At 29.1% G+C, this 144,179-nt stretch overlaps 1 protein-coding gene across 1 annotated transcript; it reads left to right on the top strand.

Moving 5' to 3' along the window:
- Positions 1-13,831: 13,831 nt before the first annotated feature.
- LOC107440975 (orexin receptor type 2-like) lies at positions 13,832-117,766 on the top strand. Its single transcript, XM_016054083.4, has 6 exons — positions 13,832-14,171; positions 76,166-78,246; positions 104,480-104,876; positions 110,243-110,420; positions 114,000-114,112; positions 115,329-117,766. The coding sequence occupies exons 2-6, from the start codon at positions 77,818-77,820 to the stop codon at positions 115,430-115,432; spliced, it is 1,221 nt and encodes a 406-aa protein (XP_015909569.3). The 5' UTR covers positions 13,832-14,171; positions 76,166-77,817; the 3' UTR covers positions 115,433-117,766.
- The last annotated feature ends 26,413 nt before the right edge of the window (positions 117,767-144,179 follow it).

Below are 144,179 nucleotides of genomic sequence, written 5' to 3' on the forward strand. Positions count from 1 at the left end.
TTTTCTAGGATCCACCCTAGAAATATATCTCCGGTAAATGAAAAAAAAAGAGTCAAAAGAAACCAAATCAAGATTGCCAAAAAAGCGAGTTCTTCCTAAATATAACAACCATGTCACCTTTTTCAACAATAAATATAAATTACTAAAACAGATTTCACTGAAAACTTACCAGCATTACTTATTATCGTTAATAGCTAATGAAATAAAGCAGATTTGAGTTCAGAAATTATGCTATTTATTTCTTCAAGTGAAAACAAAAATATATGTTTGATAATATCGCCTCGCACAATAAGCCGTAACAAGCAACTGTAAATTATCTAACCGGAAATCGCGAATGCAAGGAGCTGGAGATTTGTTTTTGCTTACATTACGCCATCCATACTAATGAAAAAGCAATATTTTCTAAGAAATCTCAAAACAAAAGAGAACAAAATAGTTACAACAAAAATAGTTTCGTTTTATAAATAACTCAAAGATTTGCTGCAAAAGTACCTAATGTTCTTTACGTCCCTGAATACTCCAAATTCTAAAAGCCTAATTACTAATCCTGTACAATGAACGGTTCCAAAATTTATGGAAGAGATTTTCTGTCTATATAATGGAATACTTATCCCGCATACAACGAGTCGAGAAGTTCGGAAAAGTAATAAAGACAACGAGCTAATCAGCAGCGTATTTGCGTCAAACAAATACGCGTACTAATCCGCGAACATAAAATAAAGTAGGCAAAGACGTACAAAACGGTGGAAAAAGATAACAAATTTATTGATTTTCAGAGAAAATTAGAAAAATGTTTGTATCTTTTAGAATAAAATCTCTAAAGTAAGACAGTGTATAAGATAAATGAGATTTACTTAACGAAACTTAATACAAAATTTATTTTAAAAGAATATTGCTTAGCTATGTTCATTGATGTATGACGGTGTGTATTTTATTTATTACCATGAGTTTTGAGGTTTCCTTAATTTAATTTCATTTCTTCCAGACTTCACTCTAAATAAATTAGGATTTGTAGTTTTCATCGGATAGATGTAATAAAGGATTTCTATGCCATAAGAAAAGATTAACATTTTAAATACCTGTGAAGACCAAATTTTGAAATATTTAGTTCAGATTTTTTTTTTAAATTTTGATTTATGAATGTATTATGTCCGAAAACAAGAAATTATTACATTAGAATTTTAAATAACTATCTTTAGTTATTGGGGAAGCGGAGAGTCAAATTTGTTAAACAAATGACCTTAAAAACACTTAAAATCGTAACATATCTCTATATGACATATGAAATTTTACAGCGCCCTAGGCCTATAGGCCCATTCGCCGAATACAGTGAAACAACAATTTTTAATTTGACAGCAATTATATAGAAATAAAATGTTAAAAATTTTACAGTAGCAGCGATGGCAACAAGCCTCGAAAACATTGAAACACATCAGAAGGAAGGTCAACGGACCCTTATAATTTAACATATCGTTCAACAATTTAAAATAAAAATAAATTAAAACAATATTGATCGTGCTTGGTGTTGTACCGTTCAGGCCAACAGACTCTTATACTAACGAAATGTTTGTAACATCTCGAACTCATTTTTACTTACTAGATACTACAGTTGAATAAAGGTATCAATAGGATCGAATTGAGAGCTAGAGCTAGTTGCTGGGTAAAAGGAAATAGTTAAGAATTACTCACAAGATAAAAGTACACATTAGTACTAGCCTGTCCTAAAGGACATAAAATTTGTAAAAATCAGTAAAATGAAAATTGTAAAAACGTTACAATTTTGAAACATTATGTTTAAAAATAAAAAATCGACTGTACAAAGCCGTTTACATGCATAAAATTTCAAGGTATAAAATTATTTGTGAATAAAAGATAGGATAAAGATGTAAAAAGACAAAATTTATAAAATAACAAGTATAGATAAAATATACCCTAAGATTAAAATCATTAATATATATTCGTCCAAAAGGGACGTAAATGTTATAAAATTCATTTAAAATTTAAAAATGTTTGCAAATCAAAATTTAAAAGCGTGTTTTGACAAATACTAAAAAAAAGTGGTATGCAAATTCAAGGATAAAAGCTAATTGTGTATAAAAATTAAAAAGAAAATCATTTAAAAGTTGAATAATTAACAGTTAAAATCAATAACAGACCAGTGTAAAACAACCGGCCGAGCAACAATTAAAAAGTATTGAGTAAAATGTAAAGCGATGTCTAAAACACAAAAAATGTAAATACAAGGTCTAAAATTTAAAATATTATATACTAAAAGTTTGAAATTTAAAATACTACGAGTAAAATTATTAAATGAAGTGGTCCAAGGAGTATTTAACTATATTTATTAGGGAGAGCAAATTAGTTGTTAAATTGGGCCAGCATCTCCTCGAGAGTAATTTTAATGATCTCTTGAATAATGGATTTGCAAGTATTACTCGCGAAAATTTGTTGTTCATTCCTCCCGAGGAAGTGGTTTTGTCTGAGTGTCCGGAATCTGTCGCAGTGAAAGAGTAGGTGCTCAATTGTTTGAATATCTTCACAGTTATTACAGGTATCACTTTTATTAAAATACTTTTTTTGGTAGACCCCGAATACTCCGTGCCCCGTCAAATATTGGTTCAGATAAAAATTTGTTTGTAATCTTTTAACTGACGGGGTCTTAATAAATTTAAATGTCTGACGGCCCTTATTACTGCTCTCCCATTGATTCTTCCATATTGAAGTTAAGATATTTCTAATGTTTGTTTTAACCTGTTTGCTTATATATGACATATTGTTTATTAATACCTCGACCCGCCCTATTCAGGGCAAACGAGAGTAGAACAACATTCTACAGACAAAACATACATAAAACATACATAAAACACATAAAATTACAACAAGAATAAATGACTTATACAGAGAACAGAAAATGAATCTGAAAACAACGTCTGTATTTTTATTATATACAACTGTATTTTTATTATATATATGACATATAATAAAAATACAGCTGTCTCATACTGTAGTCAGACAATATTATCAATATTATCAAGTGATCAATAAATTTAATTAAATAGACGACGTAATTTTTTTATTTTTGTTATATATATTTATATATATTTATATATATATATATATACTATTTGTATATATTTGTATATATATATCCATTTGTAGTTTTATATATATATATATATATATATATATATATATATATTATATATATTTTTAAGAAACCCGAATAAATTCATTCATATTATTATGATGACATAGGAAAAGACCTAAAGCCATTTGCAAAGATAGCTTTAAGGAGCCATTTAAATTAGTCGCCAAAGGACCAAACTGGCACTCACTGTTCATAAAACTTGTTTCCAATTTCAAGAATTTAATTTCTGAAAGAAACTGATCCTAAAGGAGAAAGAATCTATCTATCTATCTATCTATCTATCTATCTATCTATCTATCTATCTATCTATATATATATATATATATATATATATATATATATATATATATATATATATATATATATATATAGATAGATAGATAGATAGATAGATTCTTTCTCCTTTATATATATATATATATAGTAAAATATTTCGTAACCAGGTAATTAACGTTGTGACTCAACGGTTTACCACTTTTTCCCAAAACAGATTTGGATCGAAAATGTTTTATAGAACATTGCGATAAAGAGTTAAGATCCTCAAAATAAGCTGGATTAACTCAATTCTGGATTAATTAAAGTTCAATTACAATACAAATAAAAAAAAAACTTTAAAAAAATGAATTACATAAATAATTACTTTCTATTAGATGCATTATTTTGATGTTCTTAGTTTTCATGCGAGGAAACTTTTTTTATTCCTTAAACGGTGTTGAACAGTCAACTCCGCAGCTTTATAATTTTGAGCCCAATCCACAATACACTGAAACTCCAAGATCAAGCATTGAGATCAACCTGTCTTTGCGGAGGACTTTTTGATAGAACTGATCCCTATTCAAGTCACATGAAGAGAAAAACCACGAAAAACTACCATGGTTAACCTGACAGTTAGGATATTCAGAACAATAATCTGTTTACCACTTAGGATACTTTACGTTGGTACAAGCCAGGGGCAGAGTTCGTATCAACTTGCCACCGCTGGGATTCAAACCTCATTTTGAGGAGCACGCTCTATTCTTTGAGCCTAATGTGAGGAAATAAGCTACTCTTCCTGATTAATTCCAATGAAGTCTCTGAAATACACGACACAGTTGTATAGATGGATGGCATTAGTAAGAAAATATGGCCATTCAATTAATTTCTTACATGCACCCTAGATATGGTCAGAGACCACACATGCCTTAGAGGATGCACATTCAGCAGCGAATATAGGTCCCATATAGAGCTTGTTTTCAAACGAAACCAGCTTAACTTTAAGACAAGATTCTTAAGAGAAATTTTAAAATCGAACGTTAAGAATGCTTAAAGTGTTACCAGAAGAATTTAGAAATATCTTAAACGAAACGAAATGGCAACCCTAAATATCAGAACATCGTGCATTTCAGCTACGTAAACCAAGTGTTATAAGCATTCCTCGCATTTCCTTTTTGATAAACCATTGATCATAAAGCCACGGCAGCTCATTGGATAGAGCATTTGCTTCCAAATGATATGACCCAAGTTTGAATACCAACGGTGGCTGTATGATACGAATCTGCTCCCTGCTCACACCGACCACAGTACTGATCTAAAATATCCTCAGTGGTACGAATCATGGGTTAAAATTTCTTTCCACTGGACAAATCGTTGTAGATTTTCTTAGTTTCCCTCTTCATGTAAAGTAAGTGGTGGATAGTTCCATCAAAAAATCTTCCACGAAGGCTAGTTTGTGCTAATTCTTGATCCGGGAATTCCCTTGTTTTCTAGGTCGGGTCCACAATTTCAAGGCTACGGATTAGACATTGATATTCGTAAACTCAAAATTTGGTTGGCTGTTCAACATTGGTTTTAAAACCTTTGAGCTTTAAAATCAGCGATCGAGTTGAATTTACGTTTCACGAGTTGGAATGCGAGTTGGTTTTATGAGGAATTAAGAAGCGATTCCCGAAAAAGTCGCGACTTTTGGGGTAGGCAATCATAAACTAGCAATGGCGGAAAATTCTAGTGCAATAAAATATATGAATCTCATCACAAATATTAGGCATTAGACAATTATAAATTCAAGGAAATGTATTTATGCAATTTATGTCTATGTACCAGATTTTAATATACAGGCTAGTTTAATATTCAATAAAACATTAAAACCAATTAATTCAATAAAACACTCAACATTTAAAATTAGGTATTTCTGCATGTCACACATAGGATACCCTTTTACTTTATAATTACTTATAAACTATTTATACTTACGCGTTTTGAAACTATTAATAAGTTTCTAACATTCAATAGAGTTTGGACAGCTTCCAAATAGATATTTCCGAATTCTGTTTATAAAAATTTGAATAAATATGTTTTTTTTTATAAATAGCAGAAATAGTTTAAGGTTGAAAAAAAAACTTTTCCAAAAACATTATAATTCCATTCTACCAATGCTATTTGAATGCTGAATATTACATTCGGTTTACGATATACTTTTATGCGAAAATCTGAAAGAATCTGAAGAATGTGGGGTAAAAAAAAGAAAGAAAACTTGGGAGAAAACTTTCAGAGCAAACAGTTTTCGCTTTTTCTTTCACACAACGCTTCAGCCAATAAAAATTGCTTTTTTTTTTAGATGAAACTGACTCTCTGGCACAGCTGTAGAAGTAGTACTTTTGTTTGGTTTCATCAGGATTGAAGTTTTTCGCATAATTATGTTGCGATTAGTCTGATTTCTCAGCTATTTTGCTAAATATTATTTAATTTATTGATAGATTTTCTCGAATTACTTTCTTTATATATAAAATATAAAAACTTACAGCATAAAATGCCGGTGACTTTTTCTGCGCTAAGGGTACAATCTTCCTATGTTTAATATAAAGTTATGTTTAGAAGGGTAAATCTTCTAAATATAGCTCACTTCCAAACGATAATTTATCAAACTGCACTTATTTCATCATTGAAGTTTCTTTAATTTCTTTAATTTTCAGTTCTTAATAAATTTTTGAACATGAATTAAAAAAAAATAATTCAAACTGTGTTTACTTTGATTTTATATTTTAGTACAAATATTCTATCCGATACTCCATCAGAATTTTTTAATAAATATTAGACAATTTTTTATAATTAAAAAATCCCACAATCTATTTTTGTTCTTAATTAGAGCATCAGAAAGAGATATATAGGGACCCGGGTGTCCCATCTGCGTTAGAGGGCTAAACTTTCATCTTATATTAATCAGTTTTTTCAGTTTATATCAATCAGCCATCCTCTCTTTTTTTTTCAATTCAGCTGACAATTTTGTTGAATTTTTTTTTATTATTTGTTTGTGCCAAACTACGAATTTTGATCATTTTTCGCATTTTATTTTTGAAATTTATGAAAATAGGGCACAATTCAATAGAGTTTATTTTTTATACCATTTATTTCTTCATATTTACTTAAAACTTACTAAAGCTATATAGTTTATTACATTAATAGTATGCTAGTAATTGATTCTTCTCACCTTTCTCTCATCCTTATTACCGATCTCAACAAAATATATAAGAGTAAGTTTAAATAAATAATAGTTAAATTTTCTCTTTTAGTTTTCAAACAATAAAATGTTTCATCTAAGTATTAGAGATGGGATTAATTGAATTATTGATATGGCTCAATGGAGCAATAACATTCTTGTTTTCACACAGATACCAATTTCTCGGCAAAAATGATTAAATAACAATTAATTTAATTTTTTTTACTATACTCAAACAAGAAATTCAAATAACTATAAATAAGTTGGTAATCAAACTGTTAACTGTGAGAAATCATGTTTATTAACTGTTTTCACCTTATACGGTTAAGCAACCAGAATTTTATCGCACCAACTAAGCCCATCTCATTTAGCCGCTTAGTTCCTTGCAACTGCGTAAGTATTATAGCCGAGAGGGCTAATCTGTCAGTCATGATTTACAGAAAGTTCCAGGATTCACACCACTATACTTGCCAATACCCTTTACCTAATGAAAGTCTATAGTGCGACTTTCAGGAGAACTCCTCCAGACACCCGTCTCGCACCGTGGCGGGTACTATGGTTACGAGGAAAAGACACTTCGAATAGGGATGTGGGGTGAATAGTTTTGTCTTAATCTTGGAATAGGTCGTAGTGAGTAAACCAATCGACACTTCTTTCCTCCACTTCATCCCCATTAGAAATGTGCTCTAGCTTGTTACCATAGTAGCAGACAGCCACAGACTTTTATTCTGGAGGAGTTCTCCTCAAAGCCGCACTATAGCTTCTATGTTAAATGTCTTTTTTAGCTTACTGTAAAATGATATGTTTTGAAACCGTGCTAGCTCTAAATGGTTGAAAAACGGTATAGTTTTGTATTCATGGTTCGTAAAGGTAAAATTTTTCTTTACAGTAAGCTTTATGGTTAATTGGATGGACAGACTACTCCCGGCTACTTTGCCATAATTTTAGAATGAAAATTCTAAGAGGGCATCTGGAAAAATACAAGAAACATTTGTATGCATAATTAGTTCCGAAAAATACTTTATACTATTTGCTGAACGCATTAATTATAGCTATAAAACAATTTGTAATTCAAAAATATCTAGTGTACCTTATTTGTGGAGAAAAAAAGTTAGAAAAAGAACAAATTTTTTAAATGATTATAAAATTGCAAGGCTTTGAATACTTTTAACAATTTTTAATTTTTAGTATTTGCTGTTCCAAATAAGGCATATTCGGGCATATTTCTGTTAACAAATAATAACTTACGAATAGTGCTAAGATAAAAAAATTGCTGAAATAATTTCTTAAGGCAAATTTTTTCAACAAAAAGTTAGTTTTCTTAAAGTTATTGAGGATAAAGTTAGTTAAAGAAGGTTCAGTTTGAACGTCAAATTAAAATTATAGGTCAAGAATTTTTTTTTATTAAAATAAACAAATCAAAACTATTGTAGTTGCTTACATTACATTGATGGGTATTTACTTTTTATAACATAAACAAAAAAAATCAATAAAAAAACAATCTTTATAATAATAATAAAATAATATCGTTATATTGATTAAACTCTCGATGTGTGCCGTTGTTTTTTAAAATGGATTAAGTCCATTTTTTATTTTGTCCATTAACGAGGTTTTAAAGCGTTAATGTTAGAATAAATATAAATGAAATATTAGTAAAGATTAATAAATCTGGGTGATATTTTTAACACATCAATTTGATGGAATATCAAAAAGAACCAATGACTGAAAAATTCGTTAAACAAAATAAATAATTTAATTAACGACTTTTTTGCTCCAAATGCACTAATTCAACTTTCAAATATTAGGGCTCATATACTTGTTTATTTTATCCTAATTTTATATATAAAAAATAATTTAACGACATTTTAGCACCAAATGAATATCTCCGACTTTGAAAAATTATGTTTCATAAAGTTGTTTTTTTCATAAATAAAAAATAAATAAATAAACGACTTTTTAGTTCCAAATGGACTTTTTCAACTAGGTTCATAAAGTTATTTATTTAATTCTCATTTTATAAATAAAAACCTAACGATTCGTTTAGCTCCAAATGGACTTATTCCACTATCAAATATTGCCGTTCATATAATGTTTATTTAATTCTCATTTCAAAAATTAGCTGAAGAGCTCCATCCCCATTTCGTAAAACTGGCACACGCCAATAAAATTTCACTTATTTTTAATTGGGTGCTCAAAAATATATCTATTTATTTGTTTTCTTTCATATATCCGATATCCTCATTTATGCCATGTTTGTAAGCAAGAAATATCTGCTTGAAATAAATTTAACTATTGTTTATCTCGTTATCTTTTATCTTCAGTTTCCTTATTATCTTTATTTTATGAAAGCATCATTTTCCTTTCATGTCTGCAGAAGGGTTTGATATTAATTAAGTTTACTTCGTATTCCGTAATTTAACGAGATATTGAAATACTTATAGTTATAATGACATTCAAATAAGGATTCAAATTAAGGAGATAAGAAAGTAATGAACTGAGAAAGATTATCATCTATACTTGCTATTCAAATAATTGTTAGGATTTATATTTATAGCTTCTTGATTGCATTGTTAAAAAATTAAGCAAATATCGTTGAACTATTTGTTAATATGAATTATGGAAACAGCTATTTTATCACCAGCAAGCAGTTAATCATTATTTGGAATGCTCTTTGGAAATCGATTTACTTGAAAATGGAATACAATTTAATTAGAGAAAAAATGACTTGATGGAAAATGAGTTATTTCATTCCTATTTTGATAATATTAATTATAAAAGGAATTAGTAAGTGCGTAAAATAACAAAGGAAACTCTTTGAATAACTTTTGATCTTATGATCAGATCTTCACATCCTGGGACTCAATCTTACAGGTTCGAGAACGTGAGCTCAAATATGCTAATTAACTAGTGAAGATCATATTTTAAGTTACGAAATTAGACACACGAATATACTTTCTCTGAATGATCCCAATACTTTGGTCACTAGAGTGGTCCACAGTTTGAACCCCTTAGTTGGATTTGATATTAAGCTTACTCCATATTTTGTTACTTAACGAGCTATTGGAATATTTATAGTTATAATAACATTAAAAGTTGATTAAAGTTAATGAAATAAGAAAGTAATGAATTGTGAAAGATTTGTATTTTGATTATCATCTCTACTTGTCTTCTAATATTTGTTCAGATTTATGCTTACTCTTGCATAAATTATTTATTGACATAAATTATAGAATTAGCCATTTCATCACCAGCGTAAAATGAAGTTTTTGAAATTGTTTTACACAAGAAATATGAAATAGTATTTAATTAGAGAAAGGACTTATTTTATTTAGGATTTGGTGACATTTATTGTAAGGGAATTAGAAAGAGCGGAAAATAAAAAACGGACCACCTTTAATAACTTTTGATGTCATGATCGGATCTTCACATTCTCGGACTCAATCTTGACGGTGACCTCAAATATGATAATTAATTAGCGCAAAAGATTTTTTAAGTTACGAAATTAGTAATACAAACGTATTTTTTTTTCTGCGCGAAATATCGGGGAGTAGCCGCAATCTGGGAAATATGGTCTCAATAGTTTGGTCAGAGGAGCGTTCCAAAGTTTTGAACTCTTAATGTTAATTTTACTTTTTGCATATTTCACTATATCTGGCAAATTGCATATAATTATAAAATTCACATACAATTATAAAATTTATCTATTCAAAGATATAAATTCATACAAACTGAAGCTTTTAGTAAATATTTATTGTTTTTACTGGTTTATTTAATAATATTCGAATTTTTGTTTTTTGTTTTTTTGTATTGTAAGGTATAAAATTTTTTACATCATTTTCAAAGGCAAAATACAAAATTTGAGTGAAATCGGTCAAGTAGTTCATGAGAAATCATATTTTGAGTAAGTCACATTTTTAAAATTCTATTTCACTCTATATTAATCATTAAAGACCATAATATACATAATGGATTAATGAATAGGGGAAAATATTTAACGGATAATTAAACTGCCGATAGTCAGAAAAATTCTCAATATCCGACTACACTTATGGCACAATTAAACAAAAAAAAATACATAAAATAATGAAATGAATAAAATTTAGTTAAGGTACATAATTTAGAGAGCGACACTTTTTTGGGAAGTACAGATGTTCCACGCAACGGTTTTTTTTTCTTTGTAGCTGAAATTTAATCTGTGAAGAATTTTAGTTACTAACTTTTTTACTCACTTACCGTCTCTTAACACTTTGACGCAGATGAACACCGGTGTTCCTTTTATATATATTTTTTCTGACTCTCTAATTAAAAAGCAAAAATATATTTTGGTATTTTTTAATTATAATAAACTGTTCCATGGTTACTAGAAAAATCTGTTAGAATGAATTATAATTGCATTAAAAATATAAAAACCAAAAAAAAAAATTTTTAAATTCATATTCAGAAATTTATCAATAATTGATTTTATTAATTAAAAAAATTTAATTATGAATAGCCATTTCTCTTATGTCTAAATAATTGCAGAGAAGAGAAATTTGAAAAATTATTATTTAGAAGGGAGCAGTGTTTGGGAGATATGAATACAGGTTTAACGAAGAAAAAGACACCAGTATTTTATGCTATAGTTCATTACCATAAACTATTTGAAGTGCTAAATATATTATTTGTGACTTATTTTGACCTGAATTAAAACAGAATAATTAAAAAAAGCAAGAAAAATATGTTTAATAAAAATTCTACGTCTGAGGTTAATTTCTGTACTTTTGTTCTTTGATGGTTATTATATTTGTAACTGCTATGCAGCTAGGCCTAATGAAACATTATTAGCACGTGGACCGCAAAATGGTAAGAAAAAAATATTGCAATTTAATCTGCTGAAAAGCTGACATCGCGAATCTAAGCACTGAATTTGGGTATAAATAATAGCACAAATGCATGTTAGAAAATAATACTAATAAAATAATGAGTGCCAAGCAGTACTGATTAGCTAAAATAGCTCAAATGATAAAGCATGTTTCGCCCAGCTTCGAATCTTAGTGATTGCGAAGATGATTTCTTGTGGCTTTTCTAAAAATCAAAGCAGAGATAATTATAGTTTAAAATTAAGCTGAATCTAACATATATTTAGCACAATTTGCAAATATTAAATGAAATAAATTCTAAGCAAGAGCTTCATTTTCTTTTTAAATTTAATTTGAATTTTATAAATTATACTTTAAAGTTGCCCAAAAGAAAGAAAGAAACAGATGCTTTTACTAAGCCCAACAAAGATATCAAAACGGATGATTTAACTTTGAAATGATAATGCTAAAATAAAATCTTTTCATTTTAAAGGAAGAAATTGACCGAATTGTAATTTACAGTGTTCTGATTTGTGCCTCTTTAAAGTTCCTTTAAATTATTTAAGGCAATTTTTCGAAATCTCCATCGTAATATGAAATGATGCTTTTTCGTGAGTAATATGCCATTCTTATAACTGCTATGAGTTTGCAACTGTTACTTATGACTCGAGTTCAGCCTATATAAAGTTCAGCACTGTCTACGCTTATTTTGAAAATGGCGCAAAACGTCATTATGGAAAAAAGCCACAGTTTTGTGAAAAGGAAAAGCGTTTGTGTTCTAATTTCTTAATATTTAAAAGCTTACTCCAATGCTGCATTACTTGGGCTCATAAAAATTTGCTAACACTGAGAATAAGACAGTGATTTTGATAATTTTCCTCTAAGTTAAAAAATGCCGCCAAATTTTCAAAATGTCGCCAAATCAGCGATCTTTAAAAAAAAGTCTATTTATTTTAAATATTTAAGTTATTTGTCTGTTTTAAAGCCCAGAGAATTCTTCACGGCAAGATAATGTATATAGTTTAAAATCATCGCATTGTTTTAAGTGCAAGGCACTTAAACTATGTTATACTTTTCCTTGGTGAAAAAGCTTCGAAAAACAGCCTTAAATGAAATTCATGACCATACTATTGCAGGTACTTTGCAAACAAATGAAACAATAACCAGAGAAATAAACATTAAGGATCCTCTTTTGGTATAAATTTTTTTAAGAAAAAAGAAAGCTTATTAAATCTTATTTTTCATAAATGAAGATAGAAAAATATTTTCTACCTTATTTTATCTTTAATATTTACTTACTTATAGCAATATTTAATGTTTACTTACTGATAACAATTTTTTCTTCATTTGTTACTTATTTAAATAATAATCTTAAGTGATCTGCAGAAAATAATCTGCAAAATAATCTGCGAAAAATGATGTAATAAAAATAATCTGCAGATGCTGTAATGATCTGCAGTGCTTGCTGACGTGTTGAAGGGTTTCTACTTAACGGGTTTAACAGATATGTTTAAAAAAAATTTATACAATTCTTTTGGTTTATAATAATTTGTTCCAAACTTAAATTCGTTAGTTCATATTGTTAAAACTGTATAAATAAGTAGAGATAATTTTTGAAATTCTTAAAATTAACTGAATCAAATTTTTGAAATTCTTAAAATTAACTGAATCAAATTTTTGAAAATCTTAAAATTAACTGAATCAAATTTTTGAAATCCTTAAACTCATTTAATTCCACTTTAGAAATTCTTCATATTCCTTGAATTAAATTTTAGAATTTCCAAAAATTCTCTGAATCAAGTTTTAGAAATTCTTAAAATTCATAGAATCAAGTATTAGTTATTCTTAAAATTCGTAGAATCAAATTTTTGAAATTCTTAAAAATTATTCGAATTAAATGTTAAAAATTCCTAAATTTATTGAGTCAAACTTTAAAAATTCTTAAAATTTATCGAATCAAAGTTTTGAAATTCTTAAAATTCATTAAATCAAATTTTAAAAATTCTTAAAATTCATTGAATCAAATTTTTGAAATTCTTAAAATTCACTAAATCAAATTTTAGAAATTTTTGGAATATATTGAATTAAATTTCAGAAATTCTGAAAATTCAATAAATTGAATTTTAGAAATTTCCAAAATTCACAGAATGAAATTTTAGATTTTTTTAAAATTCATTGAATCAATTTTTTTTAAATTCTTAATGTTAATTTTCGATCTCCACACCAGTTTCATTCAGATTTTGAAAATATTCGAACTTCGTTAATCAAAGAAAAGAACAATTCTATTCGCGAAACCACGGATACCAAAAGCTGGCAAATATGACGTCACGAAGCCAGTAGGAGGAGTCAACAGAAGCTCAAGATCTACGAGTTAGAAGGAAAAAGCCCAGGGAATGCGTTGAAGATCCCCCAAACCAACTCCCTCATAACTGTCTCAGCCGTCGTAATAGTTGGCACGCTTTTAAAGAATCTTTAGTTTCACAAGAAAGTATTTCTTTTAGCTTGGCGCAAGAAACTTCGCCACAACAAGTGGTTCTTTTTTTTTCTTTTAGAGTTTTGAAGTAGAACTTTTTTTCCCTTTTTTTCTTTACTTACTAAGACTGTTTTAGCTATTTTTTTTCCCTACTTCAAGCTTAGCCGAAGATACCATTTTATTATAGTCTTTTGAGTGAATTTTTAGCAAAGGAAAGTGCTAAAAAGCAATCTTCGAAAGGTGAGTTAGTGCTCTTGTTTGATCTTTTATTTTTGCTTTTGATTAGCTACTTTTAAAAGAAGTTTTACATTTATAGTTCTCAGACTGCTTTTAATAGCGTTGCTTCATAAATTATTATAAAATACTGAATAAATTTGAGTATTCTTAAAATCTGTGAATGAAATAATTGTTATTTCTGATAGGTAAAATTAATTTCTATTTCTAAATCTAAAAATGAAAATTGCTAAATAAAATATAGTTTTTAGAAAAAAAATTATTGGATTATTTTATTCAATATTTCGAGATATTCTTTAGTTTTGGATATTACTTAAATTTTTTTATTAAATAAAAATACTTTTTTAAAAAAAGTTCTAAAAAGCTGAATGATAAGGGATAAATAGTGAATAATTTTTATATGATTGTTTTTTTATTTGCTTGTTAATAATATAAAAATGCTATGTGCATTTATTGTAAATTTTCTTAAAAATTCATAATAAAATAATAACTTTTTTGCTTCCAAATAAATTTTTCAAAAAAGAAAATTTCCATTTTATATTGCTTTATTTACTAATAATAACACTTTATTTTAGAAATTCCTAGCAGTTGTTATAAATTATTTTTGTAACTTTTAGGATTTTTCTAAAAATGATAATAATCATTAAGTTTGTTTAATGTTAAAATCAAATCACATATTTAATTTTTTTTTGAGAATTTTTTTTTAATGTAATGTGATAAAACTAAGATTTTATTTACGATTAAAAATTGAAATTTGAACAATTAAAACTCGATTGTTTTTTTTTTTTTTTTTTTTTTTTTTTTTTTCAAATTTTTTCTTTTTTAAAAATCGTAATATTTTAGTTTTGTTCCAAAGTTTGGCCATATTTTTTATTGTAATAAATCAAATATAACTCTTAAAATGCTTGTATTGGATAAGGTGCAGAATTTTTCGCTAACAAAATTTAAAGTGTTTTTTGAAAATTTGCTTAGAATAATTTTTATCATTTATTACTTTTATCATTTATAAATTATAAAAACAAAAAAATGAAGCTAAATAAAAAGATTTTTCGAAAGACTGAAGCATGTATTTGAAATTATTAAGAAAATATGCTCGAGAAAAATATATTAGAAGTATTCAAAATTTCTATAATTTCATTCAAATTTATGCCTTCCGTATTCTGCCATAAAATAAATTAATCAATAAAATAAATAAAAGAGTTTATCTTGTACAACTGAGCATAAAAAGTTTCGTTTTAAACAAATTACGTAATTAAATTTTCATAAAAAATATCATCTTAGGAATAAATTTATCAGAATATTAAGCTTAAGTGGTGAATAAAAAAACATAAGCATAGCAAAAAATAAATGTTAAGTGGTACTTTAAAAACACTTCTATCTTTATTTTTAAAACATATGAATATTTTTTTAAACTTATGTAAAGAAAAAAAATAATTAAGTTAGTGTTGCATAGTAATGAGTATCAAGTTGAATTTATTTTAAGTATCGTTTAATTTTCTTGCTAAGTTTCAGACTGCATATATGATATTTGTTGCAGAAATAAACTGAAATAATAATTCATCTTGACAAAAAAAATTTTAAAACGATATTTTCAGAACTTTTATTGATTTACTTTTTAATCGCACGAGTAATTTTTAAATCTTGATAAAAAAAATTATTTGTCAGTGGTGCACAGTAACGTGCATCAAGTTTATTTTCATCTATTTATTACTTCATTTATTTATTTTAATTGCGATTGAATTTCCATATTAAGTTTCAGACAACGCATGTGTTACCTGTAAAGTGTATAAATTAATCACTCTGTAGTCCATATTAGTCCATATTATAGGCTTAGGGGATAAGCACTCCCCTCCCAATGAGGTGACACAGGTTCGAATCCCAGCGATAGGTTCTCAATATGAATTCTGCACCCGGCTGGCACCATTCACAATGCTGGATGGATTACAGTCCACTTGCCATCAAGCTAACCGGGGAATGTTTTAGTTCTTTTCCTGTCCATTCAACGCAAATGCGGATTAGTTCCATCAAAAAGTCCTCCACGAAAGCAAATTTCTCCCAGTACTTGATACAGGATACTTGTCCCTTGGAATGGGTTCAAAATTACAAGGCCACCGAGTTGAACGTTTATAGTCATAAACTCGAAATTTGAAAAGCTGTTTATTGGCGGTTATAAAATAAAGTTAAATTATCCGCTAGAAACAAGTTAGGGTAAAAAAAAATTGTATTTATGCTGGAGCAACACTTTTATTAACTAAACATAATAATTTTTTTTATTATTATTACTTAAAAATATCGAGTTACTACAATTAAACTACGAAAACATTAAATAAATTAACCCAAGAAACTGATGTGGTATTAAACTACTTGACTTAAAACTTCATTCGCTTTAGAAATATCAATCGACATGTTTCAAGTTCTCAAAAACAGGCGTCCATTTTTAGGATTTTCTAGTCGTTCAATTTCAAATAATGGCAAAATTATTTCCACCCCAATAGCATCAACTCATCTTGATATCCTAGCATCTTGTTTTATTCATATGAAATCTGATTCCCTTTATAATGACATTACTTCCTCACCACATCTCCTTAGCTCGTGGAAATGCATTTTACCCTGATTTGCCCTTCAGGGACCACTGTAGTTTTTCTCGTTATGTTTTTAGTCTTTTTTTCTCTCTCGGCTGCAGTGGTTTTTCTAGTTTTGTTGCTCACCTTTATTTTTCCATTTTTCATTGGCAACTTTAGGTTTTATCTTTCAAACCATTTTTGTTTCGTCTCATTCACGTCTTTCAAGTCTCGAAAATTGGCGCCTGTTTATGAACATTTGCCAATTCGTATGCTTTTGAAGCAAGAGAAGATTGAAATCAAGTAATTGAAACATAATTTGTTAGAATTTATGATCAATCACTTTAAAAATCTTTAACATTTACGTTGTAAGGAACGCTTTAAGGAAATTAACATAATATCATAAATTTATTTTTTCAACGTAAAGAATCTGGTAAATAATTACAATTAATTAATCAACAAATGAATTGATTGAATAAGAGTAACAAACTTTTGAACTTTAGAATTTCGAAAGCGAGAATTTCCATCAACTTGTTACCATATGAACGAAATAATAACCAAATGAATAGTTTAAATTCCGCATATCTCAGATTTATTAACAAAATTATGTTGCCTTTTTTTTCTTTCCTTTTATTTCTTATTTGGGGGGGGAGGAGGATAAGTGACATTATCATACAAATACGGTAATTTTACCTGAATTTTCTTTCTCCGCGCAATTCAACTCGTAGTTAGTTTTCGAAATGTGAAGAAAAAAATGCTTTTACCTGCTCATCCATTTATTAATAATTTATTCTCAGTCGCACAGGAAAAAGTAATATTTCTTTTTCTTTAGTTGTTCTACTATCATAGAAATTATTTCTATATTGTACCAATAGGTTCAATTTGAGACATATAGTCTTGAAATTAGGTTCGTTATACTTATGTATGATTTTTGATTTTGAGTGTTACATATCGAGAAGCAGTTGGCTGTCGAATTTAAAAACAAATTTTATTTTTGAAAAATTACTAAACACGATACCTATGATGCAGCAATGACCAAACCAATAATGCATCAATGACCAAAACAAGTTTAAAAAAATTTAAAAGAATGTATTTTTTGCTCTAAAATTGCAGTTTTTCAGGCACATCTTGAACTTTTTAATCCAAATTAATTGTTAATTTTCAAAAAATTGTAAAAAAAAAATCACAAGTTGAGAGTACGATGAATTATTAGAATATCTAATTTCGAAACAAAATCTATTATTCTGAAGTCAATGCATTCTGTAAATGAACTAACATCTACTATAACGCAAAAAATGACTGAAAAAATGTGAAAGAAACAAACTATTATCTTTGTGCGCATAATTTCGTAATACAGAATACATACTTTACTTACCGTACCATAGAATATGTAATAATAATATTGTAATATAGAATACTTTATTTTGCCTAACGTTTTACTTACCGTACTTCTTAATATAGGACAAATTTTGAGCATTCTGAGGTTTTACATTTTATTTTCATATAAAATAGACTATTTTAGAATTATTTCTAAGAGGACGAACTTTTCCATTTGGCAATTTTCTACAGAAATCTTTCAATACATAACATTCTCTTAAATAATAAAGTTGAAAGTGGTTTTTTGTCTGGAACAATAACTGTTGAAAGATCATGTGTAGGCGTCGCAAATAACTCACTAACGTTGCAAACTTCACAGCGTGCATGGAAATAGAATGACATAAAATTATATTCTGACTAAAACTTTAGGAAATAAATTGAATAACAATTGAGAGTTTCATTAAATTAGGGATTTTAAGGTGGATTAACTGTAATTAAAAGAGGATTTGCTCACGAACTAAATGTCCAAATAATTTAGTTAGTTAGGATTTTACGTGTTGGAGTCTAGTCTTATCGAACTAGTCTAATCTGTTGCATTAATAATCGTATCGAAGAAATAGTACCAAATCTTACAGAGGACAGATAATACTAGATAATACAGCAAAATACTGGTATTATTTGTCGTTTCTGAGATGTCTCAGTAATTAATTTACTAAAATAATTTTTTGTTAAAGTTTTATGTTAAAATTTCATCGTTTAATATTAAATTAGATGTTAATATGATTTAAAGAAAATCAACGTAATGAATATTTTGCATAAACTATGGTCATTATTTTACTACCTCGAAAATATACCGTTAGAATCGTTGTTAGAATCTTTAAGATTAACCTTATATTCGTACAAATCTGCTACAAAATAAATATGGTGCTAAATAGAACCAAACAATCGGGCTATTAGAACTTGTATACATGATTATATGGTTACATTTGAACAAAAACATAAACAGGACTATATCTTTGTTATCTTATCTTATGATGGTGAAGCAAGTTTGCACCATATTATGGTTTATTGTATTGGTGTTACGATTACACGCTGAACTGATTTTTCTGATTGTAAACCACTTTCGTCCTGATATTAAACAAGACATTTAAATGTTCCACAGAAAGTTTGCATAATACTAAATTTATCTTGAAAAATGCAAATGTACACTTCATTATGATCTAAGGTACACACTGTAAAATTTGACATAGAATTGATATTTAGAACTGATATTTGAAAGTGACACCAATTTTTGTGCCTATGTTGATTAAACGTCGAACCACCAGAAAAATTAAGATTCAACGTCGAACTGATTTTTAACTGATCTGCGGAACATTTGAACGATTTGTTTAACATAAGCACACGCTTATGTTAAATGTTCCGCAGATCATTTGAATTTTACAGATTTTATGCAAACTTGTACTGCATTATGGTTCAACGTTAAACTGATTTTTCTTAGATGTTATGTTGTACAAATCACATCAATGCTCAGCCGATCATTTGTATAATACAGATTTTACCCTTCAATTTACAAATTTGCACCGTATTATGGTTTAAAGTCATATTATGCTTCAACTGATTTTTCGTCTTTATGTTGAGCAAAATGGTTATTTGTTTCGCAGCTAATTTGTATAATATAGGTTTTACATGCAATATGCAAATTTGTTCCATATTAGGGTTCACGGTACTGATATTATGCTTCAAAGTTGAACTGGTTTTACTGAGTTTAACTCAGTTTTCTTGCAAATGTTAAGCAAAGTGTTTAAATTATCTGCAGATAATTTGTACAATACATATTTTACTTTCAACAGGCAAATTTTTACGATATTATGATTTAACGATGGTCTGAATTTTCTTGGTTGCGTAACTGATTTTCGTGCTTCTGTTGAACATAATATTTAAATGCTCTGCAGTTTATTCGTACAATTCAGATTTTACTTTCAATAAGCAAATTTGAACCATATAATGTATCAAGATATTGCTATTATGGTTCAATGTTAAACTTATTTTTTTATGAGAATTTAAACTATTTCGTGTATATAACAATAAAAAAGTTTAAATGTCCTGCAGATTGCAATATTTGATTCCCCGTGTAGTATTACAAATAATACCTCTGGAGGTACTGAATAGGAGATTGATCGTTCTCTGATTCAGGACAAAATTACGGTCTGTTGATGAATGAATAGATGGATGAATGGGTCCGCCTTATGAACAGGCTGTGACGTATGTGTGTTGGAAAAAAATCGGACTTTTGGCCATAGATGGCGCCGCTGGAAAACAGGAAGAAACGCCTTAATGGCATGCGACAAAAACATCACAATGTTTGGGTCTAGAATGGATCTATTTTTATTTATTTACTTTTTTAAAAAAATCTTGTAAATCTTGTAAAAAAGATTGTCTGTTGAAAAAAATAATATTATATGTTAGTAAATTTTTTTAAAAACAAAATATATTTATAAACCCCATCAGGCCCTAGATAATTCTTTAATTTTATAAAATACATTGCTTATTTATTAAATTTGACAATATTTATTAACTGTTCATATGTTAGAGAAGAAGAGGATTCATTTTAACATCATACATCTAGATTACTTTTACATTGATTGCTAGATTGAGGGTACAAAGATTATAAAATAGTAGATTAAAAGTAGTATAATGATTTTTAAGTTTTTGAAAAGTTTTTTCTAATGTGTGCACTCTCATAAATTTTTCGGAAAAAATGGGTAAATAACAATTTATTTAATTACTATTTTACCATATTGAAACAAAACAGTCAAATAATCATAAATAAGATGGTAATCAAACTGTTAACTGTGAGAAAAACCTTTTATTCACTGCTTTCACCTAATAAGGTTCAACAACCAAAATGTTATCGCATCTATAAGCCCACCTAATGAAACCGCTAAGTTCCTTGCAACTGCGTGCATATTGTAACCAAGAGGGCTACTCTGTCAGTCACATGATCAACAGAACTGGAGCTCGAGACCCAGCGTTGATACCACAATACTTCCTCCATTCCCTTCAACACATGTACTGTTTGTCTAAGATAGGTACTCTGCCAGACATTCGTCTGGAGCTGTGGCGGTGACTATGGTAACGAGGTATGATTATTTCAAGTAGGGGTGTGGAGTCCCTCTTTAGGACTGGTTTCGGCGAGAGAAAAGGAGACCTCTTCATCGAAGCTACCCTCCCTAAAATGCCCTCTTCTTGTTTCCATAGCACCAGACTGCCGCAGACTTAGTAGCGGTCAGAGGACCTGTCTTAGACAAACAGTACAGTTTCCAGTATCCTGCACTTGCCAATGCCCATTACCAAACAAAAATCTTAGCTCCTATGTACAGTTAAATGTCTTTTTACGGCTTTGAAACCATGATAGCTCTAAATGGTTAAAATGTATATTTTTGAATTCATAGTTGTATAACTATACTAGCTGTAAACTGTTTCAAAACCGCAAAGGTGAAAACAATTTACTCTAAACTTTACGGTTAATTGGATGTATTGGCTGCTGTCGGTTATTTTACCATAATTTGTTAAGACAGAGGACGAACAGCCCCCATCAGCAAATCAAGAGCGAGTAGGTTTTAAAAGTGGATACAGACGTTTCGGAATATAGGAATAATTCCACTGTAGATAATTTAACGAACTTGAGCATTAGTATTTATTGAGAAAGAGATTAAAGTATTAAATATAAATTGAAGAATCACACCAAATTTTTAAACTCGGAAGTAAGTAATGCCCATATAATGGCATGACAGGAAGGGAAGTTTCAAAAGAGCAATTAATTATTGGAAAGTATTTAATTACGATATGCATTTAATGGGAATGTTAAATACTTAATAAATTGTTTTAGAATGAGCTGTACTCTTAACTTCATCAATAATTGTCATTAATTAAAATTAAACTCATAATTACTTATTTGGAAGTTTACTACAATGTATTAAGAATAATTTTTAATTGTGGCTTATTGCATCTCTGCTTTTGCTTGGACACTTTTAATAAGTTTACGAGTGAATATTGCAATTTAAGAAGGGATGACCATTTATATTTTAAATCTCTCAAAATGCACACAATAACATTTTCAAACTGTCAAAATACGAAATAAATTATTAAATGATAAACCTTTAATTGAATTCACTTTTAATCCTTATAAACCTCATCAAATGTGAATTCTATCTTATTTGGTGCACAAAGATTGCATAAACATTTTAATTTATTGCTAGAGAAGATATTCAAAAAGTTAATATCTGTATTTTTTTCTTAAGCACTTAATGCGCTACACAATTATAACTTATTTCTCAAATGAGTTCTTTAATCTTTTAGGCTACAAATTATTAGCTTGTACATTAAAGCAATTTTAATACCGTAATCAGAAGTATTTCCATAAATATGCCTTGCAGAACTTTCTTGACATACCACATAGAAACATGTTATATTAGAGAATGGGGCATTAAGGAATTTCTAATTAGTAAGAATGTCATTAATACTAATTTAATCTCGTCGGCAACTTGAATGCGAAGAATGTATTCTCTAATGGTCTTACTTTATTTATTTATCTATTTATTTTTGCTCTGATCTAACTTCGACGCCTGAAAATCTAGTTAACGTCTCAGCTTTCTAAAAATGGGTACAAAAAAAATCACTTAGAAGAAATGCTTTGGGGTACAGAATAAGTAAGGATCTGATATATTGTATCATCATTGCTTTGAATCATCAAGTCGTATGTATATTTTTTTATATCATTTCGAAAAAATAAATTTTTTGATATAAGAATTAAGATCTTGATGATTGTTACATTGCATTATTGTTGCACGGAGGAAAAAAAATTCCGGTAAAATTGCTGCAATGTAGAGTAATAACATTTCTTGTTTAAAAAAATAGTTCTGCTTAATAAAATATAAGGTACTCAGACAGCTCATTTCGTAATTTTTCCATTCATAAGGCAACCGTTTACTAGAAATTCTGGTATTCATAATTGTAGTTTTTATTACCACACATTTAGTAATAATACACATCTGAAAAATCACATATAGTATGTTTTATTGTTAAATTTACCAAAATCATTACCAGAGCACAGCGGTAAAAATTTCCGAACTTTTGATCGTACTTTTTTCCTCGTTGTAAAATTACATTAAGGGTTCCAAAGGTCCTAATCAAACTATTGACACTGTATTTCCGAGATTGAGGTTAACCCCTATATTTTATAGCCAGGAATTATAACCCCTTCTAAAAATATCTCTATTCGGAGAAAGATTCGATTTCGCGAATTAAAATATCATCAGCTCTAACTTATTTGGGGTAACCCCCTCGAATTATTAAAATTGTGACTCAGTGCTTAAAAATTTGTTGTTCGTGTGTTCCGTTTATTTCATTAACTTTTTTGAACAATGATTCTTTTTACTAGCAAACAAAACTTACTAACAAGGCTATATCTTATAGCATGAAAGTTCAACATTTGAGCATAAAACGAACTCTTTTGCGGAGGGAACCTTTGACCTTTTTCAAAGAAAACCGTATAGATTTAATTTTGGTAAATACCCACAAATAATAAATTTTAGTAGATACATCAATGGATATTGATACATGTCTTAAATAACGTTTAATTTCTAAAATCGATAACGTAAACTTACATTTCGTATGTAGAAAAGGTTTTGACTCTGTTCCCTTTGAAAATCTTTTGCCCAAAAACCAGGGATTGCAAAATTTTAAACATAAAAGGACTTTACAGAGTTTCTTAAATTGAAAATTATTGTCATAACAACATTTATGGCCCCCGTTACTTTGACTCTGAAACACTTGTGAAATCTCATAAAATCTCATTCTCTCAGTTTTTCTCAATTTTATTTATGGATTTTAAAATTTTCTGTAGAATTTACTTTAGCTTCAAATAGTGGTTTTCATAGTTTTGAAAGTTACAGACTATGATGATAGTCTTTGAAAGCTTTATCGTCTTTTGAAATAATGCCTTTCAACTAATAATTTGCTATTTTTATAAGAGGATATTTTCCTAACAGTTTTTAAGTATAAAAGTTTAGTTGTTTTTTTTAATGGTAGTTTACGAAATAAAAATAAATTTACTGACTAAAAGCCTATTGCTCTTTAAAGGCTCTTTCTTCTTACAAAATAACGCTTTTTAAACACTTTCAGAAATGTCCGTAAGAATTGGCAGTAAAGCAGCAACCCTTTTTTTTTTTTAAAAAAAAAGGAAGAAAAAAACAGTGAACAAGATTTGTATCCAGATTAAGGGTCTCAAAGGTTTTTTTTTATTTTCTTTAATTTTCAGAAAACGATTTAAAAAAATTATAAATCTCGTGCGAAGCAAATTCTAAATTCATTCAATAATTGTTCATAATAATTTATAACTAGTTTTTACTGTACACTAGCCGATGCCTGCGAAGAGCTTGTCCGCCTTTTTAAATTTAAATACTTTCAAAAATTTCGAGAATTAAAATCATACGTTCAAAAATCAAGAGAGTATGGAAATATAAATTCATATTGTATAAATAAGAATTCATATAATGTTTCACCTTAATATATTCGCTTCTTCAGATGTTGAGTATGATAGATAATTTTTCAGATTTGCAAAATGATTATCGTGTTAGTGAATTAAATTGTTCCATTCGACAAATTGATCTATTCTAAAAATTTAAACAAAAAGAAAATATATATATATATAAGCTAATTGGCTCATTAACGTTTTTGATATATAAGGAGATAAATTATAAACCTTATCAAAATCAAATTATGTGTCTACTTCCCTTAATTAATTTTTATTGTGTAAGCAATTAAAAACTTCTATTGCATGTCTATGGATTTCATTTGTATGATTTTTTTGTTCGTTAAAACAAAATAAAGTTATACTGTCATAAATTTCATTAAGTTGAGAGAAAATACGTATTTAAAACTCTTGAACAGTAAATTATGCATTTTAAAGTAAAAAATAAATTTAAAAAAAATTATTATGAAATTTATTGGCGCTGTTGAAGAACTGAAAGACATCATAACCAAATAATAAATTACTATTTGCGTAATCCTTATGACGTAGAGTTTTTATTAAGCATATTTTTCATACTTTTTGCATTGTTTTGTGTTAATAGATGTCAAAATAAAGGAAAAATATTATAGTTAATATTCTAATAATTTATAGTTATGAATATATCATAAAACACGGGGCTCTTTTATTGCTTTAAAGGTAAAATCTTCCAAAATATAATTTTTCAAATTTGCCCTAATTTGCATTTATTTAGACTTTAGAGAAATAGTTATTCATCATTGAACTTTCTTTTCTTTATAAAAATCAGTTATTGATAAATTTTTGAATACCAATGAAAAAAAATTTCAAACTACTTTTTTGGGTTTTATGCTTCAGTGCAAATATAGTTCTGATAATTTTACTTTATTTTCTCTAGTAACAATTGGACTAATTTTTATGATTAAAAAATGCTAAAATATATTTTTCCCGTAATCAGAGGGCCAGAAAAAAATACATAAAAGGGACACCCCATCTACGTGAAAGGGTTTAAAAATTAGTTTTTACATTTATTTGACGCGTCTAATCGGTAATTAAAATGGGTTTAAGCTTATCAACAAATTTCATTTCACCATTTTTAAGCTTAGAAGAAATATTTTTTTTTTTTGCAATTAAAAGCTTTTTTCTTAGTATTGTGACCCAGGAGTTGAGACTGAGTCTAAGTCTTAAATGTCTGTACTTAAATAAATATAATTTATTTACTTTTGAGTCATCTATCCACTGTTGGAGATCAACCTCTCCTAATCCGTTATAAGGACGGTTTTTGGTCTGCTTTTCCTTTTGGACTGCTTTTTCAAGACAGCAAAAACGTTTCCACTCATGACTAGCTGGTATAAATTTTAATATCGCGAAGCACTGACCAATAAACATCGCGATATTTTCCCCATAAAGCTAATTTATATTACTTTAACATTAATGTTATTATTTTTGTTACTCAAATAAAACTTAGCAATCTTTACAATATTATCGTACTCAATAAATATCGCTTTGCATAATATTCATGACATTGTCCTATCCCATACACCTATGCGTATTATCAGTAGATGGTGATCTGTGTTAAACCAAAACAAAATGTTGTTCGACTTGTTGAAGAATTTAGTTTAACGGTACTAATAACAGATAAGTACTATGGTCAGAATTGTTATTGGTCAGAATTGTTATTATTTTATTTACCGGAACGTTGCCAGAAGTAACGTTACTAATAATGGCCCACTCCTTGGCGATTTGTCGAAATCTCGCCAAACTAGGTTTCTGGAAGATATTTCGGGGATATATGTTCCAACCTTGCAGAGCGTCTATTTTTATTATTTTTTTATTCTATTTTATTAAAAGTATTTTAATAAATTTGTAATTATTTAAATTGTTTTTTTAATAATAAAAAACAACGTTGATCCAATTAATAATCGCCAACTTGGCGATATTTCTAAAAGTCGCCAAAGTGAGACCTGTTCTAGAATTTTGGCTTTTTTTTTTTTCTTTTTTATAAAGTTTATAATATTGTCCTTTGAAGGGTAATTATATAATGTTTTAGAATTTAAAATTCGTGATCAGAAAAAATAACTATTAAATATTATTATTATTATTTGGTTTTGAAATGTTTTTGTATATTAGAGTTTAATACATTTGAGGACGAATAAGAATCGGTGTATTTATGTTAAAAATTATCATTGATTATCAAATAAAATATGTCTTCAATTTTCGATAACTTATGCTAGCCTGCATATTTGTTTCTTGCATACTTTACCTCTACACTTAAATTATGAGTTCAGTATGGTTTAAGAATATTTAACTTTTTTTCTTGAGGTTTCATCTGCTTCTATTTTTTAATTTTTTTTTTCTTTTTTAAAAACGTAAATTTCTTGACAGCACACGTTTTTAAACTATAACAATGTTTTTCATCAATGCATTTTTAATACTGCCTCGAAGAATAAGACTCCGGAAAATGGTGATTGTTTACAAACCACCCCTTGAAAATTTGCCAACTGCTGAAAAATTGGCCAACAGCTGAAATTGCTGCTCCCGGTCAAGATTTATTAGCGAACATACACCCAGACAAACTTTCGCTTTTACATATAGAGAGGAGAAAAAAATATTAATGAGCAAAATTTAATCAACCTACTAGTTTCTTTATTTAAAAATAATTTTAAAGTAATAATAAAAATAATTTAAAAAAAACATTATTTAAAAAATTTTCTGCTCTCTGAATTGAGCGTTTATTAGTGAAGTTTTCCGAAATTATTTTAAATAAAAGACGTGAATAATTATTTTCCAATATTTCATAAAATAAAATTCAAATATGATATTTTGATAACATCTTTACTCGTCAGGGTAAGCATGTTTTAGAAGGCAAATATCGGAAAAAAAGCTTATTACTTTCCTCAAAGGTTACGAACAGACATCATTTCAGACAAGGTGATGTTAGAATTATTTGATAATAAAAACAATCTCAAGCGTCCTAATGCTGTAAACTAAAAGAATGGAAAAGTACGGAAATTTAATTACCTAACTAGAGGGTAATTTTTATGCTGCGAATGTTTCTCCCGGTATGTTAAAGAGAAAAAAAAGTTTTATGTTCTTTTAGGTTTAGCAAAATACTTAGAGGTATTTACCTTAAAGACGTTTCTGAAAGTAAACAAATGTTAGGATAACATCTCTGAAATCCTTATCGGAAATTTTAATGACGTTTAAAAAGTGAAGGTGATATTTTTTAATTAATAAGCCGTAAAATACCGCTGTTTGCTAAAAGTTTTTGAGTCATAAAAGTCGTTATGATAATTTATTATTTAATTTCGATAATGCCTTGATTAAATGTGAAGGCTAATGTAAAATTTAATGTGAAGGCAATAATAGCTAGAACACCTCTTTTTTATATAATTTAAAATTGAAAAGAAACTATAAAGATATAAAAAATATTAAAGAAATTAAAAAGAAAAAAATAATTAAGAAATAAGTAATTAAAAATTAAATAAAAAATTTATAATTAAAAGGAAAATAAAAATAACATTAATGAGCAAAATCACCGTAGAATCTATATAAAAATAACCTCGATATAAGAACATAGTTTTTGCTTACTTTTATTATAACTAAAAAGTAATAAAATGTTTAAAGAAAACTCTAAATAATGGGTATTCGAAAAAGACTGACGATTTAAAAGAAACTCAATTAAAGAAAACAGAAGGATAAAAAATTGCATTGTTTGCTGCTTTCTGTTTGGGAAGCGTTTTATTGTCGCAAAGTTTTTTTTATTACTATCAAAGTGTGTCAACAGAGGACACTTCTTACTGGAAAACTATAAAATATTATTTTGTTGATGGTGATAAAACTTATCCCCTCTAATCTGCATCAGATCAGATTCATGAGTTCGTTCGCTTTAAATATCTCCAAAACAAATATAGGTCTCTTCAGAATTTCCTCGCGTAACAAGTTAACGCAGTGGTTTCTTCTTTACTACAGTTCTGTTGCGCAGTAGCTGCTGTTTTACTACACTTCTGTTGCGTGGTGGCTTTTGCTTTGCTATACTTTGCCCAAACTTAAAATGCACCATGGGAAACATCTGAGGGATTTTAAATGTCTTGTAGACAGATTGAGGTAACTTGGTTTCTCCTTTAAAACTAACTGAAGCATCTGAGGCATTTTAAATGTCTTGTAGACAGATTAAGGTAGCTTGATTTCTCCTTTAAAACTAACTGAAACTTCTGAGGGATTTTAAATGTCTTGTAGACAGTCAGATTAAGGTAGCTTGATTTCTCCTTTAGAACTAATTGAAACCTCTGAGGGATTTTAAATGTCTTGTAGACAGTCAGATTAAGGTAGCTGGATTTCTCCTTTAAAACTAATTGAAATATCTGAGGGATTTTAAATGTCTTGTAGACAGATTAAGGTAGTTTGATTTCTCCTTAAAAACTAATTGAAACATCAGGACTTCCATTTTGATACTGTGAATATAGTAGAGGTTGCTTCTGAGAAGTGTTTAAAGAAGCCTTACTTCTCTTGTATGGCTCAAGATACATCAGAGGTTCTGCACCAACCTGATTCATTGAAGTACTTTCTTTCATTAGAGAATCATCAATATCGTTATACTTAAAATTCACATGGGACAGCATCCATTGCAGATGAAACACAGACAAGTTATTGAGCTTCTCTTTAGTTCCAATTCCCTTTAAATATTATTTAAAAAGTAACCTCTATTTGAAGAAACAACGTGTCGTCCTCTTAGTACAGCATTAACACATACTTGAACAACTATTTCAGTTTAAATGATCTGACCGGTAATTTAAAACTAATTTTTTATATATTTTACTCAGTCGGCGGTGCAGTCCGCTGATGAATTTAGTAACTTATTTAAAAATTTGGTAAGAATATCTAATTAGTTTCTTAAGAAGAATGTATTCAAACCGTGCATTTCTATCTTTTTTCTCGATTGATTTTTCAAATCATCAACAACACCCGATAATTTAAATAAAGCCGACACAGATAACGATAAAACACATAATTTGCAAAAAAATATGAAAATTATAGCGTTGAGTCAGAACAAAAAGAAGAAAAACGTGGAGTTAAAGATTTTTACGTACTTTTTGCAAAGTGTTAAAAATAAAGTTGATTCCGAAAACATAAAATTGTAAGAAAGTCTCTCGGAAAAGATTTCTGAAAAAGGCCAGGGCCCACCCAGGACTGTCATGACGAAGATCTTTATTGGAATCATTTGCTTAAGATCTGATATATTATCTTTCTATTTATCATATGGCATGGTTTACAACGAAGTCTAAACCAATAAATAAGATCTTAGTTTATAATCTATCTTAGTTATTATTAGTTCTATTATTTTAGTTAGTATTAGTATTAGATCTTGGTTAATATTTGTATGATGAAGCTAATGTTCATACTTTAGATAAGAAGAAAAAAAGACTGGCCATTTTTATTTATTTATTTTTTTAAAAATACGAAGTGTCTTCTTCCAGCTTCATAAGCTTTATTCTTCACAATTAAGTAAGATTGTAATAGATGCTTATTAAAATCTTATTCTATGTGATAAATCAGCAAATGTCGTATAATTGAATTAGTTTCATGACTGGGGGTCTTCCCTATCGGCTGAACAGATTTTCAGTCTCTTTCTGATCGTTTGTAGCCAGCATTCCAACCTTTGATCGCTCACGAAATATTAAAATAGAGTAGTCTGGTATTCTTGTTTTGCAATATGCTCGTACAACATAAAATAAAACTGTCTGGCATTTTGACATTTCTAGACCAGTAAACTTATACTTCCTAGGATATTGAAAGCAGAAATAGTTAAAATAAATATTTATATTTCTCTTATAGTATATAAAAATATACTGTGCAAACCAAATAAAAAAAACATTTTTCTATTTGTGTTCTTATAAAAAATTAATTTTCATGTTGATGTTTCGTAAATGGCGAAATGATCGTCTGTATGAGCATGATATCATTTGTAATTACAATCAGCTTTTATGATTTAAAATAAAAGTTCTTTTTTTTTCAAAAAAAAAATTCTAAATAAAATTATGCTGATTTTAATTTAATGGTTTTGTTAATGTAAATTTCATTTCTCTGTAAATTTTCATACTTATTTCAAAACTTATTCAAAACTTATTCATACTTATTTCAAAACTTATATTATTATAGTTTTCATACTTATTCAAAGTATTCATACTTATTTATTTATATTTATTGATTTCATTCGCATTGAAGAACGTCGTTACTAACGTTTGACTACTTTTTGTAGGTATTCTACTTGATTAAAAATTTCATTGGCTTCAAAAAATTAAGAAGATGGTAATAAAACTCAAAAGTAGGAGCCCATATATATATATATATATATATATATATATATATATATATATATATATATATATATATATATATATATATATATATATATATATATATATATATATATATATATATATATATATATATATATATATATATATATATATATATATATATATATATATATATATATATATATATATATATATATATATATATATATATATATATATATATATATATATATATATATATATATATATATATATATATATATATATATATATATATATATATATATATATATATATATATATATATATTAGATTTCAATTTTAATAATTCTTTTATTACGTTCATTTAACTATTATTATTAAGGCAAAATCGTAAGTTACTTTATAAAGAAATGTGAAATCTATTGTACCCAAATTCATGGAACTATGAAATAATTTTTTTTTAAATGTAATAAACCTTTTAAATGATATTTAGAAATTTCGTTTTACTTTTATCATTAGAAAACGAGGAGTATTTGAAAATAGAATTTTCGAGAAATTAATTTTTTTATCGTTCTGCAGGAAAATAATTTAAAATAAGAAAGAAAATAGTTCACTCATGAATTTTTAAAACAGAACAATACAATAGACAAGGCAAAATCTGAAGTTACCGCTTGAATCAGGTTATCACAGCAAGCAACCATTAAATAACACAATATTGTAAAACCATAAACCAAAAGTCATAAACGAGTATTTGATTTAGGGTTTGGCGACATTGGTTTGAATTTTGGATTATTCAGAAGCATCTACATTGAGAAAAAAAGTATAGTCAAACAGACCGGAGAATGGTAAAATTTACCGAGTTCCTGCTTTATGCAAATTTACCGTGCTTCATGCAAACACCAAAAACCTGGGTAATTTTTACCGAAGCGCTTTGATAATGATTTTAGTAAATTTGGCAATAAAATTTGGTTTTATAATATGTGATAAAATTTTGTAAATATGATAAAGTTAGGTATTTTTATGATGTTATTTAGAGCATGGCAAAAAAAAAAACATTTATTCGATTAAATTTACTTTACAGTTTTGCATTTTTCACGAATTGTGAATTTTGAAAGCCGGAATTTTCTGAAATCCGTTCCCGTATGAACGGAAAAATTACCACGTAAATGGTTTAATACCAAATATTTCGGTTTTATAAGCCAGAATTCCACTTTTATTTACCAGAAATGACCATATGACAGTGTACTGTACAATAACAACACAGAAAAATCGTCACACGATTTCAAAAATACTGCAGTTTTTTTTAATCATATTTCGTGGTGTACTGATTAAAAAGTATCGTCTAAACTACCTGAGTATGGTAAAGTTTACCGTGTTTCTAGCTTCATGGAAGCACCAAACACAAGCAAATTTTTTTTAGCTCTTGCGTGATAACTTTCCGTAAAATTTAAAAAATAAAATTATCACCCCTCTGTTTGGTAGTAAATGCTATAAAATTTGGTAATTTTATCATAATAGTTTAGAGTATTATGATAAAAACATATTCAGATTTGTATAGTTTACTAAATACGAACTATAATTTTGATAATTAGATTTTATGTAAACCGCCACCGTATAGACGAAAAAATTACTAAATAAATGATTTAAATTATTTTGGTTTTATTAGTCAGAATTGTTATTACTTTATTTATCAGAAATGTCATTACGAATCAGTACGGTGATTTTGCCAGAAATTTTTCTCTGTGTAGACAGTTCACAAGAATGTCATCATACTCAAAATATAAAACATTTGACCTTCAATAAGTGTTAAAAAAGGTACTATGAAGCAATGTAGTCTGGTAGTATATAGAATAAATATTAAACATGTAAGAAAATATCATAATGTGCCCATTTATAGTCTTCATAAACTCCAGAGAGCATTGTCTCCATTCCCCTATCAATCTCATAAATATTCATATAACCATCCATTCGACAAATAAATAAATAATAAACAAATAGTACAGCTCATTTTCAGTTCTTTGACTGCTTCATCTTTGAAATATTTTCAATATTAATAATATTTTTAAATATTTTAATGTTAGAGAGCTGAGCAGAAGACCTGAAAATAAAAATGAAAGAAAAAAATTAACTAAATAAAAGGTTAGTTCTCAAAACTGTTAAATCAACAATGTTTTCGTGTAAAATATATTTATACCCTTATGAACTCATAAATTAATTTTCTTTATGCAAATAAAATAAAATCATCTTACAAAAAAAAATAGTGATCTTTATGTTTTTTTGACAAACATAAATATTTTAAAACTACTACGAATAATCTATATACATAATAATAAAAGCGGCTGTGTGTGTGTGTGTGTGTGTGTCTGTAATCACAATATATCGCCCCAGAAGCCTCGCCCAGGCACGAAACTCGGCACATAATTGTGTTTTGACATAATGAAGAAGTATTTTTTTTCTTTTTCAAAAATTTGGATTAGTTATTTAGTTATCAGTCATTTTGTAAGTCTATGCTTTTCGTCTGCTTTTTCGTCTTCAAAGAGCCATATTCAAAAAACTATTAAAAAATGCATATACTTTTCCCCACTCTTATAAATGCATGCTAATGCGAACCTTACAATTGAAATATTAATTTTCGACAACTTAAACCAATAATATACGAAGGAATTAATAATTTAATTGTAAAGTTCGCATTAGTTTACATTTATTAAAGTGGAGAAAAGTTTAACTTTTGTATTAAAAATGTGGCAACATATTCGATACGTAAATAGAACGCTTCGCTTTGATATATTTGTCACTGTTCATAATTGTTATAATAAGTTTTTCTTCTTCTTTCCACGCTCTATTTTTTTTCTTAAGCGAAGACGATAATTTTTGTAGCGATATTGTAGTACTTTGTACAACTTAAAATTCTTTTCACAACACTTTAAAAATATTTACTTTATTTTCTTTATATATACAGAGAACAGTCGGCAAAGAATTCGATTAGGTTGAAAAACATTTTGCTAAAAAGGAACGAATTCCAAAAGAAAAAATAAACAACTTAAAGAATAAAAATGCTGATGCCAGCCAATTTTTTGAAAGTTAACTTAGAAATAACAAACCAAACGATGTTAACAAAATGACGTAGAAAGCGCAACTAGATCAAAATTATACAAGCACAACTAGATCAAATTATAATACCTGAGTGCTTGACGCAACAGATATAGAAATAGAATTTGATACCATAAAAAATTATATAGAAATAGAAATTGATACCATAAAAAATTTATTCGTTTTCGTGTTCTTTTCATGTATTTAGCATTTTAGTTTTTTTTTTCTTAAGCGTTGAAGCTATATAATTTCAAACATCCTCAAGAGCTATAACACATCTGCAGCAGAACTGGATATGAAGACAAAATTGCAGGACAGGAACACTTTAATTGTCCACTAATCTTCAGATTTCCTGCTATGTTTTAAAAAACTTTATTTGTGAAAACCTTCAGCGTGGCGGACAGCTGGCCGCCTTAGGCGGCTAGTATAATAATAATTTCAAAACTAATACGTATAATATATAATAATAAAATTTTCTCATGTCAATTTAATTTACATCTTTTTTATATAACTAGGAAAATTAAATCTCTTATTATAAAAGAGAATTCGATAATTATTTTAAAAAAACATTTTGTTATACACAATGTTTTTGTGCTAAAAAAACTTTTTAACACTTTATATATCTACTTTTTCACTGCTTAAATTACCTCAATTGCAGGTTATTCCATCTTTACTTAGCTAAAAAATAATTATAAATACATTATGGCAAACAAATTAAGATGAATGCAATTATGTAAGTCTTATGTATTAGTAGCATTTTGTTAAAAAAAATGGTAAATACTTTTAAAGATACATATATAAGTACTTCAATAGTACTTCATGCAATTATGTAAGTCTTATGTATTAGTAGCATTTTGTTAAAAAAAATGGTAAATACTTTTAAAGATACATATATAAGTACTTCATAATTTCGTATTTTCATTACTTATATTATGCAAATATTCCCCACCATATTGTTTTGTAGATAGAGCTCCTCGAATTATTTGTTCGAAGGCCATTTCAATTATTTTCTACAATATTCGTGCTATCCATACAGTAAAAATAAAAAATTTCACTTGTCATAATAAATTATCGAAAATAATATTTCATATTATTAGATTTATGCTTCTCTGCCTTACTCCCTTTCTGCCAAAACTTGGTGTGTGGTATCACATAACTAATTCATCACTTACTTAGCGGAGGGTACTTTTCAGTTTGTCACTGAATGGAATATTTTTTAATTTTATGTTATTTTACTTTCTTATGATTAGTTTAAAAAATTCAAGTACGAGATGATAAGATCAATTGAAATGAAGTTATGAGGATTTTCGTACAAGAAATATTGTATTTTACTTGTGACTCATTACACATTTGAAAATGGCTGTCAAGACAAGTTGAGTCTTGTTTCTTACTAAGTAATTTTTATGCTGAATCCAATGAGATTTCAATTATACGAATTAAATGCTTAAAATTATCAAGGGTATCCATGCATAAATAATATTAAGTTTAACTTGTACTTATGAATACTTTGTGAATACGCATGAATAACTGTTTGAGCCAACTACTGTTGCCAAGGCATGAAAGGACTTTTGTATTTGCAAAAATTAAAATATATATATAGAGAGAGATTCGTTGGCTTGTTCAGGGTTGGGTACGAGTTATACTCATCAAGTTGATCCCCTTTTTATATTTATTTAAATTTTTCGATCTTTATTTCTTAATTTTACGCGTGCTATTCACTGATACTCTCAAAAATATTGAAACTTTTTGTCTCAAATACTTATTTGGAAATTGTTATTGCATTTTTAATGTTGCTATCTAGATACTTGCAGATATTCGATACTTTTCATTAATTTTTTACTCATAAAACTTTAGAAACTAAGAGATCATTGCTTAAAAGTACGCCATCTCGTGGAAATTTTTTTTTTGAGTGACCGAGTTTTGACCATTTTTGATAAATCTTTACAGTACTATACTTGTATGCATTGACAAATGTTCCTTTCAAGCTAACAGATTTAGCCTGTCGAAACGCTTGCGGCAGAAGTTTAATTCAGTCTGGTTTTCCTCGACTTTTCTTTTTTTGGAGATTCTCTTCTGCCATACTAGATTTTCCGTATTTGATTTTTCGTAGATTCGCTTCTCTATTATATTCTCCATATATTCTCTTCTGCTCTATTGGATTCACCACATTAGATTTTTCGTTGATTCTCTTCTGTATTATATGCTCCATAGATTGTCTCCTATCCTATTAGATTCTCGTATTAGATTTTTTGGTAGATTCTCTTCTGCTCTATTAGCTTCTCCATATTAGATTTTTCAAAGTTTCTCTTCTGCTCTGTTTGATTCTCCTTATTATATATTTTGTAGATTCTTTTCTGCTCTATTAGATTCTCCGTATTAGATTTTTCGTGGATTCTCTTATGCTGAAATTGCAATAGACATTTCGGCTCAGAGTTGCTCACTTCGACATTTTCTTTCCTTGTTCTCAATTCGTTAATTTTAGCTTTGAAAAAGGTTTAATAGTACTTATTCCCATGTCTCTGAGTTTATTTGGTAGATTTAGTTCATAAATAAGTCACATATAAATAAGTAATACATTTTATATTTTAAAATTTTTATTTTATAACCGTCGCTTAACAACCGACCCAATTTTTGGGTTTACGACTACTAATGTTCAGCTATGTAGCCTTGTCATTTTGAACCCAATCCAGAAGACAAGGAAACTCCTGGACCAGGTATTGGGAGAAATTTGCCTATGTGGAGGACTTTTTGGTAGATCTAATCCGCATTTGCGTTGCAGGGAGAGGAAAAACCACGAAAACCTCCCACCGTTAGCCTGACGGTAAGGGGACTGTAACCCATGATTCGTCTACACACTGAGGATATTTCACTGTGGTCGGTGCAAGTCGGATGCGGAATTCGTATCGACCAGCCATCGCCGGGATCAAATCCCGGTTCACCTCATTGGAAGGCGAATGCTCTATCCCCTGAGCCATCGCGGCTCAAGTCACATATTTGCATAAACATTTGTTGTCAATTTTAAAAATGTTTAGGTGATCCGGACTATGTTTAAAGTTTAATTTTTTGGTCTATATATATATATATATATATACAGGGTGTCTCAGTTAAGCGTTTCAGAACTTCTAAGAGGGGTAGGGGGCATCCTGACGACTGGAAATTATATAGCAATGTGGGGTCGGAAATGCTTTCCTGAAGCGGTGACGTACACAGACGCACCATAAAGAAAAGAGACCGTAATTGAAAAATCGCTATAATAATATATTGAAAAAGTTATCTGGTACATGGGCCAAAGTAAGTGTTCGAAGTTTCTGCCACCGGCTACAATGTACACTTACATCTCCGGCGCATGGACATTCGAACATTCTGCAATACTCCAGGCATATTTCGCAGGCAGCTACTGCGATTCTTGCAACCAGCATTATCAGCAGGGGTGTCATAAACCGGTGTTTTCATATGACTCCAGAAATCAAGACATGATAGGTCGGGTGACCGAGGAGGTCATATAATTTTTTCAATGTATTGTTATAGCGATTTTTCACTTACGGTCTCTTTTCTTTATGGTGCTTCTGTGTACGTCACCGCTTCAGGAAAGCATTTCCGACCCCACATTGCTATATGATTTCGAGTCATCAGGATGCCCCCTACCCCTCTTAGAAGTTCTGAAACGCTTAACTGAGACACCCTGTATATATATATATATCTGTTTGCTATCGTTATACGCTCCGATGATTACTTGAAATCTGTTTCTTCACTGCAAGAAATTCAGGATAGAATTATCATAAAAAATACTGGAACCCTTAATGCAGCATCCGTAAAATCCATTTTACCATATAATCCAATGTTACCATATAATTTTATACCTTATATTTTACAGTAATATTTGTTTAATTATTGTGATTCAGTGATTTTACGGTAAATCTCGCTGTATAAATTATTATTTATTTGTCTATAATTTGTATAAATCATTATTTATTTGTCTATAATTTGTATAAATCATTATTTATTTGTCTATAATTTGTATAAATCATTATTTATTTGTCTATAATTTGTATAAATCATTATTTATTTGTCTATAATTTGTATAAATCATTATTTATTTGTCTATAATTTGTATAAATCATTATTTATTTGTCTATAATTTGTATAAATCATTATTTATTTGTCTACACCAAATAATACACGCTCGGAAAGAAACGAAGAAATTTCTCAAACTCTGAATACATCTGTAATTCAAAGCACTATTCTAAATAAATTAACATTTATTAAAAGCAACGTACTGTTTGTTTAGAATTAAATACACATTACCATATGACTCTTGCTAATAGCTTTAGCATAGTTACATTTCAAACAGAATTTAGTTCATCTCTCTAACAGCTATTAACAGTCAGCGTGGGGAAATTTCTCATTATTTCGATTTGGATAAGAGATTAAAAGGATATACTATGTTCAATGTAAAATTTTCTGTTCTGTTGGTGTATTAAATCGATTAAAAAAACAGTTTGTTTCATATATTTTATTAATTTATCTTTTTAAGTTACACACAATTTTATTAATTTTCCTCTTTTTAAGTTACACACATAAAGTCATTGGCTTATTTAAATTTTCTGTCTTTGAATTTTTTATTTACTTTTAAAGTTAACTTCTTCGCAAAGTATTTTAGATTTAAATTGTTATTAAAATAAGTGAAAATATCCAAATTAAAAAGGAATAAAAAAAACATGATATAGTTTTTTAAACAAAAATTAATTATTCCCACAACAATCAAAATAAATAAATAAAGTATCTGGGAACTTTATTTAGCAGATTTTCAGAAAAATGCTACAATATAAGACATTGGGAAACAACGTACAGTGTACAAAAAAGGGAACAACCCTGAATAACTCTTGATCTAATGATCGGATTTTCCCATTCTACGACTCAATTTTAATGTCTCGAAGGGGTGACCTCAAATATGCCAATTAAGAAGTGCAAACGTTACGAAAACATACACAAAACATACTTTCTCTGAATAAGCATACTTTTTTTGTGACAGATTTGGAATTTTGTCCCCTAAAATATACGGGAAATATAGTCAGGAGAGCGCTTCAAAGAATAGACCCCTTAATGCTAATTTAACTTTTTGATTATTTCGCTATGTCTCGAGAACTTTTTAAGTGAATTAAAAAAATTTTACACACAATAATAAAATTCGTTTGTCCAAAGATAATTCCATGCAAAAAATAATTTGTGGTAAATGTTTATTATTTTTTATTATTTAAGATTGTTTTAAAAAATTTTGAATTGTAAGATATACAATTCTTTGCATCATTTTAAAGAACATAACTTACAAACAAAACAAACTACATAATAGCAAACTACAGCAAATACAGAATTTGAGTAAAATCGGTCGAATAGTTCCTGAGAAACTAAATTTTAAGCATCTGATTTTTTTGACATAAATGTTTTCCTATTATAGTTTCATAATATATACATTATCGTTCATTTTGTAAAAAATTGATTAAGAAATTCCTTTTATTTTATAATTTATTCTGTGATAAAAATGTAAGTTTATTAAGTGTAAGTTTATTATATGTTATACAAGTGTTAATATGCTATATAAGTGCTAACATGTAAGTTAAGTGCTAACATGTAAGTTAAGTGTTAATATGTAAGTTAAGTGTTAATATGTTATATAAGTGTTAATATGTTATATAAGTGTTAATATGTAAGTTAAGTGTTAATATGTTATATAAGTGTTAATGTGTAAGTTAAGTGTTAATATGTAAGTTAAGTGTTAATATGTTATATAAGTGTTAATATGTAAGTTAAGTGTTAATATGTTATATAAGTGTTAATGTGTAAGTTAAGTGTTAATATGTAAGTTAAGTGTTAATATGTTATATAAGTGTTAAGATGTAAGTTAAGTGTTAAGATGTAAGTTAAGTGTTAAGATGTAAGTTAAGTGTTAATATGTAAGTGTTGATATTTTTATGTCTTTTAATATAATAATTAAATTAATTCACATTGTAATAATCTGCTTTTTAATTCATTTATTTTTGAGTTCTCAATTCAATAATGCCAGCAAACTACATTTAAAAACATATATCGTTCTTGAATAAAACTAAACTTCGTAATAGAATCACAAAAAATTCCCCTTAAACAAACAAGAAGAAAGGCTTAATCTTTGTGTTATGAAAAACAAGACAACTTTAAAAAAGCTCCAACAATACCATAGAAATAATACCACATAGAATAACACAATATAATGTCGCTTTATATCGCAATATTTCTTCGTTTTTGGTGTTTTACTTTATCATACATATCACTAATTTAATTTAATCTTCACTTCTATATCAATTTTATCAATAAATAGCTTTTCATTTGAAAGTGGAAAAAGAAACTGGCGACCTTTTTACGCTGTTTCTCGTAGCTGTCTCCAAGGAAAATACAAAAGTCATAGTTTAAGAGTCTTACACTTGAAGTAATGCGTTTTTAAACTTTATATATAATCTCGCCGTGAAGAATTATCTCGACTTTAGAACAGAAAAATAACAATATTTTAAATATATTAAACTTTTTTTAAAAAATCACCAATTTGGTGACATTTTCCCCTGGAGGAAAATTATCAAAATCACTGCCGTATTCTTAGTTCACGCTAATTTTTATGGGCCCAAGGAAAGCAGCGTTGGAGTAAGCTTTGAAATATTAAAAATTTAGACCATAAACTCTTTTCATTTTCAAAAAAATGTGGCTTTTCACCCTATTGGCGTTTTGCGCCAATTTCAAACTAAGTATAGACTGCGCTGGCTTTTGAGAGGCTAAACTTGACCTAACAATCATGAGTAACAGTTGCAAACTTACAGCAGTTATAAAAATAGCATATTATTCGCAAAAAAACATCATTTCATATTACGACGGAGCCTTCTAGAAACAGTCTTGAAGGTTTTTGTTCAATACTTACGCTTTCATTTATTTCCACACTCATAGTTTACAGATATTCCCCAATCGATATTGTAGACAAAGGTAAATTAATCTATGGAAGCAGCGGCATTTTTAGAACTGTCTCATCAAAACAATAGTTACCTAAATTATCCAAAGTCACTTTTTTACCATGTTCTTGCAAGTGTTCTAGTTCCATTTGACGCATTCAACTTTTCGTTAAATCGAATCTTTTGATGCAGAAGATTAACTGTTCGAAATTGTGCCATTTAAACAGCTGATATTTCTTATACACCACTAATGGTTTCGTTTTTGCGAATTGCGGTTTCAGCTCTAGATTTCCATCGTCTGTAATTTCTGAAGATGTACTCTGGCCGTTGTTTCTTTCTTCAGAAATACATTTGGCACATCTAAATCGTTAGTAGTTGTTTTATACCATTGCACCATTAGGAAAATACCATTTGGAAAACACCATTGGGGGAAAATATCATTGTACTCTTTTCTGGTTCTATTTTGGTCATAGCCTTGCATATATTCTTTAGGGATAGAAAATGTTCTATTTCCGTTTCTTTGACAGCATTTTTTTTTCAAGATACTCAACTCCAGAAAAGTATGTTATCTGTTTTCTTGCTTCTTCAGTTTGGAACCATGGGTCCTAAATAAGTGGTTCATCGAATACTATTTCTCCCCCTCCTCTCCCTTTTTTTCTCCTTTTACTCTCGCATGTTTGATTGATAGATTTTGTTGATATAGCTCTATATACTTAATAGTCTCGTCTGACTTCCAGGATCACTTTATTTTTTCCTTCGCCATTTAAATATTTTTTCAGAAATTTGATTCTCGATTTCCATTCTTCAGCAGATTTGGCAACTTTGCTTTGCTTAAACTTAGATGGAAACATTTTTTCAACATCAAATGCTTTGATGGAACCACTATTTGGAGTTTCAGCAGACCATTTTTGGTGTCTCATCCTTTGTGATACTGACTCGACTTCATATTTTTCAACAAGCTTGGAATTTTCAGTATCATAAACAGGGTCTCCAAAAGCACTTTCTTCTTATTCAACCTTATCATTAGACTGTGTTTTTGGATACCCCCATAGAGCCAGAACTGTGTTTCTTGGGTATTCCTATAGGGCTAAAAACACGGTAAATTTTACCATATTCGATAATTTTGACCATGCTTTTTTCCTCAGTGTAACAGTGTCACTTTTAACAAAAAAACTGTGATTTAAAAAAAAAATTAAATGACATAGCTTAGTTAAATTCTAATATTGAAATAATAAAAAGTAAAAAAAAAAGAATATTCAAGAATCAAAAAATTCAAACTTCGATTTTACAAAATTCAAAAATAATTGATCAACAACGTCTAAACATAAAGAATTGTATGCAAAATTTACCATATTTAAAATGTAAAGAATTGATCATCTAGTTACTAATTAACCTTTTTATTATTAAATATCAAACACCATGGTTTGATACTCAATAAGTAAAATTTTTAGCTTCATTTAGATATAAGATAATTAAAATAATGGGTAAATAGATAATTATAATTTTGATAGTTAAAACATAAATTTAAAAACTCAGTCCTTCCAGAAAACAGGAAATATTAAAAAGAATTAAAAAAATTTCTAATAAAATTAAGGATATATTTTACGATATTTTAATGCAAACACATTTAAAAAAAAACATGTCTATATTAAATAAATAGTAAATGTGCACATTTTTATATATTTTCAACTTCCTTAATTTTTAAAGTCACTGTTCCATTCTTCCCTCAGCGAAATCTAGTAGGTGATTAAACGTACTAAAGGATCTCTTTTTAATCGATTCGTTACTGACTTCCCTTACTTTTCATTTTGTTTTTAAACTAATATTTTTTTGGAAATAAAAATTATACTTTTGTATTTAAAAAAAATAGCACTGGAGGTTGAAAGTTTATATATTATATGTACTAGTTTGGGGCCATGATAGCCTGGTTAGTTGGAGTTTGACTGGTGTTCGTGAGAGCGTGAGTTCAAATCTCGCTGGCCGAAGAATCCTAAATGGTGAATAGGGCACATTAAATCGGGGTCACAATATGTTTGGGTCCTCCCTGTAAAACGGGCAGTGACGTGTGTGTGGCTGAACTCTTACTCTTCGCCACAGAAGGCACCACTGAAAAAACAAAAAGCACATCCTCTGCCTTAAAAATTCGCTTAATTTTAATCAGGCTTACCGTCATTGGCAAGTAGCATAAGTAACAACAACAATATATGTACTAGTTAGATTTTTAAATGAACTTTTTTTTTAATTTCCAATGAACTGCACAATCAGTCTTCCCGATGAGCAGACCTAGTGCGTTCTCCATAAGTGGCATCGTCTTTTTCAGGACCACTACAATGGGTGAGATACCGTTGGCCATGTAAATTTGGACGTCTAGTTTCTGCCACAGTAGATGGCAGCACCGAGACTCCATTTGTATGCTAAAGTGCACTAGGAATTTAATTTTGCCGGAAATGCCAAGAGCCAATAAGACGCTCCAGGGACATTTTACATGCCGCATAATCATACGACATGGCAGCTGAGGATTTTCTGCATTACGAAAATCCGGTGTCTGGGCCGGGGATCGAACCCCCAGACTTGGGCTCAGAAGGCCAACGACAAACCAACTGCGCCATCCAGCCTTTTTTAAATGAACTAGAGAAATTAATCTCTTCTGCTCAAACCCAGTGATTGTTTCTTATTCATTATTTCCGTTATCTTAAAAGGCAATATTTTCACCAAAAACAATAGTAAAACCTTAATCGTAGCAAAATTAACTATTATTGGGCTTAAAAATAGTACTGAAATTTCTGTTTCAGAAAACAAGAATTATATTTAAAATTACAAATTGTATTACCTCATAAAAAAATTTATGAAAAGAAATTTTACCAACTGACGAGATTTATATCGTTATAACGGTTCATATAGGAAACAATTTTTATCTCCCTTGAAATAAGATTTTTTTGTATTTTTATGTTTTTTATAAGATAAAGAAAATTGTTGTTTACATTGAAAATTCACTGTTTTCTTAATAAGATAAATTAATGAAACGAAATTTTACCTGTTGACGAGAATTACATCATTATAGCAGTTCATATAAGAAATAATTTTTATCTCCCTTGAAATATGATTTTTTTTTATAGTTTGACGTTTTTAAAAATTCCAGTATAAAAGCTAAGATTTGTATCTGGCAACTCAGTCGTCTCTTTTTTTCTCCTCATTTTTATTTTGTTGCATCGATTTACGAATAAACTTATGAAATAAAGATCTTGACAGAGCTAAATAAATTTTACTACAATATTGGAAATTTACTCATTTCGTAACTGCGAAAAATGATTGCAGTTGCAATAAAAGTGTTATAAGAATTATTCAGAACATTTTTATGGAAATCGAATGAAAAGTAGGCTGTTTTCAGTACAATATCAACATGAAATGAACTACCGAACTTCCATTTGCTTTGTTGAAAGAGTTTCTAAGAAATTGTCGTAAAGCATTTTAAGATAAGCTTGGTATAAAATGAACATATATCTGGAAAACTAACTGAGGCTATATTAACTCGACTAGAAGACTTATAAAAATAACAATATTATAAATAATAATAAGAAATATAAAAATAAGTTTTAAGACTGTTTGCAAAGTTTTTAATTTCATTTTCAATGAGCTGCACAATCGGTCTTGCCGATGAGCAGACCTAGTGCGTTTTCCAGAGGTGGTATCTACTCTTTCAGGGCCACCACAATGGGTGAGATACCGTTGGTCACGTTAATTTGGACGTCTAGTTTCTGCCACACTAGATGGCAGCACGGAGAATCTACTTGAATGCTAAAGGACACTAGGAATTTAATTTTTGCCGGAAATGCCAAGAAGGCACTCCAGGGATCTTTTACATGCCGCATAATCATACGACATGGCCGCTGAGGATTTTCTGCATCCCGAAAATCCGGTGTCTGGGCCGGGGATTGAACCCGCAGACTTGGGCTCGGAGGGCCAACGACAAACCAACTGTGCCACCCAGCCACGCCTATTTCTAAAGTAAAATAATACAATTTATACTCCTACACAGTGTTCACATAAATTTACTGTTAAAGTTTAGTCCTTAATAAAAGTTTGATTTTATGGATTAACACGTTCACGCCGGGTGTTGCGCCCGAAAACGGGACAGAAAAGAGACGGATTGCATCCGTTAAAAACAATTGGTAGTTATGGATTTTTATTATTCCCGGAAAAAACTAAAAAATGAAATTTATTTGTTACCAGTTTTTACTCCTGTGCGCCACCCGATGAGACAATCTAGCGTGACCCACCGGTGGGTCACCCTGGCGTGAACGCGTTAAAGAACTCAAATATTCTCTCAACTATTATACTGTCAAAAAATGATATTTGAACTAAGAAAAAAAAATAATGGCAAACTAAAAATGCTTTATATTAATAATTTGTTATTTTACTGTTTCCAAAGTAAAATAACAAATTATTAATATAAAGCATTTTTAGTTTGCCATTATTTTTTTTTCTTAGTTCAAATATCATTTTTTGACAGTATAATAGTTGAGAGAATATTTGAGTACTTTAATCCACAAAATCAAACTTTTATTAAGGACTAAACTTTAACAGTAAATTTAGGTGAACACTGTGTAGGAGTATAAATTGTCACGGCAAGTTATATTTTTCACACTAGGAAAAAACTGTCTTCATTTCAGTTCAGGTTGTATAGTTATATTTATTACTATAACTTGTATTCTATTTGAAGTATAAAATTTGCATCAACTATCTCCATAATCTTTTGGTTCAAATTTCCACAATAAGATTCGAAACATATCGTTATAAATTGTAATTTTAAAATACATTTTTCTCAAAGCGTACCTGTATTCAAACGATTGATAGGAAAGCAGAGACTCAGGTGGGCAGTAAGAGATGGAAGTACAAATACTGCATTCGGGGAATGGAGCAGTTTTCAATTTCCACGACGGAAACTATGCTGAAACAATAAGAATTCAATTTTCGAAGGATTCACGCAGCAATGAACCACGCCAATCCGTTTTTCTTTACCTTTGAATGAAAATAAAAATAAAATGTTTGGAGTGTTTCAAAATAAATTGCATCTTTTCATATAGAATTTAAATAAAAGTTTTGTTTCTGTTCTTAAGAAACCCTAACCATTGTTCGATAGGCATAAGCAGACCAAAAAAATTAAAATCGAACATCGTTCCGAGAAGAAAAAGAACAACATTCAGTTTCGTAAGGAGCAGATACTTCGAGAAATTTATTTTAAAATCGTCCTGTAAAAATCGTTTTTGCTCTTTTTTATGAGAAAATACTATTATATTATATCCTTTTTGGACAATTTAAAGAAAATTTAATTGAAAGTTCATTACTTTGAATGTATTAAAAATCGAATGGAAAAGTAAATTAAATTAAAATGTAGTTTTTGCTTAGTATACAGAAATAAACATTTTATACACTGTTAAAATTTTCATTCTAAAATTACGGTAAAATAACTGGCAGCTGTCTGTCCATCCGATTAATCGTAAAGTATACGGTAAAGAACATTTTTTTCCCTTATGGTTTCGGAACCATTTACAAAAAGTATGATTATAAAACCATGAATTCAAAATTGTACTGTTTTTTAAATATTTACTACTAACATTATTCAAAAACTGAATGAAAAAAAAAATATTTAACTGAACATAGGAGCTCGGCTTTTCGTAATTTAATGGGCATTGGAGAGTGCCGGACACTGGAAATTCTTCATATGCTGAAGTGAATGGAGGAAATATTGTGATGTCAACACTAGGACTCGAACTCCAGTTCTGCCGGTCATGAGATTGACAGATAAGCCCGCTCGGCTATGATACGTACGCAGTTGCAAAGAACTAAGTAGCTTCATTAGGTGGTTCTAGTTGGTGCTATAAAATTCTGGTTGTTTAACCGTATTAGGTGAAAGCAGTTAATAAACAGTTTTTCTCAAACTTAACAGATTGATTACCATTTTATTTATGGTCATTTGACCGTTTTGATTAAATATAGTAAAATAACCATTCAATAAATTGTTATTTAACCATTTTTTCCAAGAAATGTTTAGCAGTGTAGTGTTTGAACTTTATAGAAAAAAACATTGAAAGAAACATATTTTTTTTAGCACATGGAAATAAACATTGAAAAATTAACATTTTTCAATAAGATTGAAATAGTTTTTTTGACAAGAAGTTATATTTTTATATTGAAAACCAAACATTTGAAACATTTTGTTAATAAAAGGAAAGGTTTAAATGTCGTGCTTCTGTGAGAAAAAAATACAATTTTTGCAAGAAACTACTATTTCATCCTTTTTAGACCATTACAAAGAAAATTTCCTTGAATGCACGTTATTTCAAATGTATTAAAATTCAAACAGAAAGGTAAATCGAATTTAAATGTGATTTTTGTTTAGTATGCAGAAATATTAACATTGAAATTAAAACTTTTTTTTCAGTAAGATTGAAATAGTTTATTAAAAAGACATGATATTTTTGATTTATGGTGCTATTTTGCAGCTGCTATCAACACCTTTTCGTTTGAATTTCTGTAAAGTCTGATAAACACAGCAAAATGTTTAAAATAATTTCAAGTGCTATAGCAAATAATGTCCTGAGAGCCAATGTCATTAATTTTCGATGTCATAAATTTGTTGCTATATCTCCTACATTACTACATCTTCTAGGAATTACATTTATACTTAATTAATCGACAGCTTTGAAGCTGTTTGTTTCGCGTAATTCCTTAAAGTTTTCCTTATTTATTATACCGGGTAATCCGTAAAAACCACCTTTTATCACTAAATTATTTTGTAAATGTTTTTAAAAAAATGCAAATTAATTTAAAATTTTAATGTGAAAAAATACAAGGAAAAAAGCTTTTTATTCCTTTATTATGAATTAAGTACAGTGACATATCTCCATTTAATAACTTTAAACTATATCTTGTTTCACTTGTGATTGAGCATTTGAGTTTAGCCCTTCTGTATTGACTGTTAAATTCAGTTATAAGAACTTTAATAAGACGGAAATAGCAATTTAATTTATAGTATAAAATAATTTTCTCAAGTTAAAAAAAACTCTTTTAAAATTTAAATATGAAAAAATAATGATTAACAAATACTGCTCTTTCTTCCGACATTACAAAACTGTCATAGATATATTTAATAACTTAATGTTACCAAATTTCATATTTCCCTTGTGATTCTATATTTGGGTTAAATCTTTCTGTATAGATTGCTAAACAACCTATCTTCAATAATTGGAACTTTATGTAAACCTTTAATAAGACAGACATAGCACATTAATTTAAAGCATTAGAGTAATATTTCGCAGGTTCAGATTTTTCAATGTGAAATGATTTCACCATAAACCTTTCTTGGCATAAACGATTTTATTTAGATGCATACTTATGCCACGGCACAAACATGAAGTATATAGAAAATAATAGTAATTAATCACATAATCAATGAAACTTCGCGCTCCATCATAGAACATTCCAGTCTTCTCACACCAAGCTAGAGAACACCCCCAGCTTCTTTTTTTTTTCTTAAGTTTTTTTCCGTATCTCGCAGCGCCATCTATTGTCGACGATTCTTACAAGTCCCCCAAAGGAAGCACATTCATCACCTTAGAGACAATGCTGCTGAGAGAGAGAGAGAGAAAACCTGAAAAATACAATAAACAAAAAAACAGCAACACAGCTTCTATTCAGGTGATGAAATTCAAGTGAGAGCTCCAAAATATGCAGCTCCCAAAAATCATAAATATATATATATATATATATAAGTATATAAAAAAAACTAAATTATTTTCTTCATGATAAATAAAAACTTAAATATAAGCAATTCAAAATATTACAAAAAAATTTTTTTATTTTTTTTCCTTTTACACGTTATCAATGTAAAAAAAAAAAAAAACAATTTTTTTTCCTTTTAAACAACCCTGACATTTAAGTTTTGTTCCGAGTTTAAGACAAATATATATATACATGATTGCTTTAGGAATTAACTGTTAACCTTGATAATGCGTCGGCATTTCCATGTGAACTGCCCTTACGGTATGTTAAAGTCATATTGTAGCGTTGTAATGCTAATGCCCACCGAGAGAGTTTAGCCCCATGAAGGGTACTTCGGGTCAGGTAAGTAAGGGGATTATGGTCTGATACAATTTGTACCTTGGCACCAAAAATCCAAGTATCAAACTTTTTTAAAGCTTCGATGACACAAAACGCTTCCCTCTCAATGGTTGACCATCGTTGTTGGCAAGGATTTAGTTTTTTGCTAAAAAATGCGATGGGCATCTCTTTTCCTTGTTCATTATTTTGAGCTAAACATGCTCCAATTGCAAACGCAGACGCATCAGTATAGAGTTGAAAGGGTTTATCGATGTCTGGAGTATGTAGTGATGGCATTTTAATCAGCTCTTCTTTAAGTTTGTTGAAGGATGCTTCTGCTTTCGAGTCCCATGAAATATTATTCGGAACATTCTTTTTAGTAAGGTTCGTTGAAGGTAGAACTATTTCAGAAAAATTTTGGATATATTCACTATATTAGCTCACCAGCCCTAATAGACTTCTAACTTCCTTTTTGGTGGTAGGCTTAGACAAATTTTGGATGACTTCTACTTTTTCAGGATCTGGAGAGTGAGTGCCAGAACCTATTATATGGCCTAAGAACTTCACGTGACTCTTTCCGAAATCACACTTTTCTAGATTTGCGGTTAGACCAACACTTCGCAGAGTTTGAACCACCTGGTCGATGTGGTAGAGATGTTCATCCCAGGATCTAGAAAATATCGCCACATCATCAATATATGAGCGACAGTAGCGTCTATGGCGAGCTAGTACTTTATCCATGGATTTCTGAAAGGTACTTCCAGCATTCTTTAAACCGAACGGAAGGACCTTCCACTGGTAATGGCCAGCATGAGTGACAAATGCTGTATATGATTTGGCGCTTTCCTTCATCGGGATTTGCCAGTACCCTTTCGTTAAATCGATTACTGTTATAAAGTGGGCTTTGCCTATTTCAAAAAGTAGGTCTTTTGCGATCTTCATTGGATATGCGTCAGGAACTGTGAAGCTATTCAGAAGTCTAAAGTCAATGCACAGTCTAACGCTACCATCCTTTTTTGCAACGCATACCACAGGATGTGCCCATTCACTGTCACTGGGCTCTATTAGATCCCATTCTAGTAATTCTTTAACTTGGCGATCAACTTCGTCTTGTAGCGAAATGGGGACACGATAGGGTTTTAATCTCTTCGGACTGCAGTCTGCTGTAACTTTTATGTCATGACCATCGACATGGGCTTGACCTGGTTTGCTACTAAAAACATCGGTGTATGATTTTAGCACATTGAATAGTTCCTTTCGCTGGTAATATTTTAGGTCACCTTTCATATTTTGCAAGTGGCTCCATAAGTCTTCAGTAGATTTGTCCATAAGATCCGCTGGTGCATAGTGGATATCTCCAAAGTCTTCATCTTGGTCGAAAATGATACCAATATGATCCACTCGAACAATATAAGGCCTTAATTTATTTATGTGGAGTTCCCTTATACTCCCGTTTTCCATTTCGACTTTGGCAGAGTGAGGTCTGGTAAGTTCGATTACAGTAGCTGGTCCTTGCCAAGTACTGAGCAATTTGTGAGATGACGATGGGATTAGCACGAGGACTTTGTCCCCAACATTCAAAGTCTTATCCTTAGACCGTAAGTTGTATCTTGATGTGTATCCGTCTTGAGAGATTTTGGAGTTTTCAGCTGCAATGTCATGAACTTTTCTTATTTTTCCGATAAGATCATGTAGGTAAGTTTCAATTGAGCGGGATGCACTGACTGGATCGCTACGTTCGCCTGTCCAGATCTCTTTCATTAAGGATAAAGGTCCCGGTGGCAGTCTTCCATACACCATCTGGAAGGGAGACAAACCAGTGGTGCTATGTGGCACTTCCCTGTTGGCAAACAGAAGATAGAGAAGGTGTAGGTCCCAATTTCTTCCATGTTCCTGGATATTTTTATTCATCATTTCTTTTAAAGTCCTATTCCATCGTTCGACAGCACCCATACTCTCGGGGTGTCCGGGAGTGGAAAATCGGGGACATACGCCAAGTAAATCTTCAAAAGATCGGGTGAGTTTGGCTGTGAAATTAGTTCCCTGGTCAGAACAAATCATTTTTGGAAATCCGGTTTGAGAAAAAATCTTCATCAGGACGTTGCATGTGGTCTTTGCACTTATTTCTCTAACAGGGATGGCTTCTGCCCATCTAGTGCATAAATCAATTGCACATATCACAAACCGATGACCTCTTTTGGATGGTGGTTCTAACGGTCCAATGCAATCAACACTTCATACTTCAAAGGGTGTTTCTGGTCTGACGATAGGTTGGATTGGAATTCTATCTTTATATGTGATTGTTCGCTTCAATTGACATTCTTTGCAGCTTTCACAGAACTTCTTAACGTCTTGTTTGATAGTAGGCCAGAAGAATGAATATTTATGTCGTTGAGTTGTCTTTTTCTCACCGAGGTGACCAGCAAGAGGAATTTCATGAGCCATTCTCAGAACTTCTGTTCTTTTCTCTAAGGGTAACACAACTTGTTTGATGTTTTCGCCACAAATATTCTCCGAGTGAAGTAGAATTTCGTTTTGAACTGTATAAGCATTTTTGTTCCTTTTCGCCCATTCAAAGCATTTTTCTAGACTCTCATCTTGTTCTTGAAGAGTCTTAAAATCTAATTTAGTGTCATTTTTCATTCTTGCATTCTTAATGTCCTTTAGTGAAATTTGGGTAATCACAGCACAATTTGAAGTATTATCTTTCACTGGTGATGGTTCGTCGCTAGAGTCTTCCCCCTCTGAAGAGGTATTCCATTGAAGATTACTGTGACAAAGCTCAATATTTTCACACAGTATCTCATAAGCTGAAGAACTTAGCAGCAAATCGGTTACCAGCTTCTTTGAAACAGCACAGGTGATAGGTACACTACCATGAAGTTCGTCATTTATTTTCATTTGGAAAATTTTCAGTGGAGTGACTTCGCTTTCTCCGAAAGCAGAAGATATCTCTATTTTACTTTCTCCTTCACAAGGTATGTCGGCGACTGACTTCTCGTGGACTACCGATATCTGGGCTCCTGTGTCTACAATGCCATTTAGAACCACGGTTCCGCATTTAACTCTGACGAGTTTTAAATCATCTATGTTTCCAGATATATCCACGGATTTTGAGACAGGAATAGAAATCTTGGCAGTTATCACTTCTGGTTTTTCTTTTTCTAAAGGGAGTGGTGACGATTGGATTACATTGTTTTGGGCAGTTGTAGGAGTGTTTCTAGGTTGCCAATTTTTAAGGCAAAATCTGGATGTATGGCCTTCTCTTCCACAAGTAGAACAAGATAGTTTGGAAAACGACCGCTGTAGTTCATCACTCTTACGCTTATGTATATGCGCTTGATGAGCCCTGTTTGTAGAATGATTTGTTTCTTGAATTTCTTTCTGAAGGTGGAGAACGAGGTCGCCACTTTTCATTAGTTTTGTCTTTTGAGGGAATTCCAGTTGTTTTCCTTGAATCATTACGTACACTGTCATATTCGTCAAGCTTATCCGCTAATTTGGTTGGAGAAACGAAATTTGCCCACTCATCAAGAAGGTGGTCTCTTACTTCATGAGGTACCTTTTTCTTAAGTTGATCAGTGATAATGAGATTTTTTAAACTGGCAAAGTCTTTTATTTCAAGTCCATCAATCCACTCTTCGAAATAATTCGTGATTTCATAACAAAAATCCCTCCACGATTTTTCAGTGCTTTTCTGGTGCATCACAAACTTTTTTCTAAAACTTTCAGGATTCAATTTAAATCTCTTTAATAAAATGGTCTTAATGTATTCGTAGTCTTCAAATTTTTCTTCAGATTCTCTACCAATTAGTTGAATGATTTCAGAAGGCAATAAAGTCAATAAACATGACACCCAGTCTTTAGAATCAATCCCTGTTCTTTTAGCATGTCTTTCAAATAAAGATAAATAAATCACGATATCATCATCCCTTAACTTGAATTTAGGAATGAGCTTAATTAAGTCAACGTTATGTTGTCCGTTTCCATTGGGCGATGAAGTTTGAGTTAGTTGAGTACGGGATTCAATTTCAAGTTTTTTCAACTCAAATTCCATTTGTTCTCTTTTCTGCTGAGCTTCGATTTCGTCCTTCCTTCGCTGTTCCTCAATTTCTTCCTTCCTTCGCTGTTCCTCAATTTCTTCCTTCCTTCGCTGTTCCTCAATTTCTTCCTTCCTTTTCCTCTCTTCCACAATTGAGAAAAACATTTCTCTGGCAAACGCTTCATCATATGTGTCACTTTGTGTTATTTTGTTTTTTAGTGTTATAATTTTCATACTTGGCTCCACATCAATTTCTAATTCGGTGGTCAACGTTAACAAATCCTCCTTCTTACCCTTTCCCAAAAATGCCTGTGGTGTGGCTAAATCAAAAAGGGGGGGGGGGTGACTAACATTAAGTCAACTTAAGATTAAATAAAATTTAGAAAGTAATTATGTAAAGGCCGAAAAGGTGATAATGGTGAACAGTGGAAGTGGGTGCAAATTTTCAGGTAAGCGCAACATTGGAGCATGCTGAAAAAAAAGGAAGAGAAAACAACTTATACTGTAAAATTACTCACCAGATACATTCTCTAAGATGCAAAATACCATTTATTTCACAACTGAAGACATTATAAAAAAACTGGACAAGTTAGCAAACATGCCAACAAAAAATAAATCTGCTTCAGCCGAGTACAGAGACAAACATACAGCAATATTGAAAACAAGGCAACTACTGACTATTCCTTCGTTATGAAGATAGGGGAGAAAACTCTCGCCAAAAAAATTGAACTTTTGCGAATAACACCTCGGTTGGTTGGAGAAGGATCAGAGAGGCAAATCACAGAGCTGCAAATATTGGCCAACTGGCGAAATTAATTGTTAAGCTCATGTTAGGCTAGTTGAGTCTTTATGCTAGGAGATATAGCATTTAAGAATTGAATTGACTTAATTTTATTTAATGCAGCTGCATCATTAATAAAAGCATATGCCTGATGGGCTGCTGACTCAAGTCTATGGGCAAAATTTCTTATCGTTTCATTATGAAACATGTTTAGATCATTAAATTCAGCAATAGCTGATGCCTCATTTTTTGTTGCACAAAAGAAATTTTGAAGGATTTTTACTGCTTCCTCAAAAGAATTGAGGCTTAGGCAACTAGGACAAGTTTCAAAAAAGGTAAGTGCAGAACCCTTTAACTTGGACTTAAGGAAAATAAGTGCTGCCTGATTATTCCATTTGTTAAGTGCCTTAAGTTCCCTTACTTGGGACAAAAACCAGTTTAAAGTACTGGGATCCCCATAAAATGGGTCAATATTAAAGTGATATTCTCTTGAAGTTGGAATATCCTCACTCTGAGGGTCTGCTTGCCTAGTCCTTGGTATAATTAAAATATTCAAATACCAATAATTAAAAAAATGCTTCAATAAAAAAATTTTAATTATCTACCCCTAAATAAATTTATGAAAAACATGAAATAAAAAATAAAAAACACCTTCATAAGAGTGCACACTTAAAACATAAACAATGGAGACATATTCTAAACTATTCAAGAATTTCCTTTCACCAATGATGCATCTCAAATAAAAATATTTAAAATAAATATAGAATAAACATAAGTACAATAATCGAATGAAAAGAAGTGCATCATTGAGTTTTCAGCATGTCAACTGTTGCAAACGCGGCACCAAATATTATGTGGTGTGGCTAAATCAAAAAGGGGGGGGGGTGACTAACATTAAGTCAACTTAAGATTAAATAAAATTTAGAAAGTAATTATGTAAAGGCCGAAAAGGTGATAATGGTGAACAGTGGAAGTGGGTGCAAATTTTCAGGTAAGCGCAACATTGGAGCATGCTGAAAAAAAAAGGAAGAGAAAACAACTTATACTGTAAAATTACTCACCAGATACATTCTCTAAGATGCAAAATACCATTTATTTCACAACTGAAGACATTATAAAAAAACTGGACAAGTTAGCAAACATGCCAACAAAAAATAAATCGGCTTCAGCCGAGTACAGAGACAAACATACAGCAATATTGAAAACAAGGCAACTACTGACTATTTCTTCGTTATGAAGATAGGGGAGAAAACTCTCGCCAAAAAAATTAAACTTTTGCGAATAGCACCTCGGTTGGTTGGAGAAGGATCAGAGGGGCAAATCACAGGAGCTGCAAATATTGGCCAACTGGTGAAATTAATTGTTAAGCTCCATGCCAAACATGAAGCGGGGTTGTCTAAAGTAGTGACACACCTGGTAAAGAATTTTGTGGAATGTTCTGGAACATTCTTGGCGCCATCATAAGATCAAAAGGGGCGCTTTGCATTTGATGCAAGCCGAAACGTGGGAAAGGGGACTTGGTGTCGCTCCTTCTCGCTCCAACAAAAGGGGTTTGCTGACTGGACATACATCTTGCTGTCAGCAAGTAACAAAAGGAGGAATCTTCTTTTAAAGGAAGAACATAAATGCAGAGAAAGATTACTTTCCCAAGGTTACAAAACAAATTGAGGCTTAAAACTTAAATATTACATGAAATATATTGCAAAGAATTATTGAATACTGATAAATAAATAACATTAATTACAAGTGTAAAAAGAAGAAATTAAAAAACATACAATTAAAAGTTTATCACAAATTTAACAGTTACAATTATTTAAGCGTTTAATACATTATTAACAAATTAACAATTAACAAATGATTATTAAATTAGATGAATGATGATGATTAAATAAATTAAGATGATTAGATAATGAAATTAGATAATTAAATTAGAATTAACAATTGATTTTACTTAATATGTAGTATACCATACTACAATGCCATGGCTTAAATTTAATAATTCTCAATCATAAAAAAATTAACGGAAAAAATTTACTACTTCCTAATTAATATTCCAATGATTTCTTAAAAGAAAACACATAAATGAACATCATTCACAAATCTATAGAAAATGTCTATTTTTGACAACCTCAAAAAGAAATTAACAACCTCAAAATACTGAGAATACTTTGTAATATTCAGTTATCGATTTGTTATATCATACCACTATATAATAAACCTTAACACTTATGAACATTTTAAATCACCACTTTGTTTACACTAGATATAATACATACTTTCCTACAAGTTCACAAATTCAAAACATAAAAATTATTTTAACCAAAATAATTATTCTTAGAACAAAAATCAAATTCTACGTGAGAATGAAAACTTGAACTGAATATTTTAAATCATTAATGCGATAAGAAATTTATAAATAACTTTCGTATAAATTTCTCTTTAAAATGTACGAAAACCAAATATATCATATGTATAAAAAAATTCAACAATGATACAATTCAATATCAAAATAATCAAATAGAATAAAACAAACTCAGTTTTGTATTTTTTTTTCTTATTAAAAGACACTTGCCTCTTCTTTCAGAAATAAAAAAAAACATTTTATGCAAAAATAAAAGAAACAAAACAATCGTTTTAGAATGAGACTTCCAAGGTTGGTTGACGCCAAATTATATTCCGTTATTTGATACAACCTATGCTTTTTTTTGTTTGGTTTAATAAATCTTAGTTGATATAAATAATAGATCATTCAGCATTCTTTATTTTTCGAAATACGATTGCAACATTATATTTTATGCTGCTTCCAATAATTTCCCAAACAGAATTTAAAAACCACAATAAATTCAATTTTATCAAATAAAATTTTCAATTACGATAACACTGGCGTGCTTCCAACAATTTCCAAAACAGAACTTAAAAACCACAATAAATTCAATTTAATCAAATAAAATTTTCAATTATCTGGGACGAAAATCAAAACAACAAAAATCAAACAAAATTTTTTACAATATGCCATCTGCGTACTCTGGCGAGTAAAAGAATTCACTTTAGAACACTGGCGTGTTCGTACTCTGACGAGTAAACTAAATTAATGTTCCATGTCGGAACACAAACATTTAATTTTCCATTTTGTTTAATTTTCGCCCAAATAATTATAATTACTTATTTATGGGAGCATACATTTACAAATATAAAGTGAGCTCTCACCTGGTTTTTGGTTCTGCATCATCTTCGGCGGCTGCGCCAGTAATATTTCGCTGGTTCTTTTTCAGATTTTTCAATGTGAAATGATTTCACCATAAACCTTTCTTGGCATAAACGATTTTATTTAGATGCATACTTATGCCACGGCACAAACATGAAGTATATAGAAAATAATAGTAATTAATCACATAATCAATGAAACTTCGCGCTCCATCATAGAACATTCCAGTCTTCTCACACCAAGCTAGAGAACACCCCCAGCTTCTTTTTTTTTTCTTAAGTTTTTTTCCGTATCTCGCAGCGCCATCTATTGTCGACGATTCTTACAATTAGGTATTTTTTTTAATGAAATGTTTTTCAAATATAAAATAAATAGCAAATTTAATAAAATAATTAAAAACATGAATTACGATTAACGAAAAAAATAGACTGAGATTTTTTTCCCTATATTATTAAACTAAATTCAATGGCATATCTGCATTTAATAACTTTATGTTTTATCACATTTCACTTCCGGTCACTTGGAAGGGGTACCGGAACTGGGTCCCTTCTCCTAGGGGATTATAGAGACGGTGGGTCGAAACTTACTGTATATCCTCTGGGAATGGGACGGGTATATTCAATGCTTAATATCATAATTCACTTGTAATTAAATATTAGGTTCAACCTTTCTATATAGACTGTTAAACTCGATGTCAATAATTGAAACATTATATAAAACTTCAATAATGCAAACGTAGCACTTTATATTATAGAATAAAATATAATTTGTTAAAATAAATTGTTTTTAAAAATTTCAAGAAATGCAAACTTTTTTAAAATTTAAATGAAAAAGACTAAATGCCCTAATTATGATTAACGAAAAAATACATATTGAGATTTTTTCGATGTTTCAGCAATAAATTTAGTGGCATAGCTGCATTTAATAACTTTATGTTAAATCATATTTTCCTTGTGATTAAACGTAAGTTCAACATTTTCGTGTAAACTGTTAAACTCGTCTTCCGTAATACAAACTTTATATGAAACTTTAATATGACAGAAATAGCACTTTAATTTATAGAATAAAATATTTTTATTTAAATTGTTTCAGAAAATGCAAATGACTTTAAATTTTAATATCAATAAATTAAAAGCATAAATTATGATTAACGAAAACAAAATATACTGAACTTTTTTCGATACTACAAAGCAATATTCAATGACTTATCAGCATTCAATAACTTTATCTAATATTTTACTTCCACTTGTGGTTAAACTTTTGATTGCAATCTTTACGTGTTGCAGTTAAACTCGTCTTCAGTAATACAAACTTTATATGAAACTTTAATATGACAGGAATAGCACTTTAGTTTATAGAATTAAGTATAATTTGCTTAAATAAAGTGGTTTTAAAAATTAAGAAAATACAAACTATTTCAAAATTTTAATAAAAAAGATTAATAACATAAATTATGATTAATGAAAAAATATATGATGAGCTTTTGTTTTCTATATTCGAAAACAGAATTCAATGACGTATCTGCATTTAATAACTTAATACCATGTTTCAGTTGTGATTAAACATTTGAGTTAAGCCTTTTCGAGTAGCTGTTAAGCTCGTTTTCAGTAATAGAAATGTTATATAAAACTTTATGACAGAAATAGCACTTTAATTTATAGAATCAAAATTATTTGCTTAAATAAAATGCTTCCGAAAATGTAAATTGTTTTAAAATGTTAATAAAAAAGATTAAAAACATAAATCATGATCAACGAAACAAATATACTGAGCTATTTTTTCTACATTACAAAACTAAATTCAATGACATAGCTGGATTTATTAACTTTATGTCATAACATATTTCACTTGTGATTAAATTAACATTTTTGTATCGACCGTTAAACTCGTCTTCACTAATTGAATTTTGAATAATTAATAACTAGAAGCATACATTATTGAATATATAAATTAATATTTCTGGGAAATATAAATTATCGAACTAGAAAAGCGTAACAGAATTTCATCATTTATTATTAATTCCCATTCCATTGTGAGAGGTCCAATTTTCTTCCATTTTCCATTTATATTCGAAGAGAAAGGATAAAAGTTTTGTTAGATTATTATTGTAGAGAAATAAATGACACTTGTTTGTAGTTCTGAAAGTTATAACAATTTCATTGACCAGAAGCAATTCAAAATTTTCAAAACAAATTGTGTAAGGGAAATAAGATGTTTTTTTCGAAAATTTTAGTTACAATTATTGCTCCGTATATTAAAACATGATTTCCTTTAGCAATGTTTTATAATTGTAGTTTGAATGGGTTTTTTTAATTTAAACTTGAATTTTTTAATGATTTTGTTTTCTTATTTTTCAATTATATCCTGTTAGTGATAACTCGTTTATAGACTTATGTACCTGGAAAGTATATACTACACTTTCTATTCTGATTTAAGCGAAGAATTGCTTGAAAATATTTTTTTCTAGATTTACATATAAAAATAGATGCAAGGTAAAAAATTACCGATTTTTAATTCTACACAAGTGAAAAAAATGGTTAATTTTACTAGATATTGGCAAAAGAACAAAGCAAAAAAACCTGGTGACTAAATCTTACACATTTAATAAGATTCCTTAGTATGTAAAATAATCTTTTGTTTATGAAAATATAATTTAAATTTCTAGTTAAAACACGAAAATAAACTAAATGCAACATGAAAATTTTTAAATTTATACCATTTTCAGTAAAATAAAGGGAAAAAAAGTCTTACATTTTTATCAATATCTATGAATAGTTAGATATGTTAAGAAAATATACATTATTTTGTGAATAACAAATCATAAAATTCATAAATCATTTTTGTCATGTCCTCATTTTAGCATGAATGGAAAGGAAAACATTTCCACAGAAAGCATTTCTTTTTTCATTTTCATTCATTTCATTTTTTTTATTTTACTTTAAAGTCATCGTTGAACAGTCGATCCATTTTTGGATTTACGTTTATCAATGTTCAACTTGGTAGCTTTGTAATTTTGAACCCATTCCAGAAGACAAGGGAACTTTTGGATTAAGCATCGAGAAAAACTTTAGCCTTCGTGGACTTTTAAATGGATCAAAACTACATTTGCGTGACATTGTGAATAAAACCTCTGAGGGGTATAATTTTAAGAAGAAGACTTCACAATTTGTAACATTTTTCTTTGTCTAGATATATTGTATGTTTCCAAAATCTGTAATTTTAGGGAGTAATTTATAATAATAACTGTTTAATGATTAAGTTCAAAGTTAAATTATTTTGTTTACTGAACGTAATATTTTAAGTATATTTTCACAGGGCATACAAAAAAAAATTTATTTTTGCTTTCACTTTTGATAAAGCTAATTTTACGCTTACTTAACTCGTTTTACTTAATACATAATTTCGCAGCTTTAACTATCACTATCATTAGCCAATCCGGACACTCTAGTGCAGGTGTTTAATATAGAATTTTTATATTCTGTGCTCTTCGGTTTTTCTATATGCATAGCAAATTATTAGTTTTCCACTTTTTTAAAAAGAATATTTTAGAAATATATTTAACATTTTATAATATTTACCTTTTCAGAAAAATTAAAACCATACTAATAGCAACTTTTAAGATAGTTATGACAATATTTAATTTTTAGATAGTAAATATTTGCTGATAAAAACGTATAAGAATTTTTTATTAAATTAAATATTAAACCTATGCATCTTAAAAATATGTAGAATATATATGTCGAAAATACACATGAAGTAAGTGAATATTAAGTGCTATAAAACCTTTGCAGAAAACAAAGGTTAAAGAAGAAAATTTCCCTGAACTCTGCACTTCACTTAAATAAAAAGGAAACTAACAGCATAATTAAATTCCCCATTTTGATGCTCACGATGTTTTGTCGGAAATAATTTTAACGAAAAAAAAATAATAGATTGCTCGCGAAAAAGTGGATCAATATTTTTTATGGGCATGATTAAAATATGAAGAATTTTTGCACAGAATAAAAATGGAAATAAGTTTAAAAAAGTGTTAGTAAAGAAATAAGTTACAGTGTTAGTTCAAGTAAATGATCAGATTTTAATTATTCATTGAGTTGAAACTATTACAGACATTGCAAAGACTGTGAAAAAATCTCTCACAAAAAAATGCTAAATAACAATTAATTTAATTACTATTTTACCATGTTAGACCAAAACAGTCAAAAAACCATAAAAATATTTCATCAAGCCTTGACTTTGAGAAATATTGTTTCTTAACTATTTTCACATTTTACGGTCTAGCAACCAGAGTTTGATACGCACCAACCAAACCCATAGTCAATGTTGAACTCACCTTCTTCGAAAGCTATAAGCTAAACAATGTGAATTGGTTTAAGAATTTCTATTTCTATTTTTCATCATGGAATGCCCAACCAGACAGCGGATGCCTAATAGTAATGATGATTAGTACCAAAGCCCTTCGATGAGAATTACTGTACTTTTTGGCACTCCCGTGAAAGTACAAAATACCCAAAATTTCGCCACATCTGGTAGTTTTGACCATACATTTTTCTAAGTGTATATAGTTATGTTTAAGTTCGCTAAGTCTTATTTAATCGATGAAAATACAAAAAAAATTGTATCAAAATCTGTCGAGTTATTACTGTAATACGGAGAAGTGGAGGGATGAAAATCAGTTTTATCGCTTGATGAAGCTTATAAGTGTTTCTAAAAATCACCTTTCAACTCCTCTCTGCTTCCTCATACATTGAAACACCATTTAATAACTTCAGTCCAATTTTAGCAGTGATTCATCATTCATGTGTTTTGGTCATTCATGGCTCCGGCTTTTGTTTACGTGAATTTTAATTCGAGATTTCATATGTGTATATTTTTTACTTCATATTTTGGAAGGACTTTTAAAAATATTAAATAATTAAGATTTTGTTTAGGATATTATTAAGATTAGTGTATATGGAGTAACAAACAGTGAACTTTCACTTACGTGCCGGCATAAGGGACTAACAGAAAAGGAGCATAAGTGAAAAACTTATTCATAAGTGCTTATAAATTTTAAAACGCAACATAAATTGCAATAAGAACCTGAATAAAAATGCTTCTAAATATTAAATACTTATATTTATAATTGTTTAACATTTACTATAGATATAAAAAGAATTCTAAATTTTAAAACGCAACATAAATTGCAATAAGAACCTCAATAAAAATGCTTCTAAATATTAAATACTTATATTTATAATTGTTTAACATTTACTATGGATGTAAAAAGAAAAAAAATTCTTACGCAAAACGAATTTGGTATTCCTGACAAATTTGTAAAAAAGTTTTTTTTTTCCAAATTCATACAAATAAGAAATGGGAATTTGAGTAGTTGAATTAAACAGCAAACAGTCATGCTTTTAACACTTTCGAATCATTTGGAGGAACTTTTTCGTCATCATCGTCATAACCATCATCTACGTCATCATCAGCCATTTAATTTGCGATGTTTTTTTTTCTCAAAAAATCCAATTTCCTTTTTCTATTTAAAGAAAGAGACACACACATAAGCCAATGATAATTTTCCTTATTTTCCAATATAATAAACTGCACTCTGTGAAAATCTTCGTATAAACAAAAAAGGCTTTTAAAATAACTGGTGCACAAACGAGAGATCACTGTATATCCTTATGAAGAATTACGTACGAATCACGCGATTATGCGTGGCATGTTAACGTTACAACTTTAAGGCTTGGGTTTATCTTTTTCAGAAGTTCAACTTGGTATAGGCTAGAAAGTGTTGAAATGATATATCTTAAATTTTTGATAAGTCGTAATTTAAATAATTGCCAGAAAATACAAGGGTAATTAATTGCATAAATTATTAATTACATAAGTATTATATTCGTAAAGATACATTTACATTTGTGTTATAAAGTCAAAAAATTTATTTTATTTAACCTATCTTTTAGCTAACTGGGGTCAGAGTCGGGTAAATTTTTCCATCTATAACTTCGACTACTGCAAAATTGTCTTCAACTCCCCAACTCTGAACTGTAACAGCTGTGGTTTAAGTATGGTGTGTTTCCTCGAATATAGTGCTGAAAGACCCCAAAAAGTAGGTTAAGAAACACCTTATTATAAGTTAACACTAAATAGAGGCTTCATATACAATTTAAAGGGAGTAATTTATATCCATAAGCACATGAAAAAGAGAAAAGCTCACACCACTCTCATGCGCATTCACACCCACCATTCTTGAATTAATTTCGATTCCTTAAACAACAATGTAGGCGCTCTTCGCATATCGTTATTAGGATGTTTAGAATTCAGACGAGTTGATGCGAATTTTTTGTTGTCTTCAACGCTATCACAAAAAAGCTTGCACAATGTCTACTGAAACAAAAGTTCGCAGTTAATGAATATGAATGTTTGCTTTCAGTTGTAAAATAAGGATAGTTTTATTTTTTAAATATCTGTGAACTGCAGTCAATTATTTAATAATGTAAAATTTCTATCCGTTGAAGTTCTGTTAAGCCTAATTCGAATTCGTCTGAATAATAATTGTACATATTCAAATGTAATAATACTCAATGTACTCAAATGTAATAATATGTAATATTCAAACATAATCATGTACCATGAATATGTTTGATTAACAAATGAATTTTATTTTGAAAAATATTGCAAATATACATCCTATACTAATTGTTCGTAATTTAAACTGGTGCGTAAAAATAAATTTACTGGCTCTCATGTGATGGCTCAGGGGATAGAGCGTCCGCATTCCAATGAGGTAAACCGGGTTCGAATCCCAGCAATGGCTGTTGATTACGAACTCCGAACCCGACTTGCACCAACCACAGTGGTGACGTAAAAATATCCTCAGTAGTATGGTATCATGGTTTAGATTCCCCTTTCCGCCGGGCTAACTGTGGGAGATTTTCGTGGTTTTCTTCTCCGTGTAACGCAAATGCTGGTTAGTTCCATAAAAAAGTCCTTCGAGACGGCAATTTCTTCCAGTACTTGATCCAAGAGTTCCCTTGTCTTCTGGATTGGGTTCAAAATTACAAGGCTATGGAGTTGAACATTAGTAGTCATAAACCCAAAAAAATTGGGTCGGCTATTCAATGACGGTTATAAACTATAAATTGTTATAGATTTTAGTGTTAATGAATAACAGATACGTTGGCAGCTGCATTACGTCTAGTAGAGTAAAAGAATATTCTGCTACACAACACAAAGAACCAAGAGTTTTTTATGGTGTTTATTACACTACTTTAGAGTAATATAGTTGTCAACATTTTTAGCTTTGAGATACGCTAAAATGTTTTTACAGAGTTAAGCGCAATGAGCAATATTATATCATTAATCAAATACAAATAATGTAAGATTGTTTTGTCCCCTGAATTTTCTTATTCCAAATTCTTCCCACACATCCTAAATTTACGGTTTAATTATTCATTCTAAACTTAGCTTTTAAAATGCAATTAGTGACACTTTAAATTAAATGATCGACTTTAAGTGTTATTTAAAGAATCTACAGTTAATATTAAACCAACTAGAAATTGAATAAGAAAATCGGATATAAATTCCCTTTGGTCGGTAAGTCGCATCTATACAGTATCGTATTTGAGAATTAATTAATTCAGTCGAAATCACCTTCTCAAGTAAAATTTGGCATAAAGTTAATTGAGTATAAATTGAGTTGACTAATTATTTTTGCGAGAAATTGTTTGAAATGTTTAAAAATGGGAAAAACCACATTTCACCTTAAATATAATTAGATAGTAAATAGTTGAGAGAAAATATTAAAATTATGGTTAGTAACTACAATTTCCCTTGAGTGTAAAAATGGAGAAATAAAAAAATAAAATAAAATAAATAATAAAATAAAAAAATAAAATAATTATCATAAATTAGGGGAAAATATAAAAAAAAAATGCGATGAATCACGCAAAAATAAGTCAGTCCCAACGAATATTGAATGTGTTGCCAAATAAGAGATGCTAAAGAAAACTGAAATTTGTAAATTGGTAGCACTGAAATTGAAATATGTCAACTAGAAGGTGTATGAAATTGTACGTTTAAGAGCAAACTAGCAAGTTTTGATGTGATTCTAAAATTAGAAATCTAGTCATTTTGTAACAATGAACTTCAGACATCATTTGTCCGAAAAATTGCGATGGCGGTCTGTTGGGAGACTAGAGGCAGGAAAAAAAAATCAGACAGAAGCAGCCATCTTTGGTTCATAGACTTTCGCAATAATTTCTGATTAAAAAGTTTAGCCAAGAATGACCAAACAGTACGGCAAGCACCGATGGTCGATATTTGTCAAGTTTCAAGAACGCTGCTAGTTTGCGAGGTGACCAGTCCTTAGCGTGTGTCACTGCACAGTCTCGTCACCGCATGGAAGGAAACGCTCTCAGGTGGGAGCAACAACATGTCCACTGAATGGCTGATAGCTGGAGGGCTATCCTCATGTTCCAGATGAGTCCAGGTGTTTTTGCCTTCAATGTGTTAGCAAGCATTATTCGATTTGTACGTTGAACTTGGAATTGCTAGCATCTATCAAATATTTTTGAGTGAAGTGCTTTCCAAGGAGGTTGAGTCTTTGCTTAGTGGGGTGGTATATGTTTGGATGAACAAAGACCTTCATGTCTCTCCACGCGGAACCATGGATGCTGACGTGCATAGAGATGACATCCTCGATGTTTGTGTGCACCCTTATGTTGGTGAGATAGACGACAATTTCGCACTACAGAACGATAACGCTACTCCGTTCAAGTCTCGTATTGTGGATAAACATCTTCAGTAGCAAGCAGTTCAGAGCAGGGAGTGGAGTGGCCAGCTCAGTCACTGGTCTTGACATTCTATCAAGTTCATTTGGGATGCTTTAGGAAGGTGGGTAGTAGCTCTCAATCCTTATGCTCTAACACTTACCACGCTTAAAACCACTTTACAAGAAAAATGGCTTTACAGAACTGGTAAACCGCTAAAGTAAATCATTCTATATAATGACGGTATTTTTCCTAATCTAAATGGACACATATGATTTGTCTATATCTTGCATATGCTAATTTCTAGAACGCTATTACTTTTCATTGTGATGTTATTTTTTACATGAAGATGTGCACAATGATATGTGTTAGTTTCATTAAATTCAACGTGCAGCATTTTTTTTACTTTATTTTATAACCGTCGTTGAACAGCCGACACAATTTTTGGGTTTTCGACTACTAATGTTCAACTCCGTAACCTTGTAATTTTGAACCCAATCCAGAAGACAAGGAAATTCCTGGATCAGGTATTGGAGGAAATTTGCCTTTGTGGAGGACTTTCTGATGGAACTAACCCGCTTTTGCGTTATATGGAGGGGAAGACCATGAGAACCTCCCACGGTTGGCCAGGTGGCAAGAGGACTCTAACCCATGATCCGTCTACCACTGAGGATATTTCACGTCAGCTTTTTGATCGGTGCTAGCCGGATGTGGAATTAGTATCAACCAGCCATCGCCGGGATCGAACCCGGTTTAACTCAATGGAAGGCGAATGCTCTATCCCCTGAGCCATCGCGGCTCAACATACAACTTTTCTTCGAGTCATAGTCATTTTTTTTATTTTTCCAAACTTTATTATAAACAGTGCATAAGAACCGCGTGGACTCAGGGGATAGTGCGTTCACCGGGTTCGGATCTCCGCGATTGCTGGTTGATATGAATTCCACATCCGGCTTGCACTGACCACAGTGATGACGTAAAAATATCCTCAGTGGTAGACGGATTTCTGGTTAGAGTCCCCTTTACGTCAGGCTAACCGTAGGAGGTTTACGCAGTTCTTCCTATCCATTTTACACAAATGTGGGTCAGTTCCGTCAAAATTTTTTACACGAAGGCTAAATTTCTCCCAATACTTGATCCATTGGGTTCAAAATTACTAGGCTACTGAGTTGAACATTAATAGTCGTAAACCCAAAAAATTGGATTGGCTGGTAAACGACAGTTGTAAAATAAAATATAAAACAAACAGGGTATAAAAAAATAATACTGAAATTTTAATTTTTCAAAGAAAATATATCTGGCAACGGTGGGAAGTGTTAAGTGGTTTAGTGACATTGCGATAAGATAACATAAATAGTGCCATAAAAAGTGATCCAGTGGAAAAAAGAAAGGAGCCACTTCATTTTCTAGTTTAGACAGCTCAATGCCAGTTAGAAAGTTTTATGAACAGTTGTTTATTATGATTTACCAAAATTTATCAATCGTGCTCCAAGCATAACTGCTATTTTACCACGTTTATATAAACTTGCCTTCGTGTATGTCTGTCCGGGTGGAATTTTGTAATCGATTTTAAACTAACTTCCCGACTAGCTACAAACTTCAAATTTAGCACACAGTTCAGAATTGGATGACAATGCATGAAAATGAAGAGAAAAAAGACATGCAAAGTAAAATAAAATTAAAATTTTAAGAAAAAATTATTAAATTTTATCCTTACACTTAGGACAAATAAAGGTAATTAAGCACAAAACGCGTGAGTTAAACATTCTGACGAATTGAAAGATCAAAAATTGTCACCCCATCCGTGTCTAAACAAAATTCACTTTTTCTTTGAATATTTACCTAAAATTTAAAACCCATATAAAAACCGACAAAAAAAAACGAAAAAGAAATAGGGGAACTTTCAACTTTCCTTTCAGACTACCCAACCATTTAAGTTTGCTTGCTTACCTTTTCTTCAGAAATGAAAATTTCACCCATTTCTTCCTACCTCCTTTTTTTTCTCTTCTCTTTTTCTCACGCCTTTCAGCTTACTAGTTCAAAATGAAGTCATCAGGTGTTCAAAAGCAATATTAAATATTCTAACTCAATTTATGTTCTTATCTTAAAAATGCCCCTCGGTGGACTGGTCGCAAAACATGGTTTCTAGAAAATCACTAAGGTCAAGCATCACTGGCTGTGGTCAGTGATCGGGGGGTAACCATTTTGATCAGTTTGTAAAGGGACCTAGGGAATGCGATATCGGTTGTCCTTTAAGAGGACGCTATATCACGAGAGAAACTTCCCACGACAAATTCCATTTTACCTCCATAACTAATTTTAAATTTATAGTGCAGGAAAAGTGAGCACATACAAACCTAGAGTTAGCCATGAAGTTTAACTGAAAAAAAAATTTGAAAATATCAAAATGAAAATAAATTATGAACTTTGGATTTTGCAGTAGGAAAGCTTCGCCTATAATTTATTTGCATTTTGATCTTTTCAATTTTTTCAGCGTTTGAAACTTAGTCTAGGCTTGTCTGAACTCTTTTCTTCCATTCTTTAAATTTAAAATTAGCTACGGAACTTGTTGTAGCTGTAATTAATTTACGTCACACTAGAGCTGCACAGTGGGCTGTTGGAGACAGGAACATCCCTGAGGAAGATCCGAAGACAAGCCATCACAATTTTGATCCTCTGTAGAGGGGATGACACTCCCGTTTCGGTAGCCCGACGATCTGCACGCGAAGTCGTGCACTTTACGGTAGTAAATTTTAACGAGGACCAATACTGCACACCCTCGGTCCCTACGCAGACTGATCCAAGTGGTCATCCACCTGTACACTGACCGAAGACAGTGATGCTTGACTTCGGTTATCTGCTGGGAACCGTGTCTTAAAGATCAGTCCGGCAGTTATGGAAGTGAAATAGAGTTTGCGATGAAAATTTTTTTCGTGGTAATTCGTCCCTTAAACTCGTCTACAATCAAGTGCTCGGCTTCGCGGTGCAGATCGTGGGACACAAAGAGGGGGAGCCATCCCCTCTGCTGAGAATTAAAAATGCGATAGATTTTCCTATCATTCTCAGAGATATTTCCCGGACCGTGCTCAATCACCCATGGTGAAGTTTTAGAGTGACGTAAGTAAAATACTACAACAATTCTCAAAATATACACTTATTTCAGAGAGTCAATATAATTTAATTAGCATAAACATTCGTGAAAATCCTGAAAAACAAAGAATAGTTCCGTCTTCCGTATTGCGATGAATTTTCCGTCCAATATACTGTAAAAAATGGATACTCAAATCTAGCGAAACTTTCGTCACTTTTGATGAAACGAGCAAACATTTTGTTTAAATGGTGAAATAACTATCGCCGAAGAAATGGATTTTTTCAAAAGTGATTGAATCTTTCATCATTATATTTTGTTTTACAAAAAAAAAGTATGAACTGGCATTGTTGGTCACTTTTTCGTAAGTACAATATAGGTAGATCAGCGTCACCCCAACAACACAAAAACGACAGAGAGATAAATTACACCCATGTCCGAAGCGTGATTCGAACCCAGTATCTTCCTGGTATATCTCTTTGACTACCATACGAACCGGGAGGCTTATGTCGTCATTCTAGTTTCGATCATCACTCCAGTTAGCAATCTCCCACAATGCACTGCGATGAGGTAAAAAGGTAAAGAAATATTTTAGTCATATACCTGTATATTTAAGAGTTCGCATTTCCTCGCAAATCACGTGATTTTGAGGGGAAATGATTCTCAAAATTAATAACAAACAGCTCAAGGGTTTCAGAATCGTCAAAAGTGAGAGTTTAATTTCTGAGAGTGCATATAAATTCGCTTAAAACGAAATATTCCTGATGCTTCCAAAAATGTGCATTTTCAACAATGTTAATAATTTTATCAAATTTTGTGTTTTTGTCCTAAATATTATTTAATTTAGAAAGTCAATGTAATTCAACTACTTATTAAATCTATAAACATTAGTTAAATTCCTAAAAAGAAAGGAAAAATATTTTCTCTTGCTAATAATAGTTTTTTTGTAAAGTAAAATATTTCCAATTCTTTTAAAATATACTATGTCGCTTATATTGATTTAGCTTTGATGTTTTTAACTTTCATGTTTTTAAAAAGAATATTTATTTTATAAAGTCAATATAATTTTACCTATTTGTTGAATAGATTAACAATCATAAGAGGCAAGTGAAATATTGTTGCATGTAAAATATTAGCAAGCAAAATATATGCAAGTAAAATACTGTATGACATATATTTCTCAAGCAAATATCTAAACCTGCTTTAAACAAAATATTCTTAGTTCTTTCAAAACACACAGTTACAACAATACTAATTATTCATGCTTATTTTATGTTTTTTATAATAATCACGGTTTACGTGTTTGTTTTAAAAATGGAGGAACCGTTATATTATTTATGATTCACCTTAAAAGCGAACGTGGAAAAGTCACGCTAACGTTTAATCAATTACTTTTTTATGAGCCACGCATTTGAACTACTCGGAAAATAAAGTATGAAATGACTTGGAACAAAAAGTATTTCATTATTATTCAGTAACAAGTCATCCACTAAAAGAGACATTGATTTAGTTTCAGTACTTAATTCTGTCATCAAACTCAGCCACTTTGAACAGCAAGTTCATTAAAAATAAGCACATTCATAGTCTGCGTCTCTTATATGAATCATCAAAGCTAAAATAACGCCATAGTCAAACAAGAAATTAATACCATTACCATTTAAATTACCATTCAAAATTCTTGCGTGATATTGATGCTAAATACTTCAAAATTCTCTTTGGAACTTAATTATAATACTATAGCTCAGATATGCAAATCGAGAAATAATCTTTGCTTACTCTTGTATTTCTTAAAAGAAATTTTTAATCTTATTTATTAGTGTTTAAAGGCAACTCATTCACTAATGGAGACGTTTATATATACTGCTAGAATTTCCATTCTAAAATTATGGTACGAAAACCGTTGGCTGTCTATCCATCCAATCTACCGTAAACTTTACGGTAAAGAATATTTTAATTTTTACGGTTGTAAAACCGTTTTCATCAAGTATGGTTAAAAAACCATAAAAATAAAACTATGCGATTTTTCAACCACTTCTTGTATTTTTTAAAAGAAATTTTTAATATTATTTATTAGTGTTCAAAGACAACTCATTTACTAATGGAGACATTAGCTAGAATTTCTATTCTGAAAATTATGGTACAAAAACCGGCGAATGTCTATCTATCCAATTTACCGTAAGCTTTACGGCAAAGAACATTTTAACTTTTATGGTTTCAAAACCGTATTCATCAATTATGGTTAAAAACCCGTAAAAATAAAACTATACGGTTTTTCAACCGCTTACAACAAGAATAGTTTCGAAACCATAAAAAAGAAATCTAACCCGACATTGGAGATAAGTTAGCAGTTTTTTTGATGCTGTCATCGATACGTGAGTGAGAATATCAGCACAGGGTCACAAATGGAGAGCACAGAACACAGGAAATTATTCTTGTGATTAAGGAAATGGAGAAATAATATGGTGTCAACGTTTGGACTCGAACCCTCTTTCTGTGGGTCATGAAATTGACAGATTAGCGCTCTCGGCTATATAAGTACCCACCACTAAGGAACTAAGTTGTTTCCTTTGGTAGGTCTAGTTGGTGCGATAAGATTCTGGTTGTTTAACCGTATTAGGTGAAAGCAGTTAATGAACGGTCTTCCTCACAGTTTGAATACCATCTTATTTACGGTTATTTGACTGTTTTGCTTGAATATGGTAAGATAATAATTAAATAAATTGTTATTTAGCACGTTTTTTTTAGAAATCAAACTAGGCCACTTTTAACATGTTTTTTACATAGAAGAAAAAATAACGCCATAGTCGCAAAAGATATCATAAGCAAAAATTAAAGTTTATACTTTTTTATATAAAAACAAAATTAGTGTCATATTCAAACAATAGACGAACGGCTTATTTAATTTATTTAGTGAATATTTTATTAGTGTGATCAATTCAAAAATATTTTTTTGGCGTAAGCTGTTATTTAGCACATATATGAAAATCACGAAATAATGTTTGTTTACTCGCGTACTTCCTTTAAATAATTATTTTAAAATTATTAATTATTATTTAAAGTCACCACTTTCACTAAAACAGATTTTGATTTACTTTCAGTATTTAATTTTGTTATACAACCATGTCGCATTGAACTATAATATAAAAGAGCAATACAAGGAAAGAAATTCATAAAAAAAAAATTTACGCAAGATTTTGGATAAAATTTATTCAATTTTTAAGCAAAAATAACGTCACAATCAGACGGGAAATTAATGACATATTTTTTAATACTGGAACTATTGAAACTTTTAAAATTTTATTATAATTGTTTTATCAAAGATTAATAGTAATAATTTAATCTTTTGAATAAAAATATTACATAGCGTGGATATTCAAATTAAAAACTAATCTTTTTTATCGTGTATTTTATTCAGTTAATAGTTAGCTTTAGTAAAAAACTGATTTTAATTTAATAAATCTGTTTTCGGAAAAAAATATTTTCAAAGCTTTTTCTTTTCAAATTAAAGAGTAAAAAGGTGAAGAAAAGTAATAATATTTTATTGAATATGATACAAAATACTATGTATTTTTCTATATAAATTGTAAAGTAATAACTTTACAACTATAAGACTTTAGCTTTGAAATGTGCACTGCATTTTTATACCAATAATTAAAGGGGATAGTAAAGTTTTGTTTTTGTAATTTTTGATCGAAGATAATGTCATATATTACATTTTCTACTTGGCATATTTTACTTTGTACAGATTAAAGAAGATGGTATTCTTAAATATAAAAAACCACTTATATATTTTAAATATAAAATTTCTAAAGTTACAAATATTTCAGATTCCATACCATAAAATAAACTATTGAATTCATATCATGCAGTTTTTTTTTGTAATTTTAAATACGACGATCAGTCTTTATTATTATCGATGAAAATTTATATTATTCAAACCATGACCATGAAAATTAAATAAAATGGTTACAGAAATACAAATATTCGAAAGTTTATGTTAGAATTTTAATTTCTAATTCAATAAAAAGAGCACGGCTAAAGGCATGTTCTTGTTTATTTCGGAGCAGAAAAATATTTTTTAATACTTATTAATTAAGCATTGAAATTATATTATTCCTGCAATTAATTTTTCGACAATTTTTAACTTAACCCACATTTTTTCGACCACGTTTCATTAGTTACATAAAATTTTTTGAATAAAATTGAAAGCATTTAAAAAATTTTACTTGATTTTACTTTGGATTTTATGAAACCTGTAATTAAATGCTAGATTTCAATAAAAAGAAATCTTCTTACTACATTAATTATATTAATTCCTATATGTTTAGTAACAATTTTATACATTAGCCAGTAAAACTTGATAAAAATTAAGATAAAATAATACGCATAAAATTTTTGATAAAAATTTATAAAATTAAGATCGAATCATTCAAAAAAACTTCTAAAGTTGCAATAGATCATTGATAAAAATTTGAACAACACTACTTACAAATATTTTATGTTACATTAGCTTCTGGCACTTTTTAAAACTGCTCCTAATAAATTCAGTGCTCTTATGATTTAGAATTCAATACTTATACATTCCTACAAAACGTGCCAGAACGAATAATCTGTATCTCCTGTTATGTTTCCCACTTTTCCTGTTATAGTTCCCTGTTATAGCACCGGAAAAGCAAGTGCATTTCAAACTTTATCTAATCTCTGCTGACCAGGCGCTTCTATACCTTGTCTTTAGAAATGATGCTTTTAGATTACTAAAAGTATGAGGAGTGACGTTCGATGACTAAAATAGCTCGAAATCCATCGATCAATGGCTTAAAAGCCCAAATATTTAAGAGAGAAATTGGATGATATAAAGCTATCAGTATTTAATTCACAGATTGTAGGATTTAATAATTTGTCAGAATCTTTACAAATGAAATGCAGTATGCTTATATGCAATTCAAAATGGAGGAATGAAATGAATAGTGATATTTTTTTTTTAATTTTAATCAAGCACTAAAAAAATATGGTCAAAGCTTCCAGAATATGGTAAAATTTACCCTGTTTTTGTCTCTACTGAAACACTAAACACAAGCTTTTACCGAGGTGCTTTGGTAATGATTTTGATGATATTAACAATTAAATAATATTTGATAAAATGTGATAAAAAACATTTATAAATGTGGTAAAATTCCATAATTTTATCATGGCATCATTGCGTATGTCATAAAAACTATTTATTCGATTAAATTTCTTTTCAGTTTAGTATGTTTTACTAAATGAGTGGTAATAAGAACTATAATTTTGAAAACCAGAATTTCAGAGAAACCGTTAACATATTAACAGAAAAAATACTAAATGAATGATTTAAATACCGTATATTTTGGTTTCATTCGTGTTATCAACCAAAATTATGCTTCTGTTTTTTTTACCGAAAAAGCCATTACGATACCATACGGTAAAATTATTTTCTTCGTGTATTATAACATGTAAAAAAATACTTTTTTCTTCAAATTTTTATTTTAATTAAATATATCTTTAATAAAAGCATTTTTTAATATTTAAATTGAACTTTTAGAATCTTTAAAATGATAGTATCTTTGTAATTGTAGTTTTGTGCTCGAATAGACAAATTCTGGTGAAGTGACCGTACTGTAAGGTAGTTACATTTTTAGCAAAAGATAACAGTAATTCTGGTTAATAAAACCAAAAATAACCAGTATTTAATTCCTTCGTTTTGTAATTTTTCCTTTCATACGATTACGGTTTATCGGAAATTCCAGTTTTCTCAATTTCGTTTCTTTACCAAAACTTTACCAACCAAAAAATACAAACTGAAAAATAAATTTAACCGTATAAATGCTTTTTATGCTATGCTCTGAGGTATCAGAATAAAATTACCAAATTTTACTACTTTTATTGAAATTTATCCCATATTATAAAACCATATTTTTTATTTTGTTTTTCCGAAATCAATACCAAAGCGCTTTGGTAAAAATTACGAAGCTTTTTGTTGTTCCAATAGAACCCGAAACACGGTCAATTTTATTATATTTTGGTAGTTTAAGCTATACTTTTCATTTCCCTGTGTCTGAAAACTTCCTTCATTGAATGTTCTTATTATATTGCAATCATCTTCAAACATTAAATTTAATTTCTGTTTTAAGTTTAAATGGCTTTTAAAGAGATTAAAATCATTTTTTCCGAATCTATTTATAAATAGACTATCACTAAATAAAAGATTTCTTACACGAACAAAAAAATTTGCCATAATTTGCTTAAGTTTTGAATTTTGCGTTAATTGTGTTATATGAATTAATGTCAGTTAAATATAGATGTAATTTGCGATATGTAATTTATGCGAATTAAATATTGATTACAAATGAACTAAAATCATAGCTGTTAGTTCAAACCCATTCATAGTTCAAGGGAACTAACTGGAATTTGCGTGACATGGAGGAGAAAACCACGAAAACCATTATCCCGTTGGCAAGCGGATTCTAACACATAATCCATTTAACACCGTGAATATTTTATATCAGTATTGTGGTGGGTGTGAGCTAGAAGAAGTTTTAGTATCCACCAGCCATCGCTGGGATTTGAGCCTGTGTCATACTCAATCGCTTGAACCACCACAGCTATTTTCTTGGAGATCAATTTGTAGTCTGAAATTAAAGTCAACAAGCGTACAAACGCTCATAAAATTGAGTGTCCACAAAATTTAGCCGTATTTATATTTAGGAGAAGAAAAAATCATTGAAAATGCTTGCAGTGAAGTCCGTATGCGACCCTTATAAACTTTTATGCTTTTTCAAAGAAAAAGATTAACTGCGTACATTAAAAATTAAAATAAAGAGCCACAGTTTTTAATCTAAAAATTGTATTTTCTATCAAAATTTATTAGTTGGAACATTCTTTACAAGATGACATGTGACTATATGTGTATAAATAATGTCGGTTGTAAGTATATAAATTAATTTTTTTCAAATTTTTCATTATGACAAATTTTAATAGAATAATAAAAAACTTTCTTATGTGTCTATATGCATTCTGAAATTCATTGATTTAAATTCATTCGCTAAAATTATATATTCATCGACCAATGTCTTCAAGGGCATAGTACTTGTCTCAAAAGAATGCAAATATAGTGTAATTCTTTTTTAAATAATCTTGTATTAGAATTTAATTTTTTTTTTTACATGTAAAAGTACATTTAACCTATATACTCTTCTAACAATATATCGTTCTTTATTTTCAGATTAATTTGCAGAAACTTAAAGAAATTGCAGGTCCATATTGCAATCTACAACAGAAAAATGTTAGTGGTTTAGCCGAGGCTGAAAAATCTTTATTCAACTTAAATCAATAGGAATATGTATTGATTGGTTGAAATTGTTGCTTTTAAATCAGAATGAATTAAACAGCAATTAGACATCATCGCGTTTTGAAATTCTGATCAAATACAGGTATAAAAACTATTTTAAAAAGTAATCAAATTTCAAAGGGATTTTAATGGTTTAAATTCTTTTCATTTAAAAATATGAAACGATGATAACTAAATATGAAAGGAAATGAAGGATTAGATGTTATAGAAAATAACTAAATGATGAAATTCTTCTTCAGATAGTTTTAAAATGAGTTTTAGATTTCAAGATTTTGCTTAAAATAGCATATAACTTTATGCAATTAAATATGTATTAAGTATACGGTTTTTAATAAAATAAATGTCTTTCGACTATCATTATAAAAATAATTCCAGCAAGATATTGAGCTTATTCATTTATTTTTAAATAATGAATGCTAAATGTTAACGAAACTAACTTATATGCTATATTGCCCATAAGTTATTTATACTTGCCATATTATGAAATCATTAAAAATGGAACTAAATACAAAATGTATAAAACTATAGTGTGTAATACAAGAGAAATTCAATAAGACTACAGTTCCTCAAAATGCAATGTGGAATAAAATACCTCTTCAGAAACTACTTATCACGAAAATTTGATCGAATAAATCTGAACAAAATTTGAGCAGAATTAATTAAACAATAATCAAAATAATCTGAAAAATAATCTTTGAGCAAAACATCAAGCAACAATATTAAGCAATTTAATTCTCCAAAATGTGTAAAACAACACTTTAATTGAAACAAATTGGTCCATAACTTAACAGAAGCTGAGCATACACAAAATGAGTTTCAGTACGTAATATTTTATCAAAAGTTATTTAATATTCAATGTATGGAACACGTTTTTGAAACTTCAGTCTAAAACAAGATAATATTTAAACAACGTTTTGAGGAAAAACATTAAAGAATACTTTTTTTTTAAAGAAAGAAAGCAAATGAAAGAAGACGCAATTTAGATATTAAGTTAAGCAAACAAGCTTTATGATAGAGTTAATAAACAAAAATGCTTTGAAATACAGTACATCATTAACGGACTAAAATAATTTGGAGGACGTCGTTGATAGACAAAGATGGTTTAAAATGTTCCTTAATGGTCAAGAATGTAATGTTAATAGAAGAAAGTACTTCAGAATACAACACTGATGGAAAAGAATGCATCATTGATAAAAGAAAATGCTTTTGATTGTATCGTTGATAGACAACACATTGTTGTGAAGACTCAAGAAGAAATTAAAATATATATCATTGGTAGACAAAATCTTTTGAAATACTTTATTAATTGACGAAAAGTTTCAGCAGAAAATATATAATAACATATGACTGGAGGAGAAGAACCAGTTTAAATTATGTTGTTGATGGATAATACAATACATTCATAGACAAAAACTTTGTTAATAAACGAAAATGTTTTAGAAAATATCATTGATAGATAAAGACGTATCTTTGAAATTCTATGGATCTGATTTCAATTTAAATTTATCCAACATAAATCAGGCATCATGTACAGTGATTGGGACTACAACAATAATTTAGTTTATTCGTCTCCCGAACCACCAAAACAGCAAGGGATTACTCCGAATAATCCAAATCCTATGAATTCTACTGTACTGTGTACTAATGAGTACTGTGTACCAGACGAAGACTATATCGATATGATTGAAGCTTACATCTTCCCGAATACATTTGAGTGGATTTTGATAGCTTTTCATTTGACTGTATTCCTTGTAGGACTCATAGGTAACGCCTTAGTATGCATATCTGTTTATAGAAACCATTCCATGAGAACTGTCACTAACTACTTCATAGTCAATCTTGCCGTTGCCGATTTTCTAGTGATTCTCTTCTGCTTACCGCCATCTGTATTGTGGGATGTTACAGAAACGTGGTTTTTCGGAAGTATAATGTGCAAGTTGGTGCTTTATCTCCAGGTATGCATTTTTATTTAAGTGTTGTTGCCATTTTTTTCGCAATGAGTGTTATATGAGCTTTGTTTAAGAGAAAAGTGGACACTAATGAAGCAGCATCAGCGATCACCTCTATACGGGGTCATAGAGTCGTGATGGTTTAGGGACATTTACCAAATTTTACTGCACATAATGAAACCATATAATAAAACCACTAATACTGTAACAAAAATCATTACCAAAGTGCGTCGGTATAAATTACCGAGCTTCTTGGTTTTCCCGGAGAGCCAGAAACAAGATAAATTTTAACATACTCTGGTAATTCTGACCATGCCGTATTTCTTAGTGTAATAAAATCAATTAGACTTAAATTTATTGGTAAAATACGAAAATTATTTGGTATATTTTGTTAAGAAGCCAAAATACAAAAAAAAAATTAAGATTTGCTTCTTTTAATAAATAAACTCTACAACTTAAAAATAATTCAAAAACGTATTTACTTATAAAAAAAACTCTAATTAACGTGTGCTATAATTAAAAAAAAATCAGAAGAAGTTTTTTTTTAAATCATATTTTGAACTTTATTTATTTCTTAAATTTTAATTATTTTTCAAAAAGATTTATTATTTTTGTATAATTTCAATATTTTTTGTATTTTGTTTTTTTTTAGACTTTTAAAATGTTACTTTTTAAAAATGTTGATTATTTTTTTTTATTAACGATTTTGTTTTTACTTTTAGTTTGTTTAACGAAATAAAAAGATTTAATAAACTTTAATTTTATATAGATGTTATACTGAGTTATATACATTTCTAAAAATCAACTTAAGCCCTATAGCGTGCTACTGTAAAGTGTTGAAAGAAATGCTTTCTCGCCCGTTATATTTGGTATTTTTTTCCCTATAAAATAAAGCGACACATAATCTCAACATGAATATTTTTATAACTTTAGTGTTCTAAAGTATGGTCTCACATGTCATATTCATCGAGTTGAAATACAAATAGAGTAAGCCCGCTGATATATTTGCCCTTTTCTCTTCGTCCTAAACATCAGTTTTTCAACGGACGCGTGTTTCCTTTCATTTGGCGATTTTGGCGAAGAAAGAAAGGCGTCGTATGACATTACAGATGAGTGCTCTTTTCTGGTAGATTCGTGTTTTATACTTATGCAGACAATGGAGGTAAACTGGAAAGTTAAATCTTCAGAAACATAAAGATTAGCAGAGCAGTAATGTAGTGAATAATTTTGATTTTGATGTTTATATTTTTACAAAATCAAGAAAGTTTTAATTTTTAAATTACTTTTAAAAAGGGTCGAAATGTATCTTGTGATAGCCATATACTATTAATTTTTAAGTTTTAAAAATGATTTAAAGTTTTAAAATGTTTCACATAGTTTATTCTAGCAAAATATCCGCATTTATTATTGAAGTTAAAAAAGCAAATTTTTTTCTTATTTAACTTGGGAATTTTAAAAATTTCAAAAAACTAATTAATAATACGTTAACCTTTATTAAAACTTATTTTAATAATAATATCATCCAATACTGTTTTGAATATTTTAAAAAAAAAACTGCAATTAATTCAAATTTTGCTTCATTTGTTTAAGTTATACAATATTTGATACATAATTATAAAGTATCATGTTTTAGAATTTATCTTAAGGAGTTTAGTTTTTAAGTTAAAAAAAAGTTAACATTTAAGTTTTGATCTAACAAAACAAATAATATTATAACATCTTATAAAATCATGAATAGTTTTCCAAGTATTTAATATTTTACAACGTATTCACAAAAGAAAGATAACGTCAAAGATACGTCAAGGAGTCAAAAAATCTAATTAAAATCGAGAAAATAAAGGCTGCATTACATTAATAATAATAATAATAAAAAGCGTCCCTAATTTTACTTTTCAATTTTATTTTACTTTTACACCTACTGTGACAAGGTTAAACAACTATAATACTTCTGATATTATTCTAGATTTTTTTCACGTATTATTGCATTTGAAGAAAATCTGACTATTACAATTGAAAAAGACCAAATGATTTTATTAAGTAACTAATAATTAAATCTTAAAAATCCTTACCCTATTTATCGAATCATTTTAAATTAATCCTTCAGCACCACTCTTTTCTGCGAGCAAATGTTTGTTATGAGCAAAAATAACCAAAAGCAAGCTACTGAAATTATAAAAATACATAAAGGAGTGTATTTCTCTTGAAGACATAAGCGAGAGTAAAAATATATAACGCAAATAAACGAAGAAAAAAAGGAACAAGAATGGTTCCAAAACTTCGCCTACTATATTTTAACACTAGAATTTTAAAAAATTATGTATTAATAACGAATATTTTTATATAATCATTAGATTATGGTTAAGTTGCTTCTCTTATTTGTTTAATGTTTACTTGTAAGCTTTTTGGAAATAAAATGGAATAAAGTGAATAAAATGGAATAATCGGGATTGATATGATGTTTTAAGGAAAAGAAAAAAGAGGTTAAAAGTTTATTTATATTATAAATAAAACAGATGTAATACCAAAAAGTGATAAATTTTTTCCCTGTGAAATTTATAAGGTTCTCATTTAACAAATTTCTCTATGCCACCAATTGCGCTCCAAACAATCATCATATTTTAAAATTCATGGCTTTAAAATACCGGCATCGATTTTCTTCCATTAAAATAACAAGGAGAAACTTAAGTTGAAAATACTCTCTCTCGATTCACCCAGTCTCGTGGTTTCATTATGAGGACAAAAATTATCGTCATGTGTGCTCTCTTTTATAGTTAAACTCTATGTTCATGTTTTTGTCGATCGTTGATTGTCGTCTAGCATAGACATCAACACTGACCACTTCATGGCTTTTAAATTTACTAGGACAAAACCGGGGTTATTAGTTTGTCTAAGAGAGCTTTCAAGGGTAATATAGTTCCCTCTAATACAGTTTCTTTTCCCAAGTTCTGATTAAAAACTATATATCCGTGTATATTTCGAATATTTTGTTTTTGAGTTAGAGATCAGATATTAGAATTTATATTTTCTTTTTAGATTTAATCTACTAAACAGAATAAGAACACATTTTAAAAGTAAAGTGGTTAATTTTTTTAAAATTTGATCTGAAGAATATATATTTAATTTAGATATATTTAAAACATGTTATATTTTTAAGATATATTTAAAATAAGTTATATCTAAAAATATTTGTTCTATCAGTATATAAAAATGAATAGTGAGCATAAAACTCTTCTATTTTAAATAAATTATAATAATGTCTAAACTGGAAGTGATACAGTTATTTTTAAAAAGGCTAATACAGTATTTCTGATAAAAACTCGATGAAACTTATTTTCCATTATTTAAAAAACGTAATGACACATTCTTTGAGACGCCTTGTAATTAGAGTTTTATGATAGTAATTAAAGTTTTTGTTCGATACTTTTTAAATGCATGCAAAGTAATTATATTTATATATTCATCGTATTTTCCCTTCGTTCTTCTTTAATGAGAATAAATTATCTTTCAAACATTTAAATTAATACCAGCATTCTTATTAATTATTAAACATTGCTGAATTATATCTAGGTGAAGTTTTCCATGTTTTAAAATTTTATTATTATAAATTTGAATATATATATTATTAATCAAAAACCGAATTAATTTAGTTGTTTTGGTTCATTTTTTGGAATAACAATAATAAGTAGACATAAAGTTTGAATAAAAACCTAAAATTGAGTCTTAAAACAGATATATATTTTACATTTTTAATAAATTTTTTTTAAAAAAACTTTAAGTATTTTAAACATTGAATTCATTTTGCTCATACTGAAACATTAAGTTTCAGTGTTAGATTGCAGAAAAACTTTTGAAAGGAAAAAAATTCCCTGCATCATTCAAGAAAACTCAAACTCACTTGGCAATTTAAGTTTTTTCATATTCAAGTAAATTTCAAAAGGTGAAAATCTCCAAATTTTGAATTTATTAAATTTACTACTCAATTTTTTACATTTTTCACTTTACTGATTTTAATGAATAATATACAGCCCACATAGCAAAAGCCCCTTACCAGCAATGTTTAATATAGGGTAAAACTTGGTTAGGTGGCCATACAACAGAGCCTTATCTCCAGCTTATTAACCAGACTAAATATCTTCAATGTTATTTGATAGATGGCAACAGATTACTGCACCAAAAGCAGTTTAACATGTTTATGAGTTGCGGCAAAGTGTTTTTTTTTTCTTTTGGAGACAATAAAAAGCAAGAAAAATTTTAATATTCATTTTTCTTATGGATCAAATATTTATATACATGGCCATACAACAGAGCCTTATCTCCAGCTTATTAACCAGACTAAATATCTTCAATGTTATTTGATAGATGGCAACAGATTACTCCACAAAAAGCAGTTTAACATGTTTATGAGTTGCGGCAAAGCGTTTTTTTTCTTTTGGAGACAATAAAAAGCAAGAAAAATTTTAATATTTATTTTTCTTATGGATCAAATATTTATATACATGGCCATACAACAGAGCCTTATCTCCAGCGTATTATTTGATAGATGGCAACAGATTACTGCACAAAAAGCAGTTTAACATGTTTATGAGTTGCGGCAAAGCGTTTTTTTCTTTTGGAGACAATAAAAAGCAAGAAAAATTTTAATATTTATTTTTCTTATGGATCAAATATTTATATACATGGCCATACAACAGAGCCTTATCTCCAGCGTATTATTTGATAGATGGCAACAGATTACTGCACAAAAAGCAGTTTAACATGTTTATGAGTGGCGGCAAGCGTTTTTTTTTAATCTTTTTTTTTAGACAATAAAAGCAAGAAAAATTATAATATTTATTTTTCCTATGGGTCAAATATTTTTCTTTAGTTTAAAGTTTTGTTGTTTTTCATTGCTATATTTTTAATATATCAGTAATATATTTTTTTCATTAATATATTAATATATTTTTTACAATTAACATTATTATATATTAATGTATTTCTTATAATTAATATTATTATATATTAATATATATTTTATAATTAAAATTATTATATATTAATATATTTTTTCAATATATCAATAATACATTTTTAATCATCAATAGGGTCTTTAAAGGCATAAAAGTATACCTTATTATATTTCTTATAAAAGTATATCTTTGACTTTAAATGTTTTTAAGGAAAATGATTATTAGCCAATATTATTATGTTCATTAATAGATCTTAAATGATTCGTCGGGGAAATGCTTGGGAGTGAGGCAAAAGTGTAACAGGCAGAATTCTTTTTAGTCTTTATATATTAAGTGAATAATTTCAACTTTCATTAAAAAAAATTGATTTATGGCAAAAAGCATCAATTATGCTTTGCAATTATCGGGGTTAGTGAGTGGCAGCGAGCCCAGGCCCAGTTTCAGTTCAGAATTGATAATGATTTTTCATTCTGGAAAAAAAAAGTGCTAGAAGTATCAGCGCGTGGTAAAAGATTAAAGGGAAAAAATAATAATAAACTAGTTGAGTCTGCATTAGTGATTTTATGTGGATCACTAGTCTCAAGAAAAAAAACCTTTTTGAAATTCCATCCCGGTGGATCAGTAACAAAATCGATAGCAGTTCTTTATGCAAAACAGTGCATAAAAATAAGCACGCGTAGAAGTTTTCTGTTAAAACTAGGAGAAGCAATTTTTTCCAAAACTCAGCTAGGTTATTTTCTTCATGGATAAATATAGTAAAAGTGCGACTTTTTCTTAACAAAAAGTCGATTATCATACCACTACTTTTTATAAATTTGAATACTCATTTTTTTAAACTCGTATATTTCTCATACGTTATTGTTTTTTTTCCTTCATACGTATTTTTATTTAATAAAATTTGAAGCCATCCAGGAAAATATAAAGTAAAAAGAATATAACATTCATAACAAATGAGAAATTTTGTCATATAAATGAATAATAATTTTTGACTTAATGTCTGCAATAACTATAATTCTTTTTTAATAAAAATAAACTTACATTAAATTTAAGTGAAATATTATGGGCTTAATGACAGATTAAGAACAAAAACATCTTTTAATGTTTCAAATATAATCTGATAAAAAGATGCTTTTGTTTCTATATTCCTTCAAAGCAATTATAAAATTTAATTTTGAAAACATAGACATTTTGAATGAAGCGTTTTTAGTATTTTTCCTTTGACATGCATTATTACAATCGTGAGTTACATTCTTTTAATTTAATTCTGTTGAAAAAGTTGAAGTACTATTTTAAATTATAACTTTTCCTCTGTTTTTACTCATATTCCTTTATAATAAAAACAATGTTAACACCGTATTTGAATTTTAAACAGTATTCACTTATCATGGTAATACTCAACATAATTATTTTTTTAAAGTAAGGTATGATTAATATTTCGGCTTATAATATTAATGTTTTACTTTAATATATTTCTTGATACGATGATAATTATTTATCAACAATAAAAAAGTAATGAAATGCATTGGATGATCTAATTCTATAACAATAAATTAATATCTCATATACTATTATATACATGGTGATCCATAAACATGTCCCTTAGTATATACTTCTTGAATTCCTGTCACATATGAAGTAAAATAAAGTCTACACAATTTTCAACTCATTTAAATGGAGAAAAACAAAAACTATCGAAATAAGACAAATCTTCTTTGATTAAATTGGAATTAAAAACATGAAAAACTTGTTGAAATGCCAGATTAACCTCGAAAATGTTTTCTCGAAGATAAAACTTCTATCTGCTTCTTCTAATAATCAAACTGGTTTTAATACATTCGGTTCTGGTTCCTCAATAATGAATCGTCGAATTTCAAAATGATTTTTGTCTTTCTTTGATTAGACGTTACTTTGAGATATCCCCATTTTGATATTTTTTTACTTCAGTTTCGGCAAGAATTCTGAATATATATATTAAATACGAAGATTATGAAACATCCTGTATTAAATAATTTGTGAGTTGTAGCTTACTCTTATGGTCTGTGAGATATCCGTGCATCTTTTTATATTCTTTTATCGTCATGATCCCGAATTGTTTAAAAAAATAATGAGATTAAAAAAATGAATTTAATAAATTGACCATATAAGTGTTTTCTAAATTTTGAATAAAAAAATCTCTTCTATTTATTAATAGAGATGTTTAAACTAGGTGTCGATATATATCACTGAGTAAAATCAATCAATCAATTGCTATAATTGTGTGATTGTGAATGTCAGCTAGTTGCTAACACTATTCCTATTGGTTGATTCATATTCCCATCCCAATAGAAACGAGTTGACCCAAATTTTAACAAACCATGGAAATTTTAAGAGATATTTATTTCGTTTCCATCTGCAGACCAGTGGAATTTGTGCTTGCGGTGATGCTGATGAAGATGCTGAACATATTCTTCTTCACTGTAGTCTGTATGCGAGTGCCCGAATGAATTTAAAGACTGATTTGAGACGTCTTTCTATTTGTTGGCCACCTGTCTTATCAGAACTGGTCAAAAGTATTGAAAGTCTTGCGGCCTTGCGGAATTTTGTTTTTAATGTAAATTTGTAAATTTTTCTCCTTTTGTTTTCTACTTACAACTGTAAGCCTCATGCTATACTTTGTGGTGCATGAGGAGTTTTAAGTCGTTTAAATAAAAATAAAAAATAAATAAATAAAAAAATAAAAAATAGAAACGTATTCTTTAATCTGTAACTGATTGATCATTGATGGATTTATAGTGGACAGATAAGCGAAATGATGCAAGCTTAGCAATCTCTGAAAATTAAGATTTAGATAAAAAAAATTAGATAACTTCACACGACGTCATTGTGGGTATGGATCCTGATTGGCTGTGAAAGCGTTTCCTTTGTTTATGTTAGCATCTGTTCTTTCCACTCTATTTTGAGTAAGCCTAGGGTGTCGAGCATGAATTCTCCTACGTTACACATTCTATGTTTTTTCACAAAAAAAGATTTGATTTATTTCTTGCCTTAGCACAAAAAACAGGCACGAAGCCATGTAGGACATAAACAAACTAATTATGCAACAAAGTTGCCGTGTACATAAAAAAAAAATAATCGCAGTTAAGATACATGAACGCATGGTAAATCTAGGACGTAAATAAAAGATGTAAACAGGAAAGAATTATATTTTAATAAATTTGATATGCCATACAGCGTTGCATGTAATTAATTAATTAAATTGAGAAAATAAGTGAGTTAACTTTCTAACTTAAGAGGAGAAGCTTAGCTCGACCTAAAGTAGCAACATCCAGAAAAATAAATAAGGCCATCTTGTTCACAAAACAATCATCTGGCACTGAGGTCACATGTCAGGTGTATCAATGATCCTTTTCGCGAGTAAAAAGTATTCCGTTTGATTATTTCCTGGAATAATCTGTTTTATTCTCTATGAAACGAAATATTTATATACATAGTTTTCTCAAATTAGCAATACATTAATATTTTTAAATAACTATGTATTAATACAAATAAATTACCCCATGGAACAAATTTTTCGTTACACGTATACAAATACTTGATCTTTTGCCGAATTCAGGTGAGGGGATTTCAAATTTGCAAGCGATTTATCTCTCCAAGCTATAGTTTTTAATTGCATTTTCAGTTCCTTTTTGACGAATTGTACGAATTTATAAGCATTATATGTAATATTGGGTTGCGTAAATGTTTCAAAAAACTTCTAGGGCACGTAATCAGTATTAAAATTTATTAGGAACCATTGCACGGGAATGTCATCGCACACCGCTAGGGGTGCTTACCCTATTAAGATCTAGCAGTTTATAATAGAAAAGAGTCCCTAGAGGTGTACTACGACATTCCCATGCATGCATCCGATGCAATTATAAGGTTCCGATGCAATTTTAATCCTTATTATTTGACCTAACATTTGCGAAACGACTTGTTATTTATAACGTTTTTAGATTTGCACTTTGCTACAAAAATTGTCATCTAAAAATAAACTTTGGCTTGGAGAAAAAAAAAGGTTATTGCGGATTTGAAATCACAGTGACAGGAAAGTAACTAAGCTCTGTTCAAAAATCCCCCCAAAAAATGTTCCCAAGTGATGTAATTAATGTATTTATTCATGGGTCATATAATATCATGTTTTATCTGAAAGATGAGTCGAGATGAATTTTATATTATCTCATTAACACAGGTTGCAATAATTGACAAGCATTTTCCAATGTATCACGTGAAAACGGTATTCTGTAAAACTCAACTTAAATATTTTATACTTAGATGCATGTAAATACTAGAAATTCAATTAATTGTTCTCTCACTGTAAGTTTCCAAATTAAATCAGACAAGGCCGTATAATTAAATAGAAGAGACAGGTTTCGTGTTTCATATTACCATAAATCAATTCTGCGATGAGTTTAGCATCGTTTCTTTCAGTAAGAATTAGTATATAATGTGATTTAGTAAAAATTATACGTGGAATAAATTCCTACATTTTAATTTATTTCGTGGGAATATTTGATATTTCTCAAAAAAGTGTAATTTAAATATGATTTTTATTTTAATATTTGTTACTGTAACTAAACTTATTTTTATGGGGTATATATTGCAAATTTTAACACCTTTGTTGTAATAATAAACGCAAGTATCATCATATCAATTTAAAATGTCAAAATATATTTACCCTCAGTAACTTTTAAAGCAATGTTTGGACTTCCTTGATATTTTTTACTGTTACTAAACTTGTTTTATGGGGTATATATGATTAAACGAAAGAATATAGAATGTGTAACTTCAAGGTTCGTATGAGGATGCTCTAACCACCATAGTAACACAACCCAGTCCATGACGAGTAAGAAAGCTTTATAAAGTTACTGCAGCAATGATTCACCATGATATACTATTTTCCGATTACAATTTGGAAAGTATGATCCCAATAGCTTTATCAAGAAATCAGAAATTTTAATTTCAATTTTTGTTATTTCGCTGTATCTTAACTCTTTTAATCTCTTCCCTCTCGCTCCCGTGGAAATGACAAGGTAACTAACTAGTATTTCAAAAATACAATGCATGGTATAAAGCATATTACTATTAAAACAATTTCAAAACTAAAATGCTTTCTTTTCTATGGCAATATTGATTGCCTGTTGTAACTAAAAATAATAACACAGTGGTTGGTTCTCAAAATAATAATCTACGAGGGTCAATTTTTAAATAAAAATCGTTTTGAATTGGAGTAAAATAATCGATATTCATGAACGTTAACTTTATCGCAAACTAAAATATGAACATTTATTCACTTTTCAACATAGTCATCATTAATCCCTTCCTTCTCGCTCCCGTGAAAATGTCGGGGTGAGGTTTCGCCCTCTATTTCTCGCTTTCGTGATATTTCCGGGCTGGAGTGTTCAGTATCAACGCGCCAATAAGAATAAAACTAATTCATTTCTTTTGCACGGAAAACATTTTATTTCTCATTTTACAAACCAGGATATTTTTTTGTTAATTATAGATAGTTCGTTTACTTTAAACTGGATGTCAGCACTAATCAGATACGTGTATAAAAAAAATAGGCACTTTTACGACCGTTTTCTTGAAAATTAGCGGATTGATTAAGCGAATAGAATTTATAAAGCTTCTTCACTCTCCGTGGAGTGGGTAGTGTAACTATAGTGATTGGAGCATCACACAGCAAAACCGGAGGATCTTGGTTTGAATCCTGTCGGCATTTTTCTCATGAATTTCCTCCTCAGCAACACTTTTGAAACTATGCATTTTGCTTAAAAATTAGAATATAATATTTCAAATTCAAATACATTGGGATTTCAAATTTGAATATTATTCGCATCGGGGCTGTTTTGACAAATTTAAGCACAATTTTGAAAAATCCTTTTTTACAGTGTACCTATCATTTAAATGAACAGTATGTCAAAATATATTTACCCTCAATAAAGTTTACTTTATGATCAGGTTGCTACATTAAGGCAACATCCTCATTGTCTGCGAGTTTCATCTAAATTATAATAAATTATTTCCTGGCAAATACATGAAATATGTAAAAAAAACTTTATTAAAAGCATTATTTAGATTTAAATATTTTACAGAATTAAATTCTTCATTTTGTATATATATATAAAAAAATTAGGAACTGTCGAAAATTAAAAATTTTATGCTTGCTTTAACTAGAAACATGCTGTTAATATGCTTAAAGGAGAAACAAAGTTATGTTTTTAATCATAACTTTGTTTCTATGAAAGCATATGAAAAAAAATATTCATGTGTAATGTTACACTTTTAGAATGATTCAGTTTGATAATTAAGTAAACCATTTCACTAGTATTCTGTAATGGTAAAAAAAATAAACATTCAAGCTAACTATCCATCCAAATAAGAAGGGGCAGATTGGAAAACCTGATGAAGCATTATTTGTCATAAGAGATCAACTATTTGATCGATAAGGGATTTAAATTTAATTATCAGAATCAATTCTCAATTCTGAAATTGCAGCAAAAGGAAATAGGAATTCATGATACTTAGAAAACATGAGAATTCTGAATGTAATTTAGCTTAATATTATACAAACTCTTTTAAATTAAAACATCAGCATGTACAATACGTGAAAAAAAAACATGAATTTTCTTTTGATCTTAGGACTCGATCTTAATTGTTCCAGAAGGCTGACCTTTCTCCTGCTAATCATATTGAGCAGACGATATTTTAGGTTACGAAACCTTAACAAAAACGTACTTTCTCTGAATTTTTATACTTTTTTTTCCGACGGAAAGGGATTCTTGAGGCTCAAAATGTGGAAAAAAGCTCTAATCTGTGAAATACTGTCCTAAAAACTTAGTCAGGAGAGTGGTAGAAGGAGCAGTAGTTTCAAAATTTGATTTCTCAGAAACCATTCAACCGATTTCATTCAAATTTTGTATTTTTTCCTCGGGCGATTACATTCTTATGTGAAAATGTGTATACCTGACACTATTAATAATAAAAAATAAATAATTAATTATTAAAATTATGTTTTCATGGAATTATCGTCAGATATAAAAATTTTATAATTATGTGCAAAATTTTTCTAATTCGCTTAAAAATGAAGAAATATGCAGACAATAAAATTAACAATAAGAGGTTCGAACGTTCGTCTGCTCTCCTGACCAAACTATTAAAACCCTATTTCCGAGATTGTCGCTACCCCGAATATTTTGAGAGTCAGAAATACAAATCTGTCGAAAAAAAGTAAGATTATTCTGAAAAAATGCGTTTATGTGTCTGATTTCCAAATTTAAAATATCATCTAGACTTATTTGTGATTCCCCTCATACCTCAAACCACTAAGAATTAGTCCTAGCATGCAAAAACCTGATCATTAGCAAATGTTATTTAGGATAACCCACTTTTTTTGTGCACTGTCCATTAAAATATTTTCAAATAATTCCGAGGTAAAAATGCTTTAAGATCTAAACTTACACAAAAATTTGAAATTTACATTTTAAAAACGTTTCATTATTGTAGAGATTTAACGAAGTGTTTGTAATTTTTTTTTCTTAAATGCATTTTAGGTATGTGACGTATGTAATTCATTTAAAAACTATATTCTATACTGAGTAAAATATTTTTAATTGCATTGCAAAAACTAGACAAATCAGCTCTAAATGTTTCAGGGAAAATATCTGTAAAGACTAACAGAAAAATCACCAAAAAAGTCACCGAAGTTAGTTATTGAACGCTGTCAAAAACTAATACCTCTAGATTAATCAAATTAAATGTCATAAAAACTATTTATGAATTCACCAATAATGTTTCTGGTTATTGACATTGCTAATTTTTGTTTTGAGTTTCACGCATAAATTTAATGAAATTAAAAATATACTAGGAAATGTTAACGATATGCAACGTTATATTAGAGAGATTTTGCTTAGCGGTACAGTTCTTCTTTTCCCCAATTATTAATACCAGTGATTTTCAAAGAGCATCTGCAAAGTTGCTTAAGGTTAAAAAATAAGTTACGGTCAACATAAGGTAAACTCTATAAAAAAAATTCTATTTACTTTTTGCTGAAACGTTGATACCATTAACCATAAGACAATATTTATAAAAAATCTATCTTTTTCCATCAAATAGAAACGTTAATACCATTAACATAAGACAAACTTTATAAAAAAATCTCTATGTTTCTCTTTTACTGAAACTGATAGCATTTCCTTCGAAAAGTCAATAATATTATGTGGAATTATGTATATTAGGCTATCACTGTTTGTTTGCTTTTAGAGTTTCGAATTATGTTCATGTTTTGCTGCTTATTTATTATGTTTCTAAACTTCTTGTAAACACTGCTTATTTATTGCGTTTCTAAAAATCAATGAATTTATTCACATTACTTAAAATCAAGGTTAAAAACTGACTTAGCGATGTCACCTCTGTAGCCTTGCAACTCCTCTAGAATCCCCACCTCCAAAATCAAGCGTTGAATTTAACTCGATTTTGCAAGGGGCTTTTCGATGAAACTGATGACATTGCATATGTGTTACATGAAGAGGAAAACCACAAAAACATTCCTTAATTCACCTGACAGGCAAAATATTTCTGCACCATGAACCATCTACCATGGGCTATAGTTTAAGTCAGCAATGGGGAGAATGTGAGCCGGGCACAGTTTACGAATCGACCAACTATCGCTGGAATTCGAACCAGGGTCACCTAATTGGGAGGTGAGTGTTTTATTTTCTGAGCATTACCTTAGCATCTTTACCACCGATACCCTTAATATATATAGTATACTTCCCAATAGCTTTAGCATTCCTCTGAATCAGAACATACTGGACCTAGTAAAGATTTTTTTGATGAAATTGCCCTGCTTATGCGTTACATAAAGAGGAAAACCACGAAACCCTTCCACAGTAAGCATGATGGCAAAGGATTTCTACCCCACGAACCATTTATCCCAGAGGATAGTTTGCAACAGATGCAGCGAATGTGGGCCAAGCGCAGTTTTTGACTATCTTGCTCGAATTCGAACCTGGGTTACATCATTAGGAGAAGAGCATTTTATTCCCTGAACATTACCTTAGCACCTTAACCAACGGTACTTTTAATATCTTTAGTACTTCCCATTAGCATTACTAATCCCCTGAGTAGTACCTGTAGTAACTTTAATTTTTTTCTGATTTCTTTTTTACTAAGCACTCCAGCATTGCTCGAAATAGCTAAAGAAAACCATTCAATTAAATAAATAATACCAAGAAACTGAAGCGGTTAAATATTACCAGAGTAAGAACTTTATTCCCTGCAAAAACTTATTAGTAGGAAATATTAGTCGATTTGTTTCAAGAGCTCAAAAACGTCACGTCTGACAAATTTTGAAAATGGTGCCTGTTTTCGAGAGCTTGAAACATGTTGATAGTGTTTTCCTACTAATATATTTTTTGAAAGGAATGAAGTTTTTAATCAGGTAAAACCATTCTATTATTTTTTGAAAAGATTGAAAAGTTCTTTAATTTTATCGTGGAAGTTTAAGAACTTAAAAAAAAAACGACGTTTTCTCTCTAATTATAAAACATCCCATCCCTTTCTTTTGTAACTTAAACTTGTTCTTTTTAAACTTGATTCCAAACGTGATGAAAAAATGGGTTGTTTAAATTCTGAAGGAATCTCATTATTTAACTGAATCCGAGTGTGAGTTAATTTTATCACACTAACATACATTTGAAAACTTTGACTAACACAATAAGAAGTTGTCTAAGTAATTATAGTTGCTTTAAGAAACACTTAATTCAGGTTTCATAGAAAATTTGAGAAAAGATCTCATGTCTAGACTTTATTCTAACTAGAGTCTGATATAAATTGACGGAGAGTGAGGCAATTATTTCTAAACTACTTTAAGCCATAGCATGAATTTTTTTCTTGGATATAGTACGGCTGTCTCCATCTGCTGTTTGAGCAAATAAATTTTCAGCTTACAGACTATTTTTTAAGAAATTATCTTAACTTACATTTATATATGCAGAAAATGCTTAGACTAAAAAGGTGTTAGTCTTATTTAATTGAAAGTTAACTTTTACTAAGATAGTAAGGAACACCCCTTTTAATCAAATGATCTAAAAAAAAATTGGCATATTTTTTTCAATCGTTTTTCGAAATTTTAATTTTAAAGTTTTGCTTTTGAGTTTCGTTGTGGATTAGAAGTTTTATCTTTTTCCAATAAAAATGCACTCAAATTGACAGTCGCAAAATGGGATATTTCTTATATGATTATTTTTTACAAAAATTAAAGGAATAATGCACTCTTGTGAAAGTTTGAATGGTGGTATGAAACGGTACTTTGAATTGTGGTTTGAAACAATATTTTGAATGGCGGCATGAAACAGTACTTTGGTGGTATAAAACACTACTTTGAATGGTGGTATGAAGCAGTATTTTGACTGTTGGTATGAAACAAAAACTGTCAAATCTTTATCAAAATTTATGTTTTCTTTTTCTAAATACTCTCTTCCCACTTGGTTGCAATTCTACCAACGTTTTATCTAATCATCAAAATATGCCATAAAATCGCTTTCGTGAATGCTCTTCAGGGTTCGTGGTGAAATTTCTATAATCGAAATAATTTAAGGAACTGACCACGAAAAGGCAGTTTCATCCGAGGTAATAAGAAACAAAATCTAATCATACATTATCAGTAAAATAAGGTGCATGTGGTTTTATATTTTTTATTTAGTTTTATAACAGGTGTTGAACAGCTCAATACTGAGTTTACGTTTGTTTAACTCCATAGCCTTGTAGCTTTGGACACAACCCAGAGGACAAGGGATCTCCAGGGCAAGCAGCATAGCCAATCCTTCTTGGAGGACTTCTTCCGGAATTAAACCGCATTTGCGTTACATGATAGGGAAACCACGAAAACCCCCATGGTTAGTATGACGGCAAGGGGATTCTTACCCATGAACCGACTAGCACTGAGGGCAATTTTTGTCAGCACAGTGGTCAGTGCAGAATTCGACCAGCCACCGCTGGAACCTGGTTTACGTCATTGGGAAGTGAACGCTCTATCCCCTGAGCCACCGTGGCTCGTGGGATCGTATATGTTGAATGTTCAGAAAAAAATTGATGCATAATAACAGCAAAGTGAGAAAGTGTCATAGAAGTTAAAAGTATGCCCAAGGTTTCCGCAATTTTACGGTAATAGATGATTTATCGAATTCTTGATTACGGATATATCTATCAAGTTTACTTTCAATTAGATTTTAAAGGGTATCTTATTTGCCCATTGTAGTCAAGGTTGGATTAACATGATATGTTGTAAATGCTCCTCCCCCCGATTATCAATAATGAAAGGATCTATTTTACTAACAAGCCTGAAAATGACTTAAGAGCCAAAACGAGACAGGATGTTAGCAATTGTTTAGAAAATGGGAGAGAAAGAAGGTTTATTAAAAAGTTAACAGAAAGATTTATATAAAGAGGAGTGATCAAGTTTATTACGTGGGGAAATAACTGAATCATTAATATGAGTGTTAAGTCCAAGACAAATTAGCAGACAAAATTAGTTCATGAATTTAAAAAGGAAGAGTCAGAGGACACAGTTAGAAATCTGGCATAATCTGTCCATCCAATTAACCATAAAGTTAACAATTAGGAATATTTATTTACCTTTACGGTTTGTAACCTTTTACAACTAGAATGATTTCAAAATCTTAAAAATGACATTTAACTGAACATTAGAGTTTGGTTATGTTACGTTTTTCATCAGGTAATGGACTTTGGAGTTAGTGGTAGAGTTGTGTTTTGTCAAGTGAACCATAGAATGTAGCATAATTAGTTTATCTAGCGAGGCCATCTATTATCAGTGAGGGGAAATACTATACTTTTGCATTCAGCAACTCTGTGGTGCTGCCATCTAGTCGTGAATAAGCATATCATATTTTGATAGCATAGAACCACAAATTGACGAGTTCAGAACATTGAAACTCCTCATATGTTGAAGAACACATTGCGATGTCAACGCTGGAAGTAGAACCCCTATCAGCTAGTCAAGAGATTGGCAGATTAGCTCTCTCGATCGAAATATTTACCTAACTGCAACGAACAAAGTGGCTTCATAAAATATTTACCACATACCTATTACGACATCTACTGTTGTGTTTAACATCTGATGATGGAAAATAAAAATGTGAATTTGTAATATTGATCGCAATGCTGTGGACTTAGTCGGCGTGGATAAAATTCGGGTTGTTTAACCGTATTAGGGGAAAACAGTTAATAAACGATTTTCTTCACAGTTAACAGTTTCAGCACTATACGTTTTTAAGATTATTTATACAGTTTCAGTTGAATATGATAAAGTAGCAATTAAATAATTGTTACTTAACCATTTTTACTATAAATTTGTAATAGTACAGAAGTTAAAAACGTGGAAAACTGAAGTATAAATCGCAGAAGTTTTTTGGTAAGCGAAGTGAAAGGAATTAATATGGGGAGAAGAGAAATTGCAATATGTTTATGATAAACAGAGATGGATAAATATTCATTGTGTTTCGTTACTAGAGCATTAAAAAAAAAATAGTATAAAATCCTTTACAGCGTAATTTGAAAGTAAATTGAATGTTAGGATCAACCGAGTTGACAAAAAAAAAGTAACCCTGATCTTCAAGGTTGGCTTTTCTTAATTAATTTTTTACTGGAATAAGGTGTATCAACACATATTTAGGACGACTAACTATTCTACTGTAACCGCTTGTAATTTGCATTTGTACTAATTATAAAAATTATTCTTTTACTTTCAATGAAATTATAAAGTAAAGAATTGTTCACGATATCGTCTTTTGTTTTTAAGGTATAGGAAAACATTGTTTAACTCAATTTAATGGAACTTAGAGAGATATATGATAAAGTTGGTTTGAAAATTGTTATTCGCTGATATTGCCAATTTAGTTTAGTATACCGAATTTCAGATTTACAAAACAGGATTAATCCAAATATGTATTTGTAAATGCTTTATAGTTTAACAAATTTGCTATAGTAATTGATGTAGTGCCGATAAGTTTGTGAATACATCGTTCTAAAATTAATGGAACATTAGATGACAAGAACTAATTATTCTTAGTTAATTTAATTTAAAACATGATTTTTTTTTACGCTAATCATCAGTAAGTTCGATGTCTTTAAATGTTAAACACAAATGCACTTTTTTTAACTTAATGTTTTTTTTTCAGAATTTTTAAATTGCACTTTTATCTTTATAGATTTAATCAAGCTCTACTAACTAACTTTTCGCGTCGTAAAAGTCCCGCAGTGGACTGATCGTAAAGACATGGTTAGCCAAGTTTTTTTATGTTAAGTCAAGTCAAAATGGTCATTAAAATAATATGTTTTAAATAAATATTTTTCTTAAATTTTCGTTTGATAATAAATCATCCTTTTCTTTAACATCATCTCATTAATTTAATTCAACTAAAATCTCAGTCCATTAATTATTTAGCTTCATTTGCGTGAATAAAATATCATTTCGGAAAGATCGTTATTTCGTAAAGTTAATTTTGCCTTTAGGCAATTAAAAACAATCACATACAATTAGCTGCAATAAGAGTAAATAATTATCCTTCATTAAGTAAAATTAAATGTAAATGCACTTTTAAGTACGTAATTAAAATACATTTTGCCTTAAATCTTTTTCTTTTAGTGTTTATTTTAAGAAAAATGACGATAAAAAAATAATTGATATGTTAATAACTTCATATATGCTTAATTAGCGTTCAAGCTTTAAACATACTCAGGAAATTTAATTAAAATCAAATTAATTCATAATTTAAAAACAACAAAACTTTTTTATGATAAAACATAATATACTTTTAAAGTAACTGTTTCTAAATCAGGATTATGAACTTAATTACTAATTTAGCGATTTAAATTAAAGTTATTAGAAGTCAACTCAAAAGGCGCGAACAAAATCTGTTCTGATTTCTACCATATTTTTTTTCAGAGTTATTTTCTTGTATTCTTTAGACGTTATTTGAAAACCATTTTTCTAAATACCAAATAAGTATCATTATTTTCTACACTGCATAAAATTTTCGATCACTAAAAATGGTGGTAACTACTTTGCACCAATGTGTTGTTCCAATACACCATAACCCAAGTCTTGGTTCTGATGTAGTAAACCACCTTAAATATTTTTTCACGCTACTCGGTATTAAGTAACCACCTATGTTTATTATTCAGCAAAACTAAAATTTTTAATCACAGTGAAATTGAAATATGTTACACGCAAGAATCAGTAAAGTAATTTTTACTAGACTTTATAAAGTAAGGTAGGTAGGTATAGGTACACCATTTACGTCGCATTAGATCTCCACACAATACGTTATTGGCGACGGTCTGGAAAACATCCTTAAGGATGTTAAAAATCCGAAGGCATGCCATCAAAATTTTGATCCTTTGGAAAGTGAATGGCTCACTTTGATAGACCAGCGTGGGAAGTCATGCACTTTACTGCAGAACATAGTAACGAGTACCGATACCGCACTCCCTCAGTTCCCACGCAGGCCAACCAAAAAAATCATCCATCCCTATAAAATAAAAATCAGTAATTTGGGTTGCGTACATGCACTAATTACTAGACGAATTCGAACAAGGGTAAAATTTAATTCAGTTTACAGAGCTTGACTGAGTGTCGTCATGTGGGGCAACTTTGTGCAGCGGGGGCTACTTTGTACAAACTCGAATTTAGCACTTTTCAAGTGCTGCTATTCAGTATTATGTTTTTTTCACGTTAAAAATGTATAGAATTTGAGGATAGAAGTCTCCTCTATTACTACAAACATTTTTTCGAATTTTAAAACAATCTCAGAGTGTGTTTTGTTTATCCAATGTCAACAACTTTCCGAGAACGTCGGACGTCGAAAAGTGTGGGTGGAAACTTTAGCTGTGAAATGCAAAGACGTTGATAAAACAATTGTCGTAAATGCAGAATTTTTTATTTATATATTATTAAACAATTATATTATGTTAGCGTTAAAAATTTTTAAAAATTAATAACAAATAAACGGTAAATGAAAAAAAATGCACTGTGGGGCTAGTTTGTGCAAAGTTTCATTCGTTTTATTTTTCGACAGAAAAATTGTCAGACGTTATAAAAAAGATACATGGAACGAGAAACTACCGTGATTACACTTTAGAAAAGCTGCAACAATATTTGCAAGAAGTTGCTGGTGGTATGTCGATTGCAGAAGCTTCTCGGAAGTACAAAATCCACAGAAATACTATCTCAAATAAAATTCATAAGAAACAAGTGAAACTTGCTAGTAAACTATTATTTTTCTTCAACAAAGATTTTTCTAATGAATTAATCAAACGATTTAACACATAAAAATATATTTTATAGGACATCAGGTGATTTTGACAGAAACTGAAGAGCAAGTTCTGTCATGTTCATTCAAGCATGTTATGTTCAAATTTATCAATATTATAAATGTTAATGAATATGTAATAATGATTATTTTTTAAATTTCATCCATTTCAATGTTCAAAAATGCTTATGGTGTCCTTCAGCTTAAACTCAAATATTTTGAAATAAACATTCTTTTTAAGAATTTTTTTTTAATAAAAAATGGGTTTTTAGCGCTGAAAATTATTTGCAAACTAATATTTTTACATATCTGGATGTTTTTGTTATTAAAAATGTCAACAATTAACTTTTTTAACAATTTTATATCAATATTTTACTAAAAACATGATTATTAAACTAAATTCCTATCGCTGCTCAAAGTAGCCCCACTTGGGGGCTACTTTGTGCAAGGTAAGTTTTGACTTATTATTTGTAAATATTACATACAAATAATGCCAATATTGCTCAAATTCACTCGTCTGAGTCCAGTTATGAATATAATATAGATAAATTTTGCAAACTTTGAATTAACATAGTTTTTTTACATGTCAAAGTTCAAAAACTGCGAAATCCTGCACAAAGTAGCCCCACATGACGGTAATATTATATATATACAATGTATAAATTTAAAATATTCCGAGCAGGTTGCTGATTTTAGAGTAATATTTCTTAACAATGAAAATATTAGATTCTCTGAAAAAGAAAGTAATACAAAAAGAGCGTATATCATTTTGTCACGGTTTGAAAAATACTGCTGCAGGTTGAAAGAGGAAAAGCGTGTATAGTGAATATTTGTCACTTCTTAAGACTGCGAAAAATCGAAGTAACCCTCGAAAGCCTTCCTCTACATCAGCTCAAAATGAAAAGGTGTTGAACATAAATGTGAGATGATGCATCTCTTTTTACAGAATCCACCGTGTCGTGTATAGAAATGGCACTTTCCACTTTTGTCTAGAAAATGAAATTGGCTGGTTAATATTTCAAGTTTGGTGTCAAATACATACAGGAAGACAGCATTTCTACATTTTTGGCAACTCTTCGACTATTTGTTTTGAAAAAAATCCCTTTTTATTCCAATGAATTACTGTATTTTGTTACTACTTCGAAATACTTAATAAATTTCTTGTTAAATTTATCATTATTACTTAGTTTTTAAAGCATTTTATGCATATATATTTTTAAAAGAAAGAAGAAAAAAATTAATTTAATTGGGTAAAAACTGTTACCATGTGTTTTTAACTAAAATAATTTTATTTTTGAATAATTTAAGCATTGACAATAATATTTTCAATTATAAATCTGATAGATTCAATCAGCAAAAAAAAAAGCAAAAAGAACTATTTTATATAATATTTGTTTCGTGCTACAGAGGAGTTTCAGAAACTTTTTTAACTTTAATATATATATATATATATATATATATATATATATATATATATATATATATATATATATATATATAAACGCCTACGTTTACCTATTGGTGTACTTCTGATGAAACTAACTCAGATTTCCATTTGTGTTACATGGGGAAAAGAACCGTGAAAAACTTACCACTGTTAGCTTGACGGCAAGGGGACTTTAACCTATGATTCGTTTAACACTGAGAATATTTTACATTAGTTATGTGGTCGGCCCTAGCCGGGAGCAGAATTCGTATCAACTAGCCTCCGCTGGGTTTTGAATCTGGATCACCTCATTGTGGGGCCAACGCTCTATCCCCTGAGCCACCATGACCACGTTACTATATTTAGTAAAACACGCTTTTAGTAGTTCGTCCCGTCAGAATAAAGATTAAGTGCCGTAAAAAAGCTTCTTTCCACAGTATCAAGATTGAAGCTCCGTCAATACTTCTACTCAATAAGTTAGAAATATAAAAGTTCAGCAAGTAAGAAAATTTTAGTTCTATAAATATGAAAAATAAAATATTTCATTAATTTCATCGCAATGTTTTAAATTTTCTAAAAAAAGATTCATAAAATAAAATTTGTGTATGTTGTTTGTAATTTTGCTACTTTTTTCATAATTATTGTACTATTCAACATCCGAAACCAGTAATTAGTTAAAATAGCATAATCCAACTTAAGTTTAATTTTTTCCTTCTTTTCACTAAATGAGTTCAAGTGCTTTTGACTTAAGTAGGAAGAAAATGAGATAAATTAAAACCAAAGATATTGTTTGTCATGAATTGCTTAAGTTATTATACTTTCATAAATTTAAAAGCATTTTTTTTTAAAAAAAATATAGCATTATTTCCAAGTATATCATCTTAAGACATAAAAACGCCTGTCACTTAGACGAAAAATACATTTAACGATATTTTTAATCATTACTAGTGAAGTGTTTGTCAGAAAAACTCCATATTGGTTCCAGTAATTATCTTTCTAAGATTACTTAATTTTCTTTTTAATTAATGACTTTTTTTAAGACTTATTAATATTTCTTCAGATGACAGATGATTTTTTTTAAATACTTGTTTCAAAAAATTAAAATTACTCAGTCTTTTGTACTAATAAATACTTGTACATAAGAATTTAACTTAGTAAACCTTACAAATAATTTAGTAATTATTTTCAGAACTATAATTTTATAACACAAGCAATACTGCCGTAATTGTTTATTTTTAAAATTCAAATTTAAAGTTACACTGCCTATAAGCATAGTCTAGTATTTTCTACTTTAAATTACTTGTGACTGGAAAATCTCAAAACTTGTCATATTTGTGATTTGAAATGAACTACATAGTTTACAGTCTTTCGTTGTTTTATGATTTTTTTCAATAGAGAAAGTTATCATACTTAACTGTATTATAGTTTTTTTTTCTTCTCCAAGGTAAGAATTTTAAACAAGTTTTATATACAAATTCTTTCAATTGCACTAGAACTTCATGAAAATTTTGATCACAGAACGTGCATTTCTAATCAATGATTTTGAATCTTTTTTTTTTTGATATTACAGAATCAGTGGTTCCTAAATTTGATTTGATCTAACAGGACTGTTTTTTTAATATTAGATACAGAAAAAACTCCTTCCTTAATTATATTAGATATAGAAGACTTCCTTCCTTAATTAGATATAGAAAAAGCTCCATCCTTAATTATATTAGATATAGATAAAACTCCTTCCTTAATTATATTAGACATAAAAACAACTCCTTCCTTAATTATATTAGATATAAAAAAAACTCCTTCCTTAATTATATTAGATATAGAAAAAACTCCGTCCTTAATTATATTAGATATAGAAAAAACTCCTTCCTTAATTATATTAGATACAGAAAAAACTCCTTCCTTAATTATATTAGATATAGAAAAAACTCTTTCCTTAATTATATTAGATATGGGAAAAATCCTTCCCTAATTATATTAGATATAGAAAAAACTCCTTCCCTAATTATATTAGATACAGAAAAAACTCCGTCCTTAATTATATTAGATATAGAAAAACTCCTTCATATGAGTTGCAAAAGGATTAGTAAATAAAACATTGTTATGCATGTTGATAGATTGCATAATAATCTGACTAACCTATAAATGTGTATGATAGCAACTGACTAATTTAATGTTGGAATTCAAACACAGTTTTCATGTTTGTTCGGCATTTTAGTTACCACATATCACTAATAACACACTGCAAAGGATAATACGCTCAAATGAATGATCTTCCGTATTCATCAAAACTCGCTATTTCAGATTTTCGTTTATTCTGTTCTTTGAAGAATAGTTTCAACAGTAAAAAAAAACTCAATTTTTCAAAGATATCCAAACTAACGTTACATCCTTATTGAGTATAATATTTCAGTATAAAGTAAGAGTTTTAAATATAATGAGTGAGATGCAGATATAGAAAGTGATGAAAAATACATAATTGATTACGGAATGTATGAGAATTCAGGATAAATTACGGAAAATGGGCTTTTATACACAAAAAGTATTGTCAAAACCACCAGAATATGGTAAAATTTACCGTGTATCTTGTTTTATGGGAACACCAAAAGTCTCGGTAATCTTTACCAAATCGCTTTGGTAATGATTTTGGTAGCATTAACAATAAAATGTAGTTTTATAATGTGTGGTAAAATTTGGTAATTTTTTCACACCTTAGAGCAGTGTTTCCCAACGTGGGGCCCACGCCCCACATGGGGCAATTTGATTGTAAGGAGGGCAATTCAAAAATGGACTCAACATGAGTTTAAACCTTTTGCTCTGGGCCATTTAAATGCAATGCGAGATTTCGGTGACAAAATCGAAAGAAAAAAGCAAATTCTTAAATAATTTCGGTCAATAAATATTATGTGACTTAGGGATTTTTTAAGCGACAAACCTGAAATGAAGTATCTGTTTACAGTCGTTGGTAAATCATTTGTGAGTTATTTAGCCAATATCTTTGAAGAACTGAATATATTAAATAAGAAACTTCAAATAATAAATAAAACTCTTGTTGATGCAAAAGCGAAGATATTTGGCTTCATTATCCTTATTGAGTTACGTCAGAAATATATTAACAACAAAAACTTAGAACAGTTTCATTGGCTCCAAATATGTGAAGTAAATGATACCGCTTTACTTGTTATTGTCTATCATCTGAAAATTCTATCGGCTGATTTAAAAGAAAGATATTCTGATTCAAAACAAATTTATTTTTCAACATGGATGTTGCAGTCCATGTTAGTGGATTTGTCTGATATATCAAATATATCAAGAAAAACTTGCAGAAATGCAAAATGATGAGTCAGTTAAAACTTAATTTAATATGAAGGGAGTGATGGCATGGCTTCTTGAGGAAACAAAAAACAAATACCCAAATTCAATCAAATGTGCAAAGAAAACTATTGTTACCGATTCCATCTTCATATTTAGCTGAATGTGGATTTAGTGCTGTAAATGATTTTATTGGTAAAAAAAAAGAAATCGTCTGGATATAACACAACGGGGAGACTTGAGATGAAGCTAACCAAATTGGAACCTAAGATAAAATCTACGTGCAGCAAGCATCAAGGGCAAGAATCTCACTAAATTAAAATATTAAATTATTACAGAAAAATCTTTATAAAGACTTAATCTGTATAAAGAATCTTAAAATTATTTCAAATTTGAATTTTAGTTTATCATTATATGTTCTGAAAATTTACTTGCTTTGTTTCGCTAACTACTTCCTAAGTTTCTTAAGTGAACAATTCGATTTTTTTAATATTAAAAATTATGTATATGCTACATAGGGGGGCATAAGAATTTTAGAAAGGCTTAGGTGGGGCATATGGTACAAAAAAGGTTGGGAAACACTGCCTTAGAGCATTGTATAAAAAACATTTAACCGTTACCACATAAAAGAAAAAATTACCAAATGAATTATTTAAATACCGTACATTTTATTCAGAATTATAGTTTTTTTGACAGAAATAAAATTAACATGCAGTACGGTGATTTCACCTTTTTTACCTCAGTGTAAGGGAGTGATTTTTTGTTTGTTTGGAGAATTATGTTTTAAATCAGGTATCAATTTTTTAAAATCACCTGATAAAATACCGTTTTATTTGAATAAAAATATATCAAAGTTTCGTTGGATATTACAACGCTTTATTACAAAATGCAACGTTTTATTTGAATAACGTTTTTATTTAATTAAAAATAATAATATTTATATTCTAAACATTACTAATGTGATCACCTGATAAAATAACATTTTAATTGAATAAAAATATAACCACGTTTTATTTGAATAACGGTTTCATTTGAATAAATCAACGTTTTATTACAACACACAACGTTTTATTTTTCAATGTTTCATTACAACATACAATGTTTTATTTCAATAAAAATAATGACTATACTCTAAACGTAATTATTAATAATTGATCATTACTATGAGAACTAACACTTGATGTTTTTTTTTTATTTAGAGTGTATCTGTGTCTGTGTCAGTCTTGACATTAACATTCATCTCCATTGATCGATGGTATGCTATTTGCCATCCACTGAAATTCAAGAGTACAGCCAGCAGAGCCAAAAAAGCCATCATCATAATTTGGTTGACATCCTTTCTTTTAGTCCTTCCAGATGCCATTGTCATGAACACCAGAAAAGTTTCTGCTCTCAAGGTTGACGTTATATACTTCACAGACTGTACCTACACTTGGAACAATCAGTACACCAAAATATATCAGTTACTAATTGTTTTCTTCCTGTACTGTGCACCGTTTCTGTTTATGTTATTCTTTTACTACCAAATCGTCAAAGTACTCTGGAATAAGAATATACCTGGGAGTGCAGAAGTTAATTCTCGACAAATACGGACTGGTAACTTTTTTTATGTTCATTAATTTTAATCTTAAAAATGTTCTGCTTTTCTTTCGAAATTTATTAGCGCATTTTTCCAGGACAAAAACGCCTCAGATGGATACTTTTTAATCACTTTTCTAAAACGTATCACTTTCAAAAACAGTTAAAGGTTTCAAAAATATTTTAAGTGATCTTTGTTCAAAAATAAACTTTAAAATTTGCACTTTAAATAAATAATTAACGCGTTAGAATTTAAATAATTAACACATCTGCTTTCTGGCCAGTGAAATATTTTACAATTTCATTAGCAAATTTATAATTTTATATTAAATCGGTTAAACATTTTTAAAATATTTTATTGCTTTAATCGTTAAAAAATAACCTACCATTGAAACCTAAAAAATATTTTTCTCTTTTTTTAAAAATAATAAGTGCTATTTTTGCTGTTTTGTGTGTTATGTTACATTTTACATTAATTTTAATCTTAAAATGTTGTTTTTTTTTTTTCGAAATTTATTAGTGCATTTTTTCCTGGACAAAAAAGCCTCAGATGGATACGTTTTCATCACGTTTCTAAAACGTATCACTTTTAGAAACAGTTAAATGTTTCAAAAATATTTTAAGTGCTCTTGGTTAAAAAATAAACTTTAAAATTTGCACTTTAAATAAATAATTAGCACGTAAGAGTTTAAATAATTAACACAGCTGCTTTCTGGTCAGTAAAATGTTTTGTAATTTCATTAGCAAATTTATAATTTTATATTAAATTGGTTAAACGTTTTAAAAATATTTTATTGTTTTAATCGTTAAAAAAAACTAGTATTGAAACATAAAAAAATCTTTTTCAAAAATAATAAGAGCTATTTTTACGGCTTTGGGTGTTATGTTATATTTTGTTTCGCTGCGCTAACAGAGTTAGACTTAAAACCTTGAAATTATGGAGTTGTACAAAAAGTGGGGAGTACAGGGAGTAGGATTAAATAATCAGTTAGATAATTGGTTCAAAAATTAATAGCAGTTAAACTTGTAGCAAAAAACACCATGCGGACCGCTCTTCAAATCGCAGAAATGCAACTACAAAGTTTAAATTAGACATGCTGAAAGGGCCATTTTTGTTTGCGAATTTAACACGATTATTTATCCATTGTTGCAGAAAAATTTATCTCTCTCAAGATCTTCATTTTATAAGCTCGTATTTGAATGCTTGAATTGATATCAAAAGCAGCAATAAAGAATTAATAAATTAAATAAAAAATAGTAGGAGAAAGAATAGATGTTTTCAGATATAAATCATAACATTTACATCGATTTTACAAATATAAAAACTCGAGAAAGATTTTTAAAAAAAGCTTCCAATTTGAGTATATATGTGATATAAGGGTTATTGTCGTAGATTGCTAACAAGCAAAAATACTTCTCCTTTATTGTTACTTCTCCTTTATTACGTTTTTCAATTTTCATTTTGAACTCGCTAATAATACATCTTTGTCTTAATACATTTTTTACTAAATACATTTTTACCTAGTACATTTTTTACTAAAATTATGTTTATGTCCGATCTTGTCAAACAACGCCCAGTCAAATCTCTAAGAACTTCAGTGCTTATTTGTGCTATTGAAGACTATTATAATTAAATTACTATTTTAACTCTTGAAAACTCGAAGCTATTAATTTAGGCACTGATAGTAAAACTCGTTGACAAATTTTAATTATTCCGTTAGGCAGAAATGTTCAGAAAATGATTTTCTCGCATGACTTCAGCATTAGCCATTATTACAAATAAAACTGTAAACTGTTCTGTTTCAACTTATACAGCACATTCACTTATTTTTTACTAGCTCAAAGATCACAAAGCTATCTGAAACCCCGTGTTTTCTTTGTTTATGTTTGTGCTTTTAAAACGCGTTTCTATAGAGTAAAACAATTTTAAATCAGTGGTAATTTAAATAAATAAAAATAATAAACTAAAAATTAAAATCAATATATAAAATTTCTTTTTCATTCAAATCCATAAAAAGTTAGATATTAAAATTATATTTGATTGTAAAATTATATTATACGATTACATTATAAAATTATATTATAATATTCTTCCAAATTTAAAAATAAATTAATGTCCATAACTTTCAAAATTAAAAATAATTAAATAAATAACGACAATTTTGCAAAAACATTAAGGAACTTAAGAATATTATTCAATAAAATTTTAGGTTACTTTGAATTTTCGATTTCCTAGAAATGTACTTTTAAATCGTTACTTTTTTTGTTTAGTACTTGTACTTTTACTTGTACTTTTTACTCGTTACTTTTTAAAATAAGAACTTTTTACTCGCTACTTTTTTTAAAAATACTTGTACTTTTACTCGTTACTTTTTAAAAGTAACGTTGCCATATATGATAATTTGTGTTTTCCTAGCTATCTGAGCTCAAATGTATACGCTTTTTTCCCTTAATTTGTTACTAGAATTTTAAAAATATATAATAAAATCGCTCGTTATGAAACACCTTGTATAAAATATTACAACGAGTTTCTCTAATTTACGTACTCTTACTCTAGGATACGTATAATAACCTGATAATCTATAATAATTTCTAAGTGACAGGGTAAGTAAAACAAGTATTTAATATTAAACATGTTCTTTCAAAAATATGCAGAATACAGAAACCAGATAGCAGCAGGTAATCCCATCTCATGAAAGCCAAAAGTATTCTGTTTCTAGAAATAAAGTAACTTCAAAAAAGTGAAATAAATATAAATATTGTTCGATACATTTATTTTACGTTTTTTCAAAGCAATGTGCTCTAAATATGTAACTCAAATATCAAGAAAGGGGTCGTTCATTCTAAATCCATACTCAAATATCAAGAATTTTTTTTTTTCGTTTTTGACAAAAACCGTTTTCTGGGATACGCTCCTAGCAACAATTTCGTCAAAGGAACTAACCTGGAGCAAACGAACTTAATCAAAGTTAAATAAATATTTCGGCATTCCATTTTATTCACCCCCCAAAAAAAATCTCGTAGTACCTAACGCATCACAAACACTTTAATAAACACTTTACCGTGGGCAATAGGTGGTTTATGTTGGCGTATGTCTGTTTAGGCAGAGGGGGTACGATTGTTCTCGTTTTCCAGTGGCGCCATCTATGGCCAAGAATTCGACTTCTGCCACACCATACATCGCACCCGTTTATAGGGCAGACCCATTTATACATCCATTCATTCATCCACAGATCGTAATTTTGACCGGAATCAGAGAATGATCGATCTCCAATCCAGTACCCCCAGAGGTATTGATTTGATACGGGAACATGGAGGAGTTTTGCGACTCGACAGGCTTAACGTTCATCAGTCACTTTACTACACGGTTAGTCTTCGACCGGCGGGATTCGAAACCATGAACACTCGGACATGGGCCCAGCCTCCTACCGATCAGGCTATCCCGGCGTAGGTGGCTTATAGGTGGATCAATATCGTCCAATAACACAAAAGCAACCATTAAAACAGAGAGATAGATTACACTCATGCCAGAAATGGGATTCGAATCCCGAGTCTTTCTAGTACGAGTCAAATTCCACGACTACCATACAGTCGGTAGGCTTGTCTCGTCTCTTTATTTTTGATCGTTTAGTCATCCTTCTTGTTTCGTCATTCTAGTTGATCTCCCGCAATTCACTATAATAAGGTCTAGAATTGGGGGGAAATTTTCGATATATATTTGAGAGTTCGCGTTTCGTCACAAGTCACGTGATTTCGAATCGAAATGATTCTGAATATCCGAAATGATTCCGAAACGATCGAAATGATACTGAAAATTAACCAAATACAGCTCATAGATTGCTGAAATCGTCAAAAGTCAAAGTTTTGTTTCTGAGAGTGCGTAAATATTACGTGAGCACAAAACGGGGTAAAGAGGTTATTTGATTATTTTTGCTGTTGAGCAATGCTTACGTAAGACATTAATGTTCTCGTATTTTTCAAAATGTATTTTAAGCAAAAACAAAACAAAAATGAAACTTAAAAATTACGCACAGAAAAATTTCAAATTTAGAATAAAACTTTGATTTGGGAAAAGAAAATAGTGGAAAAAAATTCTTCTAGAAGCTTTAGGGGTCAAAAATTTTGAATACAAAACAAAAAAACACAAAAGATACCTAAAGAATATTCCATTCAAAGTTATATAAAATTAATTAAAACGTCTTTCAAGCAAATTAAATCCTTGAATTAAATCCTAAAATTAGAATACTATTCCAAATTGAAAGTCAAATTTAAAGCAAAGCCAAATACGGTAGTTAAAACTTTATTACGCAAGCAAGGAGGGGTATAGGATTTGCTTATTTTAACGACAAGGAGGAAGCTGAATCCAAAATTATAAAAATATTCTTAAGGATTATGTTTATATGCTTATTTTTGAAAGGCCACTAACATAAATAAAAAAAAACATTATGAAACTTTACTTTTCTTATAATCATTGGATATTTTTTTTCATAATATAGAAAATTATAATTTTATCAAACTTAATATATTTTTTGAATATAATTGTAATAAAAATAAAGAGTACTCATTTTAAGTTAATAATCCCAAGAAACTGAAGAGGTATGATATTACCTGATAAAAGAAATTCATTCGCTTCAAAAATAATAACAGTCAAAATGTTTCAAGCGCTTTAAAATATGCGCCCACTTACAAGACCTGACGGACGCGAATGAGAAGAAACAAAATGGATTTGAAATATAAAAAAAACCTTAAGTTGCTAAAGAAGAATAGAAAAATAAAGGTGAAAAACAAAACTAGAAAAACCACGATGGCCGAGAAAAAAATGATGATGAGAACCCTGATTTGTCTCTTTCGGCCTATGTGTTTTTTTTTTTTTTTTTTTTGTTTTTTTTTTTTTTGTCTGTTTATCTTCGTTTTTTCTCTCTCGGTTACTCTGGTTCTCCGGTTTTATTTCTTTCTCTCATTTTTCAATTTTTCGTCGGCAACTTTACGTTTTATATTTCTAATCACTTTTCTTTCTTCTCTTTCATGTCTGGGAAGTCTTGAAAATGAACACCTGATTCTGAGTGCTTGAAACATGTCGACTGTTAATTCCAGCTTGTAGATTTCTGTAGCGAAAGAAGTTTTTAATCTAGTAATATTAATTTTTTTAATGTGAACTAGAATCTGTAAACACTTAAACATTCATTTATCTAAAATATTAAACTAAAAACACTTGCTGCATGCAAAAGCGTTTAACGAATGCTTTAATTTTTTTTCACTTGTTGATTACGAGTGATTATAATCTTTTTTATGACTGTATCATGCAAACAATGTCTTCTAAAATCATTAAATAAGTTTTAAAGAGTTCAACTTTGTTAAATTTTTTTAAAAATTCATTGTTTCAGCTGTTGTGCGAAGTAATGGTAACGGAAACATAAGCTTAACATCTGCTACAGCGACATCTTCATCATCAGGAATTGAGTCCCAAATAAGGAGCAGAAGAAAAGCTGCTAAAATGATCATAGCAGTGGTAGCTTTATTTGGTTTGTGCTACTTGCCAGTACATCTTATCAATACCCTTAGGTAAAATTTTTTTAACATCATTACTCAACCATATGTTTTAAAATAGTTACAAGAATATTTCAATCTATATTTTCTACGAATAAAAAATTCTAATAAAATCTACATTTGAAATAATGAGTTCAATTGTTGTACAATAAAAAGCAAACGCATACTAAAAAAGGGTTGGAAATCAACGACAAACTATGGTCAGGAATCCAAATCTACAGAAAAAAGATGTGTTTATTCAAAGAAAACACGCTTTTGTATCTGATTTCGTAGCTTAAAATATCGTTTGCACTAATTAATTAGAATATTTAAAGTCACCCCCTCGAGCCATTGAGTAGTAGAACGGAAAAATCCGTAGAAAAAAGATATGTTTATTCAAAGAAAGTACATTTTTGTATCTGATTTCGTAGCTTAAAATATCGTTTGCACTAATTAATTAGAATATTTAAAGTCACCCCTTCGAGCCATTGCGTAGTAGAACGGAAAAATCCACAGAAAAAAGATATGTTTATTCAAAGAAAGTACGTTTTTGTATCTGATTTCGTAGCTTAAAATATCGTTTGCACTAATTAATTAGAATATTTAAAGTCACCCCTTCGAACCATTGAGTAGTTGAACGGAAAAATCCACAGAAAAAAGATGTGTTTATTCAAAGAAAGTACGTTTTCTTATCTGATTTCGTAGCTTAAAATATCGTTTGCACTAATTAATTAGAATATTTAAAGTCACCACTTCGAACCATTGAGTAGTTGAACGGAAATATCCTATCGTTAGATCAAAAGTAATTTAGGGTGGTCCGTTTATTTTTTTACGCACTGCACAACGATTTGGTACGGAGCAAACAATCGATTTCATATTATCGTTTTCCTTACTTAAACAACTCTAACATAACAGGTCTTTTCTTAACATCATAAAATAGCCGAAAACAGTACGCAACCTGAGATATATATAATAGAATATTTGATAATTAAAGTTGTAAGCAAAAAAATATGAACACAGATTAAAAAGAAATAGGTTAACTTCTATTCTATATGCAATAACTCTATCCGAGTTCTTTTTCTACACCCTATTCAGGAATATTATCCATTGTTAACATTTCTACTTTTAAATAAAATTATCAATAAGAATTTTTCTAAATAGGGCTGTCACTAGGGCACAAATAGAAAAAATTCGATCTAGGAAATAATAAAGAAGCAAAGGAAAAAGGAATAGAGTTAGAGAAACGGATAGAGTTATTGCATCTATTCTATGATGCAATAACTCCATCCGAGTTCTTTTTCTACACACTGAACAAGAATTTTATCCATTGTTTACATTTCTACTTTTAAATAAAATTATCATTAGGAATTTTTCTAAACAGGGCCATCACTAGGGCACAAATAAAAAAAATTCTATCTAGGAAATAGTAAAGAAGCATATGCAAAACGAACAATCACGAAATTAGAAAGAAAACAAAACCGAATAGGATATTTATTACAGTAGAAATGAAAAATCCAAATTATACAGCCATCACGATGAAATGATGAAACTAAATCAATGATTTCGGTACATAGAAATTATTTTGGTGAGAGAAGATAATTTAGTTGCTTAAGTTATTGTGTTTTATTCCAGAACTACGTAGTTAGTCTAATCTGAAGCAATTTATTCAAAATAAGTATTTTCAATCAGCTAGGATCTAACGATAAATTCCAATATGCTGATCTGTACCAAATTTAAACACGATTATTTATAATTTTAAACCCTACTGACGCTATATTTTTTTGCTACTTTCGAAATGAGAAATAAGATGTAAATTTTAATTTTCGAGCAATTTATTTAAGCATATTCAGCTGCTTTTAGCAGAATCTAATTATGCATTTGTTTCACGCTTCGCAGCTTTTTAATTTTTATTTGACCCAAAATAGTTCTTTTTCTCCCAACGCGAAGCTAATTATTCCTGAAAGCTGCTCTATCTTTTAAGGCATCTTCAATGAAATTGAAGGAAAAGCGAAAGTAATTACTATCTTCTTCATAAATGAGCAATTTTTTTAAAAAACAATTTCATCGAATTCGGAAATGAATCCTTAAATGCATTTGAAGATGAAATTAAATGACATTTCTCGTAGCAAACATATTTTATCATTCATGTGCTTCTTCACTAAATAAATACTGCTATTTGAATAAAATAAGTTTTGCTTATCACTTGCTATGCAAAAAGTTAACGCATAGTTCAGTAATTAAGATTACGCACTTAAATACATTATTGTTTTTCAGTCAAACATTTATTCTGTTTTAAGTTTGTGTGTTTTATTTTTATTTTAATTTATTTTTTTTTTAATTTAGTTTAACTGAAATAAAATTAAATCCGAAATGTAAAGTTTTTTTTTCTTTTTTTTTTGCAATTTTATAAAAGTCTTTTACTTTTGTAATTTAATTGATGCATGGTAGATTTACAGATCTGTTTGATATAATGACATTTATAGAAACTGATAATGTCATTTCTTTGTTTATTAAATTGTCGATATCATTTTTATGTACAGTTTAAAACATAATATTTAAACTGCTGCAATTTGTTTTTTGAATAGATGTAGGGACTAAAACGAAACATCTTTTATTTTAAATAATATTTTTTAAATGTTACTGAAATAAGGTTTAATTTAGGTAAGCTATTGGCCATGATTAATAATATTTAACTACTTGTTTCGTAGCAATTTATTTCAGGAATTTTAGAAACAATTTAAAATTGGCACGGCATCCATTACATACCACAAACCACCATAAGTATAATTTTTGAACATTTCTGTATAGTAGGCAGCAAAAATATTAAAATTATTTTCATCTATGTCGTGAGATAAGATAACTCATTCCACTTCTCCATTACGTGCTGTACTACTTCCTTACGCACCACTCGAACCATAACTGGCGTATCATGTAATATATATCCTATTACTCGAAAAAGACAAGTTCCGTCACCAATATATGGTATCAAAATATGCAGCTCCATAGCAGCGTGTATGTTTAAAATCTCTACAGCCAATATAGAAAGGAGCAAAATCAAATCTAAATAATTACTTCGTGTCAAAATTTTTGTTTCTATAAAAATATAAAATTATTCTAAATAAATACTTAACATATTACTAACTATTCCACACTAGTTAACCTCTCACATAAGACAACATAACAAAATAAACAAATACTTAGCGTATAACTAATAGTTTAATTAAACTTAAATTATTACCCAGGATACTTTACTAAATCAATATTAAAAAAAATATCGTATTGCTCATTATTTAACATTATTAAATTTAATACTTACTTAAAATTTTTGAAATTATTACTTAAATTGTTTTATATTAACCTTACAAAATGAATTAGTATAGAAAGGGCTAATGGATGGTGAGTTTGGCTTATCCAAGCGCAATTAGAAACAGTAACAACCTCACAAATTATGTACATTTGGACATTTAGCTGTAATTATACTCATTTAATGAATATTCAGTTTTCCCCTTTTATTAACGATTATAAAACAAAAGTATCTGGAACTAAAAAAGAATTCTGTGTTTTTTGCATAGACTTGGTTTAGATAATTAGTATGGAATTTTATTTGTACTTTAGGTATACTGTCGGCTTACCACAAACACAACTGGCAACAGTAGCATCGTTGATGTCACACTGGCTTTGTTACGCTAACAGTGCTGTAAATCCTATCATCTACAATTTCATGAATGGTGACTTTTTAATAATAAATTTAATTATAGAAATACAATTTTTTTCCCTCTATTATCACTTTAAGGTATGCGACAGGTTTCGACATAATTTTAAAAAAAATAAAAAACGGACTTAATTAAAGTTTTAATTTTATGTTTGGTAAGCAGAGGTTCTCAATTTAAAAATTTAAGACAAAGCTTAAAAATTTATGGAATATTGTCCGAAATTAGAGCGAATTTGAACTCTAAAATCAAAATTTTTTTTGTCACGCTAATAGCTCTACGTCAAATTATAATGCATACATTTCAAAATATATATTTTCTCCCCAGATTAATACTGTTATTACCTGTGTTTTGAACTAAATCTTAAGCAAATTCAAAACAATGTAGTAAAACTAAATACGAGTATATCAACTAATATTAAAGAAAAATTCTAAATATTCTTATTTAAAACTAGATAAAAATAACAAATTCACTCTTAGACTTCAGCTTCTAGTTCAAAACCCTTGCTAATATTGTACAAAATCTGCATTCAAAATTTCAAAGAATTGTATAATAAAGCTTTTTTGTAATGTACGTAATGCGTAAAGAATTCTAAAAATGAACGCTCTTCACAAAAGACATTTAAAATGAAAAAAAAGAAACAATTCAGATTCAAGAAAATTTTGATAGCAATAAAAAATTTATAATTCAAAAATTAATTATTTACGAAAAAGATTATTTGTTTAAAATACATAATTTATTCAAAAAAAATGTTATAATACTCAAAGTATAACAAAAAACACCTTAGTTTTGGGAATATATTTTTCCGGTTTCGGGTTTGTCTATTAGCATACGCAAAAACTATTAAAACTTCATTTCTAAAAATCAGAGATCAAATATTAAAGGGTTTTATAAAGTTAATGTATTAAAGTTCAAATATGGACAGTGAAAAAAATCTCGAAATTTTCGTCGAAATTTGTTTTGTTTTTTTCAACAGGAAAAATTTCACTGAGAGTTCCACAAATCATTCTGCTTCCTGTTTGTGACAGAAACTGAAACTCAGACACCTACTCATAAATTTTTTAACAACTTCTAACGCATAAATATGCCTAAAGGCTTGTTATTTATAAATATGTTTACGAGTCTAAAACCCCTAGATGTATTTATATATTTCATTATTTAACACTTGTATTGTTTAAAGCATTAGCTAAATATATCATGGAACTTAGTAAATTTAGTTTTTTATTTTTAACAGGAAAGTTTCGCCGAGAGTTCCGCAAATCATTCTGTTTCTTGTGCGTGACAGAAACTGAAACTCAGACACCTACTATAATGACAAATACTATAAGAGGAGTTTAAAATAGACTGTCTAAAGTAGAAAGACCGACTTTACAGATGTCTATGTTGATTGCATCGCTGAAAATGACCTTTCTCAGCACAAAAGATTTCAACAGGATTGAACGTCACTATCTCTAATTGTTTGAAATTTAATTACTAACTTATGTCATTAGATGGAGGGTGTTTAAATGTAATTTCAAGCTGAGTTTGAGCTTATAATTAATATATCACTCATATCAAATGTTCTTCTATTATAAATATAGTTCCATCAATTGCTATATTCTTGAAGTGTAAAATAACTTAAATAAATTGAAATTTATAGGTAATTAAATTTTCAATTAATTATTAAATACTTACTATGAATGTTTCTCTGAAATAATGTATCCTTTGAAATCAAATCCCTGTGTAACAATAACATTTATAATAACAATTTGTAATTTAAATAGTCATTGTCTCAGATGTAGTTCTGAACTTTCATGTACCGAGACAGTTTCCACAGAGCACAAGCAATCTCAAAAACCTATTTAACAAGCACTAATGGACGAAAATATTTCTAAGTGAACCCAAAAAAACTTTTTTGTTTTATCCACTCTCAATTGAAATTTTTTATGCATATTTTAGGAATATTACAAGTCTCTTTAAGGCTGTTCTTCGAAGGATCTATCGTCATATGATATGATGCTATTTTGTGAATAATTTGCTATTTTTATAACTACTAAGGCGTTGCAACAGCTAATCATGACGGTAGGCTAAAGTTTATAGCCTAGCTAAAGCCATCGCTGTCTATGCTTATTTTGAAAATGGCACAAAATGTCAATAAAGTTTTTGTAAATGAAAAGCGGTTGTGGTTTAATTTTGTCGAAGGATGCATATCGAAGGATGAAGATGCACCTGGGCTCATAAAAATTTGCAGAAGCTGAGAATACGGTAGAGATTTTGATAATTTCCATCTAGGTGGGAAAATGTCACCGAATGGGCGAACTTAAAAAAGTTTAATAACTTTTAAAATATTTAAGTTATTTTTCTGTTTTAAGCCCAAATAATTCTTTACGGTAAGATTATATGCATACTTAGTTTAAAATCTCCACATTGTAAGGCACAAAAAACAGCTTCGCAAAAACAGTGTTAACTTTCAAATGCTTTGCTGTAGAGGGCATCATTCTGTTATTCATTTATTAAATATAAAACTAATATTCAGAACAAAGATTTAAGGCTAAGTTTTAAATAAGTTTTTATGTTTTGTTCTTACGTTTGATATTACGTCGTTTATTTACTTAAAAATATATCATCTGATACTAAATTGTGCAACATTTTGAGCTGTTCTCATTTTGTGCTAGTTTGTGTTAAAATCGTTAAAGCAATGCTTTTGCAGAATTAATTATTGTATGAAGCCAAGAATTTCAAAATTTATTAACAACTTAGTAAATATTACGAAAATTTACTCCTTTATTCCACTTCCAGTCTCATTAATTTATGTTCTTATAATAAATTGTCGCTAAAAAATTATTATATATTGAAACATTTTATGAATGATAAATCAAATCTTACTAGTAAATAAGAAATAAGTAAATAAATAAAACACATATTATTTAACCTACACAATTAACACAAGCATAAGACGCAATTTATTTGTAAATATAAATTTTTCCAACTGTATCTATAAAGAGATAGAAAAAAGTTTTACAGAAGTACTCGAATCTGCAAATTTTCTTGAAATTGTTTCAAATAGAAAAGCTGAAATAACCACATAAAATAGTGATATGATATATAAATGTTTCACATATTTTATGGTTTATACTTTTATGAAGTAAATAAATATGAAAACCTTTTGGGACATCAATCAAGTTTAAACATGTTTTGCATGTTACTCTCTTATTTTTAAATAAACGTGTACATACAATTTAATAAAATTTATTACTTCCTTTATAGAAGATATTCAAGCGAACTTCTGGCGGCAAACTATGAACAACAACTCCACCATATTATTTTAAAGTATGTTGCCATGTTTTTCACTTTGTACACTTCCTTACAAATAAATGCTATTTTAGAGACCAGAAAAAATAAGATTTATGGCTTTTAATGTACAAAAATATCCATCTTGTTCTACTCAAAGCTAATACAATGAAATCACTTTATATAAATCCTACATTAATATTCAACGAGATTTCAGATCTAATGAAAAAAATAGTTACAATATGTGCTAGAATGCATTTTTTCCGACACTTTTTTCACTTCTTCTCAAATTAAAGAAAAGGAATGATTCCGGAAATATAAAATGAATATTAGTGGTAATGAAAAACAGTATAACAGTCTAAAAACATCTGTTACACTATGAATATGCCAAAAAAAAGAAAACACGTGACTTAGAAGAAAAACGCTATCTGTAGAACCATTAAAAAAATTAGAACAGCTTTTTGAAACTGCAGAAGATACAAATAAGGAATTATTGCGCCTGAAGACGAAAAATAAAAGAAACATTTAAAGAAATATAATTAAATACATCAAATACTGTCATCAAAGTTTCTTCAACTTAGGTAAAGACTGCCAAAGGCGATGAAAAGCTTTCTAACTTTCTGCAAAAGTTGTAAATCATTAAAAACAATAACTACTTGTAGATTGGTAACATTTCCTGTCGAAATTATAATTTACATGCTAAAAAAATGTTGGATTAAGTTGATTTCTAATTAAATGAATGTATATACAAACCATGCTTTCCCTCCAACAAATAAATTTGTTTATTGCCTTATGTAAAAATTTATTATTATTGAATGCTGTATGATAATTTTAAGTATTTCATAAAGATGCTATATAAGGGAAGAGTTTTGAGTTTTTCCTTATTTTCAAGATAATTTAAAAATTGGTTTTTCTAATAAATTGATTGTTTTGAACAATTTTTAATACAAAACAGTGCTTTTTTTTCTAAAATCATTAATCCCTAAAAAATATTCAAGTGATGGGTACTATTATGTAGAAAAAGGGCTTATATTTAAACTATTTATATGGCAGTTTATGGGCAGTAGTGAAAGCTATATTTAACTAAAATTTAATATAATGAAATGTATTCTATTTATAATGAAAATTAATGACTCTATCATAATTCATATATAGTGCTATTAAAATCAAAACTCAATATTTACTAAATCGTAAAATATGTCTTAAAAGTGTTGTTATTTTCAATGAACAAATATAAATTTATGATTCGCAAAATTTTCTTTTGCATAAATAAAAATAAACCGTTATTGATGACGAAAAAGAACCATTGTTTACAATTACAATATTAATAATCCCTATTTTTGAATATTAATTTCAATACAAAGCATGTGCGCGAAGTGGAGAAAAAAGAACGGAATAACTAAATTGGGTTCGTTGGACTAATCACTAGTTGCGTCTAATCACGTGGTTGTTCATGGTGTGTTAACGCTACTGCTTTAAGGATTGGATTATTATCATGCTGTTTCAATTTTCAAATCAGATTTAATTGGGTACCTGCAAGTGACGTCCGGCATGTGTATCAAACCTGATTGGCTGATCCACGCGTGACGTCGCTTGCAGGTATCTAATCGCTTTTAAAATAATTTTCTCGTACTAAAGTGCAATTGTAATAAGACACTTACCTTAAATATGCTAAGTAATTTGTGTTGACACTATTTCAAGCTACAAAAATCAGTTTTCTCTGAATAAACATGCCGTTTTTGGACGATTTCTTAATTCGCAAAATATATAGGGGTAGTCGCAAGTATGATCAAAATAACTTGTTTAAAATGCAATCAAAAAGTTGAACTACTATTAAATTTATTTTTGCTTATTTTTCTCTATATCAGGAAGTATTAAATCAAATTGATATTATTTAATCACTGGTAGGTATTTTATTTACGACGTTATTTTATTTATGCACTAAAGCTGCACAATGGGCTATTGGCGACGGTCAGGAACCATCCCTGAGGATGATCCGAAGTAAGCCATCACAACTTTAATCCTTTGCGGAGGGGATGTCGTCTCCGTTTTGATAGCGACCAGCGCAAGAAGTAAAGCTTTTTACTGTGGAACAGTTTAACGAGGACCGATACCACCAATCTCTGTCACTAGGTAAGCTGATCAAATTGGTCACCCACTCGCTTACTGACAGCAGCCAGTGATGATTGACTTTGGTGTTCTACTGGGAACCGTGTCTTTACGATCAGTCCACTGCGGGGCATTTAAGTGTTGGATAAATACATTGTTTTTTTAATGATTTTATTCTCTGGTTTGGTATTACGGATCATTAATGATTCATCTGAGTTTGATATAATTTCTTCACTTGAATTCATTTAGGATTTTCACTTCTTATTTTTCAAATATACTAAAAACAAGTTTAAGGCAGGTATAATAATAACTCTTACATTTTAAATTTCCACTAGACTAAATTTGATGAAAGACATCTCGATTTCCATGTAGGCTGTAAGATGTTCATGTGTGTAGTGCTCCCATCTAAAATAAATTCCGTAAACATTTAAAGTACCCATCTAGAAACAATACTAATGAACAAGAAAATGTCATAATGGTATGTGTGGAAGAAGCAGCAATACATTTATTTAAAAAATTCATATTTAAAAAGGTTTTAAGGAAACGCTTTCTCTATTAAAAGCTTGTTCGGTTATAAGAAAATAATTGAATTTCTGGTGTTGTCCTTCTATCAGTTTACAAAGTCATATCTGTTCCTTACTGTACATTTACAAAGCATGAATTCCTATTCATTTTATGCATGCTCATCTGTATATATAGAGTCCTACAGTATTTATTTTATATACATTCCAGTAAAGTCTATTCAGTGTGTATTTTTAATTCTATGTGTGTTGCAAGTCTTAAAATAAATAAAAACCTTCATATTTTTATGTTATTATGTAAGTATAATACTGTATGTATATTGTGTCATGTAAATAAAGATGTGTAAATAACTTACCTTCAAATTAAAGCAATGAAGGGCATGGTTAGTCTCTTTTATGTCTGATATTATACAGCAACACAATATAAAAACATGTAATTTTTATGTAATATAACATAATAATCTAAACAAGGTAATAACAATGAAAGTTATCCTACGTAGACCAACTCAGTATCCGTTTTCAAGAACGGGAGATGATGAAATTTGTTACAAAAGTAAAATAAACGTTAGAAAAACGAAATCTGAATTAAAAATAAGATACTTTATATTTACATGTACAGGTGACAATGAACCTTTAATGTACAAAAAAGGGTTTTTATGTTTATGGGTGGTTTGAAATGCTAATAGATCCTACCATATAGTAATTCTAAACCATGGCTTTACAGACAAAAAGAAGATTACTAAATCCAGTCTGAATGAGGAGTTAAAAGTGTAATGAGTGGAAGAGGATAGAAGCAGCTTTAAAATTAAACTAAAATAAAAATACAAATAGAATTGAAAACGATGATTACTAAATCTAGTCTCAATGAGGAGTTAGAAGTTAGTGTAATGCTAGGAAGAGGACAGAAACCGCTTTAAAAGGAAATTGAAATAAAAATACAAATAGAATTGAAAAACATGATTACTAAATCTGGTCTCGATGAGGTGCTAGAAGTAAGTGTAATGAGTGGAAGAGGGTAGTAAGCACTTTCAAATGAAATTAAATTAAAAGGACAAATAGAATTGAAAAAAATGATTACTAAATCTAGTCTCGATGAGGAGTTAGAAGTTAGTGTAATGCTAGGAAGAGGACAGAAACCGCTTTAAAATGAAATTAAAATAAAAATACAAATAGAATTGATAAAGATGATTACTAAATATAGTCTCGATGAGGAGTTAGAAGTTAGTGTAATGCTAGGAAGAGGACAGAAACCGCTTTAAAATGAAATTAAAATAAAAATACAAATAGAATTGAAGACGATGATTACTAAATCTAGTCTCGATGAGGAGTTAGAAGTTAGTGTAATGCTAGGAAGAGGACAGAAACCGCTTTAAAATGAAATTAAAATAAAAATACAAATAGAATTGAAGACGATGATTACTAAATCTAGTCTCGATGAGGTGCTAGAAGTAAGTGTAATGAGTGGAAGAGGGTAGAAATCACTTTCAAATGAAATTAAATTAAAAGGACAAATAGAATTGAAAAAAATGATTATTAAATCTAGTCTCGATGAGGAGTTAGAAGTTAGTGTAATGCTAGGAAGAGGACAGAAACCGCTTTAAAATGAAATTAAAATAAAAATACAAATAGAATTGATAAAGATGATTACTAAATATAGTCTCGATGAGGAGTTAGAAGTTAGTGTAATGCTAGGAAGAGGACAGAAGCCGCTTTAAAAGGAAATTGAAATAAAAATACAAATAGAATTGAAAAACATGATTACTAAATCTGGTCTCGATGAGGTGCTAGAAGTAAGTGTAATGAGTGGAAGAGGGTAGAAATCACTTTCAAATGAAATTAAATTAAAAGGACAAATAGAATTGAAAAAAATGATTACTAAATCTAGTCTCAATGAGGAGTTAGAAGTTAGTGTAATGCTAGGAAGAGGACAGAAACCGCTTTAAAATGAAATTAAAATAAAAATAAAAATAGAATTGAAGACGATGATTACTAAATCTAGTCTCGATGAGAAGTTAGAAGTTAGTGTAATGCTAGGAAGAGGACAGAAACCGCTTTAAAAGGAAATTGAAATAAAAATACAAATAGAATTGAAAAACATGATTACTAAATCTGGTCTCGATGAGGTGCTAGAAGTAAGTGTAATGAGTGGAAGAGGGTAGAAATCACTTTCAAATGAAATTAAATTAAAAGGACAAATAGAATTGGAAAAAATGATTACTAAATCTAGTCTCGACGAGGAGTTAGAAGTTAGTGTAATGCTAGGAAGAGGACAGAAACCGCTTTAAAATGAAATTAAAATAAAAATACAAATAGAATTGATAAAGATGATTACTAAATATAGTCTCAATGAGGAGTTAGAAGTTAGTGTAATGCTAGGAAGAGGACAGAAACCTCTTTAAAAGGAAATTAAAATAAAAATACAAATAGAATTGAAGACGATGATTACTAAATCTAGTCTCGATGAGGAGTTAGAAGTTAGTGTAATGCTAGGAAGAGGACAGAAACCGCTTTAAAAGGAAATTGAAATAAAAATACAAATAGAATTGAAAAACATGATTACTAAATCTGGTCTCGATGAGGTGCTAGAAGTAAGTGTAATGAGTGGAAGAGGGTAGAAATCACTTTCAAATGAAATTAAATTAAAAGGACAAATAGAATTGGAAAAAATGATTACTAAATCTAGTCTCGATGAGGAGTTAGAAGTTAGTGTAATGCTAGGAAGAGGACAGAAACCGCTTTAAAATGAAATTAAAATAAAAATACAAATAGAATTGATAAAGATGATTGCTAAATATAGTCTCGATGAGGAGTTAGAAGTTAGTGTAATGCTAGGAAGAGGACAGAAACCGCTTTAAAATGAAATTAAAATAAAAATACAAATAGAATTGAAGACGATGATTACTAAATCTAGTCTCGATGAGGAGTTAGAAGTCAGTGTAATGCTAGGAAGAGGACAGAAACCGCTTTAAAAGGAAATTGAAATAAAAATACAAATAGAATTGAAAAACATGATTACTAAATCTGGTCTCGATGAGGTGCTAGAAGTAAGTGTAATGAGTGGAAGAGGGTAGAAATCACTTTCAAATGAAATTAAATTAAAAGGACAAATAGAATTGAAAAAAATGATTATTAAATCTAGTCTCGATGAGGAGTTAGAAGTTAGTGTAATGCTAGGAAGAGGACAGAAACCGCTTTAAAATGAAATTAAAATAAAAATACAAATAGAATTGATAAAGATGATTACTAAATATAGTCTCGATGAGGAGTTAGAAGTTAGTGTAATGCTAGGAAGAGGACAGAAGCCGCTTTAAAAGGAAATTGAAATAAAAATACAAATAGAATTGAAAAACATGATTACTAAATCTGGTCTCGATGAGGTGCTAGAAGTAAGTGTAATGAGTGGAAGAGGGTAGAAATCACTTTCAAATGAAATTAAATTAAAAGGACAAATAGAATTGAAAAAAATGATTACTAAATCTAGTCTCAATGAGGAGTTAGAAGTTAGTGTAATGCTAGGAAGAGGACAGAAACCGCTTTAAAATGAAATTAAAATAAAAATAAAAATAGAATTGAAGACGATGATTACTAAATCTAGTCTCGATGAGAAGTTAGAAGTTAGTGTAATGCTAGGAAGAGGACAGAAACCGCTTTAAAAGGAAATTGAAATAAAAATACAAATAGAATTGAAAAACATGATTACTAAATCTGGTCTCGATGAGGTGCTAGAAGTAAGTGTAATGAGTGGAAGAGGGTAGAAATCACTTTCAAATGAAATTAAATTAAAAGGACAAATAGAATTGAAAAAAATGATTATTAAATCTAGTCTCGATGAGGAGTTAGAAGTTAGTGTAATGCTAGGAAGAGGACAGAAACCGCTTTAAAATGAAATTAAAATAAAAATACAAATAGAATTGATAAAGATGATTGCTAAATATAGTCTCGATGAGGAGTTAGAAGTTAGTGTAATGCTAGGAAGAGGACAGAAACCGCTTTAAAATGAAATTAAAATAAAAATAAAAATAGAATTGAAGACGATGATTACTAAATCTAGTCTCGATGAGGAGTTAGAAGTTAGTGTAATGCTAGGAAGAGGACAGAAACCGCTTTAAAAGGAAATTGAAATAAAAATACAAATAGAATTGAAAAACATGATTACTAAATCTGGTCTCGATGAGGTGCTAGAAGTAAGTGTAATGAGTGGAAGAGGGTAGAAATCACTTTCAAATGAAATTAAATTAAAAGGACAAATAGAATTGAAAAAAATGATTATTAAATCTAGTCTCGATGAGGAGTTAGAAGTTAGTGTAATGCTAGGAAGAGGACAGAAACCGCTTTAAAATGAAATTAAAATAAAAATACAAATAGAATTGATAAAGATGATTACTAAATATAGTCTCGATGAGGAGTTAGAAGTTAGTGTAATGCTAGGAAGAGGACAGAAACCGCTTTAAAAGGAAATTGAAATAAAAATACAAATAGAATTGAAGACGATGATTACTAAATCTAGTCTCGATGAGGAGTTAGAAGTTAGTGTAATGCTAGGAAGAGGACAGAAACCGCTTTAAAAGGAAATTGAAATAAAAATACAAATAGAATTGAAAAACATGATTACTAAATCTGGTCTCGATGAGGTGCTAGAAGTAAGTGTAATGAGTGGAAGAGGGTAGAAATCACTTTCAAATGAAATTTAATTAAAAGGACAAATAGAATTGGAAAAAATGATTACTAAATCTAGTCTCGATGAGGAGTTAGAAGTTAGTGTAATGCTAGGAAGAGGACAGAAACCGCTTTAAAATGAAATTAAAATAAAAATACAAATAGAATTGATAAAGATGATTGCTAAATATAGTCTCGATGAGGAGTTAGAAGTTAGTGTAATGCTAGGAAGAGGACAGAAACCGCTTTAAAATGAAATTAAAATAAAAATACAAATAGAATTGAAGACGATGATTACTAAATCTAGTCTCGATGAGGAGTTAGAAGTCAGTGTAATGCTAGGAAGAGGACAGAAACCGCTTTAAAAGGAAATTGAAATAAAAATACAAATAGAATTGAAAAACATGATTACTAAATCTGGTCTCGATGAGGCGCTAGAAGTAAGTGTAATGAGTGGAAGAGGGTAGAAATCACTTTCAAATGAAATTAAATTAAAAGGACAAATAGAATTGAAAAAAATGATTATTAAATCTAGTCTCGATGAGGAGTTAGAAGTTAGTGTAATGCTAGGAAGAGGACAGAAACCGCTTTAAAATGAAATTAAAATAAAAATACAAATAGAATTGATAAAGATGATTACTAAATATAGTCTCGATGAGGAGTTAGAAGTTAGTGTAATGCTAGGAAGAGGACAGAAGCCGCTTTAAAAGGAAATTGAAATAAAAATACAAATAGAATTGAAAAACATGATTACTAAATCTGGTCTCGATGAGGTGCTAGAAGTAAGTGTAATGAGTGGAAGAGGGTAGAAATCACTTTCAAATGAAATTAAATTAAAAGGACAAATAGAATTGAAAAAAATGATTACTAAATCTAGTCTCAATGAGGAGTTAGAAGTTAGTGTAATGCTAGGAAGAGGACAGAAACCGCTTTAAAATGAAATTAAAATAAAAATAAAAATAGAATTGAAGACGATGGTTACTAAATCTAGTCTCGATGAGAAGTTAGAAGTTAGTGTAATGCTAGGAAGAGGACAGAAACCGCTTTAAAAGGAAATTGAAATAAAAATACAAATAGAATTGAAAAACATGATTACTAAATCTGGTCTCGATGAGGTGCTAGAAGTAAGTGTAATGAGTGGAAGAGGGTAGAAATCACTTTCAAATGAAATTAAATTAAAAGGACAAATAGAATTGGAAAAAATGATTACTAAATCTCGTCTCGATGAGGAGTTAGAAGTTAGTGTAATGCTAGGAAGAGGACAGAAACCGCTTTAAAATGAAATTAAAATAAAAATACAAATAGAATTGATAAAGATGATTGCTAAATATAGTCTCGATGAGGAGTTAGAAGTTAGTGTAATGCTAGGAAGAGGACAGAAACCGCTTTAAAATGAAATTAAAATAAAAATAAAAATAGAATTGAAGACGATGATTACTAAATCTAGTCTCGATGAGGAGTTAGAAGTTAGTGTAATGCTAGGAAGAGGACAGAAACCGCTTTAAAAGGAAATTGAAATAAAAATACAAATAGAATTGAAAAACATGATTACTAAATCTGGTCTCGATGAGGTGCTAGAAGTAAGTGTAATGAGTGGAAGAGGGTAGAAATCACTTTCAAATGAAATTAAATTAAAAGGACAAATAGAATTGAAAAAAATGATTATTAAATCTAGTCTCGATGAGGAGTTAGAAGTTAGTATAATGCTAGGAAGAGGACAGAAACCGCTTTAAAATGAAATTAAAATAAAAATACAAATAGAATTGATAAAGATGATTACTAAATATAGTCTCGATGAGGAGTTAGAAGTTAGTGTAATGCTAGGAAGAGGACAGAAGCCGCTTTAAAAGGAAATTGAAATAAAAATACAAATAGAATTGAAAAACATGATTACTAAATCTGGTCTCGATGAGGTGCTAGAAGTAAGTGTAATGAGTGGAAGAGGGTAGAAATCACTTTCAAATGAAATTAAATTAAAAGGACAAATAGAATTGAAAAAAATGATTACTAAATCTAGTCTCAATGAGGAGTTAGAAGTTAGTGTAATGCTAGGAAGAGGACAGAAACCGCTTTAAAATGAAATTAAAATAAAAATACAAATAGAATTGATAAAGATGATTACTAAATATAGTCTCGATGAGGAGTTAGAAGTTAGTGTAATGCTAGGAAGAGGACAGAAACCGCTTTAAAAGGAAATTGAAATAAAAATACAAATAGAATTGAAAAACATGATTACTAAATCTGGTCTCGATGAGGTGCTAGAAGTAAGTGTAATGAGTGGAAGAGGGTAGAAATCACTTTCAAATGAAATTAAATTAAAAGGACAAATAGAATTGAAAAAAATGATTACTAAATCTAGTCTCAATGAGGAGTTAGAAGTTAGTGTAATGCTAGGAAGAGGACAGAAACCGCTTTAAAATGAAATTAAAATAAAAATACAAATAGAATTGATAAAGATGATTACTAAATATAGTCTCGATGAGGAGTTAGAAGTTAGTGTAATGCTAGGAAGAGGACAGAAGCCGCTTTAAAAGGAAATTGAAATAAAAATACAAATAGAATTGAAAAACATGATTACTAAATCTGGTCTCGATGAGGTGCTAGAAGTAAGTGTAATGAGTGGAAGAGGGTAGAAATCACTTTCAAATGAAATTAAATTAAAAGGACAAATAGAATTGAAAAAAATGATTACTAAATCTAGTCTCAATGAGGAGTTAGAAGTTAGTGTAATGCTAGGAAGAGGACAGAAACCGCTTTAAAATGAAATTAAAATAAAAATAAAAATAGAATTGAAGACGATGATTACTAAATCTAGTCTCGATGAGAAGTTAGAAGTTAGTGTAATGCTAGGAAGAGGACAGAAACCGCTTTAAAAGGAAATTGAAATAAAAATACAAATAGAATTGAAAAACATGATTACTAAATCTGGTCTCGATGAGGTGCTAGAAGTAAGTGTAATGAGTGGAAGAGGGTAGAAATCACTTTCAAATGAAATTAAATTAAAAGGACAAATAGAATTGGAAAAAATGATTACTAAATCTAGTCTCGATGAGGAGTTAGAAGTTAGTGTAATGCTAGGAAGAGGACAGAAACCGCTTTAAAATGAAATTAAAATAAAAATACAAATAGAATTGATAAAGATGATTGCTAAATATAGTCTCGATGAGGAGTTAGAAGTTAGTGTAATGCTAGGAAGAGGACAGAAACCGCTTTAAAATGAAATTAAAATAAAAATAAAAATAGAATTGAAGACGATGATTACTAAATCTAGTCTCGATGAGGAGTTAGAAGTTAGTGTAATGCTAGGAAGAGGACAGAAACCGCTTTAAAAGGAAATTGAAATAAAAATACAAATAGAATTGAAAAACATGATTACTAAATCTGGTCTCGATGAGGTGCTAGAAGTAAGTGTAATGAGTGGAAGAGGGTAGAAATCACTTTCAAATGAAATTAAATTAAAAGGACAAATAGAATTGGAAAAAATGATTACTAAATCTAGTCTCGATGAGGAGTTAGAAGTTAGTGTAATGCTAGGAAGAGGACAGAAACCGCTTTAAAATGAAATTAAAATAAAAATACAAATAGAATTGATAAAGATGATTACTAAATATAGTCTCGATGAGGAGTTAGAAGTTAGTGTAATGCTAGGAAGAGGACAGAAACCTCTTTAAAAGGAAATTAAAATAAAAATACAAATAGAATTGAAGACGATGATTACTAAATCTAGTCTCGATGAGGAGTTAGAAGTTAGTGTAATGCTAGGAAGAGGACAGAAACCGCTTTAAAAGGAAATTGAAATAAAAATACAAATAGAATTGAAAAACATGATTACTAAATCTGGTCTCGATGAGGTGCTAGAAGTAAGTGTAATGAGTGGAAGAGGGTAAAAATCACTTTCAAATGAAATTAAATTAAAAGGACAAATAGAATTGGAAAAAATGATTACTAAATCTAGTCTCGATGAGGAGTTAGAAGTTAGTGTAATGCTAGGAAGAGGACAGAAACCGCTTTAAAATGAAATTAAAATAAAAATACAAATAGAATTGATAAAGATGATTGCTAAATATAGTCTCGATGAGGAGTTAGAAGTTAGTGTAATGCTAGGAAGAGGACAGAAACCGCTTTAAAATGAAATTAAAATAAAAATACAAATAGAATTGAAGACGATGATTACTAAATCTAGTCTCGATGAGGAGTTAGAAGTCAGTGTAATGCTAGAAAGAGGACAGAAACCGCTTTAAAAGGAAATTGAAATAAAAATACAAATAGAATTGAAAAACATGATTACTAAATCTGGTCTCGATGAGGTGCTAGAAGTAAGTGTAATGAGTGGAAGAGGGTAGAAATCACTTTCAAATGAAATTAAATTAAAAGGACAAATAGAATTGAAAAAAATGATTATTAAATCTAGTCTCGATGAGGAGTTAGAAGTTAGTGTAATGCTAGGAAGAGGACAGAAACCGCTTTAAAATGAAATTAAAATAAAAATACAAATAGAATTGATAAAGATGATTACTAAATATAGTCTCGATGAGGAGTTAGAAGTTAGTGTAATGCTAGGAAGAGGACAGAAGCCGCTTTAAAAGGAAATTGAAATAAAAATACAAATAGAATTGAAAAACATGATTACTAAATCTGGTCTCGATGAGGTGCTAGAAGTAAGTGTAATGAGTGGAAGAGGGTAGAAATCACTTTCAAATGAAATTAAATTAAAAGGACAAATAGAATTGAAAAAAATGATTACTAAATCTAGTCTCAATGAGGAGTTAGAAGTTAGTGTAATGCTAGGAAGAGGACAGAAACCGCTTTAAAATGAAATTAAAATAAAAATAAAAATAGAATTGAAGACGATGATTACTAAATCTAGTCTCGATGAGAAGTTAGAAGTTAGTGTAATGCTAGGAAGAGGACAGAAACCGCTTTAAAAGGAAATTGAAATAAAAATACAAATAGAATTGAAAAACATGATTACTAAATCTGGTCTCGATGAGGTGCTAGAAGTAAGTGTAATGAGTGGAAGAGGGTAGAAATCACTTTCAAATGAAATTAAATTAAAAGGACAAATAGAATTGGAAAAAATGATTACTAAATCTAGTCTCGATGAGGAGTTAGAAGTTAGTGTAATGCTAGGAAGAGGACAGAAACCGCTTTAAAATGAAATTAAAATAAAAATACAAATAGAATTGATAAAGATGATTGCTAAATATAGTCTCGATGAGGAGTTAGAAGTTAGTGTAATGCTAGGAAGAGGACAGAAACCGCTTTAAAATGAAATTAAAATAAAAATACAAATAGAATTGAAGACGATGATTACTAAATCTAGTCTCGATGAGGAGTTAGAAGTCAGTGTAATGCTAGGAAGAGGACAGAAACCGCTTTAAAAGGAAATTGAAATAAAAATACAAATAGAATTGAAAAACATGATTACTAAATCTGGTCTCGATGAGGTGCTAGAAGTAAGTGTAATGAGTGGAAGAGGGTAGAAATCACTTTCAAATGAAATTAAATTAAAAGGACAAATAGAATTGGAAAAAATGATTACTAAATCTAGTCTCGATGAGGAGTTAGAAGTTAGTGTAATGCTAGGAAGAGGACAGAAACCGCTTTAAAATGAAATTAAAATGAAAATATAAGTAGAATTGAAAAAGATGATTACTAAATCTAGTCTCGATGAGGAGTACGAAGTAAGTGCAATGCTTGGAAGAGGACAGAAGCCGCTTTCAAATGAAACTAAATTAAAAAGACAAATAGAATTGTAAAGGATGATTACTAAATCTGGTCTCGATGAGGTGCTAGAAGTAAGTGTAATGAGTGGAAGAGGGTAGAAATCACTTTCAAATGAAATTAAATTAAAAGGACAAATAGAATTGAAAAAAATGATTACTAAATCTAGTCTCAATGAGGAGTTAGAAGTTAGTGTAATGCTAGGAAGAGGACAGAAACCGCTTTAAAATGAAATTAAAATAAAAATAAAAATAGAATTGAAGACGATGATTACTAAATCTAGTCTCGATGAGAAGTTAGAAGTTAGTGTAATGCTAGGAAGAGGACAGAAACCGCTTTAAAAGGAAATTGAAATAAAAATACAAATAGAATTGAAAAACATGATTACTAAATCTGGTCTCGATGAGGTGCTAGAAGTAAGTGTAATGAGTGGAAGAGGGTAGAAATCACTTTCAAATGAAATTAAATTAAAAGGACAAATAGAATTGGAAAAAATGATTTCTAAATCTAGTCTCGATGAGGAGTTAGAAGTTAGTGTAATGCTAGGAAGAGGACAGAAACCGCTTTAAAATGAAATTAAAATAAAAATACAAATAGAATTGATAAAGATGATTGCTAAATATAGTCTCGATGAGGAGTTAGAAGTTAGTGTAATGCTAGGAAGAGGACAGAAACCGCTTTAAAAGGAAATTGAAATAAAAATACAAATAGAATTGAAAAACATGATTACTAAATCTGGTCTCGATGAGGTGCTAGAAGTAAGTGTAATGAGTGGAAGAGAGTAGAAATCACTTTCAAATGAAATTAAATTAAAAGGACAAATAGAATTGGAAAAAATGATTACTAAATCTAGTCTCGATGAGGAGTTAGAAGTTAGTGTAATGCTAGGAAGAGGACAGAAACCGCTTTAAAATGAAATTAAAATAAAAATACAAATAGAATTGATAAAGATGATTACTAAATATAGTCTCGATGAGGAGTTAGAAGTTAGTGTAATGCTAGGAAGAGGACAGAAGCCGCTTTAAAAGGAAATTGAAATAAAAATACAAATAGAATTGAAAAACATGATTACTAAATCTGGTCTCGATGAGGTGCTAGAAGTAAGTGTAATGAGTGGAAGAGGGTAGAAATCACTTTCAAATGAAATTAAATTAAAAGGACAAATAGAATTGAAAAAAATGATTACTAAATCTAGTCTCAATGAGGAGTTAGAAGTTAGTGTAATGCTAGGAAGAGGACAGAAACCGCTTTAAAATGAAATAAAAATAAAAATAAAAATAGAATTGAAGACGATGATTACTAAATCTAGTCTCGATGAGAAGTTAGAAGTTAGTGTAATGCTAGGAAGAGGACAGAAACCGCTTTAAAAGGAAATTGAAATAAAAATACAAATAGAATTGAAAAACATGATTACTAAATCTGGTCTCGATGAGGTGCTAGAAGTAAGTGTAATGAGTGGAAGAGGGTAGAAATCACTTTCAAATGAAATTAAATTAAAAGGACAAATAGAATTGGAAAAAATGATTACTAAATCTAGTCTCGATGAGGAGTTAGAAGTTAGTGTAATGCTAGGAAGAGGACAGAAACCGCTTTAAAATGAAATTAAAATAAAAATACAAATAGAATTGATAAAGATGATTGCTAAATATAGTCTCGATGAGGAGTTAGAAGTTAGTGTAATGCTAGGAAGAGGACAGAAACCGCTTTAAAATGAAATTAAAATAAAAATACAAATAGAATTGAAGACGATGATTACTAAATCTAGTCTCGATGAGGAGTTAGAAGTCAGTGTAATGCTAGGAAGAGGACAGAAACCGCTTTAAAAGGAAATTGAAATAAAAATACAAATAGAATTGAAAAACATGATTACTAAATCTGGTCTCGATGAGGTGCTAGAAGTAAGTGTAATGAGTGGAAGAGGGTAGAAATCACTTTCAAATGAAATTAAATTAAAAGGACAAATAGAATTGGAAAAAATGATTACTAAATCTAGTCTCGATGAGGAGTTAGAAGTTAGTGTAATGCTAGGAAGAGGACAGAAACCGCTTTAAAATGAAATTAAAATGAAAATATAAATAGAATTGAAAAAGATGATTACTAAATCTAGTCTCGATGAGGAGTACGAAGTAAGTGCAATGCTTGGAAGAGGACAGAAGCCGCTTTCAAATGAAACTAAATTAAAAAGACAAATAGAATTGTAAAGGATGATTACTAAATACGTTGATACCTACGTTTTACGGAAATTTAAGTCACTATAAGGCGTTTTGAATACGTTTTTGCGACTATAATTTATATTTTTTTGATTCTTGTATACACCTTTTTTTTTTACACTGATAGTCGATTTTGAACTAATATTTGCATTGAACGTGTCTTTAATCCATGATTCATGCAACTGATATACCAAATTTCAACGACAGTTGCCAATAAGAATTAATTCTGTATTGAGATAATCAGAAAAACTCTAATTAAAACTATCTTATATTAACCATTTCAAGACTGATTTCTACACGAAGAAAAACATTATATTAAAATTACAGTACTACATGGCAATGACATTTCTGGTAAAAAAATATAATTCTGGTTAATGAAACCTAAATATGCGGTAAACAAATTCATTTTGAAGTTTTTCCATGAATAGGATAATATTTTATCGAACTTTCTGGTTTTCAAAATCATAGTTCTTATTACCACACATTACAGTAAAAAATACAAACCTGAAGAGTAAATTTAGCCGAATAAATGGTTTTTATAGCATGGTCTGAATATCATGATAAAATTACCTAATTTTACCACATTTACCGAATTTTATCAAACACTATAAAGTCACAATTTATTGTAGATCTTAAAAAATCATTACCAAAGAGCTTCGGTAAAAATTACCGATCTTTTTGGTGATCACATAGAGCCAAAAACACTGTAAGTTTCAGCATTTTTTTTTTTAAGTTTTGACCAAATTTTTTTCTCAGTGTAATTTTTTAATAAAGAAAGTTTTTCTTTGGCAGCACATTGCTTTTTTTACCATTAATAATATTATGAATAAATTTCTTTTTTAAAAAAAATCTGGACATACTTCTTGCTGTTGTGCTCTTGAACAGCAATGTCACATTCGTTTTTTTTAGTGGAATCTCTGCTGCCCCAACATTAGCAGATGATAATAAAATTATAAGCTTTCAAAATCATTTAAATTATCATTCAAATTAAAGTGAAAGCATCTAAATAACACTGATACAACAACAACTCATTTTATATTAGCTTTATTTCAGTTATTTTCCACAAAAAATTATGCGTAAATCTGCACAAACATATGATTTCTTCAAAGCTCTGCCGCCATGACAGTTTAACAAGGGTTGCAAACCATCCAAATAGAAAAAGGGAAGTTCAAAAGACTTTAATGAGCAAATTTAACATTAATATGGTATCTATTTAGCCCAACAGTAAACTTGAAGCGTCAGATATGACATATATTTCCAGTCCGACTTATGCGCCATATTTTTTTTTATCAGATGTTTAATACTTTAATTTTCAAATTAACTATTAAAATTATCTGAACAAATACATACATTTTTCATTTTTTGATTGAGTCAATGCAAAATTTATTTTTTTATTTTACAATTATGGGAAAATAATTATTAATTCAATTTATCTTTTAAATGGATTAAAATTGGAATTTAAGTGGAATGAAATAATCTTTAATAGCTTTTTGTATGAATTGTGTTACTAACTATGTTATTAGTTATGCAACTGCTTAAAAATAACAGCAATCAAAATTCGTCTATTATCCAATTAAGCAAAGAATAAAGCATTGTTTTTAAATAATTAAGTATTTAGTCAAATAAGTTTGCTATTTATTTGCAAATCATATTATACAACTTCCAAATTGCATGACTTATTTTTAATTTAAATAACATTCACATTTAAATTCACATTAAAACATATGCCATGTGTTTTATTTAATAAGCATTTTAAATGCAATGGAATTTGAAATTACAATTCACTGAAACAATTTTTTAATCTTTTTTTCATTAAAAATAGTATTTGCTCAAAATACTGAATGAAAAAGCCTTTTTAATTTAATAAATCAATTTAAAATTATTGCGTAACTTGAGAATTCTAAAACTGATTTTTCTAAATATAAAATTCATAATTATTTATTATTTTTTAAACATTAAACTAATATGACATTTAATTCTTTTAATCTTCAAAAAAACAGTGAAAAATAAAATGCTAATGTGTCTTTTATGATAATAAAAAGGAACTCCTGCAACTTAAATTTGCAGCAACTTTCTTCGTATTTAAAAACTGAAGAATACCTAGAATGTTGGATTCAGATTTCCAACATTGAATAAAAAATAAAAGCAAGCGTTTCAAGTTTAGGAGCGTTAGTAATTTAGCATTAAGTAAATGGAATTATAAAAAAAAACTTTACTCAGAGTTCTGAAGAATAATCTCCAAATTCCATGATGATATTTCTATAAATGATTAGGATATATCAGTAGTTTTGGAGACAATAGGAAATAAATATTCCTAAAAAGCTATTTTTATTGACTTGTATTTTTTGGAAAATCCTTTGATAATTCAATTTAATAAAAATATTTGAAATTTAGTTCAAACATTTTTGTATAAATGGTTGCTTTTAAACTATGAAAATGTAAAAAAAAATTTTTAAATAAAACTAACGTTGTAATTTAATGTATAAAAATAACAAATTTTTTTGAAGTTTCCTGGTTTAAATTTAAATGATTAAGTTTAAGAAATTTTTATATTATGAGGAAAATTCTTATTACTTATAATGAACTATTTTTAAGTTATCCGACAATTTTTGGCAACTTTTTTTTAGATATTAATATAAAATTTAAAAGAAACTAGTTTATTTGTTTTATTACGTGTAAAAAAATGACTATTATTATTATTATTATCATTTTCAAATGGCCATTTTCAGATAAAAATAAGACATTTTTTACATGTACGCGAAACACTGTAAATAAATTTCTACCACTTAAAACGAAAAATATTTTGAGGAATTTATGTAAAAGCAGGATATTGACTATATTTTGAACAATTTTCTTCAAAGTAAATACATATACTACTGATTTAAAGATCAATGTAGTTAAAACGCAAATTTTCACAACTTTCCCTAAATTTTTTTGGTTTTTTTTGAAAAATTCATGAACAAAAAATGAAATTCTTCTTTTTTTCACGCAGTCTGTAGCTCAAAACATTAATGACAAGCACTCATGAAAATTTGAAGACAATTATTTATAAAACAACATACGATATCGTGTTGTAAAATACGTGGTGTAAAATGTGAACATATCTGATTTTGAGATAGACGCATTTAAAGACTTAATATCTTTAGTCTATCCATTGTTATCACCTTGCTAAAAAATGCTATGACTTTGTAAATGAGTAGAATATAAACAAAAGTATAATATAATATAATATAATATAATATAATATAATATAATATAATATAATATAATATAATATAATATAATATAATATAATATAATATAATATAATATAATATAATATAATATAATATAATATAATATAATATAATATAATATAATATAATATAATATAATAATTTTAATAAGCTAAAAGTACAGGAATTTTAAATTTATAACAAACTCAATTTCGAAACTTTTGCCCAAAATTATGTTTTTGCATAACCTATAAACAATACATTATTGCATTACTTAGATATTCCATTGAAATATATAATCAAAGACGAAATTTAAGTTACGTTTTTGTATTAATAAAGCATCTCCTATGATATAAAATGCAGAAACAATCTGTGTAATCTAAAAATAACTTAGAAAGTGGATTGAGACTTTCTTGAAGAAGCAAAAAAAAGGAAGTGTAAGAAAAAATTGAAAGCTTTAAGTTTGCATTTAGTGATTTAGCAGTAAGTCGATGAAATCAGAGATGAGAATTTGTCCAAAGCTCTTAATTCCATCATAATATTTGATCGATAACTAGAATTTATCAGCTTTCTAAGAGAGTAAATATGTCCTTAAAGCATTTTTAATTGACTTGTTTTTTTTTATACAAATTGTTGGTATTATGTTTGCCCATTTTTTTTTCCTTTTAAGATCTTAAAGCTTGCTTAAAATAAATTAAACATTATGAATCAATTTTTTTTAAATAAATTTTTCTGAACTCTTCTTGTTTAAATTCCAACATATCTGTATAAAAGTCCCATTTTATATATTATAAAATTGCTTTCTATAATTAAAATTTTTAAATTATTTTAAAGCATTAAATTAATTTTTACCTTATTAATATATTTTATTCAAATGAATAGGAGATGAAAGGTTTAATGTGCCTTATTATTACTTTGAAAATCCTTCCTAAAATGTAGATACATACTAGTTAGTATAAGAATAATTCAGAAAGAGTTTTTCTTGAGACTTTCTTAAGAAAAATGGAAAGATAGACCAAATTAAAAGCAAACGGAATTTAGTTTGTATTAGTAATTTAGTAATAAATCAATTGAATTAGGGAAGAGAAATTTTTTCAAAGCTCTGGGGAGTTAGCTCTGAATTCTTTTGTAATATTTAATCGATGTCTTGGATTTAAAAGATAGTGAGGGTTCTAAGAATACATATTAGAGGGTAAATATTGCCTAAAAGCAATTTTTAATTGACTTACTATTTTTCTCTTTTTACAAATTTTTGGTATCATGTCTGCTTCAAAGGTTTTTTTCCCTTTAAGATCTTGAAACATAAGATCAAGTTAAAAATAAACTAAATTTTATAATTCAACTTATAAAAAAAAATATTTGTTTTAAATTTTCTGGCTTAAATTTAAATACATAATTAATATATTACATTCATTACATAATTACATACATGCATTAATACATTATACATACATTACATTCTACATTATACATACATTACATTCTACATTATACATACATTACACATTATACATACATTACACATTATACATACATTACATACATACATACAGTATACATACATTAAATACATAAGTTAAAAGTTAACCAATTTTTGTGTTATAAAATTGCGTTATAAAATTGAGTTTTATAATTAAAAAATTAAAAATTATTTTTAAAGCATTGAATTAATTATTGCCTCATTAATTACTCAAATAAATTGTCGAAGATGATGTTTATTGTGCCATATTATTAAATTAAAAGTATTTTCTAACGCATATAAAATGAAACTTCATTATATGTAGTCTGAAAATAATTTAGAAAGATGATTGAGACTTGATGATTGAAGAAAAAGGAACAATAAGGCAAATTGAAAGCAAGCAGAATTAAGTTTGCATTCGGTGATTTACCAGTAAATCAATGGAATTAGAGAGCACAACTTCTTTCAGAGCTCTGAGGAATGAACTCTAAATTCTATCACGATATCTTGGATTTATAAGTGTTTTAAGAGTACATATTAGAGAGCAAATATTGACTTAAGAAATTTTCAATTGACTTAATTTTTTTTTCTCTTTTTTACATATTTTTGGTATTATGTCTGCTTTAAGGACTGCTTTCTTTTCTTTTATGATCTTGAAACGTAAAAGCTTGTTTATAATGAGTTAAACTCTATGATTCAGCTTATAAAAAAGTTTTAAACTTTCTGGTTTTTCGTGTTATAAAATTGAATTTTATAATTATAAAATTCACAATATTTTTGAACAAGAACTATTTTCCATTCTTAACATGGTAGCTTTTAATAATTATTCTTGTCTCCTAGAAATTTCGCATTTTTGCACACTCCTGTTAATAACACAGACTTAGAATCAGATTTTTTCAGCTATATAGGGATAAAATTCAAACCTATATTCTTGAGCCGCGATTGCTCAGGGGATAGAGCGTTCGCCTTCCAATGAGATGAACCGGGCTCGAATCCCACGATGGTTGGTCGATACGAATCCATACCCGGCTTGCACCGACCACAGTGCTGACATGAAATATCCTCAGTGGTAGACGGATCATGGGTTAGAGTCCTCTTGCCGTCAGGCTAACCGTGTGAGGTTCTCGTGGTCTTCCTGTCCATGTAGCGCAAATGCGGTTAGTTTCATCAAAAAGTCCTCCACGAAGGCAAATTTCTCCCAATACTTGATCCAGGAGTTTCCTTGTCTTCTGGATTGGGTTCAAAATTACAAGGCTACGGAGTTGAACCTTAGTAGTCGTAAACCCAAAAGAATTGGGTCGGCTGTTCAACGACGGTCATAAAATAAAATGAAATATTTTTGAACCATAAAATTATTACCTCAATCGCACATGTGACTCGAATAAATAACCAAACACAAGATCTAATGTTCCAAAATATAACATTAAAAGCATTTCCTTTCACATGTGAAGTGCTTCAATATTCTAGCTAGTCTAAAAATAACTTAGAAAAGGGAGTGAGACTTTCCTTGTGAATAAAGGAACGATAAAAAAAACTAAAAGCAGGCGTTTTAAGTTTGCATTAGTGATTTCGCAGTAAGTCAATGAAATTAGAGAAGAGAACTTTCTTCAGAGCTCTGGGGAAATAAAGCTCTAAATTTCGTCATAATATTTGAAGAATGTTTTGGATTTATGAGCATTCGAAGAGATAATAAAGAGTAAATATTGCTTATAAACCATTTTAATTTACTTTTTTTTCGCGAATTTTGGCAATTATTTAAACTTAAACATTTTCTCCTGATAAAATCTAAAAACATGTTTAGAATAAATTTATCTTTGCTTATAATCGATATTTCTCAGTGATAAAGTCATGCGCCTTTGCTATTTAATGATTTAAATACCAAAAAAAGTACTTGCGTGGCGTGAAAATATCTTTGTGATGTAACTCTTTCAAAAGTACAAAAAAATGGTTGCCATCAGGGGTGTACATGTAGATTTATTAAATACACCTTGTGCGCCACCTAGGAACCAAATCTAGAACCCGACACTCGAAATTTTTGCTCTGTTACAATCGTACCCTGTTACAATTGACCCCACTCTCCCCTACTTACTACCAAAATTAATTAAGCATCATAACCATCAATAATAATTTGGCTATTTTTTACGCTTCTTTTAAACGGATAAAGGCTATGGGCACAATTATTTATTAAACATAAAGTATGACAGAAAAAGATCTTTTTGGGTAGACTTATATTTGAGAGTGCCCCTTGATTCTCGCCTAGTTGTGATCGCGGTTGATCGCTAAGCTGAGCGATGTTGAAAACCAATCGTGATTCTGATTGGTTTAGATTTGAGCGTTTATTTTAAATGTTCTACGGTATATGTAATTTCAGAGGTATTTAAGTTCTACGTTGGATACCGGCTGGTAAGCTTACTTTTGCCTCTGGTCAATAAGATCGAAGGTATGTGGGCAGTCATAAAAAGGGACTTTAGAAAAAGATGTCACCGCCAGTCCGGTACCACAGACGCTATTTTCGATTCGTATTTCGCGAATTTTATGTGGCGATGGAGGTACACAGATTCTATTTATGATAAATCTAGGCACTATTTAACTGCTATCAGAGAATTCTGTGCACCTTAATCTGAGGATATTCAAGCTTAATGAAGAAGTGAGTTGCTTTTTTTTTCATTTTATTTCTGTGCTTACTCCATTGTTTGTTTCGATTCAAAATGCACTTTATTGGGTTTATTAATTTTGCTTATATTGGGTTCATGGCAATTCTATAACGTTTTGGCCGATGTTTTATTGAAATATCATTATGTTTTGGTCGTCATTCCCTATTACCACGGTGTTCCGCCCAAACAGGAATGGCGCCAAACATAAGTCGCCAATTTCGCCAAGGGGTACCCTCAAATATATTTTTACCATCTTTTTTTTTTGGGGGGGGGGGGGTATTTTAATAAAGAGCAGTCAGTGCATGTTTAGGCGAACCGAAAATTCTTGGTTCTCGACTTTAAGTTTGTTAAAATTATGAAAATCAATTTAACCAAATAAGAATTTTGAAAATCAATTTTTAAGAACTAATGTATGTAATCGATTTATGTAATCAATCATATAACGTAATGTTACAAAAGTAAAAGCATATTAGCTTTCCTAAACTTTAAGAGGTAGTGACTTTAAAACATAACTTTTAATAAGGTAAAAAAGAAATTATTTCAACTGTGCGCAAACAGTATTAAACTTATTAGAACTATGAAAATTAGAAAAATATGGAAGTTGGTTTATGTTCAATCTTTCAATATTTCTGAAATTCCTTAAGTTAAAAATTTTCAATTATTGAAATAAAAGAAATTAAAAATTCATTTACATATTTAATATGTGAGAGATTTGTTGTTGTTGTTTTTTTATTCAATAAACTAGCTTTCGAAAATCAATTTATCTAATGATTTCGAAAATTAGAATATTAAATTTATTAAAATTATCAAAATCAATTTAATCTGATAAGAATCTTGAGAATCAATTTTAAAAAACTAAAGAATGTAACTAATTTACGTAATCAATTATTCACATCACTTAACTACACTTTTTACAAAGCATCTGGATAAATGTGACAAATTGTTAGGTTAGCCATTTTATTCAATAAAATATTTTTCGAACAGAAACTAGGTACTTATTGTGTGAGGCTTGTAAAATCTGAAGTTAGACTGACATACTATACTCATATCATTTCTGGGACGAAGAATTTCAATCTAATTCTCATCCTATCACTTTTTTCTTTATCTTCTGAAGTGTTAAAATCCTTCACTGACACTTTTGAATAATGCCAACTTTCGAATAATAAAAGAAGGTTTCCATGAATAAATTTTTTGATGCCAAAGTTCTTTTAAGTACTTTTTAAGAGCCTTCTGACATTCCTCTCAGTCAATATGAAAATGGTATAATCCAAATTTTATGCTTTCTGAAAAAAACTTTCAGTTGTCTGAATTTTATAAAGAATTTTATGGTTGACTTGAGACCACTTATAAAGGAAGTATTTTCTATTTGATGCGTTATCTTAATCTTAGGAAATTCCATGTTTAATTTAGATTATAAAAAAAGTTTATCATATAATATTAAAATAAGAAATTTTATACACTGTATATGAAACAAGATATTTTAACAGTTTCGGTTTACTAATGTGATTTTTTTACTTTTATAAAAGAAACTACACATTTAAAAAGTATATACAATAGTTAAAAATATAATCTGTACTATTGAATTATAGATATGTAATGCTGAAAGTATTAAATGTCCGAAAATTATAAGAGGCTTACAGAAATATAAATTCTATCTTTCGTGGTTTTTTACCGTACTCTCTTTACACTGGCAGAATTTTCATTCTAAAATTATAGTACAATAACCAGCAACAGTCTATCCATCCAATTAACTGTAAAGTTTACAGTAGAAGACATTTTTTACTTTACGGTTTTAAAACCGTTTACAACTAGTACAATTATAAAACCATGAACACAAAACTATACTGTTTTTTAATCATTTAGAACTAGCATGGGTTCAAAATTGTAAAAAAAGACATTTAACTGTACATAGCAGTTTGGCTTTTCGTTAAGTAACGGGCATTGAAAAATGCAGGACACTAGAAACTCTTCAAGTGTTGAAGGGAATGAAGGAAATACTGTGGTGGCAACGCTGGGACTAGAACCCTAGTTCTGTTGATCATGGAACTGACAAATTAACCCTCTCTGCTATACTATGTAACAAAGTGGCTTTATTAGACGGGCTTAGTTGGTGCGATAAAATTCTGCTTCTTGAACCGTAGTAGGGCAGAGCAGTTAATAAACGGTTTTTCTCACAATTAACAGGTTGATTACCATCTTATTTATGGTTATTTTACTGTTTTGTTATAATATCTTAAAATAGCAATGAAATAAATTGCTGTTTAACCATTTTTTCCTCAAAATTTCAAACAATAGACAAATTATCATAAAATACCTCCTCTTCATTCAAAAGCTAATTTACCCAATATGCAGCTCTAAATAAACCGCAGAGATTAATTAATATTTTCGAAGCTTTTGAAATTCAGTGCATTTATGTGTCGTTTAAATTTTTCAAAAATCTTTATTCTTTTCGGGGACATCATATGATCCCAAAATAGGAGATTTAGTTTCGTATGGGGATTACCAATTTGAATACTTATAATGAATATCTTAATAAATTATTATTTTAAGGAATTTTTTTTTCTTACGAGCAAAGTAAAGAAATTTTAACCTAATTTGAACAATTTCACAAAATGGAAATTGCATTACAAACCTTTTGAACAAAATTCAACGAATCCTAATGCTTCAAACATTCAACAAAAAAAATCAGAACATATAAATAATAACTATTCGAGGATGAAAAATCTTAAACAAATCTAAAATAAGAAACTTAGCGCTTAGAAGGCTAATAATAATAATAATATTAATAATATCATTAGGATATACTAATGAAGAATATAATCTATGAAATAATATGTATTCTCTAAAAATGCATACATATGAACGACTTCTAAGCTGTGATTTAGGTTTCATTAGATTTTCCATTAAAAAACGTTCCCAAAATAATTTAAATATTTTATTATTCCATCATTTTATTATTCCATAAAGAACAGAAAATTTATTTTAAAAAGAATATGAACTTCAATATTTGTTTAAATGTTAAGTGTAACATTTATTTTTCAAAGACGATAAATTTTAATATTCCATTTTTTAAAACATAACTTGATCTTGGTAAAGGATTTTATTTTTAATATCCCTCCAACGCAAACAGTTTGGATATCGGTTATATACAGGGTACTCAAATTGTTTCGCAAAACTCCATCTTTGAAACAAAGTATACTAAGTAAGATATTTTAAATTTAATGAATAAATGCATAATTAATATTTATTTCATAACTCTATAGTTAAATTAAAAAATACTTTCAAAGTTAAATAACGTTTATGTGCATGGATATGAATTTATTATGCTTTCGAACATTTTATTTAACTTCAAGCTTGGTTTTTGGAGAGTAAAAATTAATGAGATTAAAAGCCACATCACGTAAACTTTATTTTGTCATTAGTTTTAAATAAAGATCAAGAAATGGTGCAGTGTACTTTCTGGATCTTACGCCAAGAAACTTAAATTCCTTTTATTTTTGTTACCTTATTTGTTTCTAAGTTAAGTAATTAGACGTTTTTCGTTTGGTATCTTAAAGAAGCCAAAAACCTTTTTGAGCAAATATTTTAGACAAGTTTTTTATTTTTCTGCATTTTTAATAGGGATCTTTTATATTCCTTTTAGTATCTTAAAACAGTAATACAATTTTAAATTTGTGCTTTAAACATTAAACCACATAGCTTTGTGGGGCATGAAATTGCATTTTACTATAATTAAACTGGCTTAATTAGTTGAATTAAACTGAAACGAAGTTGCAAGAAAACTGATAGCATTTCGGTTATATTTCAGAAATAATCTAATATATATGTAATTCTCTTACGTGGCTCCCAAATTTTGGCTATATTTCTTTTCAGCTGGTGGCAACAGTTTTCCTTTTTAAAGAAGTACTTTGTACAACTAAATAAGATTCTTTTCACAACACTTAAATATTTACTTTATTTTCTTCATATGTACAGAGAATAGTCGGCAAAGAATTCTGTTAGGTTAATAAACATTTTGTTTAAAAAAGAACGAATTCCAAAAGAAATAAAAAATAAGCAAGTTAAAAAATATAAATGCTGTTGTCAGCCATAGAATTTTTTGGAAGTTAACTTAGCAACATAAATCAAAATGACATAGAAGCGCAACTAGATCAAAATTATGATACCTGAGCGCATGACGTAACAAATCCTTCAGTTCTATAAGTGTTGTATCGCCAAATGCCCAGATTAACAATTGTGTTTTTAAAGAAATTCTATAAAAAGTTTT

This window comes from Parasteatoda tepidariorum, chromosome 10 (genome assembly GCF_982258835.1).
Source record: "Parasteatoda tepidariorum strain Cologne lab strain chromosome 10, Ptep-v5.0, whole genome shotgun sequence".
NCBI classification, from domain to species: Eukaryota; Metazoa; Arthropoda; class Arachnida; order Araneae; family Theridiidae; genus Parasteatoda; species Parasteatoda tepidariorum.

Excerpts from the sequence above, each read along its gene's own strand:
- LOC107440975 (XM_016054083.4), top strand. The coding sequence starts at position 77,818 with ATGTACAGTGATTGGGACTACAACAATAATTTAGTTTATTCGTCTCCC. Across the intron at positions 78,247-104,479 it reads AGTTGGTGCTTTATCTCCAG|AGTGTATCTGTGTCTGTGTC; the intron begins GTATGCATTTTT and ends TTTTTTATTTAG. Across the intron at positions 110,421-113,999 it reads CATCTTATCAATACCCTTAG|GTATACTGTCGGCTTACCAC; the intron begins GTAAAATTTTTT and ends TTTGTACTTTAG.